Source organism: Apodemus sylvaticus, chromosome 11 (assembly GCF_947179515.1).
Source record: "Apodemus sylvaticus chromosome 11, mApoSyl1.1, whole genome shotgun sequence".
NCBI lineage: Eukaryota > Metazoa > Chordata > Mammalia > Rodentia > Muridae > Apodemus > Apodemus sylvaticus.
In genome coordinates, this window is record NC_067482.1 from 41,296,447 (window position 1) to 41,440,625 (window position 144,179).

The following is a 144,179-nucleotide window of genomic DNA, read 5'->3' on the forward strand; positions in this document are numbered from 1 at the left end:
AGATTTACAACTTAAAGGGCCAGCAAATATCTTCAATAAAATTATGGAAGAAAACTTCCCTAACTGAAAGAGAGAGATGCCCGTGAATATACAAGAAGCCTACAGAACTCCAAACAGACTGGACCAGAACAGAAATACCTCCTGTCACATCATAATCAAAACCCCAAATGTACTAAACAAAGAAAGAATATTAAAGGCAGTAAGAGAAAAAGGCCAAGTAACAGATAAAGGAAGACCTATCAGAATCACACCAGACTTCTCACCAGAGACTATGAAAGCTAGAAGATCCTGGGCAGATCTCAAGCAGACTCTAAGAGAACACAAATGCCAGCCAAAACTACTATACCCAGCAAAACTCTCAATCACCATAGATGGAGAAACCAAGATATTCCATGACAAAACCATGTTCACCTAATAACTTACCACAAACCCAGCCCTACAAAGGATAATAGGAGGAAAACACCAATACAAGGAGGGAAACTTCACTCTAAAAATGTAAGATATTAACCTTCTTTCATCAATCCTAAAAGAAGATAACCAATCAAATATAAAAGATAACATCAAAAATGACAGGAAGAAATAATTACTATTCCTTAAAATCTCTGAACATCAATGGACTCAATTCCCCAATAAAAAGACATAGACTAACAGACTGGATATGTAACAGGCTCCTACATTTTGCTGCATACAGGAAACACACCTCAGTGTTAAAGACAAACACTACCTTAGAGTAAAAGGCTGGAAGACAATTTTACAAGTAAATGGTCTCAGGAAGTAAGCTGGAGTAGCCATTCTAATATCAGATAAAATTGACTTTCAACCTAAAGTCGTCAAAAGAGACTCTGAGGGATACTTCTTGCTGGTCAAAGAAAAAACACACCAAGAAGAATTCTCAATCCTGAACATCTATTCTCCATATGCAAAGGCACACTCATTCATAAAAGAAACTTTACTAAAGCTCAAAGCACACATTGCAGCTAACACAAAAAATTGTGGGTAACTTCAACACTGCACTTTCCTCAATGGACCAATCAGGAAAACAGAAACTAAACAGGGACACAGTGAAACTAATTAAAGTTTTGGAACAATTAGATTTAAGAGATAAATATAGAACATTTCACCCTAAAGCAAAAGAATATACCTTTTTATCAGCACCTCATAGTACCGTCTCCAAAATTGACTATATAATTGGTCACAAGCCAGACCTCAACAAATATAAGATGATCAAAATAATCCCATGCCTCTTATCAAATCACTATGGAGTAAAAGTGGTCTTCAATAGCAACAAAAACAACATAAAGCCCACATACACGTGGAAACTGAGCAATACTCTACTCAGTGATACCTTGGTCGAGGAAGAAATAAAGAAAGAAATCAAAGACTTTTTAGAATTTAATGAAAATGAAGACACAACATACCCAAATCTATGGGACACAATGAAAGCAGTGCTAAGAGGAAAACTCATAGCCCTGAGTGCCTCCAAAAAGAAAATGGAGAGAGCATACACTAGCAGCTTAATGACACACCTGAAAGCCCTGGAGCAAAAAGAAGGGAATTCACCCAGGAGAAGTAGAAGGCAGGAAATCATCAAACTCAGGGCTGAAATCAATCAAGTAGAAACTAAGAGAACCATACAAAGAATCAACAAAACCAGGAGCTGGTTCTTCGAGAAAATCAACAAGATAGATAAACCCTTAGCCAGACTAACCAGAGGGCACAGAGACAGTATCCAGATTAACAAAATTAGAAATGAAAAGGGAGATATAACCACAGAAACTGAGGAAATTCAAAAAATCATCAGATCTTACTACCAAAGCCTATATTCAACACAACTGGAGAATCTGGAGGAAATGGACAATTTCCTAGACAGATACTAAACACCAAAATTAAATCAGGATCATATAGATCATCTAAACAGGGCCATAACCCCTAAAGAAATAAAAGGGGTCATAGAAAGCCTTCCAACCAAAAAAAGCATGGGACTAGATGGCTTCAGTGCAGAATTCTATCAGACCTTCAAAAAAGACCTAACACCAATACTCTTCAAACTGTTCCACAAAATAGAAACAGAAAGAACACTACCCAACTCGTTCTACAAAGTCACAATTACACTGATACCAAAAGCACACAAAGATCCAACAAAGAAAGAGAACTTCAGGCCAATTTCTCTTATGAATATCGATGCAAAAATACTCAATAAAATTCTTGCCGACCAAATCCAAGAACACATCAAAATGATCATCCAGCACGATCAAGTGGCTTCATCCAACGGATGCAGGGATGGTTCAATATAAGGAAATCCATCAATGCTATCCACTACATAAACAAACTCAAAGAAAAAAAACTATATGATCATTTCATTAGATGCTGAAAAAGAATTTGACAAAATTAAGCATCCTTTCATGCTAAAAGTCTTGGAAAGAACAGAAATTCAAGGCCCATACCTAAGCATAGGTAAACAATATACAGCAAACCGTTAGCCAACATCAAAACAAATGGAGAGAAACTTGAAGCAATCCCACTAAAACCAGGGACTAGACGAGGCTACCCTCTCTTTCCATATCTTTTCAATATAGTACTTGAAGTTCTAGCTAGAGCAATTAGACACCATAAGGAGGTCAAAGGGATACAAATTGGAAAGAAGTCAAATTATCACTATTTGCAGATGACATGATAGTCTACTTAAGTGACCCAAAAAAATTCCACCAGAGAACTCGTACAGCTGATAAACAACTTCAGCAAAGTGGCTGGTTATAAAATCAACTCAAGCAAATCAGTTGCCTTCCTATGTGCAAAGGATAAGCAGGCTGAGAAAGAAGTTAGGGAAATGACACCCTTCACAATAGCCACAAACAATATGAAGTATCTTGGTGTGACTCTAACCAAACAAGTGAAAGATCTATACGACAAGCACTTCAGGTCACTGAAGAAGGAAATTGAAGAAGACCTCAGAAAATGGAAAAATCTTCCATGCTCGTGAATTGGCAGGATTAATAAAGTTAAAATGGCCATCTTGCCAAAAGCAATATATAGATTCAATGCAATCCCCATCAAAATCCCAACTCAGTTCTTCAGAGTTAGAAAAAGCAATTCTCAAATTTATCTGGAATAACAAAAACCCAGGTAAGCTAAAACTATTCTCCACAGTAAACGAACTTCTGGGGGAATTAGTACCCCAGACCTTAAGCAATAATACTGAGCAATAGCGTTAAAAACTGCATGGTATTGACACAGTGACAGGGAAGTGGACCAATGGAATTGAATTGAAGACCCAGAAATGAATCCATACACCTATGGTAACTTGATCTTTGACAAAGGAGCTGAAAACATCCAGTGGAAAAAAGATAGCCTTTTCAACAAATGGTGCTGGTTCAACTGGAGGTCAGCATGCAGAAGAATGTGAATTGATCCATTCTTATCTCCTTGTACTAAGCTCAACTCCAAGTGGATCAAGGACCTCCACATAAAACCAGTCACACTGAAACTAATAGAAAAGAAACTGGGGGAAACCCTTGAAGACATAGGCACAGGGGAAAAGTTCCTGAACAGAACACCAGTAGCTTATGCTCTAAGATCAAGAATTGACAAATGGGATCTCATAAAATTACAAAGTTTCTGTAAAGCAATGTACACAGTCAGAAGGACAAAATGGCAACCAACAAATTGGGAAAAGATCTTCATCAATCCTACATCCAATAGGGGGCTAATATCCAATATATACAAAGAACTCAAGAAGTTAGACCCCTGTGAACCAAATAACCCTATTAAAAATAGGGTACAGACAGAAACAAAGAATTTTCACCTGAAGAAATTCGAATGGCCGAGAAGCACCTTAAGAAAGGCTCAACATCATTAGCAATTAGGGAAATGCAAATCAAAACAACCCTGAGATTTCACCTCACACCAGTCAGAATAGCTAAGGTTAAAACTCAGGAGACAGCAGGTGTTGGCAAGGATGTGGAGAAAGAGGAACACTCCTTCACTGCTGGTGGGACTGTAAGATGGTACAACCACTATGGAAATTAGTCTGGTAGTTCCTAAGAAAACTGGATATGACACTTCTGGAGGACCCAGCTATACCTCTCCTGGGCATATACCCAGAGGATTCCCCAGCATGCAATAAGGACACATGCTCCACTAAGTTCATAGCAGCCTTATTTATAATAGCCAGAAGCTGGAAAGAAGCCAGATATTCCTCAATGAAGGAATGGATACCGAAAATGTGGTATATATACACAATGGTGTACTATTCAGCTATTAAAAACAATGAATTCATGATTTTTTTAGGCAAATGGATGGAACTGGAAAATATCATCCTAAGCAAGGTAACGCAATCACAAAAGAATACACATGGAATGCAATCATTGATAAGTGGATATTAATTAGCCCTGAAGCTCTGAATACTGAAGATACAATTAGCATATCAAATGATTCCCATGAAGAAGGAAGAAGAGGGCCCTAATCCTGGAAAGGCTTGATCCAGCATTGTAGGGGAGTACCAGGACAGAGAAAAGGGAGGGGGAAAGATAGGAGAATGGATGGAGAGAAGAGGATTTATGGGACACATGGGGGGAAGGGGAACTGGGAAAGAGGAAAGCTTTTGGATTGTAAACAAAGAATATAGAAAATAAAAATATATATTAAAAAACCAAATAATTGTTTTCAATTTTTCTACATTTTTCCAACTTCTTATATCAGGTTCAGATAATAACATTGATATTTAATGATAACCCACTAATTTAATTAATTCCCTTGAATTTAATAAAGTGTACAGAAAAAGATTAAACTTGATGAGAGCCTGTGCATAAAATGACTAAATTCTCACACTTAGCAACTATGTAGTCTTCATCTAGGCTAACAGCTTTGACTGCTGCATTTTAAAAGTAGTGTATATCTCAGTATAATCACAAAATTCTGTGAAATATATAAAATAATATGTATTCATTAAAAGTTAATTAAAATAATGCCAAGCAATAGCCATTTGTGAATTAATATGTTCTTAATTGATGGAATATCTGCAATGATAATAGAGGTCCAGAAAGTTAAAAAAAAAAAAAGCAGGTTACCATATCTTACTGCTTCTGAGCTAAAGCAGGTAGACTTTCACTCTCCAATTCATTTTATTTATTGTACTATATTTTGTGACAGTTAAAAAAATAGAAAAAATCTGAAAAGTAATTTTGTTATTTTAAGACTGGGGCTATAGATTATTTTTGAGTCTGAGAATCAAAAAGCAAATAGAGTACTTTTGAAAGGAAGCACTTTTTCAAACAAAATCATGGTCTTAGCTATAAGTTTATTTCAAAGGATTTTTCTTTATTACTTCATTTCCACTTTAAAAATTTTGTACCTAAGATAAACATATTTTGTTTATTCCCTTCTATGAATAGAATTTATAATAGCAAATAGTCAATGAATGGAATAAACAAAAGGAAATCCTAGTAGTGTTATTAAATATATGTTGGTTTCTTTGGCTTTGTGCACATCATAGTTATTGTTTAGAATCTGGCATCTGTTAAAATACCATTGTACTTTGCTCAGATCTATAGTATTCATTGCTTCAAAGAGTGGATTTCATATATGTAATTAATTTTTCTATGAACTAAATTGATTGATTCATAAGGCATTTATATCAAAACCATTTAAATAGTTATTACACTTCCAAATTTATGGCACTTGCTGCCTCTTTGAAGTTTTCTTCTGAACAATTTATTTCCACTGAGAGAACAATTTTCATTATGATTTCAACTCATGCTAAGGGAGTTTTGGACATATGATTTCTCTTTATGATTATTTTAAGTGTTTTCTTGCCAATGAGCTCTTAAATGCATAGAAGACTGTTATCTTCTTATTGTGTTTGAAAATTGTCTCAATTATTTAAATTTTTTGTTCCCTTTTAAAAAAATACCCACACAAATTGTTTAACATGTTACTGACAGTAATAATTTAGTGTCAGTGATTTTCTTTAAGACACTCCTTAAAGAAGGAAACTCTTATGAGCCAAATAACCTCTTCAAGTAAGCTTTAAAGTCACATAAAACATTTTAACTTCAGTGGCTGAAGAAATGGGTCAGTGGTTACACTTGCTGCTTTGACAGAGGACTTGTGCGTAATCCCCTGTTACCCACCCACAGGGTGACTCAATCCCTGCCATTCCCAGGCAATCTAATGCCAAGGGCACTGAAATAAATACTATAAGTCATACATGCAGAAAAAGCAGCTGTAAACACACACACACACACACACACACACACACACACACATTTTTAACTTCCAATAAGTATAATTAAAATACCTATCCTATTTGAAACAATTTACTAATTCATTGACACTCTAGTGAAAACATCAGAATCTTTCTGCACAGAGTTAGAAGAAATAATCTGTCAAAATTTATTTGGAGGCTCAAAGGAAAGCAGAAGTAATCCTTAACAAAAAAGAAAACTCAGAGGCATTGTAACAAAACAGAATGACTCTGTCATAGAATCTGATGTTTAGATCCATGTAATCTGATATAGGACCCTGATACAATTTCATATAACTACAGCTGTCTGATATTTGACAAAAATCCCCAAAATATGGATTGTGGGAAAACAAGCATCTTCAACAAACCATGCTGGGAAATAAAACCTGGATTTTATTTGCAGGAAAAAAATTGAAACTATATCCTTAACTGTCATGTTATAAAAGACTATGGCAAATTTCTCATGGACCTCAGCATAAGATTTGACACCCTGAAACCACTAGAGGAAAACCAGGAAGAGAACTTCAATTTATTGCCACAAGCAAGGACTCTGAACAGGAATTCAGAAGCTTAGGAAAAGAAATGGACAAATAGAATCCCATGAGAATTACACATTTCCACACAGCAAAGTAAACTGTCAATCCAGGGAATCTGTAGTGCACAGAATAGCAGAAAATCTTTGTCAACATATCATTGACAGAGGATTTCTATGCAGAATATACAAAGAACTAAAAACCTAAACACAAAAATGAATGTGTTATTTTATAAATTCAGGCAAATATGTGTAACTAAGAAATATGAAAATATCATCCTGAGGGAGGTAACAGACCCAAAAGGAGAAGCATAGTATGTACTCACTAATAAGTAGATATGAGGAAAAAACAAAAAACAAACAAAAAAAAACAAACAAAAATGAGTGTAGAATACCTAAGATAGAGTCCACAGAACTCAAAAGGATGAAGGACCCAAGTGAGGATGCCTCAGTCCCACTTGGCAGGTAGAAGAAAGCAATCACAAAGGGGGTGGGTGAGAAGGACCTAGGAGGGAAAGCAGACAGGGAGAGGTGGAGAGAGGCGGGGAGCGGAACCTGATCTGGGATTGGGTGAGGGAAAGGGTTAAAACCCTAAGGGTGAGGGCATTGGGTGAGGGAAAAAGAATTAAAACAGGCAACCTCAGGAGGTAGGAGTTTGGGGATACCCTATAGAATGCACCGGAGACCTGGGAGGTGACAGACTCTCAAGACTCAAAGGGAGGAACATTAGATGAAATACCTGACAGTAGGGAGAGGGAACTTAAAGAGCTGACCTTCAACAGGAAGACAAGGCATCAAGTGAGGAAGGGGGTTGACATCTCACAGTCAAAACTTTGACTCATAATTGTTCCTGTCTGAAAGAACTGCCTGGATGGAAACGGAGAGGAGCCTGAGTATAAGAAGGTCCAGTGACAGGCCAAAAGTGGGATCCAGCTCAAGGGGAGGTCCCAAGGGCTGACACTGTTACTGAGGCTCTGGAGTGCTCACAAAATGGACCTAGTATGACCGCACTCTGCAAAAGCCAACAAGTAGCTGAAAGAATCAGATGAAGATTTGCACCCAACCAAGGGACAGAAGCTACTGACCACTGAGTTTGAATTAGGAAAAAGCTAGAAGAAGCTGAGGAGTAGAACCAGCAGTCACAATTAAACTGGACCCACAAGATCTTCCAAACACTGGATCATTAAACAGGCAGCACACACCAGCTGATATGAGGCTCCTAACGCATATACAGCGGAGGACTGCTGGGTCTGGGTTCAGTCACAGAAGATGCACCTAACACTCAAGAGACTGGAGGCCCCAGGGAGTTTTGAGGTCTGGTGGGGTAGGGGATGGGGACATTCTTGTAGAAACAAGGGTGGCAGGAAGTAAGTATGAGATGTGCTACAGTCAGATGGTGGACTGGGAGGGGAATAAAATCTGGAGTGTAATTAATTAATTAATTAATTAATAATAAGATAATAAAGGAAACAAGTGAAGAAAGAATACAAAGATGGCCAGAAAACACTCTGAAAGTGTTCCAAATCTTTTGTTAGTATGAGTTCAGATTATGATCTCACCCAGGCAGAATTTCCATAATCAAGAATGCTAGCTAGCAAACGTGACATGGGGAATAGTAACCTTTGTAAACTGTTGCTGTGAGTGTACAGAAACTTTGGAAATTTGTCTATCTTTCCTCAAAAATCTAGAAATCAGTCTAGAATAAGACCAAGTTATCCCATTCTGGGGCATGTGCTCAAGAAATGTTTCTACCTCGAGCATTCTTGCACATTCATGGTCATTGATTATCTATCCACAATAGCCAAGAAATGGCATCAACCTTGTCATCCATCACCTTGCAGCATGAAAGTTTATTTATCTGTAAATAAAAAACAAGGCAAGGTGATCTGCAATTGAATGAATAGAGCTGAAAACTTTTATACTGAGTGAAGTCACTCAGTCTCCCAAAAGAAAATATGTTGTATGCTTTATTTGATATGTACAGCTTAGCTTCAAATCTCTTATTTTATGTTCTTAACCTGTACTATGTGTAGAAGCCAGGAATCCAGAAGTGGGCAATTAGCAGGAATGAATATAGTAAAAAAAAAAAAAAAAAAAAGGAAAGGAATGTAAGTAAAGAAGGAAGATACTATGGCTAGAGGACTCAGCAGGTATTGAAGTAGAGGACATGAGGATGAGTTAACCAAAAGGAAGTGTGCATGAAGAAACTACTTAGGAATCTATAGTCTAGTAATCCAAGAATAAAATATAAATAGTAGAACAAACAGTATTTTGTTCTTCTTTGTTGCCTACCATAGCTAATTGATAAAACTCACTGCTGAAGATACCAGCTTACTTTGTTTGATAGGAATATAGAAATTAGTCTTGAACAGACCAGACCATTCTCTCCCTGCTGGCTAGATTTTCTAGTGCTAGAAGGTTCTGGGTAGGCTGCTGAGAGAGCAAATACATCAATTAATTTTTCCTCCTCAAGCTTCAGGCCTTATCTTGAAAAGGGGACTCGTAAGAACTAAGCGACAGAGGATGAAGAGGAGTTCTGTGCACTGTCCATTAGATGTGATATTGGTAATGCATGGGTCAAAATACTGCAGCTCTATTTATCCTGTCTGAAATCTAAAAGGGTCAAGCCAGTTAAAAAGAAAATCCACCAGGGCAGTGCAAGGGGCTCATTAGGCACTGCCCTTAGTAGAGGTGTTATAGGCAGTTTATCACTGCTGTGGGAAATAGTCACTTTTCCTTGTAGATGTAAACAGCCTGCAGGTATCCAATGCTCTGTTGCTCCTGCATCTGTGTGTATATGGGCAGCATTAGCTAGAGTCAGCATGTGTCTTAGGGTTTTACTGCTGTAAAAGACCATGACCAAGGCAACTCTTATAAAGGGCAACATTTACAGGTTCAGAGGTTCAGTCCAGTATCATCAAGGTGGGAACATGGCAGCATCCAGGCTGGTAGTACAGGAGGATATGAGAGTTCTACATCTTCATCCAAAGGCTGGTAGTGGCAGACTGGCTTCCAGATTGGGAGTCTTAAGAACACACACTCTCAGTGACACACCTACTCCAACAGGGCCACACCTAATCCCGCAGCTCCCTGGACAGAGCATATATACAAACCATCTTAGAAGGTAAAATAAACAGACAAAAAAAAAAAAAAAAAACTAATCATACTTTATTTCACTGATTTCTAAATTTAAACTATCTTTCTGTATGGTTTAGGAAAAAATTATGTTGACCCTATTTCTTAACTAGTATCTCCTTTGGTGAGAGTTTAATTACTAATTTCAGTTTTAAAATTCTCATTATAATCAAAATGAGAGTGTATTCAGAACTCTGTGTGAATATAAGTAGGAAACAGTGTCGCAGAGTATCATTGTTTTTTTTTCCTGAAAAGAATCTGAGCTCAAAGTATGACAGGAAATCTCTGCAGAAGATCCATTTACTAGAGGTTAAACTTTTCTGACAGACACACATCAATGTTCTTTCTTGAACTAAAATCAGAACATGATACCCTTCCCCACAGTACTACTTTATTTTCTTCATGATATATTGAATGTGATAATTAATCAATTCATAAATTAGAAAAAAACAAGAGAGGAAAACATAGTAAAGTTTTTAACTGATAGTGATGCTGTTGTTTTATTTTTAATAGCTGAGATTAATTAAAAGCACAACTCCTCTCGTTAGGTGGCCACATGTAAGACTGTCCCTTTGATGTATCTGAACTTTAATCAACGAAAATAATTAGTACTGCTCCCTGTAATAACATTTCTAATATTTTTTCACCTGGCAGTATATCAATAGACATAGAGCAAGGGTAGGGTGATAGGGATGAATTATGTTCATGAAATGTCCATTAATTTTAGTAATGGAGTAATGGTTCTTTTAACACAGATAACTGGTGCAGAAACTCTAATTGTGGCTTGACTTTTTAAAAATTAAAAGCTGTTGAACTTTTGCAGTCTCTAAATATTTTTCCAGCAGGTTTCAATGTGTTAATTGGATTATTGAAGGTTTTCAAGACTTATTTTTTTCACCTTTAAAAAATGTACTTTTGAAGGCCTTACAGACCTCTCCATAAATCCACATTCTAATGCCTCAGTGTTTTTCTTCAACAACCAAGTGGCAGATAATACTGTCTGTCATTTATAATTCCAGTTGCATTTCTCACCATGATGCACTCTGATGAAATACTCCTTTACCTGCATAGTGGATGTGATGGGCAGATAGCCTAAACCACTCTGCATGACGAATAGGAGAAAAGGCCACTTTATTGGGAAAGGAATAGGAGAGGCAGCAGAGGCTTAAGAACTAAGATGGAATACGTTATCACACACTACACATGGTAATATATTTCTATAGTCCATAAACACCTTCAATTTACTGCAAATGCAAAATGCTGTCTACCATAGTAGGCCACAGCAAGGTATGCTATCTTAGAGTTAAAGACCAACTTCATGGTTCAGCAAGATTTAGAGTATGGAAGAGTAAGTAGGATGGGGAAGGACCTTCTTCTGTGGCAAGTCTTTAAATGCTTCACAGAGTTTGAACTTCACAGACAGAAAGTTCTGGCTTCTCTCTACTATACCAAATGTGATCATCATTACTGGTATATTTCCCAAAGGAAGAAAGTGAGACCTTGGGAAGTTATGTACGGACACTTAAATGCAGACTCTGAGAACCATTTTTTACAAAGTAAACTTGAGTCAAATCCAAGTCATCTCTGTCCAATTATGAAACCCAAAATTATATTTAAGAACTTTCCCAATCTAGGTTTACTGTAGAAATGCAGAGATATACATCTGCTCCATTTTTATTACAGGAGTAAAAACAGAAGCTATTGTTGGGGAGAGGCAAAATCTCCAATGTTCCGAAAATAGGTGAGTTAGAGACTATTGTAATATTTCAAGTGCTACTGCAGTTAAAATGAAGACAGGACTATTATTATGCTACCCAAATGTAAAAGACAGAGAACCACATTTTGTAAGGACATAAAATAATTTAAGTATTTAATCAAATAACCATACACCGATGAGTTTAAGAGAAAGAAGGATGTTTTTTACTTTAAAGGTTTAAGTACTGAAGTCTTTAAATTTCACTATGACCAATATGAGAATTGCTATGTGTTCTAAAAATAGGCTCACAGCTCCTATTTTTATCTTTAGCTAAAATCCTATTCCTGAAATTTTGTATACAAATCCTATTCTACAACCCCTGGGAATGTAGTTGAAAATTTTTACTTCTCTCCTAAATTAAATCCTGTTTATTTTTACCACAGATATTGTGGCTCACACAGTCAATGAAGAATGACTTCAAGGTTTGGCTTCTCCTCATTTGAATGCCAAAGTAATGGACAGTGAGCTTTTATCTTGACATACTTAAAATATTATAGGTTTCTATGTGCCTACTTTGTGTCCCATCTTTTTGTTCCCCTGCTTGAACCCTGTTATAATTCATTGAGAAATCTAGTCATATATCCTGTCTTTTAAATTACCATTGAACTGTATCAGAAATTTGGAAGCATTCATTCACTACTGTGTTTCTAATACTTGAGATTATTACTGTGAGTTCAGTCAGCACTTTGTGAAAGTTAGCTATGCTCGAAAAACTATTTTATTAATTACTTTAAAATGGCATTCTGTTGTCATTTGTCATGTCTGTTGTTTGAGAACTTAATATGTCAGATTGTGTAAGAAACTCTAAGTGCAGGATGTTTCCTCTCAAAATCTATTTTTGAAGCAGGGCTATTAAAATAAATTTAAATATTTTGGTGAATAAGAACTTTAGATGTCAATTGTTAACTTCTCTGTGAGAATATTATCTAACATCATGACTGTGTCTGTTCTTGGAGGAAATGAACTACAGAAAACAGATGAAATGTCTTCTACAAATCTTCCAGATAATAATGCTAACATTTTTCTTTGGTTTTATGTTTCTATGTCACTAGTGGAGTAACTATCAATATTAATTACAAGGTTCATAACTTGTGGATATTTTAAGTATGCATGTTTTTGAAAAATAAAGAACTATCTTCAAAAAAGCTGCAATTCATCTAGTATCAGGAAGAAATCTAATGTTTTGAGGCTGTAACAGAATCAATTAGATATTAGGTGTAATTTGAGTTTGCTATACAGTATTAACTGTCTGCACAGGTTAGATATCATAACCTCTGACTTATTATGGGAGTCATAATCTGTCTTGGCAAAAATGTTGAATGTGGTCTGTTGCTATGTATTATAAAGCTAAATTGTGTACCTGAAGGTCTAGGCCTAGGATCACACATTTATAAGCTCTTGTTGTGTAAACCTGGTTTCTTGATTTAAACCTATTGGTTAAATAAAAGTTAATTATTGGAGGGATTAGAGGTAGGTGAGTTTTGAGTGACCTGGTTGGGGGTGGAGAGCTGAGGAGAGAGCAGGAGAATGAAGAAGAAGGAGAGGAGAGGAGGAAGCCTCCATGGGGGGAGATGAATCATGAACATATGGCCAGGAGAAAAAGCAAGTACCTGGGGTACACTTTTGGACAGGTAGCAAGACCAGCACTTAGAAAAATAGATTAGGGGTTACCATCCCTGTAATAGTTAAAGTCTAATAAAATAACCATAGTCTGAGTCTCTAGTTTATTTGTAAACTTGTCAGGGAAAAACTTAAATTGGATTTACTACAGTTGAATAAAAAGTAAATTAGATTTTAATGTCACATATTAAGAAAAATTATTTAAACATCTTTCAAGATTCCCTGTTAATTGGATATATAGCAAAGCTTTGTACATGTTGTGTGTGTGAATATGTATGTTTGTTATTTGAAAACAAGTATGTATTTTGGGGTGATATTTTAAAAAGTGAAAAATGATTTAAAACTGCCAACAGTAATTATAGTAGTTAAACCATTCTTTGTGCAGTTGTTACCTTTTATTTGAATTTAAGTAAAAGTTATCAAATAATTATTATAAAGCCTATTAATAAAAGTAGCAGACTTGAGCAGATGTCTCAGTAAATAAAGTATTTGCCATGCAGGGAAGAAAAACTGAGAATGGTTCACCAGAACCCATGCTAGCTGGGAGTCGTGACATTGAAGAATAATCCTAAAGTTTCAGAGACAGAGACTGAAGCATCCCTAGACTGCCCTGGTTAACTATTCTTTGAGAATTGGTGAACTCCTCATCAGTGAATAAATCTATCTCAAAAATAAGGTTGAAACCTGAAGTTGTCCTGTGGATTCCATAAGCATGTAAGCACACATACATGCTCCTCTGTACATATTCACATGACTGCACATTTGCATAAAACACACACACATACACACATATACCACACACACACACACACACACAAACACACACACCTGATGATGTCCCTTGAAAGTAACCTCCCACACTTTCAAAAGCCTATGATTTGAGTTGTCTTAATAATATCAACCACATTCATTTATTTGTTGATTCTAATTCTTTCAAATATCCATTCTCTCTAATTTTCCTTTAGGGTTAATAATTCCAAACATATATTGTTACTTTAGTGGAATTTGGAAAATGACTGCACACAAGAGCACCTGAGAAACCCCTCATAATGAGCTAGACTTTAATTTTCATAGTACCATTACAGAACAGAGAATGCTGTTCTCTACTAATGCTCTATAATACTTTTATCCAATTAGAATGAAGGGGAAAATGAGAATGAGGCTTTCTGACCAGAAGGGAATCAACACTTCCAATCACTGGATACTGGGCCTAAGGAGTTATTTCCGTTGTGGGGAAATCATGTATGTAGGACTCAGGACTTGAAAAGATTTGTGTTGGGAAGAGATCAGCAGAATGAGAAAGCAACAAGCAGTGAAGAATGATAGTTAGAAAAAAAATTTAGAAACTGTCATGAGCACAAAGATGGTGGGAGGCAGATCTTGTTTTATAAATAAATTCTTTTCTTATTCATATGTAAGCTCTACCAGATATTCTAGAAATATCTCTTAAAGTTACCAACAGCAAGGCAGTGATTTTATATTTTCAAGATGCCCAGAATGTGGATTTGTTGACATTGGATCTCACAGTTTCCTACCTTAATGATTTTGTTGAGAAAGGAGTATATGTACATGTGTGTGTGTGTGTGTGTGTGTGTGTGTGTGTGTGTATGTGTGTGTGTGTATGTGTGTGTGTGTGTATGCATGTGTGTATGCATGTGTGTGTGTATTTGCTTCCTTTAAAAGAGATTCTAGAGAATGAATTAACAACACAAGTGCACGTGTATACACTGTACTTATAAAAATACAGAATAAAATTCAAAATACACTGTAAAAGAACAGTGTATTTTCTGGAGAAAAAGAACCATTTGGCCTTGAAAAACCAGTATACCAAAGCTCTCATTTCCAGATAAAGGAAACAGGGTCAGTGTGACTATCTCACAGGGTGTAGAGGAGAAAGAGATATGGTGTTGAATGGTATGATGAGTTCACAGTAGTGAGATCACTTCTTATTGCAATATAGCAATTACCATGGCGTGAAATGGCAACAGTTCACTATTTTATAATATAGGGAGGAGAGGCTAGAACTCATGTTGTATGGCAAGATGCACAACAGGTTTTTGATGTGGGGAGGATCTATCTGGTTACTTGTCTTCCTCAGCTTCTAGCCACTGCATTTTTCAGTCTGTGATTCTCATATTCAAGACCTCAATCTCCTTAATTCAAGTCAATTCTTCAAATCTGAGTATAACTGATTCTGTGTCCACTAATACAGATCTTTTTTATTATATGGGGATCACGTGATATTCTAGGATAATCTCCCTGATGCATAACTCTTAATTATTCACTTTTGAGCAATTTTTGGACAATTAAAAAATGTTATATTAGACCATTTAAGTCTTCCTCAGGCAATGTAATTTTATTCACCACTGACATTGAAATGATTAACTCTTTCATCCTGAGGAAAAGAATGGTAGATTTTATATGACTCTACATTAAACGTATGGCACATTATGTTCAATTTCACTTATTCAGACACAGTGTCATTCATTTGCTCTTCTGTGAAATTATCAAAGCGAAACAAGAAAGGAGGTATGTAGTGTAGCATGTAGTTTTGTCTACATTACTTTGTGCTCCTGGCTGGATACATGTGCGCATCCTCCCAGGAGCTATCTTGGGACTGGGGATGAAGTACACATACATTAGCTTATTTTTAATAATGCTTTTTAGCTGAATGGTTGGGCACATCTAAGACTCTTGCGGCTATGATGTCTTTACCTTCAATCCTAGCACAACACCTAAATCTGTCATCAGTTTAGTTTCCCAGTTACTTTCTGTGAAGCCCATTGGTCTTAATGCCCAAGACACATTTGGACAGCTTTCCCTTTCTGCCTATGTTTTGGAAGATCTTGGAGCTCTGAGTATACCCAATCTCTTTACCCCAAGTATTTCAGTTCTCCTTGGAACCCACCTGGAAGATCCATCCCTTTCTTTTTTCTTTCTACCCAGTCTTTGGCCAATAGCATCTTTACTGATAGATCAGAAACCAATTGGGAGCAAGGACCTTCAGCATCAGTAACACAGATTCCCCATCAAAGCATCAGAACTACCTCCCTACAAGGAAATCACAAAGCAAAAGAAATGACCTGAAATGGTGTTGCTGTGGCAAGGGTGGGGTGAGTTAATTATTCACTTGGGCTGTGAAATACACTGCCACAGTTCTGGATGTTCACCAAATCAATACCAAACAATGGAAGGAGGAAGAAAAAGGGGGGAGTCCTTTTTTGAAGCCCCAATCACATGTATGGGAGCAAAGCCTTCATAGCTTCTTCAACTCAGAATTCTTTAAGCCTCTTGGCGACTAAACTTCAACATGAATTTTGAAAGGGCTACAAGCTCTGAAAACTTATTTTTTTTAAATTTTTTTAGCATTTTTTATTGATATATTTTTATTTACATTGCAAATGATTTCCCCTTTTCTGCATCCCCACTCCCCGCAAGTCCCATAAGCCCTCTTCCGTCCCCCTAATCTTCCATCCACCCCTTCCCACTTCCCTGTTCTGGAATTCCCCTATACTCTTGCACTGAGTCTTTCCAGAATCAGGGGCCACTCCTCCATTCTTTTTGGACATCATTTAATTTGTGGATTATGTCCTGGGTATTCAAAGTTTCTAGGCCAATATCCACTTACCAGTGAATGCATACCATGATTGATCTTTTGAGACTGGGTTACCTCATTTAGTATGATGTTCTCTAGCTCCATCCATTTGTCTAAGAATTTCATGAACTCATTGTTTCTAATGGCTGAATAGTACTCCATTGTGTAAATATATCACATTTTTTTTATCCATTCTTCCATTGAAGGAAACCTAGGTTCTTTCCAGCTTCTGGCTACTACAAATAGTGCTGCTATGAACATAGTGGAGCATGTGTCCTTATTGCATGCTGAAGAATCCTCTGGATATATGTCCAGGAGTGGTATAACAGGGTCCTCAGGAAGTGACATGCCCAGTTTTCTGAGGAACCGCCCTACTGATTTCCAAAGTGGTTGCACCATCTTGCAATCCCACCAGCAGTGGAGGAGTGTTCCTCTTTCTCCACATCCTCGCCAACACCTGCTGTCTCCTGAGTTTTTTACCTTAAACATTCTGACTGGTATGAGGTGAAATCTCAGGGTTGTTTTGATTTGCATTTCCCTAATGATTAATGATGTTGAACATTAAAATTAAACCAGGATCAAATAGACGATCTAAACAGACCCATAACCCCTAAAGAAATAGAAGGGGTCATAGATAGGCTTCCAGCCCAAAAAAGCACAGGACCAGATGGTTTCAGTGCAGAATTCTATCAGACCTTCAAAGAAGACTTAACACCAATATTCTTCAAACTTTTCCACCAAATAGAAACAGAAGGAACACTACCCAACTCCTTCTTCGAAGCCACTATTACGCTGATTCCAAAACCACACAAAGATCCAACTAAGAAAGAGAATTTCAGGCCAATTTCCCTTATGAATATCGATGCAAAAATACTAAATAAAATTCTTGCCCACCGAATCCAAGAACACATCAAAACGATCATCCACCATGATCAAGTAGGCGTCATCCCAGGGATGCAGGTATGGTTCAATATAAGGAAATTTTCAATTTAATGCCCAGGTTCAATATAAGGAAATCCATAAATGCTATCCACTACATAAACAAACTCAAAGAAAAAATCCACATGATCATTTCATTAGATGCTGACAAAGCATTTGACAAAATTCAGCATCCTTTCATGCTAAAAGTCTTAGAAAGGACAGGAATTCAAGGCCCATATCTAAATATAGTAAAAGCAATATACAGCAAACTGGTAGCCAACATCAAACTAAATGGAGAGAAACTTGAAGCAATCCCACTAAAATCAGGGACTAGACAAGGCTGTCCCCTCTCTATATATCTTTTCAATATAGTTCTTGAAGTCCTAGCTAGAGCAATTAGACAACATAAGGAAATCAAAGGGATACAAATTGGAAAGGAAGAAGTCAAACTATCACTATTTGCAGATGATGTGATCGTATACTTAAGTGACACTAAAAACTCTACTAGAGAACTCCTACAGCTGATAAACAACTTCAGCGAAGTGGCTGGCTACAAAATCAACGCAAGCAAATCAGTAGCCTTTATATATTCAAAGGATAAGCAGACTGAGAAAGAAATTAGGGAAATGACCCCCTTCACAATAGCTACAAACAGCATAAAGTATCTTGGGGTGAAAGACCTATATGACAAGAACTTCAGATCTCTGAAGAATGAAAACTTATTTTTAAAAAATGTAGATGATAGTTTGAGTTGTAAACATGTGAACTGTGTTGTGTTGAGTATTATGAAAGTAATTGATACAGATTTACAGAGGCTTATGATCTAAGTACAATGTACCCTAAAATTTTATGACTGAGGTATATCTAGTAATTATTTTACTTATGTAAAAATTTTAGAGATATTATGTGTTAAATTTTAGAAATATTATGAATTCTTACAGTATGGTATACTACCAAAAATGAATTATAAAATTAAATGACAAATCATTTATAAAACTCCCTGTGAAAACATTAAATATAATACCACTAAGACACATTTCATAGAATTGTTGATTCATTTTAATATGAACATGAGTGGTAACTGTATGTTTATTTCAGCATGATATGTAAATCGATTAGAGAACCACTAGGAAAAATGATGAGTCTTACAATAAATCACAAGGTCCTTATTAAGTAGAGTACCTTATTTATAAAGTCATTAAAAGATCTTATTATATATGATAGGCAGTTGCCTGAGTTGTGATATGACGTGGCAAACATAAAAATGTGAACTGAGAAATCAATATTCTGCAGGAGTTTTTGAATCAGGAATGTTGCTCACAGATGAACACAGAATATCTTTAATTAAGAACGATGAAACCCTGAGTTTTGAATTGGTTGTAAGGAGTTGTTTTCAACCTTCACAGATAAATTGAAAATTTTGCAATATGATATTCCATTTTTACACAAGATTAATTTTAACTGAGAATGCTTTCCTTTCTTTGAAAAGAGGTACACATTATTATATCTTACCCATAGGTTAATGTGTATGACTCAGCCATGTGCACACTCAGGATTGAAATAGGAAGCCAAAACTCCTGTTTGAGGCTGCTGAGCAGATCTGCATGCCAGACACTGGGGTTGATTTCCCTCAGCCATCACCTGATGTTCATCTTGTCAGCAAGTTAAAAAAGAAAAAAAAAACCCTGCTTCTTTTTGTACTATCTCCTTCAAATAGGGATTCATATAAATCATTTATGAGTTATTACATAATGTTTATATAACATTTTAACCACCAAAAATGATTAAGATTTTTTAAAAAAAAAGTTTTTACAGGGAGACAGATATCAAATTCATTTTGCCAAATGCACCAGTGAATTCCTACTTTTGACATAATTACTCAGAGATGAGACTGATAAAGTATTCAAATTGCTGTCAACAACAGAAGGTGTCAGTTTTGTGCATCCTTGAGGTATTTCCCATAAGGAGAGTGGGTGGTTGTTATGCAGTATTAAGTTCTCTTCTTTATAACACAAAGTCATTTAAAAAATGCTCTTAAATCATTTTCCTTTGTCATTTAATTTTCCTCTCAGCAATTAGGAGATTGTCACAGAATTTAAGAATCTTGACTTTGGTTTATTTCTCTTTCTAGTATTGGGTCTAGGGTTGTGCAAATGATGAGGACAAGTCAAGCAGTAACGATTTATTTACCTTGGATTTCTTTCTTTTTCTTTTTTCTTTTTCGTTTTTTTTATTTTTTATTTATTTTTTTTCCCAAGACAGGGTTTCTCTGTATAGTTCCGGCTGTCCTGGAACTTACTCTGTAGACCAGGCTGGCCTTGAACTCAGAAATCTGCCTGCCTCTTCTTCCCAAGTGCTGGGATTAAAGGTGTACGCCACCACCTCCCAGCTACCTTGGTTTTCTAAGGCTAGATTAGGGACATGTTCAGACTTGGGATCTGGAACCAGGACCACAAGCAGGTGTCCCACAAGTCTTTTTAAGAAAACACACACATGCAAATGCACACGCACACACTCACGCGAGCCCACGCGCGCGTGCGCGAGGGGCACAGGATTGGCTGTGCCTGTGCCAATAAGAAGTAATGAATTGGAGCTAATAGCTCTTGCTATTTACCAAGGAAGGGTGTGCAGGGAGGGTGGGACAAGCTGTTTAGGAGCTAAATAGGGCAGAGCACAAATGAAGGAGTTTACAACAAAATGGAGTTACCTTGGTCATTTCACTACCATAAAACATTTTATGCATTGATATATATTTTCTTTGATATTTAATCTCTAGTAGCCTCTAGTTTATGCAACATATTTAAGTGTGTGTGTTTGCATGTGTATAATTTTTCAGTTGTTTATTTTTGTACAATATATAATTTTTATTCTACTCTTTTATACTTTCCTCTCATTTTATAACTTTAATAATACTTGTAAGGTCAAAATTACTTTCTTCAATTTTGGCAGTTTATAGTGATCCTCGGCATTTTATGCCTTTCATATATGCTTTAAAATTTATAGATATATATTGATAATATGCTATCTAATAATTTACTTAACTAAGGAGTTCTTTACTGTCATTTTAATTAATTTGAAGTTTTATATGTTCATTGAATACTTTTTGTATTATGAAAGCTTACCTTTTATTCAATAATGATATTCCATTTATGGTTATATTTTGAATTTTATTTCTATTGATCTTTTCATTTATTTACTTTTTCTCCTTGAGTAGACTATTACTTTGTTTTGGTTATTTTTTTATTAAAAGTTAAATATATCTTCAGGCTTTATATCAACTCTACTCCAGATTTTATTGTTTTAAATATTAGTGAGAGATTGTGATTTTTAACTGATTTCTTATTTAATTTCATTTGAATTATTGATTATTTTATTGATTAGTGTAATTTATTCTGAGAAGGGCTCATTTTCATCTGATTTCTAGACATAGCCTCTACCGTGTGCTTTAACAAAGGTTACTGATATTACCAGCTCTCTAGGATTTATTTTATGTAGATTGTCTTAGTTCTCTTTCCTGTTGTTATGATAACATATCCTGACAAAGGAAACTCACAGAGAAAAGTGTTTTCTTTGGTCTAGTTATAATCGAGCATAGCAGGGTAATCTCAGTGGCAGGGAGTTTTAGAGAACTGGTCACATTACATCTGCATTAAAGAGTTGAGCACAATTAATTGGTACATAATAGTGTTGAGGTGACTTTATCTTCTCTTATACAATCCACAGTTCTTTGGCCAGGCTGTGAAACCACACACAGTGAACCAGCCTTCCTGGATAGTGACCCACAGGTGTGGCCTAAGGTCAATGTGATGAACACATTCGCACTGGGACTCCCTCTTTGGTGATTTGTTCCCAGTAGACAGTTAACAGGCAGTCTATCCACCACAAGAGCATGAAGCAACTTTTACGTGGGCTTTGACTCATGACTTTTCAGCTAGCTTTTGTTACTCTGGGGTTAGAATTTCAACGTAAAAGTTTTGGAGGAACAAAATAATTTTACTATACCATATATAACATATAGCATATGGTAAAACAAACAAACAAACAAACAAATAAACCCCCATGAGAAAGATGAAGGTTGTATTACTAATACGCTAAGCAATTACTACTGTTAGTACAAAGCTCAGCTGTTTCTCTGATAATTATAGACCATTTATTTTACCCTCCCAACTTTGCATGCACACACATGCACACACACACACACACACACACACACACACACACTACATTTTGGAAGGTTGCAGAACCTTTAAGAATCAGATTTGGCCCTTCATTTATAAGAGAACATGGGTCAAGAACATGCTTTTGGTAGTTACCATTGGAGGCTCTTGGGATTTTTTTTTTCTTTTGCTGGCAATTACGAGGTGAAAAGCCTTCGCCTCTCCATGGACCTGCCACTATGAAATGGATGAATTCAAGCAAACATGACCTGACTTCATGAGCCCAAATAAAAAATTCATCATAAAGCTGTGGTCTCAGGATTTTGGTCACATTGACACATTATGAACACTCTAATATGGTTTATTGAATTGATTTTCCTTCCTGTCATTTGCAATTATCACTCATTTAACATATGCTTAATTGCCATGAAGAAATATTTCAGTCATCTAATTGGGTAGTGCTTCATGAAGTAATATATGATCATGATAAAAAGAAGCTGGAAAAATTGATTAGGAAAACTTGAGTGACAGCCTCATTAAATTGAAATCTATTTCACAGAAACAGTCATCTCTCTGTAAGTCCACAGGGACTCTCAAAGGGAGTGAAGGAATTATGCATGGTCAGATATGTTAATAAGCACATAAATACTTTGCCTGAAAACCCAACAGTCATCTAAATATTTTATTATTTAATGCTGGATCTAACCCAAGCCTCCTATTTTCTGGGAGAAAAAGCGACAGTGTTATTTACCTATGGATGCCTTATCACACTCAACTGATAAATAGTAACACTATGAACAATTTGCCTATGAACAGAGGCTATGCAATGGTTAATGACACAGAAATGCAGACAGATACAAATTCACATAGATGCCAATACTGCTTATCTAGAATATTACTTGAAAAGAGAAACTGCCATGGAAATTATTTTACAATTTTCATCAACTACTAAATGATGAGGTTGGTATTTCTCCTGTGGTAGATAGTATATGATTCCAAGACACTCCCATTTTCTTCCTCAGCATGCACACAACCCTCTCAGTACTCACCATTCTAGCCACCCCTTAGTCCCCTCCTCAAACGGAACTTCTTCCAGAAAACAACTCAGCATCAGCACCTTTACTGTGAACCCCAAAGTAACTTTTCCAAAGTTTTTCCAAAGTTCCAAATTGACTCATTTTAATTGAGTCAATTAAATTGTTATTTATTAAGTTTATTTTTTTAAAAAGGATTGTTTTAGTATTCTTTGTGACTCATTTTTTACTAGATTTTTTTTTTATTGAGCGTCTTCTTCATTTACATTGCCAATGGTAAAACCTTTCCCAATTTCCCCCTCCCAAAAGCCCCCTTCCCCAACGATTCCCTACCCCACCTCCCTCTCCCTGCCTCCATGTATATGCCCCTCTACCCAACACAGTCCCACCTCCCCCCTAACTCCCCCCCATATGTTTTCCTTTGTTTTGGCCTCTATTGAGCCTTTACCTGACCAAAGACCACTCCTCCCACTGATGCCCAAAAAGGCATTCCTCTGCCATATTTTTGGCTGGAACCATGTATATCCCTTGGTTGATTATTCAGTCCCTGGGAGTCTTGGGGTGTCTGGGTGTCCGAAGTCATTGTTTTTCCCATGGGGCTATATACCCCTTGAGCTCCTCCATACAACCCTCCAGATCCTCCGTTGGGAACCCCAAGCTCAGTCCAAGCTTGGTTGGTAGTTTCTGCTTCTTAATTCGTAAGACTCTGGCAGGGCCCCTCTGGAGACAGCCATGGCATGCTCCTTGACATGCCTCTCATAGTAGTGTCAGGGTTTGCTGAATATTTATAGGATGAATCCCCAGGTAGGGCACTCACTGGGTGGCCTTTACTTCAGACTCTGCTCCACACATTTCCTCTCTTGTTGCTCAAGAAGTTGGTCTCCAGAGAATTAAATAACCCTATTAAAAATGGGGTACAGAGCTAAACAGGGAATTCTCAACTGAGAAAACTCAAATGGCTCTAAAGCACCTAAAGAAATGTTCAGCATCCTTAGTTATCAGGGAAATGAAAATCAAAACAACACTGAGATTCTAACTTACACCAGTCAGAATGGCTAAGTTGAAAAACTCAGGGGACAGCAGATGCTGGAGAGGATGTGGGAAAGAGGATCACTTCTCCATTGTTGGTGGGATTGCAAGCTTGTAAAACCACTCTGGAAATCAGCTTGGCGATTCCTCAGAAAATTAGACATAGTACTACCTGTGGACCCAGCTATACCACTCCTGTGCATATACCCAGAAAGTGCTCCTACATGTAATAAGGACACATGCTCCACTATGTTCATAGCTGCCTTATTTATAATAGCCAGAAGCTGGAAAGTTCCCAGATGTCCCTCAACAGAGGAATGGATACAGAAACTGTGGTATATATACACAATGGAGTACTATTCAGCTATTAAAAACAATGAATTCATGAAATTCTTAGGCAAATGGATGGGACTAGAAAGTGTCATCCTGAGCGAGGTATCCCAGTCACAAAAGAACGCACATGGTATGCACTCACTAATAAGCAGATGCTCAAAATAAACAAGTCGCAATTCACCCAGCACAGGAAGCTCCAGAAGAATAACTCTTTCATTTTTAATGGAATACCTATTGTGTTTATCACCAAAAAGTGATATTTTGTTGTATATATGTTATAGAATTATTTACTCAAGTTAATGAATAAATCTATTACTATATATGCATAATCTTTTGTAACAGGGACATTTGAAATATATAGTTTTGAATATTTTAAATAACAATTTAGTTTTGACATAAGGAACTTATATGTAAGGATGTTAGGGATTTCATAGAAATGAAATGCTAGATTTTTCATAAATAGCTTATTTGAAAATTAACATATAGATAATACATCTGTGAATTACAATATATGATGCCCAGTACAAAAAATGTGATGGGTATTTGCTAGAAGGTGTATCAAAATTAGGATAGTTTAGTGGTAGTTATTAGGTTACATAAAACCATGTGTGAATAACAGGCCTGCAAACTGAATTTATGATATTGTTTAGAATCTTCTAAGCTTTATAAACTTCATAAGATGGTTTTAGAAGTCCACCTAAGACTCAGTACAGTTGACTTTTTTCTTATCTATATCATTATATATTCCATCCAATCATAGTATAGAAACAGGAAATTTGAAGTACTTCCCAATCTGTGAGAGTTCACTAATTTTAAATTTTATAAAAAGATATTTGTTGTATTTGCAAGGAAATGTGTCTGCCTTAACTATGATATTATATCATTCTGCTTGCAAACTAATATATTGGAGACATGTTTTCTCTGATTACATTTCATGAAGTTTAATATAAATACACATTAGTGAGGCAATAATTAAATGACCTTTATTTGGAGAATATACAGACCAATTATTGGAAAAATAATTGGGAAATGGTAATATTTAGGAATATTTGAGAAACAGAGAGACACAGAGTCAAGAGAGAGTAAGCCTATGAGAAAATATGTCTGGATATATATATTTACATAACCATGACTGGAGGACAGGCTTATGGTGTCAAAATTAGATCCTTAGTCATGAAGATGTTGAGTGATCCAATTTATGTCAGTCTCAATATAAGAATCTTCCTGAATTCTGAATATAGAAATCTTTGACTAGGGAAAATTTCATTGAAGAACTGAGAATATCAGATCAGTGCCTCATGGATGCAACCATGGGTCTTCAGAGTCTATTCTTAGCTCAGTGGTCTGCACATGCAACCTGTCCCTGTTTTCTTGGAGGAAGCCTCTTAGGTTCACTTCCTCTATCTAGTTTCTGAGTCTCTTCATTTCGTCCTCACACTTCCTGTGAGTTTCCTTTCATAATGCCTCAAGTAATTTTTTTTTATATTTTACTTTATGTAACTCGATTGTCTTTGTTGGAGGCAATATTAGTCCATGAAAGAAGAACTGTAAATCTCCTTTCCATCAAACAGCATAAACTCCTAGTGGGTTTGAAATATTACTTCAGTTAGAATGCTTGAGTGCAGTGAGGCTTGGTTCTTATTTTTGTCCTGCTTTTGACAACCTGTGTCATGAAAAAGTGGAACAGCATCTACATCTTTGGGTCTGAATTTAAATACCACCTGTCAACATCTCCTACAGGTTATCTGGGAAGATGCTTGATGTGCCCAGGTCCCTGATAATGAGCCCAAACAGTAAATTATATATTTGCTGTGGCTGTGTCAGAAAGTGCAAACTGTCTGCTTTATTTATGAATTTAAAGTCCCTTTTTAAAGGGAAAGATGTCCCCTGAATTATTTTGCCTTCATGGTGAAATTAGACTTTAAAAACAGCATTTGAGGCTGTATTTACTTTGGACACTCCATAGACAATAATCTTTCTATATCCCAGGCTACAACTCCCTGCATTCCTCAGTACCACAGATGGAAGAAGCTTGCCAGAAGTTCAGAACATTTTTATGAATGCTTAGTGCCCTTTTATGTTTCAATTAGGAATTTGCAAGAGCTTTTTGAACATTTAAAATTTAACGAGTCAAGATACAGAGAGATGGAGGAAAAAACATAAGTACAAATGACTGGAAAGGCAGAGAGGGAAGATATAGATCTCTCTAACTCTGCTGCTTGCATGGGAGGTTTTAATTACAGATGTGGAGCAGAGCAGAGTTGGAGGGATATGTCAGTCAGTGGTATTTAATTTCCATATCCCTAACAGCTACAGCTGAAATCGCCTCAAACACAGCACTGTCAGTCTCTATCCAGCATACTAACCAACTAGAATCTCAAATACATCTTGCTATGTTTCAGAACACAGACACATTTTCCTGTGGAAACACAACAATAGATTGCATTAAAACTATGCTCGTTTTCTAAGCCGTGTGCCTTCATAGTGTGTAATCAATACTATAATGTAACTGCCAAATTAGAACATTAGGACCCTGGTGAAGATTTATCAAATAAGTTCCCTGGGAAGAGTTTTCCAGTTCTAGCATCATATGTGTGAATCCCATGGCTTGGCAGAGGGTGATCTATAGTTTTCTATGTTTAAATTGGTTTAGATGCTGAATTAACCTCGAATCAATCAGCTCAATGATCACTCAGCAAGGTTGTTATCAAGACTGTGCTGCATTCCGTGAGCATCATGCTGTAGCAGTAAACACAACCTACAGTCGAGGGATAGAGAAACAAAACTATATAATGAGGTACATCTAGAATCAGGACCAGCTTCATAATTCACAAGTTCTTCTGATCAATGTTGAGACTCCTGTTAGAAAACGAAGAAAGCAATTTTCTTTTGCCGTTTCTGTTTTTACATCCTGCGTTGATTTTTATTTCCTGTTTAATGATATACTTTTGTGATTTGTTTTGTTTTGGCATGGGGAGCCTCACACGACTAATGTGGATCCTTCATTGTACATGGAGTCCACAACTCTGTGAACAGCCGTGTCCTACCCTCGATGGCTGCATGGTTGCCAGGAAATAGGTGACAGAGAAGTCATCCAGAAGACACAGGAAACAATAGTGGGAAGGGAAGACATGAAATGCAAGTATTGGTTAATGTATGCTCTTTCTGAAATTAGACTCTACTTTCAATTGAAAAATTTAAACAAAAGTTTTACAGGAATCTGAAAAGTGATATTATGTAGCACTAAACTTAGTCTTTGGAGACTCTATGTTAATCAGGATCCCTGCAAAGTCCATGCATGCTTGAAGTCAATTCTATCTATGACACTAACCCGGTTTGTGTATTACAGTTTTCTACACAAAGTACCTTTCTCTGATGAAGTTTAGTTGAGAACTTTTACTGTAAATTAATATTTGCACAGCTTACCCAAGATTTGCAAATTTAGAACTAAAGAGTTGAGACGACAAAAGAACAGATGTTGATCTTTGAATTTGTTGTAGACATAGTCTTTCATAATGAAAGTCCACATAGATCCTGGCCATCAACTTGCCATCAGTACTTAATGTGAAACTCACAAGGCACCACACGTAGCTTCCTGTTAGTGTTTACAGAAAGCCAGTTGGAAGCTGAGGTTCCTACCCTTTTATTTCTCATTTGCTACACAGCCTTGTATGAGGTGGTTTCCTTGAACCACTAACATTACCAAGTTCATTGTTAAACTGCTAACAGGAAGAACAGGAAGTCACTTCTGACACTGCACTTAAAAGCAGTGTTTGTATAGGTGATACATGCAGTTAAAAACTGGGAGGGGTAGGAAAACGGAATACCACTTCTATAAATCTTGATCAATGAATCCATAAATATACTTTCTTGTTGAAAATAATGATGTTTTGCATTGCTGTATTTATTTTACTAGTGAGTATTCAAATTCTGTGAGAAGAAAAATGGTATCAATGTGCTTGTTCCTTTAAGTGGAAAGAGGTGCTTTTATGATTTTCTAGGGGGTGGTGTTCAGAATTTTAAGCATCTAAACCTAATGTCTACTTACTTCCTAACAGCATCACAGCTAAATAAGCAGTTTGTCCTCTGCTTAGGTTTTATCATGTGGATGACAAGCATTTTAACTGTCGCAGACTGATAGAGAATGATAGTTATAGCTTTGCCCCTCTCTTCCCACAGCTTTCTAAATCATTCTAAGTAAAAGAACATAGCTAAGATTGACTGTGTTTTTCAGATTTGCTGAGCTAGACTTTTCAAAATATTTCATACACTCAAGCACGTGTGGCAAGTTTCAGGATGGAGCAAATGAAGAGGATCAGCTCCGTGGGTGATTGATTTCAGTCCCTCAGTAGAGTGAGAGAGAATGCAGCTCCACTGTTTCATGCTTTTCCACGTCCTTTAATTCTTGCATGAGACAGAATCTCTGTGTCTTCTTTTTCCAATGCAATCCTCTAGTTGAACCAATTTAGTCATATCCTTGCCTAGTTTACAGATGAATGAAAGAGACTCAGACTATGTTTTTTTTTTATTTCGCGTTGACAATTACTGGGGGTGTGGGGGCCAAACCTTAATCTTCTTTTCTAACAGCTGGTATGGCTACTTCCCAAGCAATGTACCCTGAAGATTTGCTGTTTCTCCTGGACAGGTGCTCAAGGTCTATCTCCTCTCATGAGGGCCGCATCTCCTCTTTTGTGTCCTTTCTTCACTACCCTCTCTCTGCAACCCCCAACCAGGTAACTCCAAATCCACTTACCTCTAATCCCTCCAGTAATTGACTGTAGCTATTTTTATTTAATCAATAGTTTTAACTTAAGGAGCAAGGTTTTCACAGCAAAAGCTGGTAAAAATGAGAATTCACTCACTTAGACCTCAGGGGACAGAATTTTGTATTACAGTACAGAGCAACAAAAGAAACCTCAACTGAACCTGAACTCCAAAATCATTAGAGTACAAGTAAAGACGAAAAGAAACGTTAACTTTCCAGTTCTGTTCAGTCATATTATCCAAAGGCAGCAAAGCAAGAATCCACATTCACGATTTATTCCTTTAATTATTTCTCTATAGTCAACCCAAGCCTTATTAAAACTCTTGGAACACATTTCTTTCAAAATTTCTCAAAATCATTTTATCTTTGCTTCTCATAAATTTCAGGTTTCTTAGTGTTTCCTTTGTAGCAGAACCTTTCCAGCTAGCCTAGCTAAATTTCACAATTCTCTTTCATATCCCACCCATGCCCAAATCTCTTTCACTTGTTAATTTTATTGTAGATTTGAGATTGCTTAATTTATTTGTTATTGTGTTCACACTTAAGTATGCTAAGTATTAAATATTGTGAGGACTCTTAATAATTGCCAATGTCTCATATATAGTTTCTTATTTGCTTTATTTGCCTTGTTCCTAATTGGGAGGGAGCATCACATTCGTGTTGCAGATTATACATGAATAAAGAAATTTAGAGGGAGAAGAAAGTTGCCTAAATATAATACAAGTCAGAATCTTTGTCTGTTATGGACATGATTTTCTGAATAACTTGCAGGTATCTAGTCTTTCTCTAAAAGACTCTCATCATTATCTGCATAGTGAATTTCAGTTTTCTGTAAGCACACTCAAAGCTGAGCACTGAATGCTGAGTTTGGCTATGAAAAGGCATCTCCTGTGCAGAGAGTTAAAGGTTCCCCTTAGAAGATGAGAGCTGTAAGGTTCCCAGCTCTATGAGTAGAGTCTACTGTGCAAACCGTACTGTGCAGAAAAATCATGTTGTTGTTGTCATTTTGTTTTGTTGTTTTGTTTTGTTTTATCGTTTTCTGATAGTGGGATCTAGATGTAGATAAAATAAAGCCCTACCTTATATTCATAGACAGGTTGCCATTTTAGAAGTTGAAAAATAGACAAATAAACATAGTATCATGGTGGGCATTGATAAATTTTTTGGAAAACACATATTCCCAAGATCTAAAGCAATCAGAAATAATGGCATAGATGCCCTCTTAGCATACTGTATTAGCAATTAAAGTAGGTTTTCAGGTTGTGTCCTACTAACTCTTATCTATGTATTTTTTTCTTCTTCTGTTACCATAAATAAATGAAGAACATATTAGGTTGAAGATTCCAGAAACTGCTGAAAGTCAGCATTGCACAAGAATAAGCCTGACTAAAGACTGAGGATAATCAAAATGTTGCTTTACCGGGAAAGAAGCAAACAGACATTAATCTAAGAAAAGCCCATGAAGAGATATAAATCTGCTACAGTAGCAGTAAATACATGTTAGTAAACAGAGCATTTAGGTGCTTAATCCATAAATTCTTCTTTTCAGTTGCTCCTCTGCATTACATCTTGCATAACTCACAGGCCTCTACTGAGTGATTCATTGATTATTTCCCTAAGGGAAATGGCACAAATATAAATCCCAGTTTTAACATTTGGTAATCAGAAATCGCTTTAAACATTTAAGGGCTAGCCTTCGTAATTCACAACCATGACAGCGAGCACAGTAATCAAGGAAGGAAATGCAACATTTTCAGAGAAATTTTTAAGTAGATATGTAAAGGACCAATGGCACAGTATATTAATTTTCTAAAGTTGATTAGGAATAATTTCCCTATCTCCCTTTTGTTCTTTCTTTTCCCCTGCAAATAGACGGAGCTTACCCTCTAAATTTTCTCAACTGTTCACTATGTACACACAGCTTTCAAGATGGTATTGACTCAGTAAATAGTACCATGACTCTAAAACGGAGACATAATCTATGTTCGTGTTTTAAATATATCAGTGCCCCACCTCTGAAAGCTGATTACCTGGGAACTGTTTATCACAATGAATATAATGAGGGATGAAGCACTAATGAAACAAAGCTATTTGCTTCCTAGTGTAAACTCTTCACAACGACTTCAGCACAAATGGTCATTCTTGCCTAGGTGTAGCTTGAGTGCTCAACCTATGACCCATATCTGATTTAAAGAAAAGCCTGTTAGTAAAATTTGGGTTCCCCTTAAAACTAAACTATGTTCTTCCTTCAAATACATGAGTCTTACTAATGACTAAATTGTTTAATTATGTTCAAAACTTCACTTTCCAGATGCAGTTTTTTCTGTGTAAGTGAAACACTGAACAAGTTAACTGATATCTCTATCTCTACCTCTATCTCTACCTCTACCTCATCTACATCTACATCTACATCTACATCTACATCTATATCTATATCTATCTCTCTCTATATATATATCTTGTTACCAATCATGCCCATATATGATCAATGATTAACCACATTCGGCACAAACAGGTTAAACAAACATAAATAAAAAGGAAATTATCTTTTAGCTCTCTTAACTGCAAACACAGCCGTTAATCTGCAAGGTATGTTTTTCCTCCTTTGGTCTTTCAAGATTCTTAGAAGACACGGTTTTGTTTTCTACAGCTTCAGTTGCTCATAGTCTACTGAAGTATAAGGTACAGTAAGTGAAAGTTTAATAAATTATTATCAAGTTTTATCTAATTTTCATTACATCATTTTATATCCCATTTTGTGAGTAGTTATTAATATTAATCTTATACTATAATATTATCATAGATATATACTCTAGAAAAGTCATCATATATATATATATATATATATATGGCTCTATATATATTGATGCTGCATGTTCTCTCACTCCTACACTGAGAGTCTTATAATATATTTGCCCCTTAGTGGAAATAATTGTTTTGCATTTATAATGCAGAGCATATATTATTCATTAACTTTAAATTAAATACAACAAATGTAAAAAAAGAGCAAAAATAATGTGACAGAATTATAGCTAACATGAAAAGTAACTAAATAAATGTGAATAAGAATAAATTCAATTCCAAGCAATGATTTTAACTATTAATTTATTCTGTTAGTTATTATCTAGTTTCTCTAAAAAGTAAGTGTAGTAATGTCAGACTAATGGCTTAAATAGAAAATACATAAATTATATGAAAAGATAGTTTGGGCAACTCCATTGCTTTAAATTCAATTTTTAATTTATTTTCTGAGATTTATATGTAAGCATGTTCTTGCTTATCCATAATTATATGATCATATTTTTATCAGATCTGTATCTTTTGCTAATTATAAATAAATTTTTTGTTTATTAATTTAGATACAATTTATAAATTGAAATTTATAATTTGTTATTTATAAATATTTAAAAAGGAAAAATGGAAAAACAAATAAAAAATTAAAATGTTAAAGCCACTATTGTATTCTATTAACAGAGATCCATATTATATACTAGATTATATACTAGAATTTGACATTTTACAAACAATTTAAATTGAAACAAATATTAATGAATTATACAGTGTTCTGTATATTAAAGCATAATATTTTAGAGTACCAATTTAAACCTACTAATTTCAAAATACATTTATAAAACATGAAAACTTAGGCTATGTGGACATTATTATTTAAAATAAATAGTTTTCTATATGCTCAAGATTTGTCATAATTAGATTAGAGCTTAGAGTTTTGATTTAAGAAACAATATTTGGTTATTTATTTATTAATTTATATTTCAAATGTTGTCACCCTTCCTGGTCTCCCCTCTGCAAACCCACCATCTGATCTCCCCTCCTTTTTGCTTCTATGAGTTTGTTCCTCTACACACCCACTCCTGCCTCACTGCTCTAGCATCTCCCTGTGCTGGGACATCAACCCTCCAGAGGACCAAGGGCCTCCCCTCCCATTGATGCCAGATAAGGCCATCCTCTGCTACATATGTAACTGGAGCCATGGACTCAGTTGGTGGTTTGGTCCCTGCAAGCCCTGGGAGGTCTGATGTCTGTTTTGTTGATATTCTTTCTTCCTTCCTTTCTTTCTTTTTTCTTTCTTCTTTTTTTCTTGCTTGCTTGCTTTAATTATTATTATTCTTTGATCATTTTTTTAACTTTTTTATAGTCTACTCATTATCCCCCTCATGGTCTGCTCTCTGACTGTTCCATATTCAATACCTTCCCCTCTATCTCCAAGAGGATGATCCTACCCCTCATCCCCATCCCACTAGACCTCCCTACTCCCTGGAGCCTTAGGTACATCTTCCATCACTGAGGCCAGACCAGGCAGTTCTCTGCTGTATATGTGTCCAGGGCCTCATCATCAGCTGGTATACGCTGCCTGGTGGTGTTTGAGAGATCTTGGGGGGGGGGGTTCAGGTTAGTTGAGAATGCTCGTCTTCCTTTGGGGTCACCCTCCTCCTCAGCTTCCTCCAGTTTTTCCCAAATTCAACCACAGGGGTCCCCAGCTTCTGTCCATTGGTTGGGTGTAAGTATCTGCATCTGAGTCTCTTAGCTCCTTGTTGGGCCTCTTGGAGGGCAGCCATGCTAGGCTCTTGTCTATAAGCACACCATAGCATCAATAATAGTGTCAGGCCTTGGAGCCTCCCCTTGAGCTGGATATCAAGATGGGCCTGTCACTGGACCTCCTTTCCCTCCGTCTCTTCTCCATTTTTGACCTTGCAGCTCATTTAGACAGGAATAATTCTGGGTCAGAGTTTTTGACTGTGGGATGGCAACTCCATCCCTCTACTTGGTGTCCTGTCTTTTTACTGGAGGTGGACTCTAAACGTTGTCTCTCCCCATTATAGAGCATTTCATCTAAGGTCACCCCTTTGAGTCCTAAAAGGCTTTCACTTCACAAGTCTCTGATATGGTCTAGAGAATCTCCCCACCTACTATCTCCTGAGATTGCCTATTTTCATTCTTTCTACAGGCCCTCAGGGCTTCAGTCCTGCCCTCCTTTCCCTCCCCATTCCTGTGATTGCTTTCTTTTCCCTCCTGAATAAGACTGAAACATCCTCACTTGGTATCTTTGGCTTGTAAACCTTTTTGAGTTGTGTGTATTGTATCCTGTATATTTTGTAATTTGGGGCTAATATCTACTTATTAGTAAACACATACCATGCTTGTCTTTTTGAGTCTGAGTTACCTCACTCAAGATGATATTTTGTAGTTCCATTTGCCTGAATAGCTCATAATGTCCTCATTCGTAGTAGCCCAGTAGTATTCCTTGTGTAAATGAATCACATTTTCTGTATCCATTCTTTAGTTTCGGGACATCTGGGTTGTTTCCAGCTTCTGGCTATCATAAATAAGGCTGCTATGAACATAGCGGAATACGTGCCCCTGTGGCATGGTGAGGCATCTTTTGGGTATATTCTCAAGAGTGGTATAGCTGGGTCTTCAGGTAAATCTATTTCCAATTTTCTGAGGAAACTCCAGATTGATTTCCAGAATGGTTGTACTATTTTGCAATCCCATCTGCAATGGAAGAGTGTTCCTCTTTCTCAACATCCTCACCAACATGAGTTGTCACCTAAGTTTTTGATTTTAGCCATTCTGATTGGTGTGAGGTGGAAATCTCAGGGACATTTTGATTTGCATTTCCTTTACCACTGCAGACTTTGAACATTCATTATCAGTCATTTATTATCATTTTTATTGGGCACTCATGTGTCAAACATGAAAAGTTTGCTATGAATAATACATATAGCAGCTACTGTGTGCACCACAACTCTATTTTACACAATATTCATAAAAACATAGCGCTGTAACCTTCAATGAAAAGGAACTTATGTTTACTATACAAGGAATTTCTAATGTGTTGAAATATAAGTGAGTTCTTTATTCTTTATGTGTTCAAAATGAATAATCATTATATATACTTAATGCATAAAGCTGATGCTTTGATGTGCATAGTCATAATTAAATAATTATAGTCTTAAGTCAATTAATGTTTCTGTTGTTTCAACTTCTATCTTTTTGTGGTTAGAGTACTTAAAGCCTCATAAAATTCCTGGAGTATAATACAGTGTTAATTACAGTCTTTTGTTTGTCCTTATGACAATATGCTAATTCAGACATTATATAATGCAACAGTTTACCCTCTCTTATTTGTAGAACCTGTTACCCAAAATTTGACCCAATATTTGTGGAGACTGGTCAGTGACATCTTTGCTCTTTAGTATGACTATGTATAAGAGCTTTCTACATTTAAATTGTCAGGCAAATGTTTGTTATTCAATACCTTCTAATAAATTACTATTTACTGAATAGTTATCAATACCTAGCTATTTATCTAGTTTAGATTTATAACAGCTACAAATTACCTCATTGGGAAAAGTTAAGTGTTTTATTTACAATGGGTTACTGAAAAATATTCTAAAATTTATGTTACTGAATATGTTTATAATTAGGATTTTCTGCAAGTAGAGTTTATCTCTACTGAACCATGGGAGAGTGTGTCAATCACGTTATCTCTCAAGGTCATAGCTACCATCTGTGAATGGAAGGCTCTTTAGTAATATACTATTACTCTCAAAAGCGCTGGATAAAGGTTTCTCCAGGTCATGATTTTGTCATCCAAAGTCAATGGCTGCTGTCTAAAGATTTGCAACTACAGCAGAGGCATTGATATTTGTTACAAATGTCTGTCTCCATTCTAACTTCTGCCATATGAAAGGATTAATGTCGTGCCATTTAAAAAAATGTTTTATCTTGCATTAACTTTCTTGATGATTAGTGGAGCTTTAATCAAGCAGGATGGAAAGACCAGCTTTTCAAGGTACTGAATACTGAAAAGGTCACAGTATCTCAGCAAACGCCATAATTTACTGTCTCTTATTACATACTATAAAAGAGATCACATTGCTTTCTCAAAGGCAAAACACTCTTTGACAAAGTCATCTCAGTCCCCAAATCCAGATGTAATTGAGAACAAAGCAGGTAACAAGATGTTACCAGTATAAAAGGATTACTCCTCCAAAGTACACAATATAGTAGTTTGATGAGGATTTACAAAATTCTACTCACAAGTGTGATTATCATTAGGGATATGAAAGAAAAAGGATTATGAGTTACATCTAGTAAAGTATTTTAATAGCTGCCATTAGGTGACTAATTCTTTTCTCTGTGCAGATGTGCAGTGCAATCTTCTCACTGCAATAAATGTTTCAGAGCCTGTCCCTTACACAGTAGTGGATCACAACTTATCAACGAATATGAATCTTCATGTTCATATTTCATAGATAAGGCATTCACTTTTGATCATTTTAAAATCACTTTCAATCTTTTCACATGCATCTTTAACTTTTCCAGTGTCTGGGTGTATTGCAACTACCTTCTTCCTAACATATGTTGTCTTAATCATGATATTTTATCATGGAAGCAGAAAAGTAACCAATACAGAAGTCAGAATTCCCGACCCTTACTATTATAGACATTTATTCCTCTGGAACTACAAGTTCAAATAACGCCTTCCTTGTATAAAATGCCTTGTTCATGGTGTTTTATTATACCTTAGAAAATAACTTATGTGATGTACATTCTTATAATGCTTATGATTAATATTTTCAGATCTTTCTCTTTACTCAGAATCTCATCAATCTCAATAAATACTGTTAAAACCTGTTTTCCTACAGCTATTATGTATGTATATATGTGTACATATGTCTGATTGTGTACAACTGTGAGTGTGTACTGACATACATTTGTATGTTTATGTGTGTGTACTGAATATGTGTATGTTTATGTATGAGTACAAATACTTTGGGGAAAATTGTATGTGGATGTCAGAGACAATCTCAGGTGTATACTTTTGCTTTCTGTCATGTTTGGGGTTATAGATGTGAATTACTGAGTTTTGTTTAAAGTGTGTTTTGAAGATTCATACTCAGGTACCTGAGAATCTGCAGCAAAGTGTTTACCTACAGAGCCATCTCTCAAGCCCCTAAAACAAATTTAAGCCTGGAATTGTGGTTTACTTTGTCAGCATATCTGTAAAACAGCTGAATTTGCTCTTTCATAGGTTATTAAGTTTAGACATCATCATGCACTGCTTTGTTTATGGTAGCTGTGTTAGACGGGTTAGGAACAGAGCTAATGCTATAGGTGGAGAGTTACTAAATTGACTTAAATGATAGGGAAGGGTGTCTGTAAGAAAATAGCCATCTATACAGTACATAGGGAGAAGGCCTTGTGTTATCATTTAGAAAGCTGTATTAGAAATTCAGTAATGAAGAGCTTGAGCTCCCTGGAGAATTATTGTTACTGAGAACAAACTGAAAAGCTGAAAGAATGTCATGTCAGTGAAGGATAGAAGGAACAGTGATGGATGCACTAGCTAAGAAAGACGTCAAAGCAGGCAGTTATGCACATTTTCTTTATATGTCTTTGTATATAGGACACAGGATTTAGTCCATATGATGGCAGTAAGAATTTCAGAGGCCAAACATAGAGCTTTGGGGTTTAGTGTTTTGGAGACCGGGTTCATTTTCATGAGCATTTTATTGTTACTCCACTTCTTTTCTTAAAGAATGGAAGTGATTATGCTATACCATTGAATATCAGAGTAAATAATAATTTGACTTTATGGAGGTTCACAATTAAATAACACCTTTGACTCTCAAAAGAAATTTTGGAATATTGATTTATGTGTCTGTATTATAGAAGTAGGGGATGGGAATCTAAACTTGACAGGTCAACGGTACTAGTTTCTGTCAAGGCTATTCTCCTTGCCTAACTATCTTAGAGTTTCTATCACTGTGATAAAACAACAGGACCTAATTCAATTTGAGGAGGAAAGGATTCATTTCATTCACTCTTTAGTATCACAGGTCACAGAGAAGAAACAAACACAAACAGGAAATGACCCTGGAGGAGTCCTTCATGTTGACTTTCTCCTTGTGGATTCTCGTTCATGGCCACAGAAAGTGATGCTGAAGACATGTGCAGTCAATGGACACATGGAAAGTGTTTTAGTTCTTCCAATTGGCTTTTTCCTTAATATTTCCTGTGTTTGTGTTTTTTTTTTCTAGTTCAACCTCTGAGTCTTGTCCTAATTTGGACGAAAAGAATCACTTAGAGGAGCCAGTGACTGTTTCCATGTGTTTTGTGTTGTAGCTATGCTTAATCTTTCAATCATCACAAATCTTCCAGAAAGTCAATGGTAATCTGTTCTAGGAATGCTCTCACTTTATTTCCTAGAGTTGTCATGACATATTTCCTTTCTCAACAATGACCACATTAGTTATACAAAAACCTCATGAGCATTTGACGTGTACCATGAATTTTTCTGAAAGTTTTGTATTTGTCAACTCTTTAATGTTTATTCATTCTTATGACGTTACTAGGATTTTCATTGGATGCTGTAAAGAAGTGACTTAATTCACATCAAAATGGAAGACCTTCTAAAATTTGTATTACAAGTGCGGTCTCTCTAACTTATCTCTACATTACACTCTCTTTTATCATTTAATTTATTATTACAACAGCCATTTGATCTACTGTGCTCAACAGTTATTTGGAATCACAGCTTTTTAAGTTTCTGGTTGCTATTTCAAGGATGAAATATCCAATTTTACCAGAAACCCAGACACAAATTCCTGTATTAGATGTTACCTATGGTTAATGTTTCATGTTATATAATATTCCTTAGAACTTTAATCAGAATGCTAATGTATAAAATTTCATATGTGGTCATATATATCTTTGGTGTAAAAAATCAACAAATGACCAGGAAATGTAACAAGTGGCATCCAATTAATAAAAGTCTTTTGGCTTTTAAAACAAGCCTTTACATCTTTAAAAATGCGCAACTTCATTAGTCATTAGGGAAATGCAAATCAAAACAACCCTAAGATTTCATCTTATACCAGTCAGAATGGCTAAGATTAAAAATTCAGGAGACAGCAGGTGTTGGAGAGGGTGTGGAGAAAGAGGAACACTCTTCCACTGCTGATGGGGTTGCAAATTAGTACAACCACTCTGGAAATCAGTCTGGCGGTTCCTCAGAAAACTGGGCACCTCACTTCCGGAAGATCCTGCTATACCACTCCTGGGCATATACCCAGAGGATTCCCCAGCATCTAATAAGGATACATGCTCCACTATGTTCATAGCAGCCCTATTTATAATAGCCAGAAGCTGGAAAGAACCTAGGTATCCCTCAACAGAAGAATGGATGCAAAAAATGTGGTATATATACACAATGGAGTACTATTAAGCCATTAGAAACAATGAATTCATGAAATTCTTAGGCAAATGGATGGAGTTAGAGAACATCATACTAAGTGAGGTAACCCAGACTCAAAAGATGAATCATGGTATGCACTCACTAATAAGTGGATATTAGCCTAGAAAACTGGAATACCCAACACATAATCCAAACATCAAATGAGGTACAAGAACGGAGGAGTGGCCCCTTGTTCTGGAAAGACTCAGTGTAGCAGTATAGGGCAAAACCAGAAGAGGGAAGTGGAAAGGGGTGGGGGAGAACAGGGGGAGGGAAGGGGGCTTATGTGACTTTCAGGGAATGGGGGGCCAGAAAAGTGGAAATCATTTGAAATGTAAATAAAAAATATATCGAATAAAAAAATTTAAAAAAATAAAATGAGGCTGGAAATTTTATTTTTTTAAAAAAGAATTATATGAAAGTCAGTACAAAAAAAGTTATATTGTATAAAACAAAATTCTGTGCATTAAAAAGTAGATACTAAACTCCACTTTACATTCACAGCTCCTTAAAATCCTTGATTTCCATCCTGATGGTCACTACAGGCCACATAAGTTATAAATGCTGTGGAATGGATTTTGGCACCAAGCTACTTGGCATTGTCAAAAATGATCCTCCCCCCCAGAATGTCTTTTGTTGCTGAGAATAGTTTTAGCTATCCTGGGTTTTTTGTTATTCCAGATGAATTTGTTAATTGCTCTTTCTAACTCTGTGAAGAATTGAATTGAGATTTTGATGGGTATTGCATTGAATCTGTATATTGCTTTTGGCAAAATGGCCATTTTAACTATATTGATTCTGCCGATCCATGAGCATGGGAGGTTTTCCCATTTTTTGAGGGCTTCTTCTATTTCCTTCTTCAGAGTCTTGAAGTTCTTGTCATAAAGATCTTTCACATGTTTGGCAAGACTCACCCCAAGATACTTTATACTGTTTGTGGCTATTGTGAAGGGGGTCATTTCCCTAATTTCTTTCTCAGCCTGCTTATCCTTTGAGTATAGGAAGGCCACTGATTTGCTTGTGTTGATTTTATAACCTGCCACTTTGCTGAAGTTGTTTATCAGCTGTAGGAGTTCTCTAGTGGAGTTTTTTGGGTCACTTAGGTAGACTATCATGTCATCTGCAAATAATGATAGTTTGACTTCTTCCTTTCCAATTTGTATCCCTTTAACCTCCTTATGTGGTCGAATTGCCCGAGCTAGTACCTCAAGTACAATATTGAAAATATAAGGAGAGAGGGGGCAGCCCTGTCTAGTCCCTGATTTTAGTGGGATTGCTTCAAGTTTCTCTCCATTGAATCCTGGCTTAGAAATGCCAAAGTAAGAGATCTTTCAAATGTGTAGAGGACCACACTTTCCTCCCCTCTGAGTATCTAGTGATTTGCCAATGTAAACCAAACTGCGTTCAGGCTTGCAAAGTGAATTCATAATGTTATCTCCTTTTGCTTCCTGATAGACTAATTTTATAAACAAGGGTTGAGGGACCTGAAGAGAACAGGTATGCCATTAGTCTATCAGGTATGCCTGATAGAATAATTTTATAAGGGTTGAGGGACCTGAAGAGAACAGGTATGCCACAAAGAGAAAAAGAAAAAACATAACCAAATTACAAGCGGGGGCTTGATCTTAGGCCCTCATAAATAAGAAGCAGGTGTGCATCTTAGTGTTGATACAGGTCCTCCAAAAGCTGGAGCAGGTGCTGTCCTGAATCTGTTGCAAGCCAGTGGGTCCCCTTCCCCTAACTGAGCCACCATGCGTGACCTCAATGGAGAGGATGCAGGTAGTCCTGCAGTGAATTGATGTGCTAGGATAGAGTGATGCCTAAGGGGGAGCCTATCTCAGAGGAGAAGGGGAAAGGGATGGGATGTCTTGTGAGGGAGGACCCAGAAGGTGTCAGGATGTAAAGTGAAAAAATAAAATAATTTATGGAAAAACAAACAAAAAAAAACTTTACTTTGAACCTTTAGAAGAAATTCTCTTTCTAAAAATTTACTTGAAAGGCGGGTGTAGAGGCTCAGGCATGGAATTCCGTGCATCCAGTAGGATGGTTGCCTGAGTTCGAGGTTGGAATGAATGACATAGTATAAACAATGCCATTCGTTGATATATAGCAAGCAAGGCCCTGCCTCAAACAAACAACAGGCCATTCAAAGCACAGAAACCTTCTACTGCTGGTGAACATTGAAAAGGGCATTACATCCTTATCAGTCAATTAAATAACCAAGAGTTTATTTTAATGTTCTGTATCACTGGATATAGGCACAAAACCTAAATCATTTTTTTTTCTATGTGAACAGGATAAAATGCTTCTGGCTCCAATTAAAAGCTTTTAACTATATGTGCCTAAGAAAATCTTGCATTCATGTTTGTCTCAAAAGCAGCAACATTTAGTTCACATAGTGGAGTACTTTTTAAAAACTGTTCATGGCTCCTGTTTCCACCGAAGACCAGGCAGAGGTCAATGCTGTAATCTGAAGGCATGTGATGTCTGTGATCCCAGCTGTATCTCAGGGCTTTATCTGGGTCTGTGACTGTACTGACATCAGAAGCCCTGACCATTGATCTGTGCTGAAGTCAGAAACTTATATGGCAGCCCAGGATCCACGCTTCTGTGGATTATGAAGAGTAAATAAGCTCTGTAGGCAATGACATCAATGATATCAATGATATCAATGAGTACAGACTCACAGCTGAGAATGGGGACACGGAAACGTCTACAACTTCCACCTTCCCATATCTCTATACTCCATTTCCCCCATAATTATAAACTAGAGTTACAAGGTTGTCTTAATTGTATTTATTTTACTAAAGTGAATTATTGACATATACACTTGCTTTTAGATAAATGTTTTACACAGATATTTAAAACCTTATAACATACACTTCCATTTCACACCTCATAGTACTTTCCAAATTTGGAGTTATATATTGCGTTTCATATTACCAGGAACTATAGAATGTATTAGTAGTTTTGCTTCAAACCATAAGAAAACTTGAAAAGATATTAATTTATTTGAATTATTCTTCCTTTTATTGAAAATAAATTTTAAACAATATATTGTGATTATAGTTTCCCCTCCTGCTTTCCTCTCAGCTTTTCATAGCCCCTTCCATATGAATCTGTTAAATTTCTGTGAAGAACAGGCTTCCAAGAGACAACGATAAAGCATAATGAACTAAACTAAAATAACATAAAACAAAACTATAATATCAAATTTGGACAAGGAAAACCAGAAGAAGAAAAAGAACCCAGAGGAGGCACAAAAATCAGAGATCTACTCGTTTACACACTCAGGAGTCACATAAAAAGATGAAACTGAATGCTAAATTATAGTGCAGAGATTAATCTCATAAGGTGTTGTAATCAGTGCTGTGAAAATCATCAACCTACTACTACCTCTGTTTTATAGTGATATAAATTCCTTCAGGTAAATACCCTGAGTGCTATAACTGGGTCATGTGATTAGTTTGAGGGGAAATTCCATAGTGATTTCCATAGTGATTTGCATAATTTACATTGCTACCAGCATCACTGGAGAGTCTGTTTTAATCTAAATCTTTTCCATATCATGTAAAATAAATGATGATGATGATGATGATGATGATGATAGTAATAGTGACTGTTGAGATGGCCACAAGAAATATTTTTATTTACATATTTTTTCTCTTTACTTCATCTTTGTAGAACCATCTGCTTATTTTTTGAACTCATTTCTTCATTGGTTTATTTGAGTTCTTGTTATTTAGCTTATTGAATTATTTGTGTGTTCCAGATACTAATTTTCTATAAGAAGAGTGATAGTAAAGAATTCTAGGTCTGTAGTCTCTATCTTAATTCACTCTCACTTCATTCTTCAATCATTGTCTTTTCTTTTGCTGTGCTGAAGTTCTCTAATTTGATGCAATCCCATTTGTCAATTCCTGAGATTATTTTCTGCACTCCTAAATTATATAATGAAGTGCTTGCTTTTGCCATAATTTCCATATAATTTTCCCATCTTCATCCAACAATTTCAGTTTTAGGTGTTATATTATGATTTCTGACATACTTTGGAATCGACGTCTAAAATAATTATTATTTTTATAATTAGTTATATAATGTGTTGGGGTTTTGATACATTTTATACTATATTAAATATTATATTTATAAATTTTGATATTATATTTATGTTACTTTTTTATTTTATAAGTAGTTAAAGTGTGTTGGTTTTTATTTTGTACATTTTCATGACTCATTTAATTCTCTAATATTTTATTTTTATTTTTCTCCTTCCATTTTCTAATATTTTAAATAATCTTGCACTATTAATATTTAAATGTATTCTTAAATGCCTTGGGCACAATTTATATATTCCAAAAGGTAATATATTTGTATAAGTTACCTAATATATTATGCATATTAATATAGTCATATATTTATCATTTCTGTCACTATGCCATAATATTTGTTTCATCTATCTGTCTATCTATCTATCTATCTACCTATCTATCTATCTACTTACATATCCTCTATCTAGTAACCTGACATTCTCACATTTCCTCAGAGTCTAGGAATAATGTTCAAAGCTTCCCCAATGATTAGTGAAACGATCTGCCTAATTGTTTCACTTTATCACTTTGATTGAGGTTCTTTATTTTCATGAGTTTTGTGGTCTTAGTGGGTGCCATGTTCATATCTTCTTCAAGACTGTGTCTTGTAAGCATATCTACCCACAATCAACTTTGGATATCCCTCAGTGCTCAGACCAACACCAGAATACGTTCATGTTGCTTCCACCCAATGATTGAGGATAACAGCATGATAGATGCAGCCATTGCTTGGGCTATATAATACTTTTATTGACAACCTTTAACTAATACTTATTGTCTTAATTTATATTCATCTGAGTCTTGTGGACTTGACTGAGACTCCCACAGAAGCTTACCCAGCCACTCATTCTTTAACCATCATGTCTCTATAGTTTGTGTTCTCTATGCATTTAAGTTTTTAAATTTCACGTAGACATTTCTTTCTAAGGATTTTCAGTGAATTTCATTTAATGTTTCCTATTTTAGAGGGTATGTAGCTTTCAGACTATAAGTTGGAAACGTGTCCCCAGTCCTTTTAAAGCTGTTTCATTCACTGCTTATTTTTTTTTATTGTGTACACATCACTGTATGTTCCTCATATTCTTTGTCTTTCTTCCTTCACACCATCCCCTTTCCTCTTCTAACTTCCTTCTTCCTTCTTGTGTTTGTGTGTAACTGTAAATACTCTCTTTCCCCCAAATTTGTCTTTCAAACTTGGGTAACTTTTCTCTATGTCAGAAATAGTATATTTTAATATTTTCTTGAAGATTTTAAATTTATAATTTTTGTACTTAATATTTGTATATTTATCTATTTTTTTAATTGTGTTATATATAGTGTAAAAAAAGGATCACAAAATTTTACTTAAAACTATTTGATATATGACGTTCTTTTAAGAAAGAAAATACTTGAAATATTATATTGCTTCCTACACCTGGTCTCTGATGACAATTCACCTCAAATTTGATTACATAACATGATGCAAAAATACTACAAATTCTCACAAGTGAGAGAGTCTGATAAAAAAGATATTACAAACTAAAACAGCAATCACACTTAAATCTCTGGTTAAGATGGATAGAAAGAAGAATACTCAAATGGGATTTTTCCTAAAACCCCAAAGATATCCTTGTGAAATCTCTCTAGTTAGTAATATTTTCAGAGGGATTATCTAGAACAGGTTTTTCAAATCATTATTGTATACTAATTAGTAAGTTTATTTTTTCCTGACTTCTGGTACTTTTATCATTTATCATTTGTACAAAAGACTAGCCTCAGTTTGGAAAGGGCTTCTGAAGGAGTGGCTGGTAGCCCCAAAACGAAAAACCCTAAGTCAAATAGTGGATTACAAACTTGACATCATTTATTTCTTTTTATGTTTATACAAACTCTTTAGCTGTTAATATATCTACTATAAGAAAAAAGAAATGGACTCAGGTAAATAAATAAAATAAAATTCCCTTGCACTTAATGTAGTGACATAAATTAATATAATAATTGTGCTATGGTGTGGTGACCTACACTTGTAATTCTAGTACTTAAGAGTCTGAGACAGGAGGATTGTTAGCTAGGGCTATATACAAACATTTTATTTAAAAAAATTGCTACTAAAAACATGGTTTATTATAATTTGAATAAGATCTGTCTCACACAGATGCATGTGTTGGAATATCGGTCCCCAGGTTGAGAGCTGTTTGTTTGTGTGTGTGTGCATGCCACAACTTTCATGTGAAAATCAGATAACGATTTTCTGGAGGCAGAACCATATGGGTTGGAGAACTGAGCTCATGTTATCAAGTTTGGTAACAATTGCCTTGACTTGCTGAGTTGTCTTGCCCATTCACATCTATTGCTTCCCCCTCTTTTGAGAGTTGTAAAAGCTCCATGAAGATAGCATTATTATAATATCTAGGCATGATAACTCACAAATAAGACCAAATAAACACAGTTGAATAAATTCCTTGGGCAATTCCCACACTGATTGGAAGAAATACATCATTTTCCATAGAGCGGCTGAATGGTATAATGAATAGCTGCCTAGTGGGAAATATTTCAACTTTTGTTCTTTCCATGCTAAAATCAATGCAGTTGAGTCACTGGGGGTACAGGGCATCACCAGGGAATCAATAAAAGTTCTAAACGAGAGACTGACTTGATTGAATTTGAATTTTATAAAGATAAATGGAAGCAAGGAGAGGCTATAAGTAGCGACGACAGCAGGCTACAGAGCCATTAGCAACACATGTTGTATTCTGTAAAGAGATGATGGCCACCCAGGGTGTAAGAACAGAAAAGATTACAGAAAGATGGCAGTTGAATGGAGGATAAGAAGACAGAAATGACAGTTTTTGTGACAAATTAGAGCACTGCTTCTTAAGTGTATGTATGAATTTCCTGGGTAAATTAAGAAAGTGAAAATTTACGTGTTTACGAAGTTTATAAACAATTTTGTATATTTTTCTTATTTTGTAACATTCAATAGGGATTTGGTTCAATGAAATGGCAAGCTATGAACATATTTGTCTGCAATACAGTGAGGGGGGGCAGTTTAGACCAGGTCCCAGCCAGGCCGTGTGATGAGAAACAGGGTATCTAATATCACTGAGAGTTAAATTGCTTGTCTCAGTTACTGTGCTTCAAGTTTACTATAATAGGAAAGAGCAGAGGAGAAATAGGTCGTGGCTAAAACTTGAACTTCTTCTTGGATTTACAATTTGAATAGTTAACAAATATACCGGTAAAATCTAAGCTCAAATTTCTGAAAATTTTTCCTTTAGACATTTATGAACTACTTTCTATGAGGAAGCAACGAGCTGATTTTTTTTTTCCAGACAGGATTAATTGTCTGAGAGACTCTGCTCAAAATATGTATCACTCCTTTCTTAGTTTTTTATAACCAGTTTGTGAAGTTATTTTATGGTGAGTTTTACTGTTGAAATATACTTCAAAATTCATGTATGAATAAACCTTACATATGTTTATCACCATCTGAGTGCTAAAATTGCTTAATTATAATTAATAATATCTTAATCTTCAAGATTACTTTTAAAAATAGCTTAATTTATTATTTGAGATTACAATCACATCATTTCCTCTTTCCTCTTTTTTTCACCCAAATATATCTCCTCCAATATACTGCTCTTTGTCTCTTTTCAAAGTCACGGCACCTTTATTTATAGACTGTTGTTGCATAATAAATGCATGTGTGTATACATATATTTTCCTAAATACACAAACACATCATGTTTCATGTCTATGGTATTTGTGAGTATGTTTTCACGTTTTATCATTCAATATTAGATAACCAATCCTTGTGCTCATCCCTAGGGAAGATTACATCTCCCATTCTCAGTATTTCTTAGTTGCCCTTATTTCTTTGTGAAGGGTTGATGCCTATCAGCATTTCTTTGTCCACTTTGCCATGTTTATGGATATTTTCTGTGATTAGCTCAGGTCAGGACAGTCATGTGGTCAAGTCTTTATGTGTATAATATATAAAGATTTCTATGAGATACAATCTCAGAGCAAACTCCTGATTTTTCTGGAGATTACAAGTTTTCTGCCCAGTCTATCACAATGATCCCTAAGGTTTGGATGTGAAGATTGGTATGTAAATTATCACTTGAGACTGGACTGCGCTTCACATGTCTGCATCGTGGTTGATTGTGTCTTTCTGTAATGGTATTTCTACATTGCAAAGACACATTTCTTGAGGAGTGAGTACTATACTTCTCTGTGGATATAAAGACAAATGTTTATGATATAAAAGGGCTACTTTTGGTTAACTGGTCTTGAGCAAGCCTGAGGCCTGCGCTGGAGTGCAGGTGAAGTAACTGATGACACTTTTTTTTTTGTTTTGACATTTTTGTCTTATTAGCCTTTTGCTTGTTTGGTTTTACTGTTTTCTGGTTTTGTTGTGGTTATTTTTGAAAGTGGGGGATTAAGTTGGGTGGGTAGGGAGGTAGAGTTCTGAGAGTGATTGGAGGAGGGTAAAACATGATCAAAATATATAGAAAAAATTTAAACAAAATATATTTATACACAAAATAGAAAAATGTAGCCAAATGGCTCTACAAAAATATTACTTTTTACTATTTTTGTTCCCTCCCTTCTTCTCTTTCATGCTCCCAAGCTCACACATTTACATGTTCACTTCCAATTGTATGTTCTCTCTCTCCTCTCTCGCATGTGTGTGCCAACCCACTGAATCTAGACTTTAAAGTCTTTCCTATATTATTTCATGAGCTGACTTTAAAAAACTTATACATGTAAAAAGATGTTTTTCTCCTTGTGTTAACTTGCAGCAAAGAATATTATCAAGAATTTCCAAAGTATTGTTTATAAATGAAATATTACCTTTGTGTTACAGAAACTTTGTAATTGTATGAGGTCCCATTTGTCAATTCTTGATCTTAGAGCATATGTTATTTGGTGTTCTCGTCAGGAACTTTCCCTCTGTATCGATGTCCTCAGGGTCTTCCCCAGTATCTTTTCTATTAGCTTCAGAGTGTCTGGCTTTATGTGAAGGTCCTTGATCCATTTGGAGTTGAGCTTAGTACAAGGAGATAAGGATGGATTAATTTTCTTCTGCATGATGACCTCCAGTTGAACCAGCACCATTTGATGAAAAGGCTATCTTTTTTCCATTGTATATTTTTCAGCTCCAATGGCCATAGGTGTGTGGGTTCATTCCTGGATTTTCAATCCTGTTCCATTGATCAGCCTGCCTGTCACTGTACCAACAAATTGGGAAAAGATCTTCACCAACCATACATCAATCGGATAGAGGGCTAATATCCAATATATACAAAGAACTCAAGAACTTAGACCCCAGAAAACCAAATAAACCTATTAAAAAATGGGGTACAAAGCTAAACAAAGAATTTTCACCTGAAGAACTTTGGATGGCTGAGAAGCATCTTAAAAAATGCTCAACTTCATTAGTCATTAGGGAAATGCAAATCAAAACAACCCTGGGATTTTACCTTACACCAGTCAGAATGGCTAAGATTAAAAATTCAGGAGACCACAGGTGTTGGCAAGGATGTGGAGAAAGAGGAACACTCTTCCACTGCTGGTGGGGTTGCAAATTAATGCAACCACTCTGGAAATCAGTCTGGCAGTTCCTCAGAAAACTGGGTATGTCACTTCAGGAGGATCCTGCTATATATACCACTCCTGGGCATATACCCAGAGGATTCCCCAGCATGTAATAAGGATACGTGTTCCACTATGTTCATAGCAGCCCTATTTATAATAGCCAGAAGCTGGAAAGAACCCAGGTGTCCCTCAACAGAAGAATGGATGCAAAAATGTGGTATATATACACAATAGAGTACTATTCAGCCATTAGTAACAATGAATTCATGAAATTCTTAGACAAATGGATGGAGCTGGAGAACATCATACTAAGTGAGATCAATCAGTCTCAAAAGATCAATCATGGTACGCACTCACTAATAAGTGGATATTAGCTTAGAAATTTGGAATACCCAAAACATAATCCACACATCAAATGAGGTACAAGAAGAACTGAGGAGTGGCCCCTGGTTCTGGAAAGACTCAGTGTAGCAGTATAGGGCAAAACCAGAACAGGGAAGTGGGAAGGGGTGAATAGGAGAACAGGGGGAGGGAAGGGGGCTTATGTGACTTTCAGGGAGTGGGGGGCCAGAAAAGGGGAAATCATTTGAAATGTAAATAAAAAATATATCGTATAAAAAAATAACAAAAAAAGTACTTGGAAAAAACCACTAACATGTCATTCAGAATTGTGCTTATTCTAATAAAAATCTTGTCCTGTAAACATACCATTATTCTTATAATGAATAAAATTAATTGTAATCCCTCCTGTTGTCTAGTGCCAGATCTGCTTTCAAATCTCTTGGATTATCTTAAATATATCATTTTATGGTCTCGACAAAAAAAAATATATTACATCAAGTTTTTGAATATGCTGAAATATTTTTCAATAAAATGTCAAATATGCTGAAGTCAATGAAGATCAGTGGTCAATGATGATGGTTAAAATGTTGTGTTTTTTGTCATTGTTCTTTGATTTGTTGCATTGTTAATTTTTTTCCACATAAAATCTTTCATTTTCTCCAAAATATTCTTTAAGATATAAAAATTATATTTCAAGGTTATGAGAAAATGCACCACTTGTATAAAGAAATGTGATTATTAGTTCAATTACTGATGCAGAAATTCACATTTCCCTTTCGAAGCTAATTCTCATAATTTAACCGTAATTCTCATAACTTAAAGACAACATTCCAGTATTCCAGTTACTTTCTATTCAAAAGAAAGGGGACTTTAGAAAATATGGAATTTGTTTTTAAAGGTAATTATTTTGAGAATGATCTTGTACTCATGAGGAGATTTTGGAGAAAGCCTAAAGCAAATATTCTGGAATCATGTAGAGTTCTGCTGCTTAATTGGTCCCAAGACCAAAACTCTTAGTTCTTTACTCCAAATTTATGCTCTTGAAGTACTTTTTATTCTGAGAAATAAGTGAAATTAACAGAGATTTCACATATAGCAAAGTTAAGCTAGACCTTGCTTCATCAGAGGTAAAGTTATTAATATTAATTTTCTTTCAGAAATTGGAAAAGTTAGAAGTCAAATGAAACTAGTTTTGAAGTAAACTTGTTAATTATGTCAAAAAACTGAAAAAAATGTACTGTTGTATGTAATGGAATTTATATTTGTGTCATATTCAGACTTTAATAAGAATGACAGAGGTTTATTATATTTATAAATTTTAAAACTCATGATCATTGTTATGCTTTATTTTCTGCTTCAATTAATAGGAATATCCACAACAATGTACTATGAACTTACGGTGAGCATTTATTGACCCATTCATAGCAAAATCAACAATGAAAGAAAAACATGGTTTCAGACTCAAAATTTGACATATTTATTCAGAATTTCTAGCTCAGTTTTTGTCAAGAGTTGATGCTTTTTTACCATCATTTTTCTGTATTGTCAGTTATCATATAATAATAATTTCAACAATATCATCATAGACCTTCTATATACTAGTATAACATATACAAAGGTTATTGTTCTCTCTAGCCAGGTGGCATATTTCTGTTTTTCCCACAGTGAGATGGCCTGGGGAAGGTTGACAGACCATAATAACAATGGTCTAGTCTCTACACTCTTGAGGTAGCAGATTTTTATTTTAGGCTAACCTGAGTACAGAATAAGATCCCATCAACAACAAAATAAATTAAGTAAAAATATGTTCTCTTTAACACAAAATAACTATCAAAAAATCATATATACTCAACTTTATCTTTGTAGAGTCTGTGCTTTCTAGAAGAGATAAAAGCACTTGTGTGTCTTTAAAAGACTGAAAAGAAAACTACACAATGGCAAAAAAATCAATGGTGATATGTTATTCATAAGGCAAACAGCACAATTAGTGGAACCTGACAGTCTCTGTGTGTAACATCTTTCACATTCCACTAAGGACTGTCAGATTAATATCAAAGACACCATGTCAGCAGATTTACTTTCCATGAAAAGTCCTCAGACACAAACACTTTCCAAGTGGCTTTTTTAATGATTACTTTAAAAATGAAATTGTTGATAAGCTGTCAATATAAACACATTAATAATTCACTTCCTGAATATTTTATGGATATAATATTCAACCATCTTTTTCAGTTACATATTTTCATATCTTTTCCTAGTTCTCAGTAGAAGTCATTACCATGAAGTATACTTTTAGTCAATTTCAAGTATTTATTAGTCCCAAAGTGTACTTTGTTTTGTTTAAAAAAATCATAAAATAAAGCCATAAACACCCTCAGATACAAATGGTTCTTGGAAAGTAATCAAAACAGAGAGTAATATCAAGAAAAATAATGCAGTTTCAAAGCAATAAATGGAACCAGAAATCACTCCTAGAGAGTTCTACTTAAGCCCCACAATGCCATCCTTGGAACACCACAGTGTTAAGTTCCAAACTGGCCCTGTGTCTACAAACCAGATGCCTCTTGTTTATATAGTGTACAGATATCTCAGCATCCCCAGAATCTGAACAGGATTAGCATAATATTCCACACTGGTTCTAGATCACCTATGCTTCCTTTACATAGCAGTATTACAGGGCCAATAATCTTCTAGGAAAAATAACTTCAAACATTGTTGTGGATTCTAAAAGTGAACATTGGTATAATACATGTTTCATTTCTTTTTTTTTATTCGATATATTTTTTATTTACATTTCAAATGATTTTCTCTTTTCTAGCCCCCAACTCCCCAAAAGTTCCATAAGCCCCCTTCCCTCTCCCTGTTCTCCCACCCATCCCTTTCTATGAATGATTGTCTATATTCCTTTCAATTCATAATGATGATTTCAAGGGGCTATTTTAATTTTTTCCATACATGAGGAAATATCTGCTTACATGTTCTTTTGGTCTCATGTATTTTTACATTCCTATCAATAAATGAGTATCTGCATGCAGAAATGCCAAGACGTCACCATGTTTATCTTCTATGCCTAGAGGTGGTGGTAGGTCATAAATCCAGAAATTAGAATAAACAATCGAGTGTTCTCCATGATTCTAGGCTTAACTATTAAATATTTTTATCTCCTTCTATCATTATTTAATTATGTCATGTATAATTTCCACAAAATTGTTGTTATATTGCAGATTGAACTAAAAAAAATGTCTGTTATGAAAGTAGTCTAAAAGGAAGACAAACATAACAGCAGTCTCTTATTTGTGACTTACATTCAGGTCTTGGGCTATCTTCAGATTTGTTCATGATTTCTGTTTTATTACATTAGTATTCTATGAACACAAAAATCTTCATTATACCCAGGACTCTAAAGGGATGACTAAAACTCAATATTCTTCTCTGACTATGATACACCTTTGTATCCTAGTATTTGCTAAGTAAAAATTTAAAATTAGAAATAATATGATTGCACCTTCAGAGGGGTATATTTTCTCTATACATCATCATACTATTATGTTTTATGGGCAAGTCACCTTAATCTTGCCTCAAGTTTAATCTTGAGCCAAAGAATGTCTTTTCAGTACCAGAAAAAAAGTGACTACTATATTCATACACGATTTCAATTGAAATAAACTTGTAAAAGCAGACCAAAACCTATTTTAGTGACAGTTACATTAAGTAAGGGAGAGAAACAATGCAGGAATAGCTATGTTACTGTGCAGGATGTCAGAAGGCAATAAGCTCTCCAAGTAGTGAAAAGCAAAACAAGAAAAAGCTACATACAAGAGGTAACTGATTCTATGGCTGGACACCAATGATAAAGCTGTGTTAAGCTTGTAATAAAGAAGATATACAGGTCTTTGTGGGAAATTTTGTGGATAATCTCAACTAGGTTCTCAGAAAGCTTAAGAACCAATCACATCCATTTGCCTAAGAATTTCATGAATTCATTGTTTCTAATGGCTGAATGGTACTCCATTGTGTAGATATACCACATTTTTTTTTGCATCCACTATTCTGTTGAGGGATACCTGGGTTCTTTCCAGCATCTGGCAATTATAAATAGGGCTGCTATGAACATAGTAGAGTATGTATCCTTATTACATGGTGGGCAATCCTCTGGGTATATGCCCAGGAGTGGTATAGCAGGATCTTCTGGAAATGAGGTGTCCAGTTTTCAGAGGAAATGCCAGACTGATTTCCAGAGTGGTTGTACCAATTTGCAACCCCACCAGCAGTGGAGGAGTGTTCCTCTTTCTCCACACCCTCTCCAACAGAACATCATACTAAGTGAGTAACCCAGACTCAAAAGGTGAATCATGGTATGCACTCACTAATAGGTGGATATTAACCAAGAAAACTGAAATACCCAAAACATAATCTACACATCAAATGAGGTACAAGAAGAAAGGAAGAGTGGCCCCTTGTTCTGGAAAGACTCAGTGAAGCAGTATTCAGCAAAACCAGAACGGGGAAGTGGGAAGGGGTGGGTGGGAGGACAGGGGGAGAGAAGGGGGCTTACGAGACTTTCGGGGAGTGGGGGGGGGGCTAGAAAAGGGGAAATCATTTGAAATGTAAATAAAAAATATATCGAATAAAAAATTTTAAACAACAACAACAAAAAAAATACATCAAAAAAAAAAAAAAAGAACCAATCACATTGTGTAAATGTACCACATTTTCTGTATCCATTCCTCTGTTGAGGGACACAGGGTTCTTTCCAGCTTCTAGCTATTATAAATAAGGCTGCTATGAACATAGTGGAGTATGTGTCCTTATTACATGTTGGAGCATTTTCTGGGTATATGCCCAGGAGTAGTATAGCTTGGTCCTCAGATAGTGCTATGTCCAGTTTTCTGAGGAAATGCCAAACTGATTTCCAGAGTGGTTTTTACCGGTTTGCAATCCCACCAGCAATGGAGGAGTGTTCCTCTTTCTCCACATCCTCTCCAGCATTTGCTGTCCCCTGAGTTTTTGACCTTGGCCATTCTGACTGGTGTGAGGTGGAATCTTAGGGTTGTTTTAATTTTCATTTCCCTGATGATTTAGGATATTGAACATTTCTTCAGGTGCTTCCCAACCATTTGATATTTCTCAGGTGAAAATTTTTTGTTTAGCTCTGTACCCCATTTTTAATAGGGTTATTTGGTTCTTTGGAGTCTAACTTCTTGAGTTCTTTGTATATATTGGATATTAGTCCTCTGTCAGATGTAGGATTGGTAAAGATTTTTTCCCAATCTGTTGGTTGCCATATTGTCCTATTGACAGTGTTCTTTGCCTTACAGAAGCTTTGCAATTTTATGAGGTCCCATTTGTCAATTTTTTTTGTTGTTTTTTGGATTTGGTTTTTTCGAGACAGGATTTCTCTGTATAGCCCTGGCTATCCTAGAACTCACTCTGTAGACCATGCTGGCCTCGAACTCAGAAATCAGCCTGCCGCTGCCTCCCAGAGTGCTGGGATTATAGGCGTGCACCACCACAGCCCAGCTTTTTTTTTTAAAGATGAAAAATAAGTTTTTATTATGTGTTCTAATCTGTAAACATTTGTTTTTATATTAAAATATTAAGGAAATTAAAAAAGAATGTAAAATGAAGTACATAGCTAAGCAGAAAAATCTCAATAAAATAAACACAAATGACTGAGAAACAAAGAAATGCTCAGCATCTTTGTACTCAGGGAAATACAAATCAAAACTATTCTGTAGAACCCAGAGAACCAAATAACCCCATTAAAAAGTGGGGTACAGACCTAAACAAAGAATTTTCACATGAAGAACTTTGGAAGGCTGAGAAACACCCTAAGAAATGTTCAACATCATTAATCATTAGGGAAATGCAAATCAAAACAACCCTGAGATTTCACCTCACACCAGTCAGAATGGCTAAGGTCAAAAACTCAGGAGACAGCAGGTGTTGGCGAGGATGTGGAGAAAGAGGAACACTCCTCCACTGCTGGTGGGATTGCAAGATGGTGCAACCACTTTGGAAATCAGTCTGGCGGTTCCTCAGAAAACTGGACATGACACTTCCTGAGGACCCTGCTATACCACTCCTGGGCATATACCCAGAGGATTCTTCAGCATGCAATAAGGACACATGCTCCACTATGTTCATAGCAGCCCTATTTGTAGTAGCCAGAAGCTGGAAAGAACCCAGGTGTCCCTCAACAGAGGAATGGATACAAAAAAATTGGTATATTTACACAATGGAGTACTATTCAGCCGTTAGAAACAATGAATTCATGAAATTCTTAGACGAATGGATGGAGCTGGAGAACATCATACTAAGTGAGGTAACCCAGTCTCAAAAGATCAATCATGGTATGCACTCACTGATAAGTGGATATTAGCATAGAAACTTTGAATACCCAAGACATAATCCACATATTAAATGAGGTCCAAAAAGAATGGAGGAGTGGCCCCTGGTTCTGGAAAGACTCAGTGCAACAGTAAAGGGGAATACCAGAACAGGGAAGTGGGAAGGGATAGATGGAGGAACAGGGTTAGGGAAGAGGGCTTATGGGATTTGCGGGGAGGGGGAGCCAGAAAAGGGGAAATCATTTGAAATGTAAATAAAAATATATCAATAAAGGAAAAAAAAGACAAAAAAACTATTCTGAGATTCTAGCCTATACCTCTCAAAATGGCTAAGATCAATAACACTCATGACAACTCATGCTGGCTAGGATTTGGAGCAAAGTGAACATTTATTGACTGCTGGGGCAATGCAAACTTGTACAGCCAATATGGAATCAATGTGGTTGCCCTAAGGAAGCTGGGAATCAATCTACCTCATGATACCTCTCTTGGGCATATATCCAAAGGATGCTTCATCCTACTATAGAGACACTTGCTCAACCATGTTCATTGATGTTCTATTCATAATAGCCAGAAATTGGAAATATCAAAGGTATCTCTCAACAGATAGAGGGATAAAGAAAATGTAGTACGTGTACAAAATCAGCTACTGCTTAACAGCTAAAAACAGAAAAAAAAAAATAGATCATAAAACCTGCAGGAAAATGGATGGTTCTAGAAAAAGTCATCCTGGATTGGGTGAGCCAGCGCCAGAAAGAGAAAAAGGGTACATATATAACTTATATTTGGATGCTATGATTAACACTACAATCTGTATAACCATAGCTTAGGTATAAGGTTAGGGACTAGGGGAGAGGGTTTCCATAAAAATGGGAAATAGAATATATATTTATGGATGGATGAGAGACAGGGTCTGGAACAGAAAGGTCAAATGTGGAGGGACAGAGAAGACAGAGACAAGGAACGGAATATAAGGAGTGACAGCTAAACTTCAGGACCCTTTGAGGTATTGTATAGAAACCCAATATAGTAGAATAGAAGGTCTAAATGAAATTGCCCCCAAAACCAGAGATACAGAACACCAACTGGATGACTCTAGTTACTAAATGAAGCTTTTAATATTGGCAGTGGATTACATCTAATTGACTTGTTGGCCAAAGGGGTCCTATTGCAGTACCAGTTGTGCTCCATAACCTGACAGGAAGTCCCCATTGCTGAACACGGCACTTAACAGTCATTGGACATGGAAAAGTCATGCTAGTGCCTTCCTAGAGTTTTCACTCCTTAGAGACTATGCTTGTGGTACTGGAAAGTGTTCTGTTCACTATCAAAGGAGAAAGGTAAACACCAACCAAGCCACACACCCTTCCATCTACAATGGTGAGCTGCTTCTAAGCTGTGCTGGTGCATCAGTGGAACAGACCTTGTGGGAGTAACCAACCAATATCTGACAGGACTTAAGTCTCACTCCATGAGATAGAACCCACAGTGCTACATGGATGGCCAAGAACCTGAGACTAGATAGACCAGGGACCAAGGGGAAAACTAACTACTACTACTGCTCTGCTTAAGGAATGTAGCAATCAAGTGCCTCCTAACTAGATCCTGCTATACTCAGTGCCTTGCTCAGCCATCATCAGAGATGCTTCCTCCTGCTGTAGATGGCAGCAAACATGGAGACCATCAGGTTGTCAAGATTCAGAGAGTAATAAACTTTGGAGCACTCATTCATAGTCAGGATGTTTCCAATCAAAACCCTCCCCTCAGCTCTCAGGGCACCCCGTGGAAGATGAGGTAGAAAGAGTGACACAGATGGTAGTATGCCAGGACTATGTATGGTCCATGTTAGTTCATCTTGGTACTGCTGTGGTGTTAAAAGAAAAAAGGGATGGTGATTCTGTTAGCTCTTTTTGTTGTTGTTGTTGTTGTTGTTGTTGTTGAGAAAAGTTTTCCCTATCCTGGGCTTTTTGTAACACCCCTCAGGATTTATCTAGACCAGGGTTCTCAAACTTCCTAATGCTGTGACACTTTAATACAGTACCTCACATTGTGGTGACCCCCAAGAATAAAATTATTTTCAATTGCTCCTATATAACTCTAAATCTTGTTACCATTATGAGTTGGAATGTAAATATCTGTGGGTTTGGTGGTCTTAGGTGAGCCCTGTGAAAAGCTTTCTCCATCCCCAAATGGGTTACAACCCATAGATTGAGAACTGCTGGTCTAGGCTAACACCACAGCAGTACCAGTACCAGCAGTACCAGTGTCAATTCTTGATCTTAGAATGTCAGCTATTGGTGTTCTATTCAGGAAATTTTGCCCTGTGCCCATGTGCTCCAAGTTCTCTTCTGTTAGATTAAGAGTATCCAGTTTTATCTTGATCCACTTGGACTTGAGATTTGTACAGGGAGATAAGAATGGATCAATTTGCATTCTTCTGCATGTTGACTGCCATTTGACCCAGAACCATTTGTTGAAAATGCTGTCTTTTTTCCACTGGATGGTTTTAGCTCCTTTGTCAAAAATCAAGTGACCACAGGTATGAGAGTTCATTTCTGGGTCTTTGTGTGTGTGTGTGTGTTTGTGTGTGTGTGTGTGTGTGTGTGTGTGTGTGTGTGTGTGTGCATAAATGTAGATCTATATGTATTTGTGCACGTATATGTATATGAATGTATATAATAATACCATTTTCTTTTTTTATTAAATATTTTTATCTTCTATATTCTTTGCTTACATTCCAAATCATTTCCCCTTTCCCAGATCCCCCCTCCCCATTTATCCCATAAACCTTCTTCTCTCCATTCATTCTCCAATCACCTCCCTCCTTTTTCTCTGTCCTTATATTCCCCTCCAATGCTAGATCAATCCTTTCCAGGATCAGGACCCTCTCCATACTTCTTCATGGGAGTCATTTGTTATGCAATTTGTGCCCTGGGTATTCAGGGCTTCTGGGCTAATTAATATCCACTTATCAGAGATTGCATTCCATGTGTATTCTTTGTGATTGGGTTACCTCACTTAGGATGATATTTTCCAGATCAAACCATTTGCCTAAAAATTTTGTGAATTCATTGTTTCTAATTGCTGAGTAGTATTCCATTGTGTAAATATACCACATTTTCTGTATCCATTCCTCCTTTGAGGGGCATCTGGGTTCTTTCCAGCTTCTGGCTATTATAAATAAGGCTGCTATGACATAATGGAGCATGTGTCTTTATTGCATGCCGGGGAATCCTTTGGGTATATGCACAGGAGAGAGGGTCCTCTGGAAGTCTCATGTCCAGTTTTCTGAGGAACTGCCAAACTGATTTCCAAAGTGGTTGTACCATCTTACAGCCCCACCAGCAGTGGAGGAGTGTTCCTCTTTCTCCACATCCTCACCAACACCTGCTGTCTCCTGAGTTTTTGACCTTAGCCATTCTGACTGGTGTAAGGTGAAATTTCAGGTTTGTTTTGATTTGCATTTCCCTAATGACTAATGATGTTGAGCACTTCTTAAGGTGCCTCTCGGCCATCCGAATTTCTTCAGGTGAAAATTCCTTGTTTAGATCTGTACCCCATTTTTAATAGCGTTATTTGGTTCCCTGGGGTCTAACTTCTTGAATTCTTTGCATATATTGGATATTAGCCCTCTATCAGATGTAGGGTTGGTGAATATCCTTTCCGAATTTGATGGTTGCCGTTTTGTCTTTTTAACAGTGTCCTTTGCCTTACAGAAACTGTAATTTTATGAGGTCCCATTTGTCAATTCTTGATCTTAGAGCATAAGCTATTGGTGATCTATTCAGGAACTTTTCCCTTGTGCCCATGTCCTCAAGGGTCTTCCCCAGTTTCTTTTCTATTAGTTTCAGTGTGTCTGGTTTTACATGGAGGTCCTTGATCCACTTGGAGTGAAGTTTAGTACATGGAGATAAGAATGGATCAATTTGCATTCTTCTGCATGCTGACCTCCAATTGAACCAGCACCATTTGTTGAAAAGGTTTTCTTTTTTCCACTGTATGTTTTCAGCTCCTTTGTCTAAGATCAAGTGACCATAGGGGTGTGGATTCATTTCTGGATCTTCAATTCTATTCCATTGGTCCACTTGTCTGTCACTGTGACAATACCATGCAGTTTTTAACACGATTGCTCTGTAGTATTGCTTGAAGTCAGGGATTCTGATTCCCCCAGAATTTCTTTTGTTTTTGAGAATAGTTTTAGCTATCCTGTGTTTTTTTGGTTATTCCAGATGAATTTGAGAATTGGGATTTTGATGGGGATTGCACTGAATCTGTATATCACTTTTGGCAAGATGGCCATTTTAACTATATTAATCCTGCCGAGCCACGAGCATGGCAGATTTTTCCATTTTCTGAGGTCTTCTTTGATTTCCTTCTTCAGAGGCCTGAAGTTCTTGTTGTATAGATCTTTTACTTGTTTGGTTAGAGTCAAACCAAGATACTTTATATTGTTTGTGGCTATTGTGAAGGGTGTCATTTCCCTAACTTCTTTCTCAGCCTGCTTATCCTTTGAGTATAGGAAGGCAACTGATTTGCTTGAGTTGATTTTATAACAAGCTACTTTGCTGAAGCTGTTTACCAGCTGTGGGAGTTCTCTGGTGGAGGTTTTCAGGTCACTTAATTAGACTATCATGTCATCTGCAAATAGTGATAATTTGGCTTCTTCCTTTCCAATTTGTATCCCCTTGACCTCCTTATGTTGTCTAATTGCTCTAGCTAGAACTACAAGTACTATATTGAAAAGATATGGACAGAGAGGACAACCTTGTCTAGTCCCTGATTTTAGTGGGGTTGCTTCAAGCTTCTGTCCATTTAGTTTGATATTGGTTACTGGTTTGCTGTATATTGCTTTAATGATGTTTAGGTATAGGCCTTGAATTCCTGTTCTTTCCAAGACTTTTAGCATGAAAGGATGCTGAATTTTGTCAAATGCTTTTTCTGCATCTAATAAGATGATCATATGGTTTTTTTCTTTGAGTTTGTTTATGTAGTGGATAGCATTGATGGATTTCCTTATATTGAACCATCCCTGCATCCCTGGGATGAAGCCTACATGTTCATGGTGGATGATCGTTTTGATGTGTTCTTGGATTCAGTTGGCAAGAATTTTATTAAGTATTTTTGCATCAATATTCATAAGAGAAATTGGCCTGAAGTTCTCTTTCTATGTTGGATCTTTGTGTGGTTTTAGTATCAGCGTTATTGTGGCTTCATAGAATGAGTTGGGTAGAGTTCCTTCTGTTTCTATTTTGTTTAATAGTCTGAAGAGTATTGGTGTTAAGTCTTCTATGAAGGCTGATAGAATTCTGCACTGAAGCCATCTGGGCCTGTGGTTTTTTTTTTTTTTTTTTTTTTTTTTTTTTTTTTTTTTTGGTTGGGAGACTTTCTATGACCCATTTTTATTTCTTCGGGTGTTATGGGACTGTTTAGATGATCTATTTGATCCTGATTTAGTTTTGGTGTCGGGTATCTGTCTAGGAAACTGTCCATTTCCTCCAGATTCTCCAGTTGTGTTGAGTATAGGCTTTTGTAGTAGGATCTAATGATTTTTTTGAATTTCCTCAGTTTCTGTTGTTATATCTCCCTTTTCATTTCTAAGTTTGTTAATCTGGATACTGTCTCTGTGCCCTTTGGTTAGTCTGGCTAAGGGTTTATCTATCTTGTTGATTTTCTCAAAGAACCAGCACCTGGATTTGTTGATTCTTTGTATGGTTCTCTTTGTTTCTACTTGATTGATTTTGGCCCTGAGTTTGATGATTTCCTGCCTTCTACTCCTCCTGGGTGAAATAGCTTCTTTTTGTTCCAGGGCTTTCAGCTGTGTCATTAAGCTGTTAGTGTATGCACTCTCCATTTTCTTTTTGGAGGCACTCAGGGCTATGAGTTTTCCTCTTTGCACTGTTTTCATTGTGTCCCATAGATTTGGGTATGTTGTGTTTTCATTTTCATTGTGTTCTAAAAAGTCTTTAATTTCTTTCTTTATTTCTTCCTTGACCAAGGTATCATTGAGTAGAATATTGATCGATTTCCACATGTATGTGGGTTTTCTGTTGTTTTTGTTGCTATTGAAGACCACTTTTACTCCATAGTGATCTGATTAGGAGGCATGGAGTTAGTTCAATCTTCTGATATTTGTTGAGGTCTGTCTTGTGACCAATTATATGGTCAATTTTGGAGAAGGTACCATGAGGTGCTGAGAAAAAGGTATATTCTTTTTCTTTAGAATAGAATGTTCTCTCTCTCTCTCTCTCTCTCTCTCTCTCTCTCTCTCTATATATATATATATATATATATATATATATATATATATATATATTGAATCTAATTGGTCCAAAGCTTCAATTAGTTTCACCGTGTCCCTGTTCAGTTTCTGTTTTCCTGATCAGTCCATTGAGGAAAGTGCAGTTTTGAAGTCACCCACAATTATTGTGTTCGGTGCAATGTGTGCTTTGAGCTTTAATAAAGTTTCTTTTATGAATGAGGGTGCCCTTGCATTTGGAGCATAGATGTTCAGGATTGAGAGTTCTTCTTGTTGTATTTTTCCTTTGACCAGCAGGAAGTGTCCCTCAGCGTCTCTTTTGATGACTTTGGGTTGAAAGTCAATTCTATCCGATATTAGAATGGCTACTCCAGCTTGTTTCCTGAGACCATTTGCTTGTAAAATTGTCTTCCAGACTTTTACTCTAAGGTAGTGTTTGTCTTTGACCCTGAGGTGTGTTTCCTGTATGCAGCAAAATGTAGGGTCCTGTTTATGTATCCAGTCGGTTAGTCTATGTCTTTTTATTGGGGCATTGAGTCCATTGATGTTAAGAGATATTAAGGAATAGTGATTATTACTTCCTGTCATTTTTGATGTTATTTTTTTAATTTGGTTAATTTTTTAAATTTTGGTTAATTTCTTTTGGGTTTGATGAAAGAAGGTTACTATCTTGCTTTTTCCAGGGTGAAGTTTCCCTCCTTGTATTGCTGTTTTCCTCCTATTATCCTTTGTAGGGCTGGATTTGTGGATAGATATTGGGTAAACTTGGTTTTGTCATGGAATATCTTAGTTTCTCCATCTATGGTGATTGAGAGTTCTGCTGGGTATAGTAGTTTTGGCTGGCATTTGTGTTCTCTTAGAATCTGCATGAGATCTGCCCAGGATCTTCTAGCTTTCATAGTCTTAGGTCAGAAGTCTGCTGTGATTCTGATAGGTCTTCCTTTATATGTTACTTGGCCTTTTTCTCTTACTGCCTTTAATATTCTTTGTTTGTTTAGTACATTTGGTGTTTTGATTATTATGTGACGGGAGGTAGTTCTGTTCTGGTCCAGTCTGTTTGGAGTTCTGTAGGCTTCTTGTATATTCATGGGCATCTCTCTCTTTAGGTTAGGAAAGTTTTCTTCCATAATTTTATTGAAGATATTTGATGGCCCTTTAAATTGTAAATCTTCACTCTCATCTATGCCTATAATCCTTAGGTTTGATCTTCTCATTGTGTCCTGGATTTCCTGGATCTTTTGGGTTACAAGCTTTTTGCATTTTGCATTTTCTTTAACTGTTGAGTCCACGGTTCTCTGGTATCTTCAGCATCTGAGATTCTTTCTTCTATCTCTTGTATTCTGTTGTTGATATTTATATCTATGTCCCCTGACTTCTTCCCAAGGTTTTTTTTATATCCAAAGTTGTCTCCCTTTGAGTTTTCATAGTTTTTTCTACTTTTGATTTTAGATCCTGGATGCTTTTGCTTAGCTCCTTCATTTGCTTGTTTGTGCTATCCTTTAATTCTTTAAGAGATTTTTGTGTTTCCTCTTTCATGACCTCAGCCTGTTGACCAAAGTTCTCCTGTATTTCTTTAAGTGATTTTTGCGTTTCCTCCTTATTAGCTTTTGTATTCTCCTGAATTTCTTTCAATGATTTTTGTGTTTCCCTTGTAAGGGCTTCTAACTTTTGATCCATTTTCTCCTGAATTTCTTTAAGTATGTCCTTCATGTGTTCCTCTACCAGTATCATTACCAGTGATTTTAAATCCAAGTCTTGATTTTTGGCGTGATGGGGTATCCAGGACATGCTGTTAAAGGAGAATTGGGTTCAGATGCTGCCATATTGCCTTGATTTCTGTTAGTGACATTCCTGCGTTTGCCTTTTGCCATCTAGTTCTCACTGGTGTTAGTTGGTTTTGTCAACGCTGGAACCATGAGTGCAACTTGCCTCTTCCCAGGTGGACTCTGGTGCATAGCTGACCTCCTGCACTGCCTGGAGACAGGGTGCTGTGGTTCAGACTGTTCAGATCCCAAAGCAGACACCTGAAGGCTCCCACAGGGGCCTGCTGGGATCAACAGAGCACACTGACTCCTCCCAGCTGGCCTTCCAGGTGCCCGTCTGGCCTCTTGCAGGACCTGGAGATGTGGTGTTGCAGTCCAGGCTGTTCTGGATCCCGAGGTGGAGATCTGAAGGCTCCTGCCAGATGTCTCAGGACTGGAACCTAAGCTCTGTGCTGCTGGAGCAAGCTGTGCACTCCCAGTCTGCCTCAGGGTGCAAGCCGTGCCTCTTGCACTTCTTGAAGACCGAGTGCTGTGGCCCAGGCTGTTCAGATCCCGAAGCAAACACCTGAAGGCTCCTGCAGGGGCCTACTGGACTCACCCCAGTAGGCACACTGGCTCCTCCCAGCTGGCCTTCCGGGTGCCCTTCTTGCCTCTTGCAGGACCTGGAGATGTCAATTTCTGGGTCTTTAATTCTATTCCATTGATCTACCTGCCTGTTCCTGTACCAATACCATGCAGTTTTTATCACTATTGCTCTATAGTATAGCTTGATGTCAGGGATGGTGATTCCATTAGTTCTTTTTTTTTTTTTTGTTGTTGTTGTTGTTGAGAAAAGTTTTCCCTATCCTGACTTTTTGTTATTACAGATAAATTTGTAAATTGCTCTTTCTAATTCTATGAAGAATTAAGTCGGAATTTTGATGGGGATTGCAATGAAAATGTAGATTGCTTTAGACAAGATGGCCATTTTTACTATATTAGTCCTACCAGTCCATGAGCATGATAGATCTTTCCACCTTCTGAGATCTTTAATTTCTTTTTTCAGAGACTTGAAGTGCTTGTCATACAGATCTTTCACTTGCTTGGTTAATGTCACACCAAGGTATTTTATATTATTTGTGGCTATTGTGAAGGGTGTCATTTCCCTAATTTCTTTCTCAGCCTCTTTATCTTTTGAGTATAGGAAGGCTACTGATTTGTTTGAGTTAATTTTATATCCAGCCACTTTGCTGAAGTTGTTTATCAAGTTTAGGAGTTCTCTGGTGGAATTTTGGGGGTCACTTAAGTATAGTATCATATCATCTGCAAATAGTGATACTTTGACTTCTTTGTTTCCAATTTGAATTCCTTTGACCTCCTTTTGTTGTCTAATTGCTCTGGCTTGGACTTACAGTACTTTATTGAACAGGTAAGGAAAGAGTGGACAGCCTTGTCTAGTCCCCAATTTAAGTGGGATTGCATCAAGTTTCTCTCCATTTAGTTTGATGTTGGCTACTTGTTTGCTGTATATTGCTTTTACTATGTTTACATATAGGCCTTGAATTCCCGATCTTTCCAAGACTTTTATGAAGAAGAGGTGTTAGATTTTGTCAAAGGCTTTTTCAGCATCTAATGAAATGACCATGTGGCTTTTTTCTTTGAGTTTGTTTATTTAGTGGATTACATTGGTGGATTTCTGTATATTGAACCATACCTGAATTCCTGGGATAAAGCCTACTTGATCATGGTGGATGATTGTTTTGATGTGTTCTTGAATTTTGTTGGCAAGAATTTTATTGAGTAGTATTGCATCTATATTCATAAAGGAAATTTTTCTAAAGTTCTCTTTCTTTGTTGGGTCTTTGTGTAGTTTAGGTATCAGAGTAATTTTGGCTTCATAAAACAAATTGGGTAGTGTTCCATCTGTTCCTATTTTGTGGAATAGTTTGAATAGTATTGGTATTAGGTCTTCTTTGAAGGTCTGATAGAACTCTGCATTGAAGCCATCTGGTCCTGGGCTTTTTCTGGTTGGGAGATTATTGATGACTGTTTCTATTTCTTTAGGGATTATGGGATTGTTTAGATCATTTATCTGATCCTAATTTAACTTTGGTACCAGGTATTTGTCTAATAAATGTGGTATATTTACACAATGGAGTACTGCACAGCTATTAAAAACGATGAATTCATGAAATTCTTAGGCAAATGGATGGAGCTAGAAACTATCATACTGAGTGAGGTAACCCAATCACAAAAGAACACACATGTTAAGCAATTGCTGATAAGTGGATATTAGCACAACAGCTCGGACTATCCAAGATACAACTCACAGACCACATGAAGCTCAAGATGAAGGAAGATAAAAGTGTGGATACTTTTTGATCCTTATTGGAAAGTGGATCAAAACACCCATGGATCAGAGCCAACCAATAGAATAAGAATAGGGTCCCCAACGGAGCAGCTAGAGAGAAGATCCAAGGAGCGGAAGCGGTTTGCAGCTCTGCAGGAGTAACAGTAATATGTATAAACAAGAACGGCCAGAGATCCCAAGGACTAAACCACCAACCAAAGAATACAGACAGAAGGACCCACAATTCCAGCTACATATGTAGCAGAAGATGATCATTTCAGTCATCAGTGGGAGGAGAGAGGAGAGGCCATTGGTCCTGTGAAGTCTCGATTCCCCCAGAATAGGGAAATGCAATTCAGGAAATTGGAGGGGGGGGGGGAGAGGAGATGAGCAAGGGAGGGGGGTTGGGATAAGGGGTTATCGGTTGGGTAAAGTGGAAACGGATTAACATTTAAAATGTAAATAAATAAAGGAAATGTAAATAAATAAGAAATAGAGTAAGATTATGTGTTTGGGAAAGAATCATTATTATTTTCTTTCTCAAACACACAAGAACTGATCTAAAATATTAAATTGTGCTTGTCAGTTTAAAAAACAATAAAACAAAAAGAAGGACCAATCACAATGATCATGTTGCTCTCATGGGATAACCAGGAAATGATGAAAAACTGAGCTACAGAAGAAGGTAGAGAACTCAACCACAGAAAATACACTTACCTTATTTATTTATTTATTTATTTATTTATTATTTATTTATTTACTTACTTATTTATTCATTGTAGAAATCTGTTTAAGTAAAGAATCCTGAGTAGTTGACTTGTATTTATAAAGAGAGAATATAAGGGCTTGGCTATTGAGTATGAAATGGAATGGTGGGAAGGAGAAAAGGAAATATCTCTGCAACCTGTGGATTCTGTGCATAATGGTCTAAGTCTGCTGTAACTGTAATGAATGTAGAAATATAGAATCCCTCTGACAAAGTAAAAAAAAAATTCCTACTATTATTAGAATTCATACTATAAACAAAAAGATTTCCTGCTTTCAAAATTGATATATAGAAGATTATTTTTCATACAAAGTAGCATAATTCGCATTTATTTTCAATTTCCTGTTTACTAATCAATACATTTTTCCTAAATTTTAGGAGTTATTCGTATTGTATCTGGAGTGGATTGTTTGAAGTGGTTATCATTTTTACCAACTCATGATCAGTATCCACTCTTCATTCTAAAACTATGCCGAGCTCTGCTTAGTCACTTCATACTGTTTGTGTATACATTTCTTATAAAGATGAATTTCACCTGGGTTTGGTAACTGTATATGCGATGGATCCCCAAGTATAGCAGTTTCTGGATTATATTTGCTAGTAACATCAAGAAATAACCATAGTTCAAAAGAAGAATAATTCTGTATCATGCAGAAGCTCAAAAAATGCTATCATAAGTTAGGTCATATTGCTAATGAGTTGCAGAAAATTCTGTGTGCACTAAGACTATGACCTATTCATTTCATATTCATTAAGAAATCAATGTTTTAAAGTAAATGTTACAAATGAATATTTAATGTTGTTGCAATTAACAATATGTATTTATAGCACTTTTTTTCTAATTAATGCAAACCCAAATGTCTTGGCATGGAAAAGTTTGACCTTTTACATAACCATTCTCTTGACTGCATATTATTTTCAATGCACCAGAATGTGGTCTAACTGGATAATATCTCCCTGGTTAGGCACATCTCTGCCTAATGAGACAAAGCTCTCCATGTGATGTGTGGCAGAATCAGAACTTGGTATTTCTCTATGAACACCTGAGTGTCCAGCTGATTTCAAGGAAAGGAAAATATTCTAAGGCAATACTGGTAAACAGTTGTTAAAATGCCTTCCCATGACTCCTTAAACTGCGCCAAAATAACTTTCCCTAAAGTGAGGTTTTTATTACAGAAATAGACACTATCAAAGTATCTAATCTATGAGTTCCAGCCTTAGGAATCTCAATTTCGTGTGGAGACCAAATCTTAATTGAAATAGCTTCTTTCTCCATTTTCTGCCTAAGATTTTCTCCTTAGAGCTAAATTGGACATATCAGTGCAATCTGTTGAAAGACCTCTAGTAAACCAATGAGCTAATTTCTGAATATGTATGTTCAATAAAGTCAAGAGGATAAAGAACAAGTCACAGCCAGTTCTTGGGCACCCAAGGAAATAATTTGCATCTTAATCCTGATCAGAATTCCCCAAAGAAAAGATTGTGAACACATTATGCTCATGGTACCCATAACTAAATATTAATTAAATATCATAACTTAAGTCATTAAGTCTCAACTTTAGACAATAGTGATTTCACAGGTTGCTTCCTTCATTTAGAATAAATCACCACTATCTGAACTGCTAGCTATAATACAATGTGTTAAAATGTAATAATTTTGCTATATATACACTCACAAAAATATCTGAGATTATTTTAAACACTGAGCATTTAAAAATCACTTATTAGTTATATATCATTTCATGTATGAACTATGGCCACAGTTATCATGAATATTATGCATTAAAATTTTGAAAATGTGTGCATCTAGCAGCATTAAAGATAATAATTCATTATATTTCTATGCTTTAATGTGCTTTAATGAGAAGCTGTTTTTATTACTGTCAATTAAGAATATGCTTAAAATTAGAAATTGTATGCTATTCAGAGCAACATTAAGTTACACAACTCATATTGTCAAACAAATTCATCTGAATAGATTGGGTCACAGGAATGATTATCTCAATCTTAGTACAGACTGAATCAAGAAACACCAGGCCTGAAGAGATGGGTAGACTAACAACTTATTCAAACTTTCTGACTACCAAGGACACTCAGCAGTATAACCCCTAGGGTCTTTTGTTTCTGCTCATAATTACTTTTTAAAACCGAGTCTCTGCAATGATTCAAATATTTCATATATCTGAATTACTAAGCTGATATTCATTTCCAAATATATGAATGTATCACAGAAAGGAGAGCCATTTGGGGATGTAATATGAGAATTTTATGATGCATAGTTCATAGGATCTTTAGGGAAAAATAGAATCCAATCAAATGTCTGTATTAAACACTTCAAATAAAAGTAAAGATAAATTGTTTTCCTTGAAATAGTAGGAATTATTTTTATATCATCATCTGTCATGCAGTATGTGTGTTGTGTGTGTGTGTGTTTTGTGTCTGTTGTATGTGTGTGTGTTATTTGTGGTGTTTCTTTTAACCTTACAACATCTTTGTAGCATCCCTTACAATATTTTACTTACAGGCACAGTTATTTTACCCGAGGTACAAAACTGACACAATGTGGGATCTTGGTCCCTGTTTTTCATCTTTGTGGACTATGTGGAATCTACCTAGAAAAAGAAATAATATAACTGAAATTCCATTTCTCAGCACGTCTAACAAATTCTGGAAACTATAATTTGCTGTGGACTGGGACAGTTGTCTTACCTTATTTCTGACTGTGTTGGTGAAATGATCTTTCACTAGTCAGTCTCCAGATTTTGTGACTATAACTCTTGTATGATTCCACATGAAAATGATGGACTAGAAGATCAGATCATAGTAACAAGGATTTCCTTTTATTTTCCATAAACAATTTTTTTTTATCATTTATGTTTCTTTTGGTGTATTTGAAAGCCCTTATAATTGCAAAAATTATTTTTCTACTTCCTCTTATATTTCCTCACACATTTAGTTTCTCCAATCATAAAAGTACTGATATTCTAATTTCATAACTTCTTATATCTGCTAATATATTTAATAATAAGGATATCTTCATGTTTAAATGTGGAGACATAAGATTTTATTGAAAAATTGACACTATTAGAAAACAACAAATATGCTATAGATGAAAAAAAATTTCCCTAGCAAAATGTATAGAAAAATGTTGGCACAAAACTTTAATCCTCCCTTTTTAATCTTTGAATAAAATGAGAAACTATGTAGGATTGTGTTGTATGAGACAATGTAGTATAGTACTTTGAAGTAGAATATGTTCAGCAGTAAGAAGAAAAAGGACAGTTTGACTTTGAAAACTTAATCAACATAATAGTGTCAACCAGCAATCAATGAGAGATTAACATTATTAAGAAATGGTACTAAATAGCTTACATATGACCTTTAATTCCTATATTCTAATGAAATCAAAATATTATGTCATTTACAAGTGAAACAATTTCACTCAAATGACTTAGCAATTGGTAACAGCAGAATCGAAACTAAGTTGTACTCTAGTACATTGAGCCTCTATATAATAGTTATTTCCATTGAATACTTGGGATCTTATTTTATTTCCTATAGCAGGAACACATAGAATTAACTTAGCGTTTTTGTATTAATGGGACAAAAATATCATTTGAAATGTAAATAAAAAATATATCTAATAAAAACTATCTTGCAAAAAATATCACACATCCCCCCCAAAAAGAAAGAAAGGAGAAAGAAAGAAAGAAAGAAAGAGAAAGAAAGAAAGAGAAAGAAAGAAAGAAAGAAAGAAAGAAAGAAAGAAAGAAAGAAAGAAAGAAAGAAAGAAAGAAAGAAAGAAAGAAAGAAAGAAAAGAATTGGAGCATCCAGCCAACAGAATGGGCAACCAGATGACTAAAGTCCAGTATAAAAACTCAAATAAAAAGAGAAAGGGCAAGATAGTTCCACCAGAGCCCAGCTATCCTACTAAAGTAAGCCCTAAATATCCTAACACACCAAAGCACAGTAAGATGAACTTAAATTCAATCTTAATAATGATGGCAAAGTTCTAAAAGAGGAAATTAATAAATCCTAAAGAAATTCAGGAAAATTAATTTAAATAAGTGAAGGAAATGAATAAAACTGTTCAAGATCTAATTCTGAGAATAGCATTAATGAAAACACAAGCTGGGGGAATCTTCGAGATGTTAAACTTAGGAACAAGTACAGGAACTATGGATTCATACATCACCAACAGATTACAAGAAGTAAAAAAGAAACACAGACATAAATCAAAGAAATAGATACATCAGTCAAAGAAACTGTTAAATCCAAAAAGTTCCTGATACAAAACATCCAAGAAATATGGGGTACTAACTAAAAAAAAAAAATCCTAAGAATAATAGGAGAAGATGAAGAAGACACCCAGCTCCAAGGGTGAGAAAATATTTTCAACAAAATCATAGAAAAAAATCTTCCCCAACCTAAAGAAAGAGATGTCTAGAAACATACAGCAAGATTAAGAACTCCAAACAGGTTAAAAAAGGAAAGAGAATCCCAGTATCCCACATAATAATCAAAACGCTAAATGTACAGAACAAAGAATGAACATTGTAAGCTGCAAAAAGAAAAGGCTCAGAAACACAAAGACAGACCTGTCAGAATTACACACAAATTTTCAACACTCCAAAAATCCAAAGGACCAGGCTATATGTCTTGTAGAGATTACAGAGTTTACAGATGCCCAGACTACAAGACCCAGCTAAAATTTCAATCACCATAGATGGAAAAAAATAGGATATTCCATGACAGAACCAAGTTTATACAGTGTCTCTCCATTAAGCCAACAATTCATATTTTGAAAATCAAAGGCTTCTGTAAGGCAAAGACACTATCAATAGGACAAAATGGCAGCCTACAGAATGAAAAAAGATATTCACCAACCCTATAGCTGATGGAGGACCAATATCCAAAATATATAAACAACTCAAGAAATTAGATACCAACAAGTAGAATATCCCAATTAAAAAATGGGGTACAGACCTAAACAGAGAATTCTCTACATAGGTATCTCGAATGGCTGAGAAGCACTGAGAGAATGTTCAGTGTCCTTAGTCATCAGGAAAATGAAAACAAAAATGACTCTGAGATTCCAACTTACCCCTGTTAGGATAACAAAGACCAAAGACACCGGGGACAGCTTAGATTAGCAAGGATGTAGAACAAGGGGAGCATATTATTTTACTGGTGGGACAGCAAACTTGTACAACCATGTTAGAAATCAATATGGCAATTTCCCAGAAAATTGAGAGTAGTTACCTCAATAACCAGTTATACTACTCTTGAGAATATACCCAAAGGCTGTTCCACCATACCACAAGGACACTTGCTTGACTATGTTCATAGCAGCTTTATATGTAATAGCCAGAAACTGGAAAAAGATCTATATGTACCTTAACCAATGAATTGATAAAGACAATGAAGTACATTAATATAATGCTATACCACTCAGTTAGTAGAAACAAAGACATTATGAAATTTGCAGGCAAATGGGTGGAACTAGAAAACATTCTGAATGAAAAAGCCAAGATGTAGAAAGATATTTATTCTGTGCACTCACTTATAAGTGGATAATAGCCATAAAGTATAGGATAAGCATGCTACAGACAACAGACCCAAAGAAGATACTTACAGGGAGGAGCCAGGGTGAGAGCTTGAATCTCACATAGAAGGGTATATAAAATATACATCAGAGGTGCATGGATGAGGGGAAGTGAGGTGGGGATCAGTTATGAGAAGAGGGAGGGGCAGGATAGGCATTTGAGAGAGAATGGAAATCGAGGGTATGGGGAAGCTTTTGGAAGGGCCAGAGACCTGGGATGGGGATGGTTCTGAGAGTCTATGGGGGTGATTCTAGGTCAGAATCCTAGCAGCTGGGAATATGGATACTGATGTGGCCACTTCCTGTACCCAGGAGGGATTTTCAGTGCAGGAAGCAAGACATTAACCCACCCACAAAAACTTTGATCTAGACCCAAAATTTGTCCAACCCACAAGATTCTTCATAATATATAAATATGGATAAATATAGAACAGAATTTGATGGCTAAATATAGAGCAGAATTTGAGGGAATGACCTACCAATGACTGGCCCAACTTGAGACTCACCCCATGGGAGGAGCCCACCACTGTCACTATTAATAATCTTCTGCTATGCTTGCAGACAGGAGCCTAGCATATTTGTCTTTTGAGAGACTTCAACAAGAAACTGATGGAAACAGCCAAATATTAGGGCAGAGTACCAGGTGACTTTTCGAAGTCTGGGGGATAGGATTGAGGGAGCTGAGAGCATGAAGGATACCACAAGGAAATCTACAGTATCTAATAACCTGGGCCCATGGGGCCTCCGTGGACCTAACCACCAACTGAAGAGCATGTATGAGTCTCATTTAGACCCCATGCCTATTATTGGCAGATGTGTGGCTTGGTCTTCATGTAGGTCCCCTAACAATTTGACCAGGCGCGGTCTCTGACTCTGCTGCTGCCTGTCTTTGGCTTTCCTTCTCCTAACCAGGCTACCTTCAGTGAGAGAGGAAGCTCTTAGTCCTGCTGCAGTTTGATTCACCAGGAAGGGTCGGCACCTAGGAAGCATTCCATGGCTCAGAGAAATGTGGGGATAATGGGATGGGGAGAGGTATGTGAGGTTGGGACTAGGAGGAGAATAGGGGAAGCAACTGCGATTGTGATGTAAAGTGAATAATTAAATAAAAAACAAAAATTATGTTAGAAAAAATGGATAGAATGCCATTAAAGAAGAAAAAAATGTAATGCTTGATCTTGATTGTCAACGTGGAAATGTTTGTCAACTGAAAAAAGAAGAGTGAAACACTTTTGAGAGTGTCTGTAATAGACACTCTCAGAGATGATTGGTATGAGATGCAAAACTAATGAAGAAAGACTCTACTCCTCCCCTGGCCCTTTTTGATTGGCAGTGTTCAATATGCTGGGTCCCAGGATAGAGAAAAGATACCAGGATTCCAGAAGCCTGTTGATGGCCATTTGCTACCATGTCTTCACCCATGGATACCACAGTACAGGTTTAGTTGTCTCTGTGATTGTTTGCTTGCTTGTTTGCAAGTGTTTATAGTTTTGTGGATACATATGTGTTGCAGGTGTGCAAGGAGAGAGGACAACATCAAGTGTTGTTCCATTGGAGTTGTTTAAGCTATATGAGGTTCTGAGAGGAAGAAGTAGACCAGGAGTCTCACTTTTAAAGAAGAAGCTTCTCATAGTTGATATCCATTGGTAAAGGTAAAAACTGTTTTCTCCATCTAGCGTCAATGGGTATATAAACCACACTCTAGGGAAGGTTCATGCCATTCCCAGGAGTAATTGGCTAACTAAAAATGAACTTCATGCATTTTCATTTGCTTGCTCCTTTGTGTGTATGTGTGTGTGTGTGTGTGTGTGTGTGTGTGTGTGTGTGTGTGTGTATTTATATGTTTCTGTGGGATTGTGTAGTCTGTGTTTGTGTGTTTCTGTTGTATGTGTATGTTTGTGTATGTATGTGTTGGGTATGTATGCTTGTGTGTGTCTGTGAATGCTTATGTATGTATGTGCATATGCTTGAGTGTGTATCTGTGTGTGTGTGTGTGTGTGCTTTTGTGTCTGTGTGAACTTTTCATTTTATTTTGATTCATTTAGACAAGTTTTTGTGTCCTTTATGTGTTTGTGTTGAATTTCATCTGCCTTTTAAAATGGCTATGGATTCATATCTACATCTTACTAAGGAAACTCAAAGCATTTGGGGGTCAGACTAAGGGCTGATGAAATTATGGTTAATATCACAACATTACTTTTAGGTGTCCCTTGCTGAAATGCCATCCATCATTGATTATTCTTGTCCTGAATTTCCTCATTTCGTGAACTGAAAAGTTTCTGTATTTTCTATTTCTACTAACAACAGCAATAGCCCTTGTTAGACTTTGTAAATGTTGATCCTATAGGTCAATCAAATACAATGTATCTATTTGTTCACATTTCTTAAATTGCTTCTATTATGTTAAAAATACCAATGCAAATGATAAATTAATAGACATTTTCTTTGCCATGAGATATCCCTAATCTGGGCTTGGAGTTAGAAATTTAATTTAAATTATTACTATTTCACCTTTGATCTGACATATTGGAATTTCTGAATTTTTGTCTCTTTGTTTTTGTTTCTATAAATAAGATGTAATAATAGTCAATTTAAGAGTTTTTCTAGATCACTTGTTGGCCTTTTGGCCAAGATAAAGTGAAACATTTTTCTAGGCAGCACCTGATATGTACTCTAAAGACTATGAACTCAGGAATCCATTTCTTGTATGAAAATGGCATCTTTCTTACATTTTATCAAAGGCTGATAATGAAAAGTTTACTTGACATTTTCTCTGTCCTGCTGCTAAATGTTCAGTGAAACAGTTGGTTTAAGTGCTTAATGCAGGTAGCTATCTCAAAGATGCTAAATATATATATATCTTTCACCAGAAAGTAATGATTTCAATTTTGGTTAAGTCTGGTATTTTAGTGATACTTTCCTCTAAACTTTCAATTTTTATATCCCCCAAATAGATCACATTGAGGAGCTAAAATATCAACTATAGAAAATTTGATTATTGCAATGAAATTGAAGATTGAGCCTAGTATATGACTCAGTTGCAAGGTTCCTTCCACATGACCTCTTTTTGCTTAGAACAGCAGATATGATCAAGGACTATATCAATTGACTTTTATAGCACAATAATATGGAGTTACTTGTTAAAACTTCTGCATGGAAAGCAATAGCCACTGATGAGTACACAGGAGGTTGAAATTATGGCAAATACCACACCATTACTTTTAGGTGTCCCTTGCTGAAATGTCATTCATCAACATATACAACACAGCCATTTGCTTCCTTTAAATACTATTCTGTAAATGAATTCAGCAAATATAATCATGTCATATATGATCCTAGATGACTAACTCCATGAAAAATGGTGACATTGAAGGAATGTGCTTAGCCCAAGTTTCATTTAACAATCTGTCTATGTTTAATACCAATAAGCTGTGAAAACACGAGACTTCTAATTAATCCCTTTGAAATGCATATAAGTTTTTACATTGATACACATACAATTTATCTATTATATAGTAGGGGCATGCCTTAAGAATTTCTCAGATAAAATTACTTTGTTCCATGTTTCTTAGTATAGTTGGCACTATTGTCTCTACTTTGTACATAAAGAATGTAAAAAAAAAAAAGTAATTTAAGTAACTTGCTTGAACTCACATAACCAGTAGAAGAAAGACTCAGGATTCTAATCTGTTTATCTGTTTCCAGGCTAGTTTTCTGTTTGGTTTGTTTTGGTTTGTTTTAACTCTGGGCTTCCTCCATGAATGATCCCACCATTTTAGGATTGGTCATAACAATGCATATGAAAGATTTACTGCAAGGTGTCTCATTGTAAGGACTGTATAAGAGCACTCACTATTATAAGTGAATGCACTCTTCATCTCGTGTGTCATGGGACACTAACTGAAAGCAAAGAGTAGAAGCTTCGGGCAGCTTACATTTTATTGATCATCTATTTTAAAATCTAAACTAAGAAAATCTATTTGGTTCTAGCCACTTATTCCTCTGCTCTTTCTGTGACCACATCACTGACACTTAAAGCCACTGTGTAAAGGTAAGCTAAGCAAAAACATCTTTCAGAGTTTAATCATTGAGTTTAGGAGCACCACTAAAAGATGCAGGTTTACTTAAGGTAGAATAGGCATGAAACACACTGTTTCAATTTAAGCCCAGGAATTTAGAGATTCTGATTATTTACCCTACCCATTCCCCGTGTGGTCGGCTATAATAGAATCCCTATCTACCTCCACTCCACCCCATTATTCTCAGTCAACGTTGACTATAGCCTGTCAGAGATATCATATTATTTTGATAGTTTCATGAATATAAAATTTGGATTTAGAGGGTACAAGAGAAATCTCCAAGCCTACTGCAGCGTTTTCAAAGCTCAGAAAACATTTATCTTTAAGTATTTTTACAGGCTTTTACACTCTCTGTGGTAATTCTTTATATGTATTGGCCACAGTTGTTACAGATTATTAATTCCCCCTGGCCTGCTTTGCGTTCAAAGAAGTCCATAATGCACACAAACTGCGCCAGAAATATATGCTTTCATTTTGTTGATATTTCCATCAAACTCTATTCCAAGCAGATGATAGCATCCTTGACGGAGTTCAGTGTTTACTTTATTGAAGTTCAAGCCATTTGGAAGGTGAGAAAAGTTGAGTTGAATTCATCATTTTCTCTTTATATTTCCCATTTCAGACATTTGCCAAATATGAGCTTATCTTCCTAACAGCAAAGCCAAACTCAGCCCTACATTGCATTTGCAAATTAATGAATAAATAAATACATTTTATAGTGTTCTCAGCAGGAGTTCCCTATGTTTCCTATTGAAAACAAATTAGCTGAATTTAGATTTTCAATTAATGCTAGAATAGACTATCCAGGAAGACATAAAACATTTAAAAATGCATGGTGTCTGTGTGAAAGTTATTATTTCTTCTTAATGTATTTTTATGTTTTTCAAGATTTTCCATGGGAAATAGTATTCTAAAAATTATAGTTTTTTAAAACCAAGCTATTGGGTTCTGTAAGGTTTGGAATGGAGAGAATAGTCATGTTTGCCACCTTCTTTTTCTACAGAGCTTCAAATTTGATATAGTCTGAAGTGAAGCAGAGAACAGAGGGTCATTTTGAAGCTATAGGTGAACACTCTGTAGCTGCTAATCTACGACTCTTACCTGGAAGCTACATTATAGACTTAGGCTGAAACAAAACATGGAACATGATATTTAACTTTCCACTTTGATCTACATTCTGGGGTCTATCAATTCAAACTTTCTCTGTACACTTGCTCAAAAATAGACATTTTTTCTTGAAAATGTTACGTGGACACATAGTTCATGACCAAATTTACTCTCTCATTTGAAGTAAAGGGGGATGGTATTCTGTGTCGTTAATCTTAGAGAAAGAGGATATGTTCAACCTTCTCTAGGAAGGTAGCTAGGAACTTCATTATTCACGGACCAGAGGTAAAAGAATTCACAATAAGACAAACCTGCAAATGATTTAGCAAAACTATACACTTTAAGACATACAACAATTCTACAGTGCATAGTGTTGTATTGGCTTACATGTAAAAACATACATTAGTATATGAATGCAAGTCTGGAGAGTTACTTAACAATGTAAGGACTGTGACCAAGTAAACTGTGTTCTGTTTAGAAAATTTGGTTGGACTGATTTTTGTTGTTCTTTGCACAGGAATAAAACCACGTGAGATATCAACTTGTTCCTTACATTAACTATCAATATATATATCCTAAAACATCAAGCTGAAAGTCTTGAATGTGCACAATGTAATAGTATCTCTATCTTCTATATAGCTACCTATATAGCTATATCTATACAGCTATATGTATAGCTTTCTATTTCCATCTATGTATATATGTGTGTATGTATGTATGTATGTATGTATCTATCTATCTATCTATCTATCTATTTATCAACCTATCTATCTACACACACAAAGCAGTAGAATTCCAATTCTATGATTGGTTGACTTTTCCTATAGTGGTTAGGTGAGGATAGAAAAGTCCTTGAAACAAATGATGATGAAAAATTTGGTATACATGTTGAATATAAAATATATACAGATTTTACAGTAAGTACAAAAATTAATTTGAGATGGATCATACCCTTAAGTGAAATAATTAAAAGAACAACAACACCAAAAAAGACTAATTATGTAGCAGACAAGATTTGGGGTTTATTTTAACATATCCATATACTAGCAAATAAATTTTCTTCTGGATATATAAACAAATATAACAATTCAATTTTAAAAAAGAAAAGTCAAGCACAGAAATATATATATATATATATATATATATTCCACTTTGATCTACATTCTGGGATCTATCAATTCAAACTTTCTCTGTGTATACATATACATGTACATATACATATTCATATACATATACATTATACACACACACATACACATACACATACTCATACTCATACACATACACATACACATACACATACACATATACATATACATCATATACACATACACATACACATACATATACATCATATACATATACATATACATATACATATACATACACATACACATACATCATATACATATACACATACACATACACATACACATACATATACATGGTGGAATTGAAAAATAGCACAACCAATTGTTGGAGAATGGTCCCTGATACTGTTAAACATAATTTTTCCCTATAACCTCCTAATTCTTTATCTATGGATCCACAAAAGAAAACATCTTCATCAGATGTTCATAATACCAGTATTAATAGCAGCTTGAAAGCAACTCATGCATTGTTAAACCCAAATTGAACAAACAAGCATCTGCCACAAAACACTGTGTTAAAATGGCAAAATGGATTATTATTATTATTATTATTATTATTGTTATTTCAGAGTATACAACAAAATGTCATAGACTTGGTGCCTTAATTGAGGCTTATTTCTCCTATTTCTTCAGTTAAGGAATTCATTATCGTTATGCCACCATAGCAGTGTTCTAGTGAGATCACTCTTTTTGGCTTCAAGTTGTCTGTATTTTACTGTATTTTTGTGAAACAGAAATTTGAAAGAATTCTATTTCCTCTCTTTTCTTAAATAAGTACTAAGGCCCTCAACATTCTTGACTTCCCATAACCTTAATCATAATCCAAAGGAATGTCCATCTGGCTAATAATATCACAATGTATATCACGTTTTCAGCATATGAATGTTCTTGGGTGAAATTACCTATGGGAGTATGTGACACAATAAAACAAAATAGAGTAATAGAACTTAAAATTCAAAACGAGTTTGAAAAATGTTATTCTAACATATATACATGTATAGTTAATGAGTATGTTGATAAGATGTTGCAGGATGAATTCAACTAAACTATATGAAAAGAAACAGAACTGTTGTTTTTCATGCTTTTTATATTTTTCTGGAGGTTTGAAATGCAAAGAGACCCAAAGGAACATTCAGGAATGATGGAAGACTATTGTATTCTGAGACTTAAGATTTTGTTATCAAAACTCAACAAACTGTACATTTTAGATCCATGTATCATTTTGTGTACATGTTAGTAATTCAAAAAATACTACCCAATTAGTGCAAAACTTATACAAACAATTATTTTTTTATAACTCCTAGGAAAGAGAGTGTAAGTTTTCCTATATGGTGCACCCTATGTAAGGTTGTTCAACTCTCAGGGCAGGCCCCATTCCCTATACTAACCAGGCCATATGAACTGGACTGGATGTGTAAAATAAAACAATAAAAAAGGTGACTTCTAAGTTAAATATGAAGGGATGGGATATTGCAGCGAGTAGTAATGAGAATAGTTGTAGGAGGGTTTATTATGTTCAAAACAAATTTTTGATGTTCCCAAAGAATTAATGATATATTTGAAAAACTGAATGAGAATAGCACTCAAAGTATGAATTAACATGAGCAAAATTTAAATATACTGAAATGTGCTTTGAACTCAGAAATTTGCCTGTCTCTGCCTTCCAAGTACTGGGATTAAAGGCATGCAACACACTTCCTGGCTAATATGTGTATACAATACAACATACAATATACAATATACAGTATACAGTATACAATATACAATACACAATACATAATACCTAATATGTTACATATTACATATAATATAATGGATATTATATATAATTATAATACACATATATTTATACATATAAAGATACAATTATAATATAATATGCCATAATGTAATATATATTATATAATGTAATATAGCATATATTATATAGTGTATAAAGCAATATGCTATTAATATATAGTATTATCTAATTTAATATAACAACATATATTATGTATATTATATTATTAACTTATATATTAAAAGTGGACATTAGAGTGAGTTAAAGCTTATCATCCAGGTAGACTATCAATGGTTCTTCCCATCAGAAAGGCCAGGTAATTCGGACCTCAAACTAGCTGCTCCAACAGTCACAATCCAGTGTTGGAGTCCCAGTGATGCTGGTCCTACATTGAAATACTGAAGAAGGATGTTCTAGCTATATCAAATGAATACCTCAACAACAGAGCAGGTAAACTTACCAGAGAGGATAAGGGCAAGCAACAAAGGCAAAGCTTCCTCCTCCCTTGTCCTTGTACATAGGCTGCTGCTTCCTGGCCTGGAGCAGGTTGAAACAGACAGAGTGTTTCTCTGGGGTAGCTTAAAAGTCCAAGGGTCTCCGGATAGTCTAGTTCTCTAACTGCACTGACTGCTGATGATAACTAAGCTGTTCTAAAAATTTTCTTGCTTTTTCTGAGGGTTAAAAGCTGCTGGCTTAGGTGACTAACACCTGTAGCCTAACAGTGAGGGATTAATTATTTTAGCCATTGCTCTTTCTCCACAGGAACTAAGCAGCTCTAAGTTTCAGCCTGCTAGTTAAAGTCTCAGGAAGGAAACAGGACACATTCAAATGTTTATTTCTAAGTTGTAAATGATTTCCTGTGAAAGTTCTCAAAGTAAAAGGAAGAAAGCAGAGTGATCATGAAGATCTTAAGTGGGGAAAAGGGAAATTCGCACTCCTCTCTTTGTCCCTTAAACATCTTTCAGAATACGTGACCACAAGGAAAAATGTTTATCAGAAGTTAACACATAAATTAAAATCATAAATTGAATAAGTTTCAGAACAGTGAGTGTTTATATGCATATCAATTAGGAGTAATTATTTAGCTAAACATTCATCACCCATACAAGCTCCACAGGTTCATGGAGAATTGAAAACCATAGCTAAGTTATTATTGAAGTTTTGTATAAACCCAGCAATTTTTATCTTCTATCCTAGCATTTATAACAAACATTTAGTCCTATTTTCATGATCTTTTGTGAATTGTTTTACAAGCTCTTGGAATATATTGAGTAGTAGAGTATCTGCTTACTATCTAAGAGACAATCAACTGGTGATGCATGAGAGACTGTCCAAGTTCTCAGTGCAGTTTTGACTATTAGAAAATACCTAAAAGCAGTCCCACCACATAGTTAATATATAGCTTAAATACTGATATAATTTTAGGAATTCTTTTTTTTTTTTTTACATTCTTCACTTTTATTGTGTTTTACATGCTCTTTGTTTCTTTTTTTTCTTTTTTCTTTTATTCGATATATTTTTTATTTACATTTCAAATGATTTCCCCTTTTCTATCCCCCCACTCCCTGAAAGTCCCGCAAGCCCCCTTCTCTCCCCCTGTCCTCCCACCAACCCCTTCCCACTTCCCCGTTCTGGTTTTGCCGAATACTGCTTCACTGAGTCTTTCCAGAACAGGGGGGCACTCTTCCTTTCTTCTTGTACCTCATTTGATGTGTGGATTATGTTTTGGGTATTCCAGTTTTCTAGGTTAATATCCACTTATTAGTGAGTGCATACCATGATTCACCTTTTGAGTCAGGGTTATCTCACTTAGTATGATGTTCTCTAGCTCCATCCATTTGCCTAAGAATTTCATGAATTCATTGTTTCTAATGGATGAATAGTAATCCATTGTGTAGATATACCACATTTTTTGCATCCACTCTTCTGTTGAGAAATACCTGGGTTCTTTCCAGCATCTGGCAATTATAAATAGGGCTGCTATGAACATAGTAGAGCATGTATCCTTATTTCATGGTGGAGAATCCTCTGGGTATATGCCCAGGAGTGGTATAGCAGGATCTTCTGGAAATGAGGTGCCCAGTTTTCGGAGGAGCCACCAGACTGATTTCCAGAGTGGTTGTACCAATTTGCAACCCCACCAGCAGTGGAGGAGTGTTCCTCTTTCTCCACACCCTCTCCAACACCTGCTGTCTCCTGAATTTTTAATCTTAGCCATTCTGACTGGTGTAAGGTGAAATCTTAGGGTTGTTTTGATTTGCATTTCCCTAATGACTAATGAAGTTGAGCATTTTTTAAGATGCTTCTCAGCCATCCGAAGTTCTTCAGGTGAGAATTCTTTGTTTAACTCTGTACACCATTTTTAATTGGGTTGTTTGGTTTTCTGGAGTCTAACTTCTTGAGTTCTTTATATATATTGGATATTAGCCCTCTATCTGATGTAGGATTGGTGAAGATCTTTTCCCAATTTGTTGGTTGCCGATTTGTCCTCTTGATGGTATCCTTTGCCTTACAGAAACTTTGTAATTTTATGAGGTCCCATTTCTCAATTTTTGATCTTAGAGCATATGCTATTGGTGTTCTGTTCAGAAACTTTCTCCCTGTACTGATGTCCTCAAGGGTCTTCCCCAGTTTCTTTGCTATTAGCTTCAGAGTGTCTGGCTTTATGTGGAGGTCCTTGATCCATTTGGATTTGAGCTTAGTACAAGGAGACAAGGATGGATCAATTCACATTCTTCTGCATGCTGACTTCCAGTTGAACCAGCACCATTTGTTGAAAAGGCTATCTTTTTTCCATTGGATGTTTTCAGCCTCAAGTGGCCATAGGTGTGTGGGTTCATTTCTGGATCTTCAATCCTGTTCCATTGATCCTCCTGCCTGTCACTGTACCAATACCATGCAGTTTTTAACACTATTGCTCTGTAGTATTGCTTAAGGTCAGGGATACTGATTCCCCCAGACTTTCTTTTGTTGCTGAGAATAGTTTTACTCATTAAGAATTAAGAAATCTTTTACTTATCCATATAGCATCATTACAAGACAGTACATCTTTGTAGATCTGCAGAGATTTGCTCAAAAAGGGTGAACTAATTCCTAGTCATTGCCATATATGCATAATAATAACAAGAAAAGCATATTAATAGCAGGAATCTTTCCTAAAATGATATATTCCTGGGCCTTGCATATGAAAGATTTGCTGTAGATTTTTAAGCCAATGTGAAGTCACCTCAGGAAGATCATCTGCTAGTTATTAGCTTGTCCTATGATGGCTCCAGACAGGCTGCTCCAGACAGGCTGCTACTAGAATACTTGGTTCAGATTTAAAGAGTATTTATATATATATAATCTTGCAGTAAACTACACAGAGGTATGCCCAGCTCCCTGAGTTTTAGTTAATTTCAGATGTAGTCAAGTTGATAACCAAGGTTAACTATTATACTCCCTTACTTGTTGTGTCCATTAAGCAATGTGGAGTTAAAATGAAGACTCTCACTAGTTAAAATTGTTAAGAGATGGAAGATTAGAAGAAAGTTTCATTAAGTGTGATGAACTGAGTGTGGAGACCCAGAACTCACATGAAAAAGCTGAGCTTGTCTTAATGTGTCTAAAATTTCAGAAATCTGGAGACATAGGGAGGTAGATCCACAGATGTGGAAGACAATCAAGTGTAGATGAAATTGGAGTTCCAAGCCCAGTGAGATATCTTGTAAAAGAAATGAAGTGAAGGCTAATGATGAAGTCATTTTATATTCACCAATGACCTGCCTGTACACACATGAGCAAGCACAGCTGAATTCACACACACACACACACACACACACACACACACACACACACACACACGGAGAGAGACAGAGACAGAGAAATTTGTTCAGTAGTATTTATTGAAAAAGCAAAGAAGATTCATATAAATTGAACTTGTCCTTCAGAAGGTAGATATGGAGTACAGGTTTCTCAACAAGATTTAGGAAAGAGATTTTCAAAATGCAGGAAGGCAGTGTTTATTATTTATTTGATTAGGATATGTATTTCCTAACTGACTTTTTCTGAAATTATACTCCTATGCTCTCTCTAGCAGTGAAGTAATGGGATTCAGTTAAAAGCTGGAACAAAGCACATTGTTTGGTCAGCATTTTCTTTTCACAAGAAGGAACTTACTTTGGCTGAACTTATCTGACATTAGGGATACATTTTAACTGGGCTATTCTAACATTTGGTTGCGAGTGTGTCTGTGTATTGGGGAAGGGGAATGATTGACTATGAGTTAAATAACATTTGCTAATAACTTGTGGGTTTTAAAGAGTAAGTTTGAGATCTAGTCAAGGAAAGGGCTCCTAAGAGTCTGATTAGGGTTTGTTAAGGATAAAATATTTGTTAAGAGCTAGGAAAATCTTGTTTAAAAAAAATGTAACAGTTTTTGTCACACCTATAAAAGTCCTCTCCAATGGTTTGCCATAGCACTCAGAAGAAAAATCAAACCTCTGAATATTGTATCTAATGATTTAAATGACCTTTCTACAGAATATCAGATTTCCTCTGACTCTCTCCTTGCTAATTCTTCTCCATCCTGTTGACCTTTATATTCATTAAATGCAGCAGATAGTGTATTATCACAAGGCTTGGGACTTGCTGTTCCTTTTCCCTGTAGCCTTATATTTGACATCTTTACATGACCTGGTCATCTACATTCATGAAAATACTTAGGCATTAGGGAAACTCTTGTGAACAGCTTGTCAGAAGTTGCACCCCACTTTAAATCACTGACCTTTTGATTTTATGCATAGCACTTTACTCTGTCTGGCCATGCTAAATATATTGTCATCTTGCTCATAAGTTCATCTGTGCCTTTCTTGTAAGAGGTATACTCCTAAGGACAAAACCTCATCTCCCATAATCACAACTCAACTTTACATCTCAGTGGGTAGATGTCACGGGTCATGTACTCACTGTATACATTTTGATTCAGCGAAAGAATATATTAGATTTTTATTTGGCTTTATATATTAAAAAACCCACTGATTTTCATCTATAATTTCAGAAAAAACTAAAAACTTATCAATTGCCCATTCAACAAGTCAATAGCCCATGCTATGAAGTTGACTTGAATCTGTCAGCATATACAGATTATCAGCACTATGAAATAGGCACATTATCTCCAAAAAAATCAAATAAGTAACTGAATAACTCCTGGACTAAAAATACATTCACTAGAAAGTCAGATGTACAATAAAGAAAGATATCATAGTCATTAAATTACCGCTTCAGTAGTGCAATAAATCTAATTTAAAAACTTATGCGTCTAGTTTACAATATCTGCTGAAATGTTTGTGTGAGTTGCCCTTTGTTATTTCCTTCCTCCCTTCCTTGGTTCCTTACTTCCTTCTTCCTTTCCTTCCTTTCTTCTCTGATAAACTTGTTTAGTAAATTAATAAAACACTTTTGCCTATGTTTTTTTTTCTTCAGACTTTTCAGGTTTTTCTTCAGGCTTTTCATAAACTTGAAATAACGAATTTACCTGAACAAAATCAAATTGTCATTCTTGATGGTGATGATGACATTAGGTCGTCACATTTTTAAAGGATTAATGATTAGATATTCATCCCAGAGACATAGGCAGGCATGGATCTATAATTTATCTCCAGGAAACCACCTGCACCTGACACCTAAATTAAAAAATAGAGGAAAACAGAAGACAAAAGACCTGGTACCTAGTCTCTTAAATATAGTGTACAGTCCATGCTCCAAGATAGAATGCTGGCCTTTTAGAATATTACTGTAAGTTACTAAGAATTAATGGATGTATGTGTTTTGTAGCCTCAACCAAAAGATTGGAAAATATTGATGAATGTCAGAAACAAATTAGTAACATGTTACCTATGTAGTAGTTTTTAAATTTACAAATATTCATTTGTTATATATTCTATTTCTAAATCATTCAATTTTGAACTTTAAAAAATGGATTATGTCACTATTAGCTACTCTTGTCATTGGTGTTACCAAATTCCTGACTAGAGGTAATTAAAGGGAGGAAAGGGCTATTTAGGTCAAATTACTTGGAGTTAAAGTCTTTTACAGACTTTAACTTGTTACAGACTTGGGAAAGGCACAAAGGCAGCAGTGTGAAACAGCTAGTTACGTTGAATCCACAGTCAGGAAGCAGAGATGAAGGGAATCCCATATTCAGTTGACTTTGCTTTTATATTTCAGTCCAGCAATTCACTGAATGGTATGATCCCAAGCTAGAATAAGCTTTCTAATTCTACTAATCTATTCTAGAAAAAGCATTGATGGATATTCTCAGAGGACTGTTTACATGGTCTTTTCAAACTGATAATCACAATTAACCATCAGAATCCTGATTGCAAACATGTTTAAATAGTGAACTTCCGAGTACAGTTATTAATGGGACAACATGGAGATTAAAGAGGATAATGGAGATAGTAGTGGACAAGAGGAAATCATCAACAGAAACTTATCCTTTCCTTATATAGAGACCAAACAGGAGAGAAAAAGGTTTATGGGACATACGGGGAGGGGGGATCTGGGAAAGGGGAAATCATTTATAATGTAAACAAAGAATATAGAAAATAAAAATATTAAAAAAAGAAAACCTACACAGCATATTATCAGCTTTACATCCAGAAACCCATTAAGCAGCAATCTAAATATATCAGTAAGTCAAATTAATTAAACTGATTTAAAACCTAAGTAGATGTTTTCTTCTGCAATAAGGCCTCGTCATCAATTTTTAGAGAGTAACCACTACAGTAGACCATACTCTCAGTTGTTTAAAGGATTCCATTCAGGATTCTTTGGATAGCATCTTCAGATCAAACCTATTCCTGGTACAGAAATTTAACTTACCAACAAGAGGTATCTTATCACAAAACATTTCTCTGGTAAGAACTACATACATATCTAGCTAGCTGAGATAGTGAGTCTTAAACAGATCAAAATATATATACCACTGAAGTTAAGCTTGGTGAAACAATGAGTTTTTTCTTTTCTAGATCCATCCATTTGCCTGTAAAAAGCTGGATAATTGTCCATTTTCTAGATATACCACATTTTTTAACCACTCATTCATTAATAGGCATCCAAGCTGTTTCCAGGTTCTAGCTATAGCATTGAACATTGATGAAAAAGTATCTCTGTACTTGGATATAATGTCCTGTGGATATACCCTCCAAGAGTGGTATAGTTAGATCTTGAGATAAATCAGTCCTTGACTTTTTGAGGAACCACTACATTGATTTCCATAGTAGTTGTACAAGTTTTCAATGCCAACAATAAGTGTTCTCCTAAGATAAAATTTTCTCCAGCATGAGTTGCAATTTATTTTACTGTTCTTGGGTATTTTGATAGATGTAAGATGAAACTTCAAAGGTAGTTTGATTTGAATTTATCTGATGTCAACAGTTTTAAACATTTCCTTATGTTTCTCATCTAAGGGGATTTTTGTGTTTTCTCTTTTTAGATCTCTCTGTTTAGACCCAAACCCAATTTTTAAATTGGGCTGTTTGTTTCTTTCACATCCAGGTTTTTTAAAGTTTTTTATATATTTTACATTAATCTTTTATGAGATATGTAATTGGCAAAGATCTTTTCTCACTCTTTAGCCTGGTACTTAATCTGAATCATCATGTCCTGTGTTGTATGGAGGCTTTCCAGTTACATAAGTTTCCATCTATTGTTATTCTTAATGACTGTGTTATCAGTGTTCTGTTCAGAATGTGTCTCCTGTGCAAATGAATTCAAACCTGTTACCCACTTTCTTTTTTTTTTTTATTATCAGATTCAGGATTCCTGTCCTTAGGTTGATCATTATTTGAAGATGAGATTGTACAGGATTATGAGTATGAGTCTATTTGCTTTCTTGTCTCTGCAGCAATTGAGTTTGACTAGCACCATTGTTGAAGAAGCTGCATTTTATTCTAGTATTTTTTCTGGCTTCTTATTCAAAAAATAGGTGTTCACAAGATATGTGGACTTGAGGGGATCTTTGATAAGATTCTTTTGAACAATGTGTCATCTACACATCAAACAAGGTACAAGAAGAAAGGAAGAGTGGCCCCTTGTTCTGGAAAGACTCAGTGAAGCAGTATTCAGCAAAACCAGAACGGGGAAGTGGGAAGGGGTGGGTGGGAGGACAGGGGGAGAGAAGGGGGCTTACGGGACTTTCTGGGAGTGGGGGGGCTAGGAAAGGGGAAATCATTTGAAATGTAAATAAAAAATATATCGAATAAAAAAAAGGAAAAAAAGCATTATGCCAGCATTATGCTATTTTATGAATATAGGTTGAGTTTTGGGTTATTATTCAGGGTTGTTTTTTAATTTCTAATTTTTTAGTGTGTATGTTTGTATGTTTCTGTTTCCTATAGTCATCTAAGTTTCTGAGGTTTCTGGTTCAGTCCTATGTCTTTAGGAGTTATAATGTGAGTAGGATTCAAATAATTAGGCTATGTTGAATTAGTGAAGATTAGATAGAATCTGTGATGAATTCTACTATAAATAACTTATCTTCCCCAAAATGGATATGATCAGATTACTCCAAGAGCTTCCACTTGTTGCCCATGAACATGGTTTGACCAGGCAACTTTACCAAACAAAATAACTACTATCATGCAGCCAAATCAAGTAGCTATTCTTGAAACTTATTTTTTTAATTTTATTATATTTTCTTGGTTTCTAGTAGATTTTATTTCCATCAGTGTGTTGAAATAACAATTCATTTTTTAAAAGATAATCAATATGAGTTACATTCATAGAAACTCCAATCAAATAGGTCCTATGGAATTTGCTCAGTGAGTAAACTCCTAGAATTCCAAGCAATAGAACAAGATTCAGACCTTAGTACCAACATAAAAAGAAGTGCATATCTTTAATTTATGTACAGACACAAAAGGGACTCTGGGCTTTGATGGGGAGGCAACTCAGACTGTTTTACATCTTCTGTGTTCAGCCAGATACCCAGGTTCAAATACTAAGGTGGAAGATGATTGAGGAATTCTTCAAGGCTGATCTATGGCCTCTATCTATGTAAGCACATCAAATGTAGACACACACATACACACACCCACAAACATAGACACTACCCCTGCCACCACTACAACCACCACACAATTTTGAAAATTAAAATAAATTAGCATATTTCATTGTCATCTTGGCACCTATTCCTTGAGCAAAACTAAAACAAAAACAAAAGTCAAAAAAAGAACCCCCCAAAATGAAAAAATAAACAACAATGACAACATAACATACCTGGCAGGCAATGGCTCTCAGTTCAAGGGCTTGTGATTTAAAATAAGTAAATAAATGAAATTTAAAAAGAGCTGCTATTATACTATAGCACACCAGTCTTACTTCTATAACCAATACTAAATAGTAAACAAAATAGTAGAACATTTGTAGTAATTTTTATTCTTCACTTATAACCACTCTTCCCTTTTTATCTCAACTTCTTTCTTTTGGGTATGGTATATTTTCATGTGTTATTGAATTAGTCTTAGCTTAGATCTTGGAAGGCAAATGAAATGTGAACAAAAGTGATGGGGCATCTAAAGTTTTATTATTGAAATAGACTGTGATGGAGCTTGCTCATAAACAGTATTTCTAAAATTCATATTATCTGATATTTGTAATAATCATATATCACGTATTTGATGAAAATATGAGTAAATGTTTGGGAACTGGACAATGGAGCCTATTATATGGAACTCGAGGGAGAAACAGACAAACTCACAAAGACAAGGAAATCAGTGCATCCTTACCGTGCATGGTTTGAACTCCAAATTCTTGAAGTTGAGGCAGATTATGAGGATCCCTCCTCGCTCCCAGGATCTTCAGTTGGCCAATGGAATATATCCAAACTCTACCATATGTCTCTCAATTTGGCTGTCTTACATCTTCTCAGTTTTGTTCTTATCTGTGCTTTCTTGGTACATATCTTTCATCTTTTTATGGCTAAACATTATGTAGGCGCTTAATAGGAAATAGTCTTCAAATTTAATGTGAAGAGCACATCTGATTATTAGAAACTTTATTATGTTCTATGGGAAAGTATAAAAGAAACTTACTAGAAGAGAAATGTGATTTTGTACCAAACATCTCTGCAGAATATCGAGAATGTGCTTATGCAAAACATATTTTAAAACAACTGGTGTCATTGAATTTTAAAAGGATCTTTCACGACTTCTGGCATAAATCACTAAAAAATAAAGTTGCTCTATCATCAATTTTATTTACAAAGGGATTGTTTTCATAAAGACAAAATAAATCAGACTCCACTCCTGTGTCTATATCACAGAGTAATGTTGACATAAAACTTAACACATACAGATAAAGGTGAACTCTGCCATTAAAACCCCACACATTACAATGAAAGCAAATATAAGTAAATCCTGTAATTCAGAATGTAGATATCTGTAATGCCACTGAAAAATCTGATGTTGGTTGATAATATGAGAGTCCCTGAAATGGCTTCCATGTTCAAAATAATTTTAGTTAGGTTTCTGTGTTGTCTGAATAAAACACCACAACTAAAATCAACTTGAAGACCAAAGCATTTAATACATCTTGCAATTGTGATCCATCATCTATGGACCTTGGGGCATGAACGTAAACTGGAACTTGGGGCCAGAAACTAATCAGATGCTACAGTGTAGTGATCCTTACTTGTTTCTTGTCTTGTACAGCTTGGACTCAACCACCAGCCCAATAATGTCACTGTCATCAGTGATCTGGGCCTTCCCACATCAATCATCAATCAAGAAGATGTCATGCATATTTACCTACAAAGCATTTTTTTCAATCAAGATCCCTCATCCAGGATGACTCTAGCTTGTGTCAGGTTGACAAAACACTACCCAGAATTAAATCTATTGTTATATACATTTTCCCTATATCGTAAATGTAATAAAGGATTTCTTCTTCCAACTATTTAATGACAACTTGTAAAGGTACCCTAATTTAAAATGAAATATGATTCTATCACCATTCAAAATTATGTGCTTCATTTAAATACAACAATTATATATAAGTATCAGAATCATTTCAAATTGTTTGTTCAAATCATAAAATTTAAAGAAAAGTAGTATCTTATGCTAGCCTAGCTCTGAGTGTGCCATAAAAGGATGATAAATTTCACCCTTAAAAGATAAGATCATCTTAAAAAATAAGAGGATAATATCATTTGAAAATTACATGTTGCTTTGTATTATAAAAGAAATTTGTAATGTGTTTCAATATGACATTCCTTGATTAGCCAAGCATAGAATCTACATAGTTATTATGAATGAGTTTCCTGAATAGAGGAAATTATATTTTTCCACTACAGAAAACAATGCTCTTTTTGAGAGAAGTTGATTCTCAGAAGACAGTTATTGAAATTGCCTTTAACTATTGAACTGAAAAGATTTAGAAATGCAAGCTGTCTTTACCATTGTACCCATACTTCTAATTTCTTTATAAAAGAGATGCTATTAGATTAGGCAACATGGTGATAACAGTAGACTTTATAATGATTATGTTGTAATTGGGTAAACCAATCAATGTCTAGTGTACGGCAAGTGAACATAATGTACATCATCTTAAAACTTATTATTTGTCCATTTCCTTAGACAACATTTAAAACACATCCTATAATTCTCAATTGCTCAAATGCTGGTCTTTTTTTCTTGTCTTAATGATCTTAAATGATGACATCCTATTTTACCTGAAATTATACTTGATATTTACTCCAGTTTTCTCAAGTAAATGAATTTTTCTAACAGACAGCTGACCATATTTTGCTATAGCATTCATTCTATTCTGTTGTTTTAATATTTTTATTTTCTATATTCTTTTTTTACTATATATTTACTATTTATTATATATTCTATTTTCTATATTCTTTGTTTACTGGAAATCAGTCTGGTGGTTCCTCAGAAAACTGGGCACTTCAAAAAGATCCTGCTATACCACTCCTTGACATATACCTAGAGGATTCCCCAGCATGTAATAAGGATATATGCTCCACTATTTATAATAGCCCTATAATAGCCCTATTTATAATAGCCAGAAGCTGGAAAGAACCCAGATGTCCCTCAACAGAAGAATGGATGCAAAAAATGTGGTATATATACACAATGGAGTACTATTCAATCATTAGAAGCAATGAATTCATGAAATTTTTAGGCAAATAGATTGAGCTGGAGAACATCATACTAAGTGAGGTAACCCAGTCTCAAAAGATCAATCATGGTAGGCACTCACTAATAAGTGGATATTAGCCTGGAAAACTGGAATACCCAAAACATAATCCACACATCAAATGAGGTACAAGAAGAACAGAGGAGTGGCCCCTGGTTCTGGAAAGACTCAGTGTAGCAGTATAGGGCAAAACCAGAACAGGGAAGTGGGAAGGAGTGGGTAGGAGAACAGGGGGAGGGAAGGGAACATATGGGACTTTTGTGGGGTGGGGGGCCAGAAAAGGGGAAATCATTTGAAATGTAAATAAAAATATATCGAATAAAAAAAAAGAAAAAAAGGCTATCTTTTTTTCCACTGGATGTTTTCTTCTCCTTTGTCAAAGATCAAGTGACCATAGGTGTGTGGGTTAATTTCTGGGTCTTCAATCCTATTCCATTGATCTACCTGCCTTTCACTGTACCAATACCATTCAGTTTTTAACATTATTGCTCTGTTGTACAGCTTGAGGTCCAGGATACTGATCTTTTACCCCCTGAAGATCTTTTACTGTTGAGAATAGTTTTACCTATCCTAGGTTTTTGTTATTCCAGCTGAATTTGAGAATTGCTTTTTCTAACTCTATGAAGTTGGGAATTTGATGGGGATTTCATTGAATGTATATATTGCTTTTGGCAAGATGGCCATTTTAACTATATTAATCCTGCGAATCCATGAAGTTGTTTATCAGCTGTAGGTGTCCTCTGGTGGAGGTTTTCGGGTCACTTAAGTAGACTATTATGTCATCTGCAAATAGTGATAATTTGACTTCTTCCTTTCCAATTTGTATCTCCTTGACCTCCTTATGTTGTCTAATTGCTCTAGCTAGAACTTCAGGTACTATATTGGAAGGATATGGAGAGAGAGGACAGCCTTATCTAGTCCCTGATTTTAGTGACATTGCTTCAAGTTTCTCTCCATTTAGTTTTTTTTTTTTATTCGATATAATTTATTTACATTTCAAATGATTTCCCTTTTCTAGCCCCCCCACTCCCCGAAAGTCCCGTAAGCCCCCTTCTCTTCCCCTGTCTCCATTTAGTTTGATGTTGGCTACCGGTTTGCTGTATATTGCTTTAACGATGTTTAGGTATGGTCCTTGAATTCCTGTTCTTTCCAAGACTTTTAGCATGAAAGGATGCTGAATTTTGTCAAATGCTTTTTCTGCATCTAATGAGATGATCATATGTTTTTTTTTCTTCGAGTTTGTTTTTGTAGTGGATAGCGTTGATGGATTTCCTTATATTGAACCATCCCTGCATCCCTGGGATGAAACCTACTTGATTATGGTGGATGATCATTTTGATGTGTTCTTGGATTCGGTTGGCAAGAATTTTATTAAGTATTTTTGCATCAATATTCATAAGCGAAATTTGCCTGAAGTTCTCTTTCTTTGTTGGATCTTTGTGTGATTTTGGTATCAGCATAATTGTAGCTTCATAGAACGAGTTGGGTAGAGTTCCTTCTGTTTCTATTTTGTAGAATAGTTTGAAGAGTATTGGTGTTAGGTCTTCTATGAAGGTCTGATAGAATTCTGCACTGAAGCCATCTGGTCCTGTGCTTTTTTTGGCTGGGAGACTTTCTATGACCCTTTTTATTTCTTCGGGTATTATGGGACTGTTTAGATGATCTATTTGATCCTGATTTAGTTTTGGTGTCTGATATCTTTCTAGGAAACTATCCATTTCCTCCAGATCTCCAGTTGTGTTGAGTATAGGCTTTTGTTGTAGGATCTAATGATTTTTTGAATTTCCTCAGTATCTGTTCTTATATCACCCTTTTCATTTCTAAGTTTGTTAATCTGGATACTGTCTTTGTGCCATTTGGTTAGTCTGGCTAAGGGTTTATCTATCTTGTTGATTTTCTCAAAAAACCAGCTCCTGGTTTTGTTGATTCTTTGTATGGTTCTCTTTGTTTCTACTTGATTGATTTTGGCCTTGAGTTCGATGATTTCCTGCCTTCTACTCCTCCTGGGTCAAATAGCTTCCTTTTGTTCCAGGGCTTTCAGGTGTGTCATTAAGCTGGTAATGTATGCTCTCTCCATTTTCTTTTTGGAGGCACTCAGGGCTATGAGTTTTCCTCTTAGCACTGCTTTCATAGTGTCCCATAGATTTGGGTATGTTGTGTCTTCATTTTCATTGTGTTCTAAAAAGTCTTGAATTTCTTTCTTTATTTCTTCCTTGACGAAGGTATCATTGAGTAGAATATTGTTCAGTTTTCACGTGTATGTGGGTTTTCTGTTGTTTTTGTTGCTATTGAAGACCACTTTTACTTCATAGTGATCTGATAGGAGGCATGGGATTAGTTCAATCATCTTATATTTGTTGAGGTTTGTCTTGTGACAAATTATGTGGTTGAATTTGGAGAAGGTACCATGAGGTGCTGAGAAAAAGGTATATTGTTTTGCTTTAGGATAGAATGTTTTATATATATATATATATATCTGTTAAATCTAATTGGTCCAAAGCTTCAATTAGTTTCACTGTGTCCCTGTTCAGTTTCTGTTTTTCTGATCGGTCCATTGAGGAAAGTGCAGTGTTGAAGTCACCCACAATTATTGTGTTAGGTGCAATGTGTGCTTTGAGCTTTAATAAATTTTCTTTTATGAATGAGGGTGCCCTTGCATTTGGAGCATGGATGTTCATGATTGAGAGTTCTTCTTGTTGTATTTTTCCTTTGACCAGCAAGAAGTGTCCCTTAGAGTCTCTTTTGATGACTTTGGGTTGAAAGTCAATTTTATCTGATATTAGAATGGCTACTCCAGCTTGTTTCCTGAGACCATTTGCTTGTAAAATTGTCTTCCAGCCTTTTACTCTAAGGTAGTGTTTGTTTTTGACCCTGAGGTGTGTTTCCTGTATGCAGCAAAATGTAGGGTCCTGTTTTTGTATCCAGTCGGTTAGTCTATGTCTTTTTATTGGGGCATTGAGTCCATTGATGTTAAGAGATATTAAGGAATAGTGATTATTACTTCCTGTCATTTTTGATGTTATTTTTTAAATTTGATTGGTTAACTTCTTTTGGGTTGGATGAAGGAAGGTTACTTTGTAGGGCTGGGTTTGTGGATAGATATTGGGTAAACTTGGTTTTGTCATGGAATATCTTAGTTTCTCCATTTATGGTGATTGAGAGTTTTGCTGGGTATAGTAGTTTTGGCTGGCATTTGTGTTCTCTTAGAGTCTGCATGAGATCTGCCCAGGATCTTCTAGCTTTCATAGTCTCAGGTAAGAAGTCTGCTGTGATTCTGATAGGTCTTCCTTTATATGTTACTTGGCCTTTTTCTTTTACTGCCTTTAATATTCTTTCTTTGTTTAGTACATTTGGTTTTTGATTATTATGTGACAGGAAGTATTTCTGTTCTGTTCCAGTCTGTTTGGAGTTCTGTAGGCTTCTTGTATATTCATGGGCATCTCTCTCTTTAGGTTAGGGAAGTTTTCTTCCATAATTTTATTGAAGATATTAGCTGGCCCTTTAAGTTGTAAATTTTCACTCTCATCTATGCATATAATTCTTAGGTTTGGTCTTCTAATTGTGTCCTGGATTTCCTGGACATTTTGTGTTACAAGCTTTTTGCATTTTGCATTTTCTTTAACTGTTGAGTCCATGGTTTCTATGGTATCTTCAACATTTGAGATTCTTTCTTCTATCTCTTGTATTCTGTTGTTGATATTTACATCTATGTCACCTGATTTCTTCCCAAGTTTTTCTATCTCCAAAGTTGTCTCCCTTTGAGTTTTCTTAGTTGTTTCTACTTCTGATTTTAGATCCTGGATCATTTTGCTTATCTCCTTCACTTGCTTGTTTGTGCTTTCCTGTAATTCTTTAAGAGATTTTTGTGTTTCCTCTTTCATGACCTCAGCCTGTTGACCAAAGTTCTCCTGTATTTCTTTAAGTGATTTTTCCATTTTTTCCTTATTGGCTTTTGTATTCTCCTGTATTTCTTTCAATTATTTTTGTGTTTCCCTTGTAAGGGCTTCTAATTTTTGATCCATTTTCTTCTGAATTTCTTTAAGTATGTCCTTCATATGTTCCTGTACCAGCATCATGACCAGTGATTTTAAATCCAAATCTTGTTTTTCTGGTGTGATGGGTTATCCTGGACATTCTGTTAAAGGAGAATTGGATTCAGAAGCTGCCATATTGCCTTGATTTCTGTTAGTGACGTTCCTACGTTTGCCTTTTGCCATCTAGTTCTCACTGGTTTTAGTTGGTCCTGTCAATACTGGACTCACCAGTGCAAGCTGCCTCTTCCCAGGTGGCCTCTGGTGCACAGCTAACCTCCTGCACTGCCTGGAGACAGGGTGCTGTGGCCCAGGCTGTTCAGATCCTGAAGCAGACACCTGAAGGCTCCCGCAGGGGCCTGCTGGACTCACCAGAGCACACTGACTCCTCCCAGATGGCCTCCTGGATGCCGCTCTTGCATCTTGCAGGACCTGGAGATATGGTATCGTAGCCCAGGCTGTTCTGGATCCCGAAACGGAGATCTGAAGGCTCCTGCCAGATGCCTCAGGACTGGAACCTAATCTCCATGCCCCCTTTGTGATTTCTTAGTTTTTTCTACTTCTGTTTTTAGATCCTGGATGATTTTGCTCAGTTCCTTCACTTGTTTGTTTGTGTTTTCCTGTAATACTTTAAGAGATTTTTGTGTTTCCTCGTTCATGACTTCTGTCTGTTGACCCAAGTTCTCCTGTATTTCCTTAAGTGATTTTTTGCAATTTCTCTTTACTGGCTTCTATCTTTTGACCCATATTCTCCTGAATTTCTTTAAATGATTATTGTGTTTCCCTTGTAAGGGTTTCTACCTTTTGATCCATTTTCTCTTGTATTTCTTTAAGAAATTTATTTTGGTTCTTCTTGTGTTCCTCTAACAGTATCATGACCAGAGATTTTAAATCCAAATCTTGTTTTTCTGGTGATCTGTTGGTGTATCCAGGACGTTATGGTTTTGGAAAATTGGGTTCAGATGCTGCCATATTGCCTTGATTTCTGTTAGTAATGCTATGATGTTTGCCTTTTGCCATCTGGTTATCTCTGGTGTTAATTGGTTTTGTTGTCACTGGCTGGTGTTTGAATCGCCTGTGAGCCTGTAAGGCTATTTCTGCACTGCTGGATGCCTGGGTTTCCCCTGGTACAGATTGCTGATGTTCTGCCCTCCTCTTGGGTGCCTTGGAGCCCTGGTGTGTCTTGCCCCATGCAATGTTACACTTGGCTTTTGTCTGTGAACCTGGTGCTGCCCGTCTGCTCTGTCAGGCAGTGAAGATGGCAGATGCAGTGGGGACCTTTACCAAGTGCTGATCACTCTGCAAGGCAAATGACCCCTGTCAGGGTTGGCACACAGATGGCCCGCAGAACTGCCCAGGCAGGCAAAAGCCTGACAGGCTGAGTCCCAAGTGACGTTAACCTCAAGCTATGTTTCCATACCTGGAGCTGTCTGTTAGATCTGTCTGGCATCTGGGAGCCAAGATGGTGGAGCATCCCTCCAAATGCTGATCAGTCAGCAGGGCAAATGGCCCCTCAACAGGGTTCGCACACAGAGGGCCTGCAGAGCTGCCCAGGCCCTAGGTGCAGGCAAAAGCCTGACAGGCTGAGGTGAACTGGTTTTGTAATAGATGCTTGAAGCACTCTGGTGCATGGCTTTAAAGAAGAATGTGCAGTAATGAATGGTTAATGAGCACAGATTGTTAACAACTTTATTGAACCATTTCTGCTTCCAGATGGTCAATACTAACTATTCAAGGAAGGATCTCTGAATCAGACTGATGAATTCTAAAGGTTCCATGAAGTGTTCTTTTAATTCTATTAAAACATAATAGATTGCCACAAAATTCATCCCAAAACATTTCACATCATGGGACATTGCATAGAGGGATGGAATTATGAAATTATGATTATAATAAAGATTCTTTAATAATTTATTGATTCTTTTATTTATTTACATTCCAAATGCTATCCCCCTTCCCAGTTTCTGCTGCATTAAACACCTCACCCCATCTTAAAAGAAAAAAATAATAAGGTATTAGACTTCTGAGAGTTTGAATAGAACCATCAAAGATGGGGCTGTCTGGAGCCTTATCTTCATTAGCTGTGAAATAAATCTAGAAGTTAGGAATTATGCATCTTTTAGAATTCTCTTATATTACAATAAATAGTAAAATAGTTTCTATATTCACCATACTATTTCTTCTCATATAGCCCAGGCTGGCCTTGAACCTACTATAAAGCTAATTATGACCTTTAGCTGGTTATTGTCCAGCTTTTCTCTACAAAATATTTGATTTACAGGGATGTGCCATGTTTGCACCTTTATATATGTGGTCTTATATTATTAATACTAGTACCTATGTAAAATTACCAAGATAATCTGAACCAATATAATTCATGTCTGTCTTCATTTCTTACAGAATACCTAAACATGCATTTTATAATATTTTAGGTGATTAAATAAATTAAATTTAGACAAATTTACTTAAAACGTTCTTGACCATGCTTATAAAATAATGTTTATTTATAAACTTTGACATACTGCTTATAACCCTACACCTGTATTGGCAATAATATGTGAGGAAAGAAATTCCCTGTTTAACCAGGAATCCATTGTCATAGTGCCATTTACATTAGTACATATTTATTATCATCATTATTATTATTATTAATATAGTATAGTTATGGTTGAAAGAGATAATTCATCTATTTTGTTATGAAATATTAAAATTTTAAGACTTCTTTGTCTTACTGAAAATATCAAACGACTTAAAAGATACTAGTTGTTTATGAAACTTTTACTCAATATCTTTAAGCCCTTATTGGCCATCTTTGACAAAGATTATAGGAATTGAGAGTGCAGACAATGCATGCATACTTTGCTCAAATATCTCCATATAAAACTGCATATACCATTGGAAAGTGAAATTAGAATTTATATAATAAATAAGAATTAAATAAGATCTTATTGATATATAAAGGAGTTCTGGAGACACAGAAATAAGTAGAAGTCAGGGTAGAATTGAGTTAAATATAGTACTCCTGTATGTAACTATAAAAACAAAAACAAATTAAATTTTAAAAACAGGATATCTAAATTTCTGTTAGTAGAGTTCCTGCATTTGCCCTTTGCCATCTTGTTCTCTGGCGTTAGTTGTCTTGTCTCTGGCTGGTGTTTGAGCCTCCTGTGAGGCTCTAGGGCTATTTTCACAACACTGGATGGTTGGGTTTCCCCTGTCGCAGATTGCTGATGTGCTGTCCTCCTATTGGATGTCTTTGAAGCCCTAGTGTGCCTTGACCCAGATTGTTTCTGTGAACCAGATGGTGCCAGTTTGCTCCTTCAGGGAGTGCTGAGGGTGTATGTTGCGGGACCTTTTCTGAGTGATGATCACTCTGTTGGGCAGCCGATCTCCAAACCGGGTTTGTGCACACAAGACTAGCCTGGCTGCTCAGGCCCTGAGTCTAGGCAAAAGCCTGGCAGGCCAAGGTCCCCTAGGGCTATGAGTTTAAAAAATGCTCAACTTCATTAGTTATTAGGGAAATGCAAATCAAAAGAACCCTGAGATTTTACCTTACACCAGTCAGAATGGCTAAGATTAAAAATTCAGGAGACAGCAGGTGTTGGTAAGGATGTGGAGAAAGAGGAACACTCCTCCACTGCTGGTGGGATTGCAAATTTTTACAACAACTCTGGAAATCAGTCTGGTTGTTCTTCAGAAAACTGGCCACCTCACTTCCGAAAGATTCTGCTATACCACTCCTGGGCATATACCCAGAGGATTCCCCAGCATGTAATAAGGATACATGCTCCACTATGTTCATAGCAGCCCTATTTATAATAACCAGAAGCTGGAAAGAACCCAGGTATCTCTCAACAGAAAAATGGATGCAAAAAATGTGGTATATATGCACAATGGAGTACTATTCAGGCATTATAATCAATGAATTCATGAAATTCTTAGGCAAATGGATGGAGCTAGAGAACATCATACTAAGTGAGGTAACCCAGTCTCACAAGATCAATTATGGTATGTACTCACTACTAAGTGGATATTAGCCTAGAAAACTGGAATACCCAAAACATAATCAACACATCAAATGAGGTACAAGAAGAACGGAGGAGTGGCCCCTGGTTCTGGAAAGAATCAGTGTAACAGTATAGGGCAAAACCAGAACAGGGAAGTGGGAAGGGGTGGATGGAAGAACAGGGAGAGGGAAGGGGACTTATGGGACTTTCGGGGAGTGTCAGCCCAGAAAAGGGGAAATCATTTGAAATGTAAATAAAAATATATTGAATTAAAAAAAAAACAAGATATCTAATATAATTTCAGATTTTTTTTTAAAAAAGACAAAACAAAATTGTTAACAAAAACAAATAAAAATATTCCAAATCAGAACACTTAAATAAATTTAACATCTAAGACAAATTACTTTGAGTAATATTAGCCTGAAGTAGTTTAAAAACAAATACATATGGAAGCTGTCAGGGTCAAACCTTGGTTTGCAATGGAGATTCCAAGACACTAGACTGTCAGACTCTTTGGGACAAAGAGCCAACGTTGCACTAGGGAGTAGAATCAGACCAAGAGTTAGATGTACATTGCAGGCAGAAGTATGGAGGAGGTACCTAAGCACCTTGGAAATGTGGTAATATCATTAGAAAACCCACATATTGAACGCAGAGATGCTGTATTTGATGTTTCTTCTCCTTTGTTGAAGTCTCTCTCTGAGTCAATATGTTCTTATTATGCCCTCATTAACACTTCTTGAAAGGGAAACATATACTATATATAGTCACTGGAAATAGGCAGTTTGTTTGCTTCTTGCGGTATAAGACACTTTAATAAAAGATTGTGTATGCATAATCTTTTGAATTTGATGTCACTTTCAAGAATCTCTGCTTCCTTCTGCAAACTCATCTTACCTTCCAGTTAGAGGTTAAAGGTGCGAACAAAGGGCATGTCTACATCTCAGTTATATCATGTAGACCTAGACATTGCTAGAGCAGCCATGATTCAGGGTTAAAGTTCCTCTACACTGTGGGAAGCAGAAGCAGAATTTTGTGGGTAGAATACAAAATGTCCTCCATAGGATCATTTGTTTGAATATTTCTCCTGGTGGCAAAACTTCCCGCCATGACTATGGAACCTTTAATTGATGGAGAATCTTTAATTGCTAGAAAAAGGTATGAAACTGGGGGTGAGCTTTAATGTTTTATACCCTGGATCTAACTACCTGCTCTTTCTGTGCTTCTGAAGTGATAATGTAATGTGACAAACTCCTCACATGCTTCTGCTGAAGGGTTTTCCTAATCACCTGGACTGCATCCCTTCTAGAACAGTAAGCTAAAATAAATAAAAACAAAAAATAAGCTTACAAGAGTTTTCTCTCTTATACACACACACACACACAAATATAGGCACACACATACATGTAACACACATACATTTACACATGTGCACACACATACACAAACAAGAACATACATTAAGGAAACTATTTGTAATAATAAATGTCTTATGTGGAAATCAAGAAAAGTAGACAAAATTTATTTCAATTATGATGTGTATAAAAATATGAGTATTGGGATAAAAACCCAAGTGATGAAAATTAGTAAGTGTAATGGCAGGCCAACAAAAATAAGGGAGAGTTTCCTCCTAAGACCCACTTCTAAAAGAACTACAGGCAGTAAATAGCTGCTGAAAGAAGAACAATGGGTTTTTCTACGTGTAGCAACTTGATAGATTATAATAGGTCAGAGCTTCCTGATAGACACTACCATCTCAAGTGGTAAGCCCTATGACCCTGGGCACATACATTGTTGGAGAAAATGCACACAGGACCTAGTTTATCTTGCACAACACAAGATTAAATCATGTCCAGAAGTAATGTAGGATAATCCCTTCATCTTGAAGTAAAATGATTAGCAATGTTTATATCATCTGCAGCTTCAAATTATGCTTTCCATTAACATAGTAACAGTTCCCATGAGATAGAACATGAACATCTTTGGAGGACTCTACTTACCACCATGAAGATGATTGTGTGTGTTATACTTGTGTATGTGTGCATATATGTGTCTTCTGGTTTGTAATTTTGAAATGTTCATTTGACAGTCAAATCTTCACAATAAATTATCTACATTTATCTATTTGTTGTAAAACAATCTCTAACAAACATAATGCCAAATCAAGTATTTGAAATGCTATCCAGAATTAATGAAATGAAAATGTTATTTTTCCCATAACAAAACATATAAAACCAAACATGTGTGGTAAGTCATGAGTGAATGTTTAACTTTAATGCCATTCTCAAAAAAATTGATAACGGCAAAGTTGAAACTTGACCCTTTTCTCCTTTACTCCTTTCTTAGATGGCTCTGTAGATTAGTTATGTAGACATATGGGCTCGAGTATTCTCTTTTCTCCGACTTAATTTGGATTATTAGCTTGTTATTTTTCTCCAGATAAAACCCTTTGTTTCATCTTTGTGACAATCAGCCACAAAGCTAAGCCATGTTCTCTTAAGCATTTTTGATTTATTATATTTAGAGACTTTTATACATTAACACTGTTTTACATCATTTTCACCCCTTACTCTTCCTCCTCTTATTCTTCCTCTGATACTCCCACAAGCTCCCGCTCAACTTCATATATACAGACATTTTGCTGAGTCTACTTAGTGCTGCCTACATAGATGTTTAAAGAGATGAGCCCTTCACACATTCAGGCCCTCTCTTTGCTGGTGCATAGCTGAGCTCTGTATCCAGTAGAAAGCAGCAAACACTGTGCTCTGCCATTTTTAAGACTGAATTGTAAAATCTGTTCAGCTTCTCTCACTTTTTCAAGTTTTCCTTTTTGTATTGCTCACAGAGGGTCAGTTTTCACTCCTAAGGAGTCAACAACTTTCTCCAGGATTCCTGACCACTAAATCTTTGGAACACGAAATGTTGTTTTAAGTGGTGAAGCAGTAGAATTACAAATATGCCGTGTCTTCTGAGAAACAAAGCCCTTACAATTCTAAAATAGCCATGAACTTTGTATTCCTATTCTTTTTTTTAATTCGATATAATTTATTTACATTTCAATTGATTTCCCCTTTTCTAGCCCCCCACTCCCCGAAAGTGCCGTAAGCCACCTTCTCTTCCCCTGTCCTCCCACCCACCCCTTCCCACTTCCCCGTTCTGGTTTTGCTGAATACTGCTTCACTGAGTCTTTCCAGAACCAGGGGCCACTCCTCCTTTCTTCTTGTACCTCATTTGATGTGTGGATTATGTTTGGGTATTCCTATTCTTAATTTGAGAGCAGTAAGAACAGACACTGAAAGACTGACAGATGACATATCTTTTATAGAAAGATTACTTTTAATTTTAAACCACACTGTATTCTTAGACACTGATATATTTCAAAAATAAGAAAGAAGGAAATCAGATGAAACAATAATTGACTAAATGGCTTCCAAATATTTGGAGTAAATTTTGATCATGTATGTTGGCTAGTGAAAAGACATAAGGAGCTAAAGGGGTTTGCAGCGCCATAGGAGGAACAATAATATGAACCACCCTGTTCCCGCAGAGCACCCAGAGACTAAAACCCAAACCAAAGAATATATATGGAGGGAACCATTGCTCCCACCACATATGTAGCAAAGGATGGCCTTGTGGGACATCGATGAGAGGAGAGGCCCTTGGTACCATGAAGGCTCAATAACCCAGTATAGGGAAATGCCAGGAAAGGGAAGCAGGAGTGGGTGGGTTAGTGAGCAGGTGAAGGAGGAATGGGATAGGGGGTTTTCAGAGGGGAAAGAAAGATAGGAGATAACATTTGGAAAGTAAATAATGAAAATATCTAATAAAAAAGGTATTGCCTATGCAATGTCCTACAATACCAAATTTCTAATTTCAGCCTGCTGAAGTCACATGTGGCAGTTTCATCATGGCTCAATGACAATATGAAATTGCTCATTTTGTATTTTATTAGCTTTATTATATTATTTGCTCATGCTAACTGTTCACATTCTTTCAGTCTGTGCTGGAATTCAGATGACATTCAATTGTTTTAGTAACCTATTGATTGGTCATTTTTAAATGTTCAGGTCTTTGAGGGTAGTATAAAACACAGTTTTGAGTATTTACTATTCATAAAATTCTTTTGCCATTGTAACAGTACCCTTCTAAGATTTTTTTAAAAATATTTTTTCAGTATGGAATGTAGGTTTTGTATTCATTCAGAACTGTTCATTTTCATAGTTGGAATGTCATATGGAGTTAGATATGTAACTAAATATGTATTTAAAAACTCATTCTAGGATTCAAGCAAACCAGATTTTAAAGTGTATATTCAGTATATGTTGAGTAACACTGGGAAGAATGATTTCCAAGTCCTCCAGGATTTAGAACTTGTAATTGAGGTTAATGAAAATTTGTATAGATTTATTCATTTTTGAAATAGTGCTGAGCACCCGTGGGATTATCATAACCTCTTTCGTACTGTGCATAATTCCATTGTAGGATATTTAAAGGCACCAGAAATAAATGAAGTCATATACTGTGCCGCAGTGGATATATACAGGAATTCAAAGATAGGTTACAATGCACCCTTCAGTGTCAAAACTTCATCTGTTTGTTAGTTTTATCCCTCAGAGACCTTTGATCTGAATCCCATTTCCCATCTCATCCCATCAATGTGCATGATGTTGATTCATTACCTCCTGACATTCCTCTTCCAAGAGCAGGTAGAACTTTAAAATGGCCTGTAAAAGCAATTTCCATGCTCTTTTCCACAACTAAGGCGATCTATTTTTCAAAGGCTCATTTAAATTCAGATTTTTCATGTTTGAAGATTCATAGGAACTTACTTTTTTAGAAAATTTAAACCTCACAAATTCCAGAAACTTTGATCTTAAAAATCTTAAAAATCTTTGTATGTGAGTATTAATGTTCACTAATTAAGTTAAAAAATCATTAATCAACATGTTATCAACTTCACAATTTTAGAAATCATTAGTGTTGCCTAAAGTCATGTTCATTACTTTATAATGAACAATCTTGCATCTACTTAAAAACTGTAACAGTCTAATAGATAATGAAGAATATACAGTATAAGGCAAACCATAACTTTTTTCCAGCATAACATTTTTTATTTATTCTCTGGGAGTTTCACATCAAGCAACCTGATCACATTTACTTCCCAGACAATCCATGTTCTCCCCCCACCCTACCTTGTAACTTTAAATTAAAAATAAAAATAAGATGAAAAATCATTTCAAATTATTTTTATCTATAGACACACAGAAGCACAGTCAAACTCTCAGTGGCCTATGCGTTCAATAAAATGTAGTCTTTCTCCACCAGCACCTCTGCCAGAAGCCATCAATTGTGGAGAGCTAGTCTTCAACATCCCCATCACACTTAGGCTTAGGTGGCTTTCTGTCTAGGCTATTATAGTTTGGGGGGGGTGTAGTTGGGATGTAAGGGTTGTCATAGAAACCTTTTATGTCTCTCTGTCTCAACTGTCATCTCATTCTCTGATCACAGAAATGGTAGCCTACTTGCTTGTCACAGTCAGTAGGAGTATACCTTATGGGCCCCCTCACAGATTCTGGAACGAGCACAGACCTTGAGCATGGCTCCCTGCTGCAGAGGGACCACTGGTTTCTGCTTAAGGCCATATAGATGTCTGTTGTCTGTGCAGCAGTCAACAGTCATGTTCATGCTCATGCTGTCACCAGAAGCTATGTTCTTGTGAGTAGAAACTATAGCTTATTAATGATGAAAATAAACACCAAATTCCATGTAACATGGCAAAGAAAAAAAAACGCAGTAGAAAATAAGACAGTGGGGAAGCGACGTGCGTTTTGAGAGCCACAGTTGGACATTGTTTGCCTGCTCTTCTTACAGCTTACTGAGCCACTTATGAATGTGTCCCTATTTGGTCTTCAATATTTCCTCCTGAAGATAGCTGTTCATACAGAGAATCATGGAATATTTTAGATTTTTGTGTACAGGTGATACTTTTTTAACAAGAAATAATACTTCCAATTTATTGTTTTGAATTTCTTCTCATATGTCATTAGTTTTATATCTAAATTAATCAGGAATTGTCTTATTGAATTTCTAAGTCATTTATATATTGGAAACTCAAATCTACAAATATAATGGGAATCATGTTTACTTATCACAGTGCTGATCTTTTCATAAATATGTGAAGTATATTATTGCCAATATTCAGAAAATATATTCTGTATGATTTATTGAACATCTTCAGTCATTCTTCAGGTCACCCTGACTTTGGACAGTTAGTCCCCAGCATCTTTGATTCTCTATTCATAGGTACACCCAGCATTATTTATTAAATATATTTGTAAAATGTATATGTCTATATTGAACATATATATTGTCCTCATTATTCTTAAATAATATAGTTTATATGTTGCTTATAAAAATATATACCTAAATAACAAGTTATATATTTATATATAGCTTTAACTCTGGTTCAGCATTATTAGTAACCCAGATATAATCAAAAGTTTCTATGTCTACTAGAGGATTTCCTAGATTACAGAAAACTATTACTATTATTACTAAAACTATTATTTTATGTAGAGAACTTGCATATCCTTAGATTTTGTTACTTTGTCAGAATTCTAAAAATTAATTCTACATGGATTAGTATATGATTTTTTAAAATATGAAATGTATAATTTAGCATTCTGTTATAATACCTAATCATTTTTAATTTGGTACAGCTTTTCTGAACTAAACTATATAAAATTTGCATATACTAAGAACAAAATTACATGATTCATTCACTCATTCATCAAAATTTATTAATTCGTCAATGCTTGGAATATGGCTGAGATCTGAGCCTACTATCTCTACCAGCTTTATAGCACCACTACTCTTTGTATAAATGCTTTGGTCATACAACAAATCAAGGCACATTACCCAATCTCAGTCTAGCAACTTAAACTTTCTTTTAATTTTTATTCTTTAACTCTCCAATCCCATCTTGGTTAATCAAGTGAGACAGAACTCTGAAATGGCTTACATTGAAAATATGTGCTCCCAATACTGTAATCCCTGCATGCACATGTATGGTCTGAGTTAGGGGAAGGTAATAAGTGTTTGCAATAACTTTAATCCATTTCAGATGCAGGGTCTGAAAGGACAATATGGGACTGGTTCACTCGGTGTGAGCTATGTCAAAAAGAGGTTTGTTAAAGTGCTGTGTTTGTTAAGAAAACATGAGATCTCTTGGTGTAAATCACGACAGCAACAGAACAGATTATTCTGTGCTGCTTTTTCTGTTTTTTTGCCTCACATTGGAACATAGAAGTAAATAAATCTAGCTATTGGAGGTGGTTGCTTCTGCTTTCATATCCCCACTGTAGGGCATTCCAGATAAGGTCACCTGCATTGATTCCTGGGAGCCTCTCTCATCCCTGGTCTCAAGTCTCTGGTACTTCCTAAAAGATCTTCCTGCCCCCTACCAGCTGCATATTTCCCCTCATTCTCCTGGACCTTTGGGCCTCTCTCCTATATCTCCCCATGACTGATCTGCCTCCTTATCCCTTCTCCTTGCCCTTTACCACTCAGGTCCCTCCCTCACTCTGCCTCCTATGACTATTTTGTTCCCCCTTTTAAGTGGAATTTCAGCATCCTCACTTGGGTCTTCCTTCTTATTTGACTTCTTTGGGTCTGTGGTGTATATCATGGATATTTACAACTTTCTGGCTAATATTCACTTATTAGTGAGTATATTCCTTTCATGTCCTTTTGGGTCTGTGGGAAGGAACTCACTCAGGTCCTTACATTTTCCTGTGAAATTCATGATGTAATTCTTTTAAGTAGTTGGATAGTATTTCATTATGTAAATACACCAAATTTTGTGTCTATTCTACAGCTGAGGAACATATGGGTTGCTTACAGTTTCTAGCTATTACAAATAAAGCTGCTATAAACAGGTAGAGCATGTGTCCTTGGATGGATGGTGGATCATCTTTTGGGTATAGTCCCAGGAGTAATATGACTGAGTCTTCAGGTAGAACTATTTCTAATTTTCTGAGAAACTTCATGATTGGTATCCAGAGTAGTTTTACAAGTTTGTAATCTCACTAGCAATGGACGAATACTCCTCTTTCACTACTTCCTTGTCAGGATGTGCTGTCACTTGAGATTTTTATCTTAGCCATTATGATTGGTATAAGGTGAAATCTCAGGGTCATTTTGATTTGCATTTCCCTGACGACTAAAGTTGTTGGACATCTCTTCAAGTGCTACTGGTCCTTTCAAGATTCCTCTGTCGAGAATTCTCTGTTTAGTTCTGTATCCCATTTTTAAATTGTGTTATCTGGGGTTTTCTTAGATTTTATGAAGTCTAAAATCTTGATACACACACACACACACACACACACACACACACACATATATATATATGTATATATATATATATATATATATATATATATATATATATATATATATGATATTAGCCCCTTGTCAGATGAATGGGGACATCAACTCACCTACAAAACTTAGGATCAAAAATTGATCCTTTTAAAAGAAATGAAGGGCAAAAACTGAAAAAAAACATATTGAAGGAATGGCCGACCAGTGACTGGCTCATTTTGAGACCCATGGGCAGCCAATAATCCCTCACCCTATTAATGATGCTATGTTGTGCTTGTAGACAGGAGCATAACAGCCTTCTGAGAGGCTCTACCCAGCACCTGACTGACCCAGACAAACATTGGATAGAGGTAAAGGATCCCTATGAGAACCTTAGGGGAAGGAATGAAAGCTGTCAAGGAGATGGCAACCCCACAGGAAGACCAACAGTGTCAACTAACCTGGACTACTGTGAGCTCCCAGAGACAAGCCACAAAGAAGTTAGTGTTATTCTATCCAAGAACTTCTGTTGTTATATCTACTTATTCTAAAACTCCAAACTGATTAATCCATGAGAGGGAAAGACCTGTATCAAAATCCTTGGTTGGCCTAAAGTCTACTGTGCTATGAGTACTTCAGTAGATAGCTCTGTTTGCTACTGCCATCATGAACATCTCAAGAACTGCATCACTAAAAATTCAAGTAAGTTGCAGCTTTTCCAAGATTCCAACGTTAGGCAGAACAGGAATAGAAAAATCCAGAAATATTTCAGTATAATCAGAAACAGAATTTCAAAATGCATAAACTTACTTTTTTTTCTCTTCTCTGATATTGTGCTAAACATGAAACCTGGAATAGAATCTGGCTTCCTGCCCAAAAAACAAAAAAAGCTCTAATCCTCCCAAAGTGATTAATTTTCATATATGAAAGAAAGCAGAAAACACAATTCGGAGTCTTGGAGAAATGCCATAGATGAACAGAGGTTCCTACACAATTTAAATTGAACTTTGTGGGATGCTGAAAAAGGTGTATCTGTAAGAAAGATTGAGCCCCTTAGAAAAATACTGGATGGCATGTAGGGGAAAGGCTGGCTAAACTGTTGCCTCAGTAGAAGGGGATTAGGTTTTAATTTGAATGCATTGTGTCTAGAATCACAACATTTTGGTTGCTAAGCAATATAGGCTTTTTTTTTTTTTTTTTTTTTTTTTTTTGTGTGGACACCAGTGAAAAACTTGACCAAGGATTTTTATTTCATTTTTTAAAGCTTTCTAATTCCTACAGAAATAATGGAGGTGTATAATGGAAATAATTCCTTATGTGTATAAAGGCCCACAGACAAATCATTCTGCACGAATGACGTATGAATGGTTGTCCCATTAACCTGTCATTATTTGTATCATGTGCACTATTAGAAATGACTCCGCTGAAATTGAAACAAATAGAATTTACATTAAGTGATAAGCTTTTATTGTACAGATTAAAACTTGAAGAGATTGTGAAGCATTTAAATGGTTGTCAGGCTCATGTGGCATAAAATGCCTTTGGATTCATTTCATTATTTTGGCTACTTATACGAAGTATGGAACTTACTATAGTCCCTAAGTCTTGATGACCGATACTTATTTGCTGGATTTTTTTTTATTAGTTATCTACTTAGTGTTAAGATTTTTATTCCTTTGTTTACCCCCAAAAATATCTTCCAACAAATGGATAATGTTAACAATACATTCGCCAGCAATAAGACTGAAAACTGAAAAGGCAAATTAATTTGTTCAATATCAAAAACAGCAAATGGGAAAGTTTTATTTTAAACCCAAATTTGTTTAACTTGATCATTTTTAATATTTGGCTATTTTGACTAACAGTTGTGAGTACATTTACAATAAATTGGAAACACTTTATTAATTTTGTGACCTATTTCACAAACTTCTGTTATATATTAAATGTCTTAAAGACAGGCAAGGGGAAATCCATGTATTCCATTCACAAAATGGTGATGTTGCACATCGCCAAGCTTGCCAAGTTTGTCTAAATATAAATATACTGCCACTTTTTCTCAGAAAAACAAAATAAACAAACAAACAAACAAACAAAAACATTTCCTCAATATCAGGATAAGCTTGTGAGTGTGGATTCTGATTTCAATTTGCCTGTAAGAAGCAGTCCATGACTTAGTAGAACAGGATTTTATCTTGTACCTAATCTTAGGTCAAAAACTAATTCTAAACTTGGATGGTTTTAGCCTTTTTATAGGGCTTGGATCAAGGTAGTCATTTGTTTCAGTGCAGGAGAGTAGCAGTTTGCTACTGATGTGAATCTATAGGAGGAATACACAATGGAGACTAATTAATAGTATCAACACTATAAAAGAGTATTTGCAGTTCCTATTGTAGAGAAATACCTGCAGGTGTTAAGAAATTATGTATAGAGGTTTTGGAATCATGATTTTGGCTTGTCTATACTTAAAACTCTGACATTTGAAAGAAGGGTTAGAATTTTTTTTCCAAAAGAAGAACAGTAATGACTATTCTTAGGTGCTGCAATGTCTGGGTAAGGTAGTGTTACCAGCACTGAAGTGAGTTTGTAAAAGGATTGAGGTTTCATCTTTTAAATGTATTTTTCTCAATAAAATGTGTGATAAATACTGTAACATTTATCAACATGGGGTGTATACCTAAGTGACAGCTTTGATGGTATTCATATGTCAGATATCAGATGTGTGTTCATTATGTTCTAGTTAATCCTCTACAGAAGAAGCCAAGGACTAATATATACCAATAAAATGTATAACAAATCCTCAGCCCCAATTGGACAACTGAAGTCTAACTTTCCTTCCATATCAAGGCATTTTTGTAGTTGTTAGCAAGCAGGGGTGTTCGACTGATCTAGATTGCACAGCTTTTTCAAGTTTATTGGTCTGGGCAAGAATAAGGTGAAAAACTAATCACCAAGAAAAAGAAATTCAAAATTATTTGTTTCATAAACTTCTTACTGCATTGTGTTCAGTAGTAACAGCTTTCATAAATACTTGTTAATTCACATACTCCCTTGACAACATTAACTCTCACCTTCCCACAACTGGACCTCTTCCTCCCCTCTGACTATCTTGAGTGTCAGCATCCCTATAAAACCCTGTAGCTGGGTACCATGAAAGCTGGTATTCAGGGAGGATGCATTCAGGTCAGATCTATCTCAAGGGGTTTCTAGATTCTGTTTTTGAGGTGCATGGTGTCTTCAGCAATTCAGTCTTAACCTCCATCCATGGAGGTTGACAACCAAGGGCAACAGCAATAGACAGCCTTGGAACCCCAACCAATAACTCAAAATAAGCTTCTCATTTGTGATACTGGTGATTTTGATAGGTGGAGTTTGCTCTTGGAGTAATAACTTGCATGCCAATACCTTATATCTTGAAAGATCTTTCTTTTATTCATTGAGTTTCAATACTTGTATGTAGGTCTTTGAACTATTTTGACTATACGGCTAGGAGTGGAATTCAGTTTCACTTGTTCCTATGCTAGCTAGCTTTCTCTCTCTCTCTCCCCCTCTCTCTCTCCCTCTCCTTTCATTCCTTTTTTCTTTCCTTTTCTCTCTCTTCCTCTATTCTCTTTATTTCTTTTTTCTTTTTTCTTTCCTTCCTTCTTTTTTGAGTTATTTGCAAAAAAATTTTTCCTATAACATATTTTTGTTACCCTTGCTAAATTTACATGTGGCTGTGGCTCTTTAGGTATATTTCTGTGTTCATCATTCTACTGCACTGATCAATATGATTGGTTTTGTGTCAGAACTCTATGTAGTTTTTCTTACTATGGCTCTGTGCTGTAATGAAAATCAGACTTTGTTAATACTTCCACCAAGATTTGTGTGTGTGCGTGTGCATGTGCATGTGCGTGTGTGTGTGTGTGTGTGTGCATGTGTGAGTGTGTGTATGTATGAGTGTGTGTGTGTGCCGGTGATGTCCAGGATTTCTTTGTTTATTTATCATATTGTATTTCTATGTGAACTTGAAAACTCTGACCATATGGGGATACTTTCCCTTTTCTAGTTTAATCTCAGATTGCCATCTTTGGTGTATAAAATTTTGATTGTCAGGAAGCTTTGATTTTTTGAAAGGGAGTTTGGATAGTTAACTGAAGGTTGATTTGACAGGATCAAGAATTCCATATGAGTCAAGCTTCTATGAAGTATTTTCTCAATTAAGTTAATTGTTTATTAACTTCTTTATTGTGGGCATCACCATTCCATGGACTAAAATCATGGACTAAATAAATGGAAGAAAGCAAGTTGAGCAGTAGCTTCCATCACTCTTTGCTTCCTGATTGCAGACACTATGTGACAGTATGCCTTCCCAAACTTATATTGCCAGGATTTCCACACTGTGCTAGCATGTAGCCTTTCATTTTAAGGCAAAATAAACCTTTTCTCCATTAAATTTATTATGCCAGTGTTTGCTGTGACAGCAACACTTAATACAGACTCATGTCTTGTTTTGTAGGGCTGTTGTGAATAGAATTGGATACATAATTTTGTTTTCAGCTTCTTCTTAATTGGCACATAACAAAGTTCCTGCTTTTGCAGGTGTATTTTGTGTACTGGCTGATTTTGTGTGTCATTTTGACACAGGCTGGAGTTATCACAAAGAAAGGAGCTTCAACTGAGGAAATGCCTCTATGAGATTCAGCTGTGGGGTGTTTTCTCAATTAGTGATCAAGGGGAGAGGGCCCATTGTGGATGGTGCAGTCCCTGGGCTGGTAGCCTTGGGTTCTAGAAGAGAGCAGGCTGAGCAATCACAAAACAGAGTGCAGAGAGTATAAACACATTGCTTTCTTTCTTCTTTCCCTCCTCTAAGCATTCAGTCCTTTTTGGCTGCTTCTCTGATGATCTCACTTAATGTGTCCCCTCATGAAGAACCTATATTTTTATAGAAAACAATGTCACATTTCAAATTTTATAACTAACTTGTATCTTGAGTTGAGTCATATTTTACACAATGGGCACCCACTGAGCAGTCACAGGATTACAGCTTTAACACAATTAGGGTCATGTTATAAATGCATATATTCAGGCCCCCCTCCAAGATGAAGTAAATAAGCACTTAGTTTTAGCTAGAATCCAAAGTGACTCCACACTAGAATACAAGAAATAAAATAACTTGCCTGTCTAAAAGTGTTTTCTAGCCAGACATGGCTCATTTCACTTCTATTCTGACTTATCTGTTTAATCAGTTAGCTACTTCTTTACTAATGAACAATAAACAGAGGACCCAATATGTGCAGAGAACTACTTTGCATACTAGAGGTATAGAATATAAAGCAGTTATGTTACAACAATGATCAGATAAAGTAGCAAATATATTGTAGACATATAATGAATCAATCTGTATACATTGTGTGCCTTATAATTTTATTTTTGTAGTAACGTTTTTTGAAAATAGAAAACAATTTAACATAGATAAATCCAAGTTTATAAAGCTGTTTTTAATCTTTGATTTTTTTCTTTTTTTTAATTCGATATATTTTTTATTTACATTTCAAATGATTTCCCCTTTTCTAGTCCCTGAAAGTCCCATAAGCCCCCTTCTCTCCCCCTGTCTACCCACCATTTCTGTCTTGTGTTGAGATCAAGTTTCACTATACAGCCCAGGCAGTCTTTTACTAAGGCTCCTGAATAATGTTTCATCTTTCCAGGCTCTAAACAGTTGGTATTTAATCAATTATATACTGCATCATATATAAATATATATTTCTAATACACATTGATAATCCTTCATTTTTCTCCAGAAATGCAGTTTTTGTTATTTCAATATACAAATATTTTATTTTATAAATGATCATCATGTGTATTCATATAATGTATTTTTATCAAACCCTCCCCTCCAATTCTGTACTTTCATTTTCCCACTACTTTCCATAACCCAATGTACTCCTTTTCGTAAAACTCTATGTAGTTCTGTCTTTTGGTACATGGTGTGAAACTATCTTCAGGGACATAAGTAGTCCTTCAGGGTTCAAATTCCTGAATAAAATTTACTGTCTTTCTCTAGCAGTAGTCAGTTTCCACTAACTTTGCAGTTAGTAATGTGTATTCCTGAACTCATTCCAATACTCATTCAGGAACACTGGCAGGCTCAATCTGAATAACATTCCTAGCACCTGTGAGTTCATGGTTCAACATTATTTTCCTGTCCAGCAAATATTTACTACTGGCTGTTAAAATCTTTACTTGCCCTTTGTAATGATAATTACTGAGACTTTGGAAGTGTGTGTGTGTGTGTGTGTCTGTGTCTGTGTGCGTGTGTGTGTGTGTGTGTCTATGTGTGTGTGTGTGTGTGTGTGTGTGTATGATATAAATGTCCCATATAGAACTTAAAATACTACATACTACATAAGCTTTTATTCACTACACATTGATCAGTTATCGATATCTATATCAACTGCTACTTACTTTATAAACTTCTCTGATGAGGAATGTAGAAATCTATTTGTAAGATACTGTAATGTGGTTACAAAAGTCTTAGAAGACTATAAAATACTATGTCTATTTAACAATATAATAGTTGGTTCTCCTTGTGACTTATGACACCAACTACAGCATAGGATATATATATAGGGTGTTGACCTTGATAATGGTGCCAGGTATATGTTCCATCTGGAGTGGGCCTTCCATCTCATTAGAAAAAGTTCAGTCACTCTTTTAACAATGAATCCACTTTACTAGTCACATACAAGCCAATAGTTATTTCTGCTCACAGGGTTAATAGGTAAAATCAATGGTTATTTTTCTAACCCATTAGCTTGTATAATACCTCTCAGCCTTCTGAAAACTAGAAAGTCCTGTGACACAGATATGTGATGTCTTTTAGAGTAGGGTTTTGTCAAGTTCTGCATGGTAACCAATACTAACAGTAATATTTGAATGGGAGTATAAGAATCCACTCTAGCCAAAATCTAAAAGAGAGGAAACCCATTCCTGAAAACAGAGCTTTAATTTGATAGCTTAACATGTTGCAATAGGGTAACTCCCTTAAACTCCTCTTGTCTACATGCATATGAAGATATATCGGGAAATTTTTATAGTAGTCAGTTTCCATCTGGCATTCTGAAAGGCCTTTGGTATCAGTCTTCTTCATCCCCTCATACCTGCCTTCCATCTTCCTTAACCCTCCCTATTTCATTATTTTATCCTTCTTATAACCTGAGTTCTAGTCATCACATGACTCCTTACTAATTTTCTGACTTCTGTAGATATGCCAATTGGAACATATACATTAAAACTTCCAAATTTAGCCTCCCCATATGAGTGAGAATGTATAGCACCTGTCTTTCTTGGTTTGGACCACTTCACTTAAAATGGTAACTTCCACATGCACCCATTTACTGAGAATTTCATATTTCTGTAAAGATGAAAATATTCCACTGTGTATACCACAAGGGTTCACTTACTCTGTAAAATCTCCCACTTTTTAAAAATAAAGAGCCACTCATCATATAACTCAGATATTTTCTTATAGTCATTTACCAAGGGAATGGAAAACATATGCTCAAATATATTTTTTGAGTGTTGAAATAAGCTATATTTTGTAATAGTCTAAACTAGAAACTGTCAACTGTTGAGCAGATAGAATCAACAAAATGTGACATATATTTTCAATTCAACACTATTCAGGAAAGAAGAAACAAACTCTTGCATATGCCAGAATAAAATATGTGGGAAAATCAAAACAAAAGCTTCATTGAAAGAACAGCTTGGAAAAATGCAATTTTATATGCATAAAATTAGCATAGAGTAAACAGAAACAATTATTGCTATAAATATGAGAAGTTGGTAAGTACATTACAAAGTGTTTAAAAGTAAGTTTTGAGAATAATAGCTTTGTTGTGATCTTGATAATGGTGATGTTTTGAAATCCATTCATATTCAATGTATCATCTTTCTGTCCTTCCATCTATTTATTTATCTCTTATATTGTCAATAGTGACAATTTAGGATTTGAGAAAACAATGAATTTTATATTCAACAATGAACTCACATAATTTTTTGCAGTTTTAAATAGAGAGGGTTATCTAAAATTCCAAGGTTTTAATTGTGAAAGGGAGAAAACGTCAGTTTCAATTGCATATTGAACTATATTAGAAGTAGATAGTTTGCTGTCTTTGATATTTAAATGCTTTGACCTTTTATGTATTCAGTCTTCATCCATTCATTTATTGTTTTTGGCAATCAGTACAGTAGATGTCACACAAATTGCTTAATGCTCTTGATATCATAATTATTAAGAGCACAGGTTACAGACTGAGATTGCTTAGATTTTAACTAGGTCTACTACTTAACACTGTGTGATTTTAACCTAATGCTTAACTTACTGTATTTCTAAATTTTATAATGAGGGCATATGGTAGCAGTGGTAACTAATAAATCAGAGAACAAAATAAACCTGCTGCAAGTTGCCTAATAGAGAGCCAACGAAGCACAAGTTTAACCAGACTCCTGTCTGTTTATTTGGCACTTAGGAGAAGCTGCTGCATTTCAGTTACAGTATTTGTTGTAGTTTTTAAATATGTTCTATCTGGATGTAAAATTTTAGGCTCTTAGATGGTTCACAAAGCATGTGTATAATGCCTTCAGGGAGGGATTTTTCAACAGACTACATCCAAATTCTCTGTATGGATGAGGTGCAGAATGATATAATCAAATGGAAAATATTGTTTTTTTTCTTTTTTTAATTTATTGATATATTTATTTACATATTGTTAATAGAAAGATGAACCTCTTTCTCGATAAAAACCTATGGCTATAATAGGTGATGCCTACACAGCTGAAAATCACCAGGCATTATAAATACTTAAGAGAGTGAGTTAAGAAAACATCTTTCTTAACGTTAGAAAATGTTAGCAGCAGTTTAAAGGGGCTAATGATGCTAATTATAATAAGGTCCTGGTAGACATTTCATCAAAAACACTGACCCACAGTCTTAGCAGGTGCTCCTTACATATGGTAGACTTTGTCTTAATAATCATTAACCCCCTTGTGGTATCTACATTTGTAAGGAAAAAGAGCATGAAATATATTCTGTAAATTAACTGAAAAATCAAAGAAACTTACAGACGAATGCTTTGTTTTCATAGACATGAATACTGAAAGTTTCCTTAAATACGAATTACTTAGAAAGATAAAATAAATTTAAGAGAATTATACTATATTCATAAACAAAATTTCTAAGTAATTTTAACTTAAAATCTATGTAAGTTAATGTTAGCTTATGCAAATTAAATGTTTAAAATAGACATATTTCAGTTACTGTTTTATTTATTTAAGACTTGTATCACAAAATATTCCACAATGATTGTGGATACTGAGTTAAAAGAAATCATAAAGTGCTTTAAATAGTACTAGTACATTTATCCAGGTAAGCATATACTAACATATAAATGTTTACAGAGAAAAGTACTCTGTTATCCCATCTCATATTACTGTATTCCTTTATAAGAAACTAATTTTATTAGCATTTTCTGTGCATAAGGAAATCTGACCGTGCATGATAATCATTTTCTTTTTTTCTTACCATAACAGTGGGTAGTTGGATTAGTTTACACCAGTAAAGGCATAATGGTATAAAGAACAATTAGAACAATTGGAGAAACTAACAAGCTTTTCAGCCTAAGAATCTGTGGTCTCAGAACAAGAGGGTAAATGCAGTTTCATTCTAATATTAAAGGCCTATATGCTCCCTGGACTGTAGATGTTATGTTGAATTACAGGCTGACAAATTGATAAGAGTCTCATATCCATGGCCTCTCAACAACGAGTCTGCACCTGTTCAAATAGAATCAAGTTTTCATGCACGCATGCTTCTCCTTTATTTTCCTGTTCCCATACAGCTGCACTGAAGCTAATGGACTGTATCACATGGTATTTACGGTATACTGCCCCACCTCAGTCTTCTGATCTGCATGTCAATCATCTCTGAAAATAACTTTAGAGCAAATTCCATATTAGTGTTTTGAAGTTTTGTAAGGATTTTTTTTTTTATTTTGGCCAAGTCAAGCTTACAAGCAATATTACCAACTATACATCACATAGTACATGCCTTTTCTGCACCTTAGTATTTTGTTTATCTGAAATGATGACTGTTTTCAACCCTACAAAGTCATTAAAATATGGATAGTTCTTTAGGTTTCTCATTCATATATATATATATATATATATATATATATATACATATATATATGTATATATATATATATATATATAATATGTGATAATACTTTTAGTCCATGTTCACTAAAATGAAGTAACTGAGTCAGCTTGCAAATCTGCTTAAAACCTTGATAAAACCTTGTGAGGTTCTGTTCTCCACAGACTTGTAAGCACATGACTAACACTGAAGAGAAGAGAGGGCATCAACCCACTACTGATACTCAGGTATTTTGCATGGAGTTTGCATGTTCCATGCTCAAAAGACTTATCTTGATAAGTAGATAAAATTTATGCCATTTTTTTCTGTTCTTGTATCTGCCTTCAAGTTAAATGTTCTACAGTGCTAAAATATGTTCATTAGGGACTATTTCATAAGAAAGGGAGCATTCTTCCTACGGAAGCCACAAAGCAACTTGAGCATAAACCAACACTGTCTAAATTGGGTGTTTGGGGACCTGATTTTAGCAGATGTGGGAAATTAAAAATTAGTGTATCTATGTTTACATTTAAAATGATGCATCAAAATCTGTTAACTATGTTTATATTGTTAATGGTAAATCGCAGCCCTTTTCCCTAGGTAATGCTGGATTCTCAAATTATCATAAATTCTTACTAAGTGGAGATCAAATTAATAACATCTCCTCAAGCAGCAAAGTGAAATACCACCCACACTAGTCCCAAACTGAGTTCTAAAGTATATTTTTCAGCTTATCAATTTAATTGCATTAGACCGTAGGGTATTTAGTTTTTATGGCTAATAACTTATAACGATACTTTTTTGCATTTGAAAACTGATGTGCCAGAAGAGTAAAAGAAAGTACAATGGATATATTTGTAAATTATACTGAAACTAATCTGCACGGTAGTATATCCTAATACCTGAATTATAGTGCTACAAAATAAACATTAGCTACTTAGTTTCAAGGCTTAAGAATCTAGACTGCAGAGCCAAAGAGTTGGCTCAGTTAGTAAAGGCTCTTGCCTCCCAGACTGATCACTAGAGTTTGATTCCTGAGGCCCTGAGGTCCACATGTTAGAAGATGAAGATATGGTGCTCTTAGTATAAACAGGTGTATACACACACACACACACGCATGCACACACATACACACACAGACACACACACAAATACCTATGAACACTACCAATACACACAAATAAAAGTAATTTTTATAAAGCTAGACTTCTTCCAGTTCATTCTTCTATGATATTTGGCAGCTGTTATTTTTATTTAACACATCTCTGATATTGGTAATTGATGATTGAAAGGCTAAAAGAACAAAACACAGGAGAGGGGAGGTGAGGGGAACTGGGATGAGGGAAGGGAAACTGTAAGGATGTATTTTATGAGAGAAGAAAAATAAAGTCTTCAGCGTTCTACAGGATTTCCACTTACCTTTGACTTCCAGAAGTTCTTCCTTTGCTAATATAAATAATATAAACAAGAGAAAATGGGAAATGTGGATTTCTTGATAAATAGCTAGATTCTGAAAGTAACATAAAGAGGACCATGTCACAGAGCAAATTTGATACAGGAGAAATCAGTTTTCTCTCTCCTAAGAACTTACCCATCTTTGGAGAAAATATTACAAACATTGTATACAAATAATATATATATAAAGGCAAGCTATACAAAGCCAGAAACTTTGACAAAGCAGTATTGGAAAATTAAAGCCTTAAGACAATTCGAAAATTTACACATGATCCATTATACTCTTTAATATAGGACAACTGTTAACTAAGAAATTAGAGTGACAGGCAGATGTGAACAATCTAAAATACATTTTCTAAATTAATATCTCCCTGCCTGAAAGCGACCAGGAAAGGTTGCTATCACTTCTCCAAGTGTTTCAGGTTCTCACCTGGTCTTCATCCAGCTAACTGATGCTAATGCAGACTTCAGTGAAAGAGAAGAGTATGTGGAAGAGTGCATTCAAGAAAGTGAAGTTCTTACACATAAAATTCTACAGTACTCAAGAATCTTAAAAATCAAGACTGGGAATTATTTACTTGTGTGTGTGTGTGTGTGTGTGTGTGTGAATATGAAATGTCAGCACATATTCATGTGTAGTGTTTGTATGTTACAGAAAGAATAAGTATTTTTTTATGATTTTCAAGACATAAACCTAGACAATAGCAAATAGGTAAAAATCTTCAGACTTAAGTATGATTTTATTTGACTATACTAGAAGGCATGCATATCAATTACTTTTCAATTAACACTTTGTGGCTTTAATGTTCACCCACTCAAGCATACAATGGCTTAACATTTCACTGTGTTGTCAAAAGAGACACGATTTCTACTCACATAAAAGATGAAGGGAGAACATTTTCCTATTATCTTTTATTGTTTACCTTATGAATTTCATCAAACTGTTCCACAAACTAAAATGTTTCTACAAAATAAATCATTTATAGAGCCTGAGTCACAACCATAACCCATGAATAAGGATTTAATAGTATCCTTGTAAGGATATGGATATTCTCCTTTGATATATTTTACTAAACTCATCTGGAGACAACATAGAAATGTATATGATAATATCACTAGAATATAGAGGATAAAATGATATAAGGAATAAAATTGTCAAATGTATAAAGTTCTTGGGGGGGGGTTAGAAAAATATTTAAGAAAACTGAACTCACATGCAGTATATAAAAGCACATTGAAAATTTCATAGAATAATACTAGAGGAAAGAGAACTGGCATATATGTTTGTGCAACTATGAAAACTTAAAATATTTGGAAACAAAACCCTGAGGAAAATGATTACACAAAGGCATACATAACAAGGGTAGAGAGTCTAGCTTCTCCTTAAGATGTGTTTATGCCTAAATAAGCTGCAATTTGAATTGTGGAACTGAATGGACATAAATACCTATTGCATTTGGAACTAAATTATTTCCTGCCTTACAAAACTCCTCCCCCCACACCCCTTCCCTTCTCTTGTGAGAGGGTGTGGCTCCCCTGCATATCTCCCTACACTTGCACATCACATCTCTGCCAGATTAGGCACATCTACTCCTACTAAAGGCATACAAGGCTGCTTTGTTGGGGAGTTGATGCCACAGTCAGGCTACCGCTTTAGGTAGTGCTTCTGCTCCAGTGCTTGAGAGATCCATGAAAGACTGAGCTGCATATCTGCTACATATGGGCTGTGGGCTGCATTCCAGCCTGGGCATGCTCTTTGGTTGGTGGCTCAGTCTCTGAGCTCAAAGGTGTCCAGGTTAATTGATTCAATTGGCTTTATTTTATAAACTGTTCAGAAGAAGGATCTAAGATGATTAGGAAGGCCTATGCGGATGCTCAGTGGAGCTGTATCAAACTCTAATTGCTGACTTAGAATAATTATGATAGGAAACATTTGATGATACAATAGTTAGAAAGATCACAATGAGTTTATCTTAATGCTAGATATTAGAAAGGCTGATCTCAATTATGAAATTAATACATGAAATTTTATTAATTTAATATGTTGGGATATAAATGAATGGCTCTGATGCATCAGAAATGGTTAGGGAGAATAATAAAGTAGGCATGTGGAGGATGTGTTTGTATGTAGCTCTGGAGAGAGCAGAATGATAATAAAATTTTAGAATGCTGTCTAAAGCTATTGACCAGGGAAAACAGTCTAGCAATACAATGTTAAAAAAGAAAAACCCATAGGGAAGTTCCCAGCTATTATAATATTTGGAAGCCCCCTCAGGATTTAAAGTCAAAGGTAAAAAGCCATAATTGATTAGGGAATTAATAAAAAAAATAGCTATCTTAGAATTTAAGAGAAAACAGTATTTAAATGAAGAAATTGTTTCCTGTACCAAGTCTTAAAAGATAAAACGAACCAGAAAGTTCATTATACATTTTTAAAGAACATAAGCGATTCAGGTAGCATTTCAAAATGATCCTTCTAACTGAGAACATGACATAATGTTCCTGTGCTGAGAAAAGGAAAAAAAAAATAGATGTAATGTTCGAAAGGTCTGCTAAGGTGAGTTATCTTAAAATGATACTTTGGCCAGGCAGTGGTGCTGAACATCTTTCCAACACTCAGGAGGCAGAATCAGTCAGATCTCTGTGAGTTTGAGGTCAGCCTGTTCTACAGTGTAAGTTCCAGGGGAGATGGGTTTGTAACACAGTGTAAATTCCAGGAGAGACAGGGTTGTAACACAGAGAACCCTGTCACAAACACAACAAAATGGTACTTTGATGGACTTCTGGGATGACAGAGGGAACTGATAGAATGTGAAAAAATCAATATAAAGAACCCTTCATCTGTGTTTGCATAGTTGTGATTGATGAACTCTGATGTGCAAAGCATGCTGGTTGAAGATTTTGGTGGAGAGGGCGAAGCTGGACAAAGATCCAGATTTGGGGATTCTTTGTGAACAATGAGAAGGTAAGGTGGAGACAGAGCTATCAGCAGAATGGGGGAAAAATGGTTGCATGGCCCTCAAGATAGTAAAGGTAGGAATTCTGTAATTCCTTCTCATCCTGAAAAATATCAGTCACTCATTTTCAGAAAGATGAGAATATAAAGACTAATGTCTATAACTGGTTTAATTCTAATGATATATTTCATCCACCAATGCAGATATTAACCTAAATAACATGATGTAATTAGCATACTTTCTTTCCTTTTTACCATATTACCAGTAAACTTTCCACCACTCAAAAGTCAGACATTACTGTAGAGGGAATTTAATCCAGCAACACACAACATGGCTGCTCTGGCAAGGAATCATAGGTCTATATGGTCTGACTGGAGTGCAGAAACGCCCTTAGTACACACCTTTAATCCCAATACATATAAGGCTAGTTTGTAGAAGAAAGCAGCCATGTTTTAAAGCAAATCTAATTGAGGGGCAGACAAAGTGATGAATCAAATAAGTTTTGGCAAATGAATCTGAGATAGAATATGCCCAAGTCTCAAGAGAACCTACAGGAAAGAGGATTTGAAAGAGCAGTGCAGGGAGAGAGGGTGAGTCAGGTGGGAGTCAGTGCAGTGAGTGGAGTGCAAAGGAGTTGAGTTCCTTCATCTCTTCATGCAGTTCAGTACAGCTCAGTAGAGGCAGTTGAAGCCAGAGCACAAGAAGGACTAGAACAAATTTTCATTTTCTGTATCCATTCCTCCATTGAGGGGCATCTGGGTTCTTTCCAGTTTCTAGCTATTATAAGTAGGGCTGCTATGAACACAGTGGAGCATGTGTCCTTATTACATGCTGGGGAATCCTCTGGGTATATGCCCAGGAGTGGTATAGCAGGGTCCTTCAGAAGTATTATGGCCAGTTTCCAGAGTGATTGTAACACCTTGCAACCGCACCAGCAGTGGAGGAGAGTTCCTCTTTCTCCACATCCTTGCCAGCACCTGCTGTCTCCTGAGTTCTTGATCTTATCCATTCTGACTGGTGTGAGGTGAAATCTCAGGGTTGTTTTGATTTGCATTTCCCTGCTGACTAGGGATATTGAACATTTCTTTAGGTGCTTCTCAGCCATTTGATATTGCTCAGGTGAAAATTCCTTGTTTAGCTCTATACCCCAATTTTTAATAGGGTTATTTGGCTCTCTGGAGTCTAACTTCACACTGGACTACTACTCAGGTATTAAAAGAAATGAATTCATGAAATTCTTAGGCTAATGGATAGAACTGGAAAATATCATCCTAAGTGAGCTAGCCCAATCGTAAAAGAAAACATATGATATGCATTCACTGATAAGTGGATATTAGCCCAGAAGTTTGGAATACACAAGACACAATTCATATATCAAATAATGCCCAAGAAGAAGGAAGAACAAAGTACGGATACTCTGATCCTGCTTAGAAGGGGCAACAAAAAAACCCACAGAAGGAGATAGAGAGACAAAGTGTGGAGCAGAGTCTGAGTGAAACACCATCCAGAGAGTACTACCTAGTGATCCATCACATATACAGTTACAAAACCCAGATACTATTACTGATGCCCCCAAGTACTTGCTGACTAGAGCCGGATATAGCTGTCACCTGGGAGGGTCTGCTAGTGCATGACAAATACAGAGGGGGATACTCTCAGCCAGCCATTGAACTGAGCAGAGCGTCCCCAATGGGGGAGCTAGAGAAAGGACCCAAAGAGCTGAAGGGGTTTGCAGTGCCATAGGAGGAACAAAGATATGAGCCACCCAATACTCCCAGAGCTCCCAGGGACCAAAACATCAACCAGATAGTACTCATGCTGTTACCCATGGCTCCAGATGCATAGGCAGCAAAGGATGGCCTTGTTGGACATCAAAGGGAGGAGAGGCCCCTGGTCCTGGAAAGGCTCGATGCAGCAGTGTAGGGGAAGGGAAGGGAAGGGAAGGACAGGGAAGCATTGACAGGACTGATTGAGGAACAGGAGGAGGGGAGATGGCTTATGGGACTTTGGGGGAGGGACGGGAAAGGAGAGATCATTTGAAATGCAAATAAAGAATATATCTAATAAAAATAAAAATTTACAAATTTTCAGAGTTAGTTTGATGCCAAGCATAGAAATTCTAGAGAAGCTGAGAGAAGCCAGATTGAATCAGTCAATTTGGAATGGAGTTTGAGCCAGAACTGTTAAATTGAAGCAGCCTGCCGAAGTCCAGAGAGAACTAGTGTAGGTAAGCACATTCAGCAGTAAGCATCCAAGATGAAGATGACATCCAGAGAATACAAGTTACATTTACACATTACATTCTTGATGTTTAGTTAAAAATATTTTTGAAAAGATTTATTTCATTTATATAATATTTGTCAAAAATGTGTGTGTGTTTGCAATATGTAGTTGCAGGGTGTCTGTAAGTCCATAAAAAAAGATATTAAATCCCCTAGAACTGCAGTGGCAGGTGTTTGTAAGCAGCATGTCACTGTAGGGAGTCAAACTCAGATCCTTTGCAAAAATTGCAACTGCTCTTAATCACTGAGTCATCTTTACAGCCCTATTGGAATTTTCTTGTCTTATGATTATTAAGTAGGCATAACTGCTTTCAAAACTCACTAACAAATTTTCAAAAATATGTTAGACTCATGTGCTTTCGAAGGGTATAGAACACTATATAGTTCTGCAACAATTTCATATGCTGCAATACCTGCAGTGATGATTATGACTATAGGTCCTTTTAATAATAAAAATGTCATATGGAGTACTATTCAAAATAATGTCATATTGTGTTCTCAAATATATGCAATATAGATGAAAAATATTTGTTATCTTTGGAGTTACCTTGCACAAAACTCTGGATTGTGTACCAGTCCCGTTAATCTCTTAAATCATCACCTTTCATAAACAAAGACTTTCAGAAAGTAACAACTTCTAGAGAGTACTTGTGAAAAGCACAATTTGAATGTAGTCTTTCTAAATGTAACAACCACAAAGCAAACAGATGAATGGAATTTTCATCTCTAATTTTATGGTGTTTAATGAAATTAAATTATCAAGACAGCACTAGTTCTTATTACAGGGGCAAAATTAGTTGTGAGGTATAATGGTAGTGCCAGGATGATGCCAGCACTATGAAAAATGTTCCTGTAAATAAGGCAGAAAAAATATATATAAATACACAAGACTTGAAAATTTAGATCATTTTTAAAAGATGAAGCCATTCTTCATCTTGAGTTCAACTGTCAGATTGCAAAATTATAATTTTAAAATTATTTTCAGTATGTTTTACTTTTGTCCATCTTTTGTTCCTGATTCTTAATCTTTAGAACCCGTATTGAATCAGCACCATAATAGCACTCTATAATCCTCTAGCTACATTTCTTAAGTTCTCTTTTTATTGCATTATTAAAATATCATGCTGTGTTAAAAACCTCACCTTGACTCGCTTTTTTTTCAAATATGAATATGAAAAATAAATGGATGAAGTATTCTCCTGGATCAAAAGCTTTACCATTTGTGATTTATTTTAATAATTACCTTGGCTTGCTTAAAATAAAAGTTTTCTAAGACTAACATAACCTTTCCATTGAATATTAAAATCATTTTACCTTATTATTAAGCCCATTTTCTTCATCCCTCACACATATTGATTCCTAGATTATGTCCAGTAATCTATCTATGCATATACTATGTATATTTATATGTATATGTATATATATGTATATAATATATATATATATGTATATATATGTATATAATATATATATATAGTTTATTTGTAAATGCTCTAGTGATGCTAACAAACCCAGGTATTTCACATAAATTAAAAATATACTCTAATTGTTTTAAATAATAATAGTGACTTTTTTTAAATCTCTAAACTATTAAAGATCGACTTTAAATTTTCTTAGTTTAGACTAAGGCTCTTGGGCATACTTACAAGTGAACAAACTTACATTTACTGCTTAATAAAACCTAGGGATTGATAGATGAGAAGCATAAAGAAATCAGGCTTAATTATAAGGTAAATTAATTTTACTTTCAGTGGAAAATCTGTTTAGTCTTAGGAAACTCTCATTGTATGTATTCCAGAATTATTAATAAAGTAAAGTAAGAATGGTTAGGCTAAACCTCCAGGAAATCATATTGTCCATCTATTTTGTTTGGATAATATAATTATTCATATTAGGAAAAGAAAAGACATTCAACTGAGGATTTTAGCATACCATAAAATTGAATATTACAAGACAAAGACAGCTAGGAAATGTTTTCACTACAATGAAACTGTTATTTTGTTGCTAAGGCAAACTCCAATCAGTATCAAGGAGAGACAATAGATGGACATACCTTGAAACAATTCACTTCTCACTCCCCCCATACTGGTTCTTGAGTTAAGGAATTTCAAAGCCCGAATGAATATAAATGATGAGAATAAATGTTCCCAGGATAATACGAGATAGAGATTTTTTTTTATTCGATATATTTTTATTTACATTTCAGATGATTTCCCCACTCCCAAAGAGTCCCGTAAGCCCCCTTCTCTCCCCCTGTCCTCCCACCCACCCCTTCCCACTTCCCCGTTCTGGTTTTGCTGAATACTGCTTCATTGAGTCTTTCCAGAACAAGGGGCCACTCTTCCTTTCTTCTTGTACCTCATTTGATGTGTGGATTATGTTTTGGGTAATCTAGGTTTCTAGGTTAATATCCACTTATTAGTGAGTGCATACCATGATTCATCTTTTGAGTCTGGGTTACCTCACTTAGTATGATGTTCTCTAGCTCTATCCATTTACCTAAGAATTTCATGAATTCGTTGTTTCTAATGGCTGAATAGTACTCCATTGTGTAGATATCCCACATTTTTTGCATCCACTCTTCTGTTGAGGGATACCTGGGTTCTTTCCAACACCTGGCAATTATAAATAGGGCTGCTATGAACATAGTAGAGCATGTATCCTTATTACATGGTGGGGAATCCTCTGGGTATATGCCCAGGAGTGGTATAGCAGGATCTTCTGGAAGTGAGGTGCCCAGTTTTCGGAGGAACCGCCAGACTGATTTCCAGAGTGGTTGTACCAATTTGCAACCCCACCAGCAGTGGAGGAGTGTTCCTCTTTCTCCACACCCTCTCCGACACCTGCTATCTCCTGAATTTTTAATCTTAGCCATTCTGACTGGTGTGGAGATAAATACTTAATTCTTAAATAAATTGGAGAATCAGACCTCACTTGGAGGATGATAGAGGAGGAAATGCAGGGCTCAGGCTAACACTCAAACTTTTACACTGCCACAGATTAAGTAAAGGCTTTGTTCTATTCCCATAGGTCTTACAGGGCTCTGGGATCAGGGGCTGGGGATTTCACTAACTCCTTGACAGGTAGAGTTATTTGCATGATGAAATAAAAACTTTAAAAGATATTCTACTCTCTCTCTCTCTCTCTCTCTCTCTCTCTCTCTCTCTCTCTCTCTCTTCTCTCTTTTAATTAACTAATAACTTTCTTATTTTTTACATTCCTGATCCCCATTTATACAGTTCTTCCCTTCCCCTCTCCCTTTTCCCTCTGAGAGGGTGTCCTCCCCCTGGGTATTTCCCCACACTAAAGCATTGAATCTCTGCAGGAGTGGGTGCATACTCTCCCACTGAGCTCAGCAAGGCAGCTCTCTGCTACATATGTGCCAGAGACCTCAAACCAGCCCTTGTATACTCTTAGTTGGTGGCTCAGCCTCTAGGAGTTCCCAGGAACCAGGTTGGTTGATACTGCTGGTCTTCCTATGGGGATGCAATCCCCTTCAGCTCTTCAATTCTTCCATAGCAGTCCTCAACTTGAGTCCAATGGTTGGCTGTAAATATCTATTTTTGTCTTAAACAGCTGCTAGTAGAACCTCTCAGAGAACAGCCATGCTAGTCTTCTGTATGCAAGCACAACATAGCATCAGTAATAGTCCCAGGGATTGGTGCCCACCCATTGGATGGATCCCAAGTTGGGCTGGTCACTGGTTGGCCATTCCTCCAATCTCTGCTCCATTTTCATCCTTGCATTTCTTTTAGACAGGAGTGATTTGGGGTCAAAAGTAGTTCAGTTAGTATCCCCATTCTCTCTACTTGGGGTCCTATTTGACTACTGGAGGTTCTATATCTATTCCGATTCTAAATCCACACTCTTGGGCATTTTGGCTAAGATAACACACATTGAGCAGTGAGTCCAGGTTTCTGGGACGTTCTAGATGTTGCCCCTACCCCTCACCACCAGCAGCTGCAGAATTAATTTCCATTAATTCTGGCCATCTGGGCCTCTTTCCCCCTTATCTGATCCTTACTTCCCCTTTCCCCTCCCACTCCCCTCTCCTACTAGGTCCCTCCCTCCCTCTGCCTCCCATTATTTTGTTCCTCCTTATAAGTAGGATTGGCACATCCTCATTTGGGCCTTCCTTTTTGTTAAGGTTCATATGGTTTGTAAATTATATCATGGGTTTTCTGTACCTTTGGGTAATATCCACTTGTTAATGAATATATACCATGCATGTCCTTTTGGAGGGAGGGGAAACACCTATCCAACTCTTGTTGTTGTTCTCAGTCCCTTTTATACTTTCTCAGGATACATGAACATATGATATTCCAGGCATCTTTATTTATTCTCAAAAGTTGACAAGTTCAAATTCAAATTCCAACCACAAATTAAAGAAGTAACAAATAAGCGTATACTTGTCTTTTCACTAAGATGTGTTATCTAACTAAATATTTATTATTTCCCATTAGTTCCACCCATTTATCAAAAGTTCAAAACTAAAGCTCTTAGGTCTAAGTTAATAGGACATGTCAAGAGGCAAATCATTGGCCTAGTGTCTCATTAGTATTGAAGTGTTGTACAAAAAAGTCAATATTTTATCTTCTGTTCTTATACCAACAATAAAGTGTGCATTCCCTTTGATGATCTTTAGTTTTACAGCCTTCAGAAATATTTCCCTTAATCATAAATCTGTCTCTTGCCTGCTTTCTATTTTAGTGCAAATAGCTCCTGACACATGAAGACTTAACAGTGCCTTAATTAAAGCCCTTTCTATAAAGGTTTCAATAATTACTAGTATAAACTTATAAACTCTAAATAACAATGATTTGGAATTAAGAAATCATTGCTTTGTCTACACAGAATCATTGCAAGACAGTACCTTTCTATAGATCTGTAGGAAATCTGCTCACTGAGGTGGACTAATGTCCAGGGGTTGTTATATTAACTTAATAATGACAGGAAAGGCATATCAGCTAAAAGAATAAACCCCCAAGGAGAGATTTTGGAAAGCCCTGCAATTCAGACTTATCAGTCACAGACCATGCAATACTAGGCATATTCTCTAGAACATCCCTTCTGTGCACTTAGCCTTTCCTAGATGGCTCCTGACTGTTTAGAACATTGTTTTCATTGCTGTCAGTTTCAGAGCACCAACGACAGAAATAGCTGGTGGAACCCAAAATTTTTTCCATGACATCATTGAAAGCATTATTATCAGAACCGCATTGCTTTTCAATTCCTGCTGCTACTTACTCATTTCTCATCTTTATTTCCATGCTTTATGTGACATCAAAGGACAGTGTTTACCGGGTTTTTGAATTCCCAGAGAAAAATAAAGTGATCAATTTTTTGCATAATGCCTGACTAGTACATGTTTTATTTAATTATGATAATTGGGTCATTACCCACCACATAATCAAATGTGCTTATAATTGTGCAGTTCTGATTTCTTGATTAGAAATGCTATTGGCTTCACTTAAATTCTACAAGTCTGATAGCTGGCTAGTTTTAAATAGTAGGGAAACTGAATACTTTGAGAAAGGGGCTTAAATGGTGGTAGAAAACTAAATACTTGTTAAGTACAGGTCATATGTCATTCTTTATAAATTACTGAGAGAGCTATAATGAGGACTGTTCTAATTTTAAACAACATTGGAGACAGATGAATTTAAAGATAGTTGTTTTTTGAGGTGTACAAAATCAATAAAGCATTTATCAGTGGATCAAATTGGATCTAGACATTGTCATAATGCTAAAGGAACATTGGGTAGCCAGTAGATAGTTGCAGCAAAGAAAGGAGAAAACAAAAATATGCAGTAGAGGCAGGCATCAAAAGAAAGAATTAAGTAAATGTGTTATAAAGTCAATACCACCAGCTGTTAAATATGCATTTGAAGACAGTCAACTATTTAACATTTAAAAAATGAGCTTATATATAGTTATTCTAAGAGGGATAACATTTTGTTAGTCAAGACTCAGTGAAGCAGTATAGGGCAAAACCAGAAGAGGGAAGTGGGAAGGGTTGGGTGGGAAAACAGGGGAAGGGAAGGGGGCTCTTGGGACTTTCCGGGAGTGGGGATCTAGAAAAGGGGAAAACATTTGAAATGTAAATTAAAAATATATCGAATAAAAAAAGAAAAAAAGAAAATATAAATCGTTAATTACTTCACTCATTTTTTAACATTATTATATTGAAGATATTCTCATTTAGAAAAGTTTAAATTGGCTTATCTTTTCTAATTTTTATTTTTCATAATTATTCTTTGCCCATTTAAACTTTGTTTTGCTTATGTGGGCTTTAAAAATATATAGTCTTTATTCTTTGACAATTTTCTTCCTGAATAAAATAAATTTTTATTATACTGACGCTACTGTGTTCCTCCATCTCCTCCAGGACTTCCTGAACACCTCCTCCCAGTTTGTTCTCCCTACCTCCCTCCTCTTCCTCTTTTCTGTCTCTGTGTCTCTCTGTCTCTGTCTCTGTCTCTGTCTCTCCCTTTTTATCTCCCTCCCCTTCCCAATCCACTCTATTAACTACACCTCTAGAAAAAACTGAGTCTTTTCACTTGATCAGCCACCAACTGCCAGCTACTTCTCAATTAGGTGTAGGGGCACCTGTGCCCATTCCACAACCATGCAGGAATGTTGACTAGCTGGTCCTGGGGCAGGTAACCACAGTTGCTGTTAGTGCATGATAAGGCTAATTATGTTTACAAGATTCCTCTGTTGCCTGGTCCTCTTCAACTTATGCCTCTTACAATCTTTTTGTCCACTCTTGAGACAGTTCTGGAGTCTTGGGGAAAATTTACAAGGTTCATGAGTATGTACATGCTTGGGTGTATGCACTACAAATGTCTCATTTATAGATGAACACTCCAGATATTAGTTGTCTGCACTTTAGCAAGTTGTGAGTCACATCATTAACTGTAGTCTACTGCTCTAAAGATGCTCCTCTGATGATGGTGTGAGTGAAACTAATCTATTGTTAGAGGGTACATGTTTGGAAGTCGTTTGGATTTTCATTTGGAAGTCCATTCAACAAATTAATGCCAGTTGTTTCACTCCCAGAGTCTATGAGCTCCATAGCTATAGATTCTTCATTAGATTTGTAGTGCTTGGTATGAGTTTCTTCCCATTGAGCCAGACTTAAGTATAATTACAAGGACAGTTTTTCACTCCTAAAATATTTGCACTACTCTTGAACACATGGGTATATCTTGCCGGAATCTTGTCACTAATCTACACCCCTAGAGAGATGTGCAAACATATGCTATGTATCAAACAGTGACAATTTGCTATTCATTCTCAAATCTCTTATTGATTGGGTTCAGTTACTGCTTATAATTCTATTCTGTACCTCAAGTGTTAAGAGATGGGTGATTTTCAAATGGTAGGAAAATTAAATATTTTGAGAAAGGGGCTTGAAAGGCTCTGACAAATTCAACACTTGTTAGTTCAGATCCCAGCGCGGTCCTTCCAAATTTAAGTAAGTGTACATCTCCAGAGGGAATGAAAGTGAAATAATCATGTTTAGCAAAAACTGAATCTATTGCTGTTTCTTATGAGTTGATATCAAAGCAAGCACTATTCTATCTTTATAATTTCTGAATGATTGGAACTGCAGAGCAAGGTGAATGAAGCATTTAAACACTTTCAAAGCACAGCTGCATCTATCAGATGCTGCCGCCCGGCTCCAGAGGATCTTTTCTTATGCTTTGTTGGATCTCTAAACATGACTTACACTACAGGTTATGATTTAAACCTGTGTCTCTGTGATGTCTCTGTGGCATGCAAGTGAAGGAAACCTTTTATTTATTTATTTTTCTTTAAACAGACTTGTTCAGGGGTGGGAAAATTCTCAGAGTTATAATTTCCTTTTTTAAATTTACATAGAGCACTAATTTGCCTGCAGACTGGGCAGCTTCCAAGGAGCAGCAGAAACAGAAGGATGATAAGACAAGCTTTGTATTTTAAAGAAAACATACAAAGGTCTTCTGTGGTTAATGCATTCTAATTTTCCTAGTGACCTCTGCATTGTTTATGATCTTGTGATTATAGTCAATTGGAAATATCTCTTGAACATAAAATGTAAAATATTGTACAAAATATTGTATGAAGCAATGGGTAGTGTGTAAAAAAAAGATTGACAATTTTAGCAAAATACAATGCTCATCAACCTAATACAAATTATAGCAATGTGATAAAAGTTAAAAGCTCATTCATGACTGGATTGAGGAATAAACTTCCTGAGCCAGATGACAAAGTTATTAGAGAAAAGACATGTAATTCAAGTTTTACAGGGCATGAGAGCTTTGATAAATGAAGACCATAAAATTAGACAAAGATACATGCTTTTATGAACAGTAGTGTTCAAGTATTGTTGTAGGACAAGAGGATGTGCTATGATGGTAATAAACTTGGATAGGTGGAATGTATGAAGGTTTATTTGCACAGATTCTTCAGGTATGTATACTTGATACCGCTTACCTCAGTTCAAAAAGAGAAACTTGAATTTGAGAATCTACGGGTATGTTTTAAAGTTGACAATTGAAAAAATAAGAGAGAACTTTCTCTGTCTGAGGTCTCTCCATATGCAAAGGTATCAAAATTTAGGACAATGTTTTCTCTTTTTTTTTATTTGATGTATTCTTTATTTACATTTCAAATGATTTCCGCTTTCCTTGATCCCTCCTCTCTGAAAGACCCATAAGCCCTCTTCGCCCCCTCTTCTTCCCCCATCCAACCCTTCCCACTTCCCTGTTCTGGTATTCCCCTACACTGCTGCACTGAGCCTTTCTAGAACCAGGGGCCACTCCTTCCTTGGACATCATTTGATATGTGAATTGTGTCTTGGGTATTCCAAGCTTCTAGACTAATATCCGCTTACCAGTGAGTGCATACCATGAGTGTTCTTTTGAGACTGGGTTACCTGACTTAGAATGATGTTCTCCAGCTCCATCCATTTGTCTAAGAATTTCATGAATTCATTGTTTCTAATGGCTGAATAAGTACTCCATTATGTATATATATCACATTTTCTGTATCCATTCCTCCATTGAGGGACATCTGGGTTCCTTCCAGCTTCTGGCTATTATAAATAGGGTTGCTATGAACATAGTGGAACATGTATCCTTATTACATCCTGGGAATCCTCTGGGTATATGCCCAGGGTATAACATGGTCCTCCAAAAGTGCCATGCCCAGTTTTCTGAGGAAGCACCAGACTGATTTCCAGAGTGGTTGTCCCAGCTTGCAATCCCACCAGCAATGGAGGAGTGTTCCTCTTTCTCCACAGTCTCACCAACACCTGATGTCTCCTGAGTTTTTAATCTTAGCCATTCTGACTGGTGTGAGGGGAAATCTCAGGGTTGTTTTGATTTGCATTTCCCTAATGACTAATGATGTTGAACATTTCTTAAGGTGCTTCTCAGCCATCTGAAGTTCTTCAGGTGAAAATTCTTTGTTTAGATCTGTACCCCAATGTTTTCTAAACTTCATTTTCTGTCTGTAATTTCTTCAGAAAGTTTCAGCAACCAGATGGGTTAACTATCCAAACCACAGAACTAGAGTAGATAGAATTAAGTAGTTAACACTTAGAATTTTCAAGTTTCTGTAGTATATAAAATGTCTATTTTGTAAGCACAAATGCTTTTCTCTTGCAGGTTTTATTCAATTTTAGAAGTTTTTGACATTAATGTAAAGGTGGGGGATTGAAAATATGGACTTTCTTACCATACAAAGCCAATATAGTTTTAGGGACAATGCCTACTAATATTGAGTACTTATAAATAATTTCATTACCTTATAGAGTCTTCCTTACAATTCTCTCCATTTATTACTCATTTAGTAAATATTTATTGAGATCATTTGTATTCTGTTAACTGAAGATGGGGCAGCAAAGCAGAGGTCCTTCTCTTGGGAAGTTCAACATCAGCCCTCTTAGCTTTCATACTTTAACACATTTGTACCATTATACTGATATTCAAAGCTCAAAGGAGTATTATACTTTTATGTAGCATAGCTATTTAACTGCAGAGATCAAAAGTGGAATTTTTATTGTATGTTTGGACCTTTTCTCTTAGTTAAAGTCAATCTTCTATTTCAGTATCAACTTTTCACCCTTCAGTGTCAGCTTTTCTCTCAAATTAGAATACACATCCTTTGAAATTAAACATGTCAATGTACTTCAAACCTTTGAAATTTCATGAATATTCTATCTTGGAAAATTACAAATACTATCCAGGTTAACTCTAGAGAAATTGAATTATGAGACATAAGAAAGATAAATTGTTTTTAGAAATTCTTTAGTTGTGTAAAGGGTAAAATCTATGTAACAACACATCAGTTTAGTAAAAATCATGGCTCTTCTGAAATCTGCTACTTCTTGCATTCAACAAATTATTCTTAAAATGCAGAATATAATTCCATCAGGCTTTATATTTTAAAGATAAATTGTTTGGCAAACTGTTTTGGGTAATAATTAATAATGAGTACTGCCCCGCCAGGCCGCTGCACCAAGTTCTAGAGGGTCCAGCTCAGGGCCACTCTCACTGTCTCTTTCTGCCAATCTCTTTCAGCTAACTCTCACAGCATCCCAGCTGTTTCCTCTCTGCCATAGACTCTGTAAATGGTGGCAATTCTGCACTCCCGCCCTACACACAAATACCCAGTAAAGCATGACTCTTAAAATTAAATAGTTAACAAATATATTTATGTATGTAAAACTCCCTATTACATAATGCCAATTTACAATGATAAAGGTCTTATCCCAATTTTCTAACCTCTCCAAAAACCAGAAATACTTCTGAAGCCATCTGGATATCTGCGCCTCCTTCTCTGCACAGCTCCTCAGGACCTCCCCCCTCCCCTCTCTTTCTCCCCGACCCTAACTTCCCTTAGTCCCCCTCTTCTCTCTCCTCCAATCACTGACCTCTCACTGCCTCAAAGTGCATGGATAGGAAATATCTTGCCACAACAAAATAACAAAAATTTCTCTTAAGAGTATCATAAAAGAAAACACAGTAAGTACATATACATATAAGATGAAGGAATGCGAACCTATCATTTAAAAACGTGTTTTGTTAAAACCCATGTCTCTAATATACTCAACTGAGTTAAATATATTGAAACATTTATTTTTATTTTATATGTATATGTCTGTGCCTGTATTAATGTCTGTGTAGTACATGTGTGTCTGGTGCTGACAGAGGCCAGAGGAAATCTTATGGTATTTTAGAAATAGAGCTACAGATGGTTGTTAAGTGGTTATGAAGGTTCAAGGAATTGATCCTGGGTCCTTTACAATAGTAGCAAGTGTTCTTGACTATTAAGATATTTCCCCAGTCTTGTTTAAAAAAAATACCTATAACTCTTCTCAGCAAACACTAGGTGCATTGTTGTTTTAACTATTACTATTTATCTAAAAATTGTCATGAGTTTAATGCTGCCTTTAAAAGAAAGAAAAATATTCTTAGGACTGGAGAGATAGATCAATAGTTAAAGATACCTGGTTCTAAGTCCAAAACCCTTAGTGAAAATAATTTGTGAAGAAAGAAATCATTAGAAACACAGAAAAAATGAACACACACACACACACATACATACACACGTGTGTGTGTGTATGTATGTGTGTATTCATTATATATATGTAAGTATATATATCTATATATATATATGAGGAAATTATATAATTTGTTTTACTTCATATGACTGAAAATGAGAGAACTGGCAAACTTAAAACATAAATAACATAATTGTTTGAATAGTATCATGTAAATCAACATATTTATTGTTTGACATATAGAGATGTTAGAAATGTTACTGAAGAAGTTGAGTATTTATACATATATATATATATATATATATATATATATATATATATATATATTTCTTTATTTACATTTCAAATGTTATCCTTTATCCTGGTTTCCTTTCCAAAACCTCCCTACCCATCCCCCCTCTGCCTGCTCACCAACCCAACCACTCCTGCTTCCCTGTTCTGGCATTCCCCTGTCCTGAGAATCGAGCCTCCACAGGACCAAGAGTCTCTCCTCTCACTGATATCTGACAAGGCTATCCTCTGCTACATATGCAGCTGGAGCCATGGGTCCCTCCATGTATACTCTTTGGTTAGTGGTTTAGTCCCTATGAGCTCTGGATGTACTTGTGAGTTCATATTTTTGTTCCTACAAAGCGACTGCGAACCCCTTTAGCTCCTTGGGTCCTTTCTCTAGTTCCTCCATTAGGGACCCTGTGCTCAGTTCAATGGTTGGCTTAGAGCATCCTCCTCTGTATTTACTAACTCTTGAGTTTTCAAAATTAATGTGCCAAAATCATTAAATTATTTTACAAGAATCTGATACATTCACATTAACACTTTGCAAAAACCATTCTGCTTTCAAATGGCAAATTAAAGCAACTAAAAATTAATAAATAAGACCTAACATCTACTATTATAAAGCAGGCATGAGCTGGAAATTTCTTATATGATAACAACAAAAAAGTTTGAACTTTAAAAGAAAACATAATTAAAAAGCATAAAAGAGTTAAATTGGATAGGAACATTGAACCTTTCCAGATGAGATTGAGAATTGCATGCCAGTTATGTATTGTGTGTTGTTCTTGTCTTGAATTGGAAATCATGTAAATGAAAGAAAAGATAATACAAGAAGAAAATGAGTTGTTTGTATGATATATCATCTATATCATCAATTAAATCAAATGCAAGTTTGATGAATGCTTCAATGAAAAGAAAATCACCAGACAGAAAAGAATACTGATAGAAGTCTACATATCTGAGATGCTTTAAAGAAAGATTCTGGCAGATGTTAGGGTACTTGGCTCTTAGAAGCAGAACAATTTGAGATGAAGCCAAGTTTAATGATATGACGAGTGATCAGTACAAAAGGATATCCCTTCTGATCTGCATAACCAGGACTTCTTTTCATTATTCCATCTAATTACATTTTATTAGCATAACAAAATTAATTGCCTTGAGGATGATGAGTTGTTTGAATACAAAGAGGAAGAATTGCACAACTATGGTTGGGCAAGACACAACAAGATGAACATCCAGTAATCTGAATACTAAACTCAGAAGCCAGAAGAGAACAAAGAACTAGGAATGAACAGATTTATAGATGCCAAATTCTACAAAGATCTGTGACTCCACATCCCTTTCTTTTATCAAGAATTTTATGAAATTCACTCTGCAATAAATACTGATGCACCTGGCTTGTAATTCTTCATACCTTTAGTAATTAGCCAAAGTATTAAAAATTATGTTGTTAATAAATATTATAAGTTTATTTCCCAAACAGAATTATTACAATAGATGATGAAAATAAAAGCAAATGTCTACACAGGTAGAACTTTGTATATTGGAAGTCAAGGTTTTCTAACCTTGGTTATAATATGAATTTGAGAATATCTTTAGGTTTAGAAACTCCCATTTATAATGAAAAAGTTCATAAGAAATCTGAGGTCTTAAAATAAACCACTTATTGGTAGTATAAACAAAATAATCTAATAAAATTATTTTTCTTTAAAATGAGCAGACACTATTGAAAAAAATATTTTTAAGAGGTACTATTGGAATATCCAGCTATCCATAGACTCAAAGTATCAAGATACAAAAAAGGCACACATCACAAAACCATGATCAAAATAAAAAATACAAAATGCCAAACTGTAGAATATCTGGGAGATAATGTGAGGAAATCTATCCATAACCTAGGATTTGGCAAAAGCACTTTAATAAAGTCAGTAGTAAAACACAAGATACACATCTGTTGCCATGCAAGAAAAACCCTGTACATTTGCAAAAGCCATAGCAAATCAGCATTTTTTTACATAAAATTGTTGATAACGTTATTTTTAACAGTTCTCAAGGTTATTATGTAATTCAGAAAAAACCTAAAATGTAGGAGTGCAATTTGATTTTTTGACATCTCAAAGAAATGATGAGATGGATTTATTTTTAGTTTTAAACATTATAGAATATATACATTTGTTGAAACTCATGATACCCAGTAAATAAGTGAAATGTGGTTTAGTAAACCATTAGAAATTAAGTTAAATAATAATGTTAAGATAAAGCTTACGAGCCAGGTGGTGGTGGTGGCTCATGCCTGTAATCCCAGCACTCGGGAGGCAGAGGCAGGCGAATTTCTGAGTTCGAGGCCAGCCTGGTCTACAGAGTGAGTTCCAGGACAGCCAGGGCTACACAGAGAAACCCTGTCTCGAAAAAACAAAACAAAACAAAACAAAAAACCAAAAAAAAAAAAAATAAAGCTTACACATTGTTAAAACAAAAGAGAATAAAAAGAGAATCAAAACAAAATTTGATTTGTATAATTTGTTTACACAGTTCACATTCTTTATTTGTTCTTGAACATTTACTCTGAAAATGTTTATTCATTGTGGTTTTTTGCACAGGTGTAATTGTATGTGCCATACTCAAGTGTACAATATATGGGTGTGGAAGTCAGAGGTCACCTCATGAGGGTTGGTTTCTCATTCCACCATGGTGGTTCCAGGGACCGAATACAAGTTACAGGTTTTGAGATAAACAGGGCTACCTACTGAATCATGTGACATATTTCACTGGTCCTGTTTTGAAGTATTTTTATTTTAATTATAAGTACCACTAGGATTGTAATAGTATGTCATTCCAAATACAAAAGGCTATAATATCATGGCATAGCAGTTTGCCTAGAACTTTATAATTTTATAGTATTATTTTAATTTAATCATTGAAGTGTTTTTGCTTTGATAGTGTCATACTATCTAGGTCATTTTTAACACTGAAAGCAAACATGATATATCTTATTTCACATGGATCTATAAAAGCCATTACTAAAATCAAATTACAAAATATTTGGACAGATCAAAAAGAATTTGTAAAAGTCAGATACTGTTCATGGAAGATTTCAATTACCCAAATATTGGCTGCGTATCAGCTCTGTAGGAAGGATAGGCCTGCATTTCTTCAGAGAAAAAATTATTTGCTTATAATTCAGCATGATAACTATACCCATAAAAAATCACATGCTTACATATTCTAAGAACCACAGTCAGGAATTATTGATAGATAAGCATGAAACTCTGTTCTTTGTGGACATGATCAAAACCATAATACAACCAAATTTTTTATGGGTATAGTTATCATGTTGAATTATAAGCAAATAATTTTTTCTCTGAAGAAATGCAGGCCTATCCTTCCTGCAGAGCTGATATGCAGACAGTGTTTGGAAAAACTTGCCAAAAGTTTCCACATGCAAACTTGCTGAGGTATAGATGCTACTTCACTTTTTCCATTTGACACATTAAATTGGCTACTGTTTCATTGGAACCCATGGTCAACTAAGTTCCTGAAATCTGTCTTCTCTGAGCTGCATAATTTTGCTTCAGGAGCCTTGTACTGAGAGTTGGATGGAATAGGATAGACAAAGAGAGAAGGAATGCGAAGCTATGGAGAAGGTTACAGATAGATGCTTGCAGGACAGAAGACAGCTGAGTATAAATCAGAAGCCAATCTGACCAATAGTACACCAAAAGACAGGTTTCTCCTGTAGGTCTTGAGGAGTTACCACAAACTAAAGCATGAGAATGCTGACTCATATTTCAGTATTCTATTAAAATAAAAAACAAACAACTACTCACTTTCTCTATGAAGGACTCATCTTAACATGTCTTGTCTCAGTAAAATGTATGCTTTCAAGTTAGATAATGACACCAGAAACAGTAAACAATTGAGAAAATAATTGGAACCAGAGACGGATTTCTTTCTTTACCACAACATAAAGGAAGAAAAGACAAATGATTAAAGCAGAATTGGTCAGAGTTAGCTAGCTAAGCAAGAATCCAGGGTACTAATAAAGATCATTCATTACATTTTGAGAATTACACAGATTTGTTGTGGTAGCAAAAGTTGCACAAATTAAGGTTACACCATACCATTATTCACACATTTAATTTTTAAGAAAAAAAGAAAAAATAGAAAATCTCTAATTTGATTGCATTTCTTATTGATAAAGCATTGAGGAATCAGAATAATACTTTTTTGTGGATGCTGATAAAAATTTCTGTAATTCCTAATGTCAAAAACTAAGCAGTATGTTTAAAGTTTCCTTCACGGAACTGTTTCAAGCACTTCTGTTGCCAAAGTTCAATGTAGAGCTATTATTTATTACATAGCATGTGCAGCATCGATCATAAAACCAGGATATAGTCATATTTCAACAGAAGAAGACACAGATAAGTGATAAAGTGAGGGCTACTCTAAAGTCAAAGATACTCATATGAAAAGCCTTCAAATTACACCGTGAGAAAACATCCTGTTTAAAGCAATGCCTAGAGTTTGCTACCTTCTATATAAAAGTAGAGAAAATATAAAAATTTGTTATCTCAGGTAAGCAAAATTATGATTGAAGGGTACATAAATAGATATGAGAAACTTACAATGATGATTTATACTGAACAGAGGGAAAGGGAAAGATGAGCACATGCTATTATATATTTATTATATTATGATGATAAATTATTAATTATAAATGCATTTATCATTATATATTAGTAATATTGCCTTCTCAAAAATCAGTTAATAAAGATTTTTGTCACCTATTATTGGAATAATATTGGAAAATAGCATTTATCTCACATCAGAATAAAACAAATTAATATAACTCCTTAATTATATAATAAATCTAGTTTTGGCAAATTGTATTAGGAAGATGAGATAGATTCTATCATTTGAATATTATATTACATATAATATATAATAGACATAGATATAGATATTATATCGGTGAGTTTATATTGCAGTAAAAAGTAATTACACAGTATGTTTTAGTAGCCTCTTCCTCAGTGTAAGTATTCTGTCACTTTCAATTCATTCATGACTTTTTGTGTCCCAGGGTATCATAAAAGTGTCTGCTCCTATTCAAAACTCTCATGCCACAGAAAACCATGGTATAATGAATCAAAACAGTTTCAATCTTTATAAAATGTGATACATAAATCTAAAGAAAAATTTTATATATATATATATATATTGACCTTATTTATATAAGGTTGACTGTGATGTCAAATAAGATGCTTCTGTTTAGAATGTCATGTCTCATTGTTTGCCCATCTGTCACCCCTTGTGGATAATCTCGATGTACTCTTTAGTATTTTCAGTAACCTACAGGCAGCTATCATCAAGGCTTCTGTTTCACAGGCAGATTAGGAGAAGTTTGCTAATCAACTAAGAGAACAGAAGAAATATTCATGTTAAAAATAATTTCCAAATATGCATCATTTTCCTGGAACTAAAACTTCAGGTTAAGTACTATAATCAGAAATATGACCAGTAAGTATCAGGCTAAACAGTATAATTAGATAGGAGGAAAGTTCAATATTCAACCTGTTCTTTACACTAATCTTTCTTAGAAGACTCTAAATTTCACTCAGATAACTAGGACATCACATTCCCTTTAACATCTTCTGAATTCTAAAATCTTCCTCTGCAATTATATTATCCATGAAACCGTTAAACAGATAGCATATGGATTTTATTATGATTAAAAGGCATGAGGCATTTTTGGTTAATAAAACCTTCTTTTTCAGAGAAATAAACATTAAAATGAATCTTAACTAAGATGAACATTTTCATTTTAACTTATCACCAAGGAAAAAATGGGTTGACCAGGAGAGAAAATGGCCAGAGACTTGAATCTTGTTCCAATGTTTCTTCTTAAATTGTTTAATGCCCGTGTGATTGAAACCGAGATGTGAACAAAATTGCATGACTGAACTAGGAAACGCTGGAGGAAATGATGTGAATTTAGGCTTAAGGGCAGGATTCAGGAGAACATGTTGAATAATGAGAAAGCAGCTGGGATAAAATATGGGGATTAGGATGTTAAGAATGGTGAGGCTGCCTTGGGAAAATACATAGATAAGTTCAGGAGGATTTGGATATACAGCTCGAGGGCCAGTGGAATGAAGATTAAAATAAAAGTTTCTAATAGAACTCTGAGAGCTGCTCATTGTGGGACAAAGCAGACTGGGGAATTACAAAAGAAAGAGCCATCTTCTTTGGTAATTAGTAAGGCAAGGGTCTAAACTAAACAACGGTTACTAAACAATGGGGAATTTAAAGCGAGGGAA